The 144179-nt window shown below is 37.5% G+C and overlaps 8 protein-coding genes across 15 annotated transcripts; 3 read left to right on the top strand and 5 right to left on the bottom strand.

Moving 5' to 3' along the window:
• Positions 1–9451: 9451 nt before the first annotated feature.
• Positions 9452–23148, bottom strand: LOC136238081 (nuclear pore complex protein Nup98-Nup96-like). 2 transcript variants are annotated; one of them, XM_066028406.1, is made up of 19 exons: positions 21778–23148; positions 21614–21728; positions 21074–21560; positions 19499–19762; positions 19397–19446; positions 16923–17033; positions 16496–16541; positions 15729–15767; positions 15618–15670; positions 13689–13790; positions 13003–13048; positions 12458–12723; positions 12071–12400; positions 11752–12021; positions 11015–11280; positions 10626–10924; positions 9951–10090; positions 9788–9901; positions 9452–9658 (listed from the first exon to the last, which is right to left on the bottom strand). In XM_066028406.1, exons 1-19 carry the CDS (start codon positions 22986–22988, stop codon positions 9581–9583), a joined length of 4287 nt encoding a protein of 1428 aa, XP_065884478.1. In that variant the 5' UTR covers positions 22989–23148; the 3' UTR covers positions 9452–9580. The 2 variants fall into 2 exon arrangements, 1 of the variants encoding a protein (XP_065884478.1); XR_010692744.1 differs by lacking the exons at positions 9452–9658; positions 9788–9901 and adding an exon at positions 10342–10481 and having other exon boundaries at positions 9950–10090.
• Positions 23149–26830: 3682 nt separating this feature from the next.
• LOC136238082 (von Willebrand factor A domain-containing protein 5A-like) lies at positions 26831–38464 on the bottom strand. Of its 4 annotated transcripts, XM_066028407.1 has the most exons (7): positions 37216–38464; positions 37052–37166; positions 36431–37001; positions 32683–32736; positions 30374–30424; positions 30279–30326; positions 26831–27243 (listed from the first exon to the last, which is right to left on the bottom strand). In XM_066028407.1, exons 3-7 carry the CDS (start codon positions 36813–36815, stop codon positions 26879–26881), a joined length of 903 nt encoding a protein of 300 aa, XP_065884479.1. In that variant the 5' UTR covers positions 36816–37001; positions 37052–37166; positions 37216–38464; the 3' UTR covers positions 26831–26878. The 4 variants fall into 4 exon arrangements, 3 of the variants coding, with proteins under 3 accessions (XP_065884479.1, XP_065884481.1, XP_065884480.1); XM_066028409.1 differs by lacking the exon at positions 32683–32736; XM_066028408.1 differs by lacking the exon at positions 32683–32736 and having other exon boundaries at positions 30374–30430.
• Positions 38465–50745: 12281 nt separating this feature from the next.
• Positions 50746–61074, bottom strand: LOC136238191 (von Willebrand factor A domain-containing protein 5A-like). The gene is made up of 6 exons (XM_066028538.1): positions 59843–61074; positions 59679–59793; positions 59091–59628; positions 57932–57994; positions 57820–57876; positions 50746–51171 (listed from the first exon to the last, which is right to left on the bottom strand). Exons 1-6 carry the CDS (start codon positions 61042–61044, stop codon positions 50810–50812), a joined length of 2337 nt encoding a protein of 778 aa, XP_065884610.1. The 5' UTR covers positions 61045–61074; the 3' UTR covers positions 50746–50809.
• Positions 61075–62263: 1189 nt separating this feature from the next.
• Positions 62264–72585, bottom strand: LOC136238977 (uncharacterized). Its single transcript, XM_066029700.1, has 11 exons — positions 72413–72585; positions 70199–70308; positions 70001–70152; positions 69788–69952; positions 66576–66699; positions 66409–66531; positions 66098–66212; positions 65976–66047; positions 62750–62798; positions 62639–62693; positions 62264–62590 (listed from the first exon to the last, which is right to left on the bottom strand). The coding sequence occupies exons 1-11, from the start codon at positions 72551–72553 to the stop codon at positions 62452–62454; spliced, it is 1245 nt and encodes a 414-aa protein (XP_065885772.1). The 5' UTR covers positions 72554–72585; the 3' UTR covers positions 62264–62451.
• Positions 72586–72865: 280 nt separating this feature from the next.
• On the bottom strand, positions 72866–86385 carry LOC136239518 (uncharacterized). Of its 2 annotated transcripts, none has more exons than XM_066030260.1 (11): positions 86268–86385; positions 78906–79021; positions 78704–78855; positions 78481–78645; positions 77922–78045; positions 77755–77877; positions 77409–77523; positions 77286–77357; positions 73325–73373; positions 73218–73272; positions 72866–73168 (listed from the first exon to the last, which is right to left on the bottom strand). In XM_066030260.1, exons 2-11 carry the CDS (start codon positions 78992–78994, stop codon positions 73045–73047), a joined length of 1068 nt encoding a protein of 355 aa, XP_065886332.1. In that variant the 5' UTR covers positions 78995–79021; positions 86268–86385; the 3' UTR covers positions 72866–73044. The 2 variants fall into 2 exon arrangements, with proteins under 2 accessions (XP_065886332.1, XP_065886331.1); XM_066030259.1 differs by lacking the exon at positions 86268–86385 and adding an exon at positions 83389–83624.
• On the top strand, positions 86078–104031 carry LOC136239517 (protocadherin Fat 1-like). Of its 2 annotated transcripts, XM_066030258.1 has the most exons (6): positions 86078–86162; positions 86229–100408; positions 100731–100846; positions 101904–102199; positions 102254–102480; positions 102534–104031. In XM_066030258.1, exons 2-6 carry the CDS (start codon positions 86561–86563, stop codon positions 103917–103919), a joined length of 15873 nt encoding a protein of 5290 aa, XP_065886330.1. In that variant the 5' UTR covers positions 86078–86162; positions 86229–86560; the 3' UTR covers positions 103920–104031. The 2 variants fall into 2 exon arrangements, with proteins under 2 accessions (XP_065886330.1, XP_065886329.1); XM_066030257.1 differs by lacking the exon at positions 86078–86162 and having other exon boundaries at positions 86169–100408.
• A 3858-nt stretch (positions 104032–107889) lies between these two features.
• LOC136239041 (uncharacterized) lies at positions 107890–113919 on the top strand. Its single transcript, XM_066029777.1, has 12 exons — positions 107890–107955; positions 108008–108139; positions 109950–110059; positions 110115–110266; positions 111237–111401; positions 112574–112697; positions 112742–112864; positions 112925–113039; positions 113123–113194; positions 113499–113547; positions 113606–113660; positions 113717–113919. The coding sequence occupies exons 2-12, from the start codon at positions 108014–108016 to the stop codon at positions 113832–113834; spliced, it is 1209 nt and encodes a 402-aa protein (XP_065885849.1). The 5' UTR covers positions 107890–107955; positions 108008–108013; the 3' UTR covers positions 113835–113919.
• Positions 113920–116275: 2356 nt separating this feature from the next.
• LOC136238475 (uncharacterized) lies at positions 116276–131444 on the top strand. 2 transcript variants are annotated; one of them, XM_066029004.1, is made up of 11 exons: positions 116276–116469; positions 118180–118295; positions 118344–118495; positions 127869–128033; positions 128135–128258; positions 128311–128433; positions 128731–128845; positions 128901–128972; positions 129020–129068; positions 129122–129176; positions 131085–131444. In XM_066029004.1, the coding sequence occupies exons 1-11, from the start codon at positions 116344–116346 to the stop codon at positions 131200–131202; spliced, it is 1215 nt and encodes a 404-aa protein (XP_065885076.1). In that variant the 5' UTR covers positions 116276–116343; the 3' UTR covers positions 131203–131444. The 2 variants fall into 2 exon arrangements, with proteins under 2 accessions (XP_065885076.1, XP_065885077.1); XM_066029005.1 differs by lacking the exon at positions 116276–116469 and adding an exon at positions 116646–116797.
• The last annotated feature ends 12735 nt before the right edge of the window (positions 131445–144179 follow it).

Genomic DNA, 144179 nt, shown 5'->3' on the forward strand with positions numbered 1-144179 from the left:
GTAACTGTAACTTAATAGTTCAGTTGCAAGTGATATGTAACTAGTTACTAGAGCTCGGCGGTATTGAAAATTGAATACACGGTATTAGTAACAGGAAAATATTGCGGTATATCGGTATATAGTTAGCTTGTTTTTGTAATTATTGCATCATTTCTTAGGCTTAGTATGAAGCGGTATCATCCCAAAAAACAAAAAAATATATAGTTCAGTACAAGTAAGCATGTGTTGTAATGTGAAGACCTCAAGTTTTTGTTTAGGGCATGTCTGCTAAACCATCAACAAATTGGATAATTAAACACCAAAGGCTGGGTTAAAAGCAATCCTATACCGGTATTCATCGATATACCGGTATTTCGATATATCGGTTATCAAACACTGTCACGGTATGATAATCGGTTATGATAATTTATCATGATAAACGGTATTACCGATATATCACAGAGCACTACTAGTTACTTGTAAAAAGTAACTTGCCCAACACCACTTGTAAGTAAGTGGAGGAAATATTATGAAGTATTTTAAAAACCTGCACTGCTGTAACTCATATACAACTAGCTTTTTGGCCACAACTAGTTCCTTTTTTAGCCCCTGGGCTATTGTCATCATTGTCCAGACAATTCAGTTTAAGTGAAGAAAGGACTTGTGTGGCAAAGAGCCAAAGAGTTTTCACTAAATATAGGGGTATGAGGACTAAGCTATATATCTGTGAATGCTATCCCACTAAGGACCTGTGAGAAGACTAAAGCCTGTGAATACAGGGAGTCATAAACATGTAACTAAAATGTTGAAGAATGCAGAAAAAATTCCCAGACCCAGTGGTGACTTGATCCCCAGCAGCATGCAGTCTAGGCACGTGCCAAAGGAGCCACAACAACCAAGATCTGAGATATTTTCTCTACATTCAACCTGTACTTAAACATCGACTTTTCGCCAGCAATGATTTTATCTGTGAATGCTATCCCACTAGGGACCTGTCACAAGTCACTACTGGGTCTGGGATTTTTTTTCTGCATTCTTCAATGTTTTAGTTACATGTTTATGACTCCCTGTACTCACAGTGTGAGAAGGCTAAAGCCTGTGAATACAGGGAGTAATAAACATGTAACTAAAACATAAAGGTACCCCTGAAAACTAAGATTGAATACAGGAAACATAATAGATGCAAGCCAAGGTTAGGTCGATTTCTTAGAAAAACTATTGTTCTATGCATACTGTACCTCTATAGAAATTTAAATAATTTGTTTTATCAATATCACCTTTATTTGACTAAACCATACTACGTATTTGTACACAGGGGGAGTTACGATACATGCACACATAGGTGGTGGAAAGGGAGGACTAGGCCCCCCTTGGTCTGCTGAGGGGGACTTAGCCCCCTCAGAATGATATCTTGCCGTGCCTTCCTGGAGTGGGGCTGAAAACTGTGAAAAATCGATATACTCTAATAGAACGCTCAAATCCCCAATAGAGCAGTCAAAACACTTCATAAAAATGCGCGTTCCTAAAAGTAGTCTAAAATGAAAAAAAAATTGTTTTTGTTTTTTTTTGCTTACAGCTGGAATTGAACCACTGACCTCTTATTTTAGAGAGTTGGTGTATTATCACTGTACCAAGTGTTCCCAGGTGTCCAAAAGGCTATTTTGAACTGCTTATAAATGCTGTATGTTTTTAAATTTTTATTTATTAAGGCTTAGCAACACAAGTGCTGAAGGTGTGTAGGACACGTGGTCCTACAGCCAGCCTGTTTAAAGTTGTTATATAATGTTTATTAACCCAGTAGTCAACATTTTTTTATAAACTGCAAACAGTCTGTTTTAAATAATTTTGCTATAAAGTTGGTGATATGCTTCAAATTGTGCATTCTGGTGAACTTTGAGACATGTAAAACCTAAAATGTTTACAGTTTCTGGGGGCTGCACCCCTGCTGCCCAAGATTCTATACTCTGGTCATCCCCCTCACATCGACTACTTCCTCCGCCACTGCATGCACACATAGCACTGAAAAACGTATCACATGAGCTCTGTAGAATTACTGATGAAGAGGATCACCAAGGATCAGGGTTTTTTACATTATTTGTTCTGTACAATAGTGTAAACTTTGCAATTACAAACTATCAATTCGAAGACTCTAGACCTACAGTAATAAAGATCGATGGTGGTTAGTTATAGCAATGACCATAATTATACAATCATCCATGCCTGAAAACATGTATAGGGACCCGTCGATTTCGCCAGCAAAATTTTTGGCATAATGGTTGGGTAAAAGCAATGAGCAAAATGCTAGCATAATAGGTGCATTTTTTGTGAAGTGGACATAAAAATTGCACAAAAGATCGAGATACTCTAATAGAACAGTCAGACACGCTAAAATATCGACAATGCATAGCTAATTGTTACAGGAACAACAAATGACAATCGAGATACCCTAATAAAACAGTCACACATGTTACGCAATATTAGCTGGCTTCTTGCTTTACATGTTAGAAGTAATTTCTGATCGAGATACTCTAATAGAACAGTCATTTTAAGGCGAAACTGTAGCTTTGCACTTGAAAATATTCAATTAACAAAGATCAGTGCTGAGCAAAATTTATAATTCTTGAGCAAAATATGGAGCATAATAGGTGAAAAATAAAAGAATTGCTGGAAAGAAAAATAGGTAGAAAAAAAAAGCAAAATAGACTGGTCCCTAAACATGTATATATTAGCACTTTGTATAATTAGCATAGTTCCATTGCTATCCACGTGTGCATGTCCTTTCTATCCCTTGTGCTTCATAAAGGTTTACAGTCATTATAACCAAGAGTTAGTAAGGATGAGTATCTAACTTCTGTACTAACATATATACTGCAAAATTTTGTCTTAGAAAAATAATTATTTTATATTGGTAATGTAGAACTCTTGATTGATATAGCCATGCCTTTATTTTGCAAACAGATTGGTATGTTTTAGGTTCTATATGTAGCTAGTGTTTGTTCTATGTATTAGAGTGCCCAGTCTCAGGGCTAGTTATCCACTGCATGCATCAATAGCTGCCATATCCAGTCCCCCTCCCCAGTTATGGCCCTGCTTTACGTGGCGTCATGAATGATCCTACTTAAATGCGCTATGAATGATCCTACTTAAATGCACTATGAATAATCCTACTTAAATGCGCTATGAATGATCCTACTTAAATGTGATATATAAACACATAATACTAGCTTGTTGTACATAACACTAACATTGAAACCACAAATTAATATGCTATAGCTGTATAGTTTCAACATTATGAAAGGTTAAACAATGATATATTTATTGTATTATGTATTGTGATGTTGAAATGTTGTCCCTTTTGTATATAATAGTTTATGTTTTCAGTATACATTTATTATTGTATTGATAGTCATCACTAACAAGTCCACCACGATATTCTTTATAATTATGTGTTGGCTCAGGAATATTGAGTAAACAGAGATCATTGACATTTTGGTGATCATCAAAATCTTTACCGTAAAGTTTAATCAACTTTTCTTTCACACTCTTTAATGTATTCACAATGTTACAGTGGCATGTGTAAGTGAGGAAATGATAGAACACAACTGTACAAAACTGAATTAAAGCCAAACTGATCATGACATTTGTGACAATAGAGAAGATACTACCACTACACTGATACGATACTGCATATATTATAGTGAGGTTTAGTAATAGTGAAAGTTCCTGGATGCACACCAAACCATTTTTGTTTGGATGAGAATATCCATATAAAGTAAGAAACAGAATAAGCAAAATGGCTGTCAGTATTAACCTAAGTTGTGTTTGAAATGCATAAAAGCTAAAAAATACACTTCTTAAGATTAACTGTACTCCAACCCAGTAATAGTATCTGTCTTTATATGATCCTTGAAATGCATCCAGTAATGGTTTAAACTGATTTACTATCCTGAACTGTGATAAGTATCTTGTAAACAACAAAATGATGTTGAAAGGAATTAGCAGTAAGAATAAGACAAGACATATGATGAACAGTATGGTAAACTTTACACCAAACAATGGAACACTGGCATCAATAGACCATACCAACTGTTGATGACCACTTGGTAGTTGAGTTATGGTAGAGTAAGAGAACAACACTGTTAATACAGCCCTGAGAACACTAGTGTAGGATAACAGAAACAATGTAGCTAGCACAGGAAGAGATCTAGTATATGTCCATCGTAGTATTCTAGATGAATGACGACTTGCGACAATAATTGAAGCAGCAATGACAACAAGATAGAAAGGGAAGAACAACTGCAAGAACATCTTAGTATATCCATCCATTCCGTTATAGAAACATGTCTCAATACCCAAATCCAAATTAGTAAAAGAGACAAATATTTGCAGTGATTTAAACACATTGTTGTTTGTCAAAAATATAGAGTCATTAATGCTAATAATGTTAGCATAAAATATTATGCCATTGATAGTTCCAGTAGTGACTGTGAGGTTGAGAAGATAAAGTAAGACTACCAAAGAAATTCCAGCAACAATAACTAACATAGCGATCATTATATGTATATTAGTACAGTGTATACACCTTGATGATCCAAATACCATACTAAGTGAATGTTGACACTGTGAACACAAGATACCAGTCCTGTTAAACTGACACTGTAAATCAGGATTACGTAAATTGAGATGTGATGAGTGTGGTAGACAGTAATCCATTGGACAATTATGTGATATCAAATATTTAGTATTATTAGAGTAATTAAGAGCAGTTATCCAAGTGTTAGCAGGACGTGTGATAGCTGATTCATCAATGTGACATATGTCAATGTCAATGTTACTAAGATAAGGATCACAATCACATACTCCATTCTGTAACATAAACCCAACTGGACAAGGTAATATTTGCACATAAAATGATTCATAAATCTTATATAAACAAGGTGATGCAGTAATAAATAATTCACACATTTCCTTCTCTTCAGTAACAATCGTGAAGTTAAGTGTAGTTGAGTAGCTTGTGATAGTTTGGAGCAGTTCAGCTTGGTGAGCTATCTTACATGTTGATGTTGGTAAGAGTTTGTTATGTGTCTCTGCATACAAAATAGAGTCTCCATCACCATTTGGTACACAAAGGTCAACTTTTAACACTTGCCCAGGATACACAGGTCCTAGTACATCAACACTACAGTTGGTTATGTTATGTGAACAGTAACATATGATATTGTCTTGGCTCAACTGATGTTCATCAGTTTGTACGATTTGCTGATTTATTTCTGCAGTGTTATAGCCATAGAACACTGATGAAGGTATCCATCTACAATTAGAAGAGAAATGGTAGACACATGGAGTAGTTGGTTGTATTCCATTATTGTGATGGCGGTTTTTGGTAACAGTAATATTGTAATCAGTTATCAAAGCAGTTGATATATTCTCTAACATTATGTACTGAAGACCACAAAATGTATAAAGATTAGCACTGTTAAATGGTTCGAGGATGATCAGACTATCTGAATATACATTTCTTGAGAATACAATGTTTGCATACTGCAATATTTTTATGTAAGGCATTTCTGACTGCAAAAGAATTAAACTACTGCACTGATTTGAAATAAATGTGATATCTTTAGTAAATACAAGGCTACAATACTGACAGTATATAATTTCACTTGCATAATTTTTGGATACAATCACTGGACCAACGAGTTTAAAAGCCACAATACTTCCAAAAATAATTGAGCTACGTGATGTGGTAACAACATAATTATTGTTAATTAAGCAGGGGCCTCTAATAACTAGATTTAACGTGCACGAAGAATTATTGATAGGACCACCAATGCTTATGATCGGACTTTTGTTGTTTGTGAACTCACAATCTTGAAAGATAACATTATTTGCAGTGGTGCAACTAGTGATTTCTTGTGGCAAAGAGCGTATTAATATCAGATAACCCCAATAATCATTGTGATAAAATTTGCAATTCAGAAAAGTTGTATGAAATATTTTCATTTCAATTGTAATCATTGGATCAATGTACATACATTGATTTAATATAAATGTGCAATTTTCAATCTGAATTGGTGAGGCAACTTTTGCAGTAACTACTATAACTTTATCTGTCATATTACAGAATAATGAAGTACTCATTGTAATATTCACCTTATAATTCAATTGATCTAGTGACATATATATTCCTCCCGTGCCAGTTATCAAACTATCACTTATTTCCACTGCATTTATTTGGTACTCACTATGCCAAAGTACATCATCATAAAACATTTTTATTGCAAAAAAGATATGATCATTATCAGCTAAATGATGTCGATTGTCAAAATTTGCATTTTTCATAATAAAGTCTGTATATACATTATGCGTAACAATTCCACCTTCAAAAAAGTGAACATTTTCAAGTTTACAGGAAGTACATATATGAAGGAACAAGTATCTTAACTTAGTGACTACTTTGCAGTGCCTGAATGTTATTTTGTCAATTGTAACATTTTGTGAGTACGCAATAACAACCTGGAAATAATGATTGCTGAAACAAGTGACCAAGATCACTGGTGAAGACACACAACTTTTAACCCCAACAAATGAGACATTGCTCAAATACTCTAGTGTCATGGTAGTATTTTGGAGGTGATGTTCTCCAGGTAAGAAGTGATATTCAACATTTGACACAACAGGTAGTGTACCATTATTATCCAGTAAGTATTGGCTGAGTGTAGCACAGGGTTGAAATGGGCAATTGGTGTTGGACACATTATCAGGCAAGACATTGAATACCTGAGTAGCTATGGATAACCAAGCTTGAATTGTTGCTAACAATAGCACATAAAGAACATCCATTCTGTGAAAGAGCACAATAATCTTGATCTGTACACTGCCAGATAATGTGAAAAGCCACTATTGAGAGGTTTTTTTATAAATGACAAAGTTATCAAAACTGTTTATTAGGTGTATAAACCAAAAATGTTATGTTGAATGCAAAATTAAGCAATACATTGATGTTGAATATGCAACTGTTTTAACTAAACAAAGCAACCCAATATGTTGATCCAGGACTACTAAAACACATCGTGTGGAATTATATGCCATTTCTATTGTCATTGTTGGTAACAGCTAAGCTCACCAACATACACCTTCGATGGATGAAGGAGGGAAGGAAGGATGCAGAATGACGCCTGGCCAAAAGTATACATATCTGATTGTTGGACTGAGAACTCAATCACACTCATATTTAATATTCTAAGAAAATAATTCAAGCAATTGCAAGCTTTGAGGCATCATACTAAAATTTAAAAAACAGTCTTTGCTCCCATAGTTCTATATCTTATTAAAGCCAGTTCCTCTCCATCATCAATTTTATACACTACCTGTTATAAGTCAAGTCCTGTGGGATGGTATGTATAGCTCCTATAAGAGACCAAATTGACTACAGTCAATTGCACATGCGTTTGAACATTTTGTATTGCATGAATTGGATATGGCCAACCTACAAAGGCTGCACAGTCACACAAACAGTAGTAAACAAGCTCAATGTCTCAAACAAAGCACAGCAAACATTCCACAATATGTCAAAGAACTAAATGGAATGGTTTTTTGACGTGTTAGGATGATACACAAGCAACAAATGAACAACAAACTAAACATACATGCATATATAAACACAAAGCAAGACAATAACAAACATTACACCACACACACACACACAAACAACATTGAATTACATAAATGACATGAAATTAAAAGGCTTTTCGTATAGTCTCATGCAAGTCTCTAAAAGAATGAAGTTCTTTGATGTGAGCTGGCAAGGAATTCCACAAATGAGTGGCTTTGTACCAAAAAATCTTTGCGCAAAAGTTAAAGTACATCTGAACAAGTTGGAAAAATATGGTGTAGTCCTATAGGGTTTTAGTTAGTCTTATTACCAAATTGACTAAGTGAAATTCTACTTGTGGATAGGTACTGATGAAACGCAGCACAAACAGAGTTAAAGGTGAGTGAACATTAACAATTACAATATTCTGTAATATGGTCGTATTTGTGTAGCATGATTTTGTAAATGCTGAATCCGAGTCGCATGGCACTGAAACAAGGAGGGGCCCCACACAGGTAAAGCATAATACAAATGAAATGATACAAGTGAGTTCATTAAAAGCTTGATTTCATCAGGAAGTTCTTTCTTACTTCAACGAAGAATTTAGTCTCTTCTTTGGTGGCAAATTCTAAACTTGACTTCTAGTGGTTTAAAGATTATTTTACAGCGAGACATCATCATGTAAAATACAATAATCAGTTCTCATCCTGGAACTTAATGAAAGGGGTATTCCTCAAGGCAATGCCTTAGGGTCCTTGCTATTTCTTAATATGCTCTGTGATTGACGACAGTGTATTGTTACAATATGCAGATGAAACAACACTAATTTTTTCTGGTGTCAGAATTACACAACTGCAGTAATACTGTACAGTTCTTGGTTGGCAAATGTCAAGGAATCCTGTGTTATGTCGTTCAGCACCACTGGACAAAGAAACTCACAACCCTTTTCCTGAGAAAACATCACATTATGTACTACTAACAGATAGAAATATCTTGGTTTAGTATTTGATGGTCAGCTAAGATGGTGTGTAGAAGTTGTAAGAAGATATCGTATTATCCACCTTGTAAACTGCAACAATTATTTTTTGCAGTAGCTGTATGCTTATTAGGCTGTTAGCTAACAGACACGTGTGTACACAAGCATGAGTATAGTTATTAGCTTACATACCAGTTGCACAATAACAGTGTGCGTGTATTGAGTGAAGCTAAGTATCATAATTTTGCTTTTTGCACATATTTTGTAAAACAAAATTTGCTGACTGTACCATTGTCAATAAATTTGTTAGTTTACAGTAAGAAAGTACTCATCAATATATAGTAAAATGATTTTATAGTTTTGATTTACTAGAGTTAAATATACTATGCATTTTGAACATTAAACACAAAATTATATGAAATATGCAATTATTTGTACAGCCTAATATTATGTAGGTCCATCAAAATTCATATCTTCCCATTATACATATACATCCCCTGTGAAGCGTAATAAAATATTAAGTAGTTTAGACAGTCTCTCAAATGATTATGTATGATGAAATCTCAATAATAGGACCAAAAATATGGTCTTATTGAAGAGGTGAGGAAGTAGCTACCCCTTATAGCTCTGATGGGATCTACTTTAAATGGTCACTACAATGAGATGGGCATGTTAAAGAGGTGGCCTCTAAGTGATGTTTTACCTCACATACTAAACTGCTTGTGAGAGCTTTGTAAGATTGCGTGTAAGAGCTTTATAAGATTTTTAGTTGATCATCCATGATACAGGCTATAATATTATACTAAATTTGTCAAAAGCAAAGTGACTCTCTTATATAGCAGCCACCTCTTTATTATGGCCATTCACCTTATTATAGTGCATACTTCTAGCAGGTCTCAAACACAGACTAAAAAACTGAATACATAACATCTAAAGAGAGTATTATAGAATGCATTTATGTGCTATGCTGTGTTTTATGATCAAAAAGCTACACATTAACACCCATCATGTCAACAGCAAAAGATGTATTACTACTGGTGGTTGTCATTGTTGAAATAAAGTTTTTCTGATGTGTTCTCCTGCAGTTTGTACTTGGAGAAATGATCCACCTGTACAAAATGTTGGTATACATGTGTAGTCTGGTAAGTTAGGGCACATACGCAATACAAGAATAGTTAACTATGCATGCACACAATACAGGTATGCTGATTGCAACAAGTGTGCATACTACGATATACCTCAAATATCCAGGATCCTGTTTCTGGATGATATTCCTTAAACCTAGCACCAATCTTGGTGGTGGAGCGTTCAACTTTCTCAGCATATCTCATCTCCAGTAATCGCTTAGGGTCCTACACAGTTACATAGTTGTCCATCATATAACAACCCTATTTGACTCACTGTGATTGGTTCCTTCTTAGTTTTGTCCAGTGGCCATGTGTTCTCTAATGTGACGATAGCTCTTTTGTTGAGCCCTTCCCCCTGTGGGGGTTTGCATGAGTCATTCTGATATACTGCAACTTCCTTGTGGCCAATGTACACTATAAAACATTAAGCAACTTCTATATGAGTCTTTATTAGAAACCCAAACTATGTGAGTGAAAGATTTTACTATAACAATTAATACACTTAGCCTCCATAATGTTTAATATTGAAACACAGGGCTCTATGAAATCCAGTAGTACCCAAAGGTACTGTGCTGTGGTGCCTGAGCAATGTGAAGGTGCAATTAATAATTACAGGGCCTGAGGGTTACTAAATTCCATAGAACCCTGTGCTGTTAAAGTCTAACTAATTCAGATCACAGCTCGTTGCTTGTTCATAGCAAGCCCATTAATCCTCCCTCAACTCAGTACGGCTTTTACTATCCAGTGTTGTTTGTAAATAACTGCCGTCTTTTGCATTGTCCCAAAGAGAATACAAGCAAGGGATCTACAGGATTTAGATACTTGTTAAGTAGCAGTGAAATTACTTTGCTGTGGTCCAATTGTACTACTTAATCAATATACAAGCAGTGTACATGACTGATGACTAATCATTGAGGATCTAATGTAGTTATGTGTTTCACACTCTTACCAAGCTCATCCAAATTGAGATCATGGACATCAGTCTTTCCAGGGAACACAATAACTCCATATCCATGACGACCAACACTAAAGTTCTCAACTTCAACAAGACTTCCAGTTGTTGCCATAGTGTCCAACTCATCAACAGATGGTATTGTATAGTAGTCTGATCTGGTGGTGAGCACACCACTGGGGCCTACTGGAGGGGTGTGGCTGGCTGGAAGGATACTGGTTAGCTTCTCCATATCTGCAGATGATGGGAGTGGCTCGTTGAAAGCTAACATTGTGTTGTCCAGCGGAGAAGTAGGGCTGCAGTCAAGCAAATGGCATCAATATAAAACTAGCTATGCATATATAACTGTGGCTATACTTCTGTATGCACATGTGTAAACAACTCACCGTCTAGCCACAGGCTTCATTACACTATTGGAATAGACATCACCAACGACTAGTCTGGGACTCTCTACACTGCTTGTATCAGAAGGAGGAGTACTGTTGGTTAGGGACTTGTTGCCAGAAAGAGGTGTAATCATAGTCATTGCCAGTATAGCAGTAGCATGTTGAGGTGTGTTTGTGTTGGTTGTTGAAACTTCGTCATGAGTACATGGAGCCTTAGTACCAACAACAGAATCAGTTGTAGTGTCATTGACTGAAGACACAGACACCTATTATAACATACAAAACCCATCAACAACATAATATGTGACCAGATTGGGTCTTCCACACACATCCAATTTACCAAGTTTGACGACTCATAACTACAGATTGGAGAAAGCTATTGTCTTACAATTTGGTCAGTAGTGAGCACCAACATAGCTTATTACGTAGATGGATAAATTTTTACATTAATCCATTACTTGAACACGTAGTTATGATTTTCTGAATTCATAGAATTGAATGTGTGTGGAAGACCCCTTTTCGCAAATCAGGTCACATATACTGTAAACTATATGAGACTATCCAAAGTAAGGGGCCAAGGAAACAGCTTAGCGGATAAGCAATCCAGCCTTAAACACTCTTGGCTTTGTAGATTTTTACCTCTGAACTATAAGAACATGTATACCTTATATGAGAGTGGTACTGTCCCCAAAGTTCATATCCACTATATATGAAATTTTGCTGCATGTAACACTTACAGTTTGAGAGTTTGGTGTCTGAATAGTCACCTTCTTGATGTTCTTACGTGGCTTAAATGTATCAGCAGTACCAATGTCATCTGGGTCATGTGACCCATTAGATTTAGATGACTTCACTGACTTGTCTTTATGCCGTGATGGACTAAGTGGTTGTGGCTTATAATGTGACCTTGATTCTGCTCGCAGGTCTACTTTGTATGGAGAAGATGCTCCAAAATATGCTTTATCACCTGCAATGGGCTGGAAAGGTTTTGAGGATGTACCAGTTTCCTGTTAATCAAAATGTTTCAAATTATTCAATGCAAAGACTTGACCCTACCTCTTCTGATGTGCGAAAGAGAGGTGAATCACCAAACGGAGATCTTGCTAACACTTGAAGTTGCTGCTCTAACTGAGCTTGTTGTTGATGAGCTGCAACATCATTGAATAGACTCGTACCACCATGTTGATTGAATGGTTTACTTTCTACTCCACTAGCATTATTTCCACTGACAGTTTTAGCTGTAGAGTTAAATAGATTACTAATGCCACTGATGGGTTGTTGTTGATTGAACAGGCCACTACTAGTAGTTTGGCTGACCATAGTTCCACTAGTAGTCCACATTGTGGGTAGTTGAGGTTTTGAGGGTAATGTTAATGTGGTAGGTTCCTGCCATCAAGAAAGCTTAAAATGTAACTTGATCACTTTGTGGATGCTTTCATTTACCTTCACTGATGAACGGAAATGAGTAGAATCACCGAAAGGAGAAATTGCAAGCACCTGAATCTGCTGTTGTAGCTGAACTTGTTGTTCATGAGCAGAAACATTAAATATGCTTGTACCACCTTGTTGCTGCTGTTTGAAGATTGACCCTTCACTGGTATTACTTTCAAAGACACTCCTAGCAGTAGGATTGAATAGACTACTATTGCTGGTTACTGGTTGTTGTTGGTTAAATAGACCACTGTTTATTCCCTGTTGCTGAAACATTCCTGTAGACATAACAAAATAAATCTTTATCACAAAAAGTAGTGGAAGAGGAATGATTATTTAGGCAGAAAGAATTGCTTTGCTAACATGTAAAGTTGTCAGTAGTAGTGGGGACTTCAGCTCCTCTTTCCCTTGCCGCCAATAAAATGCAATAGTACATACTTGATAGCTTTCATGTCAGACCATGCAGACTTGTTACACAGCTTTTATATGTCAATACAACAAAATTGTCCTTAAATACATCATCCTAGCATTACACATTTTAGTCTCAGCCTTTATACCTTGCCATCCTTTACGTCCTGCTTGATAGTCAGCAAATCGGAGTTCCTAGCAACAAATACATCTCCAATAGAGCACAAAATGAAACATACACGTCATCATGTACACTCTCTTAAAACTGCATGGATTTGAGACTTGCATGCACTAAGCAAAAAGCTGGGAATGTACTGTATAGTAGGACACTCTGGTGGTATAAAATTTTGGCAAAATCCGATTGGCAACACAATTTTTGGAGAGTTGCTGCACTTCATCAAGCATCACTACACATTGCATGTAGATAGCAATGACTAGAAATATACTTTGGCAGGAAAAACGTTTTGTTTTATAGCACCAAAGTTGTTTAATAATACGGTAGCATGTTGTGTGTATGAGTGTGTGTGGTGTATATGTGTAGTATGCATAGTGTGTGCGTGCGTGTTTGCATGCATAGTGTGTAGCTTATAATGCTGAATCTAGTTCACATGTAGAAACCAATTGTAATTTTAATATAATTTTTATACACACATGCAGATACGTACCATAATACAGCTACACAATTTGTACTATAGTACTACTGCTACTGCATGCTACTATACCACTACTACTGAAAATGTGTAGTAAACGTATTGGCTTTAAATGTAAGAAAATCCTTTCCCCTAAAGCCAACCACCAGTATACTTTACTACACACACAAAAATACATTACACACCTCCATACTGTATTTCTCATACTGTTTCGTGGCACAGATACACTGTAAATTGCTCCCATTAGTAAATATTAGTCCAGGAGTAACATCTGTGTCTGTAGTTACCTGTAAAAAGAGTAACAAATAAAAACATTACATTCTCTTAAGAAACAAATCCTGGCAACCAAATTTGCCCATAAATGTAAGTCTGCGGTATTTATTTTCAGAATTTACTTATAATTAATGTTATGCTTTTGGTTATTTATAGGATACTATAATACTAATTGTTTACAATGCAACGGATTGGAGAGGACCAGAGACTTATTTATGTAAGAAGAACTTCTGAAGAATTGTATAATTGCCTAAACAACAACCTGCATGTGCACAGTAACCTAATACACCCTTCATGCAACTCCAGAGTTACAGTTCTCACAATCTACCTAAAATATTCTGGGTGAGGGCCAAACTCAATTTTTCACCAGGAGGGACTAGTGTATTTTATGCATAACAATACTTTTTATTCAAATGCTTCATTGCAGCATTTCAGTACATAATGAATGTTGTATTAGACAATATTGGTAATAGTACAAGAATCTGCCCTCTTAAAGTTTGTCTGATTGCTTTATCAGTAATATATGATTATTTGTGTAATCCTAAAATTAATATCTTATAATACACATGCTGGGTCCAGCCTGACATTTTCTTTGTATTAGACAGACACATGTCCATAGAGAACAATCATCATAACAAGATTCACTTTTAACATGCAACAGCTGTCGAATTAGTTGTTTCAGTTGGTGAAGAGGATGATAGTGCAGCTATAAGTATTTATAAAATGTGACCATGGCTTGGGAAAATGTAGCAAGTGAACACAAACTAAACTCAGTCGCACAACAAGTGGTATACTGGAACAAAATATTTGCATTTTGTAACTTGTATTATTAAGCAATTAAATGCTTAGTTAGAGCTAAAAATTTCATGGCCATAGTATAATGTTATTGGACATAAAAGCTTAAAAGGTATTCTCTGCCTGGACATGAACATGATGTAGAAATGGTGTCCTTTTGTGCATGTGCAATATAAAAATGTGATGGTTTAAAGTATTGAATCAATTAATAGCTTGCCACTGACTAAGTTGTGCTTACTAAATTTCATCGTAAATACATTCTTACGATGGTTTCTATAGTATCTGATTCAGTAGTGTACAACAATATCACTAAAACTAAGGGAACTCTTCTGGTATATAGCAATACTACAGGTGACATTAGGTGGCTACCTATAGAAGAAGCAAGTGATGGACAGAAGGAATCTGAAGACAGCAGAGTAAATCAGTTGTGTGCTATGCACAAGTATGCTATGCACAAGTATGCTATGTACAAGTATCCTATGCACAAGTATCCTATGCACAAGTATCCTATGCACAAGTATCGTATTCGGTACAACTGGTGTCAACAGTGAGTTCAGACTGGTATCATTTTTGTGCTTGAAACAATCAAGACCAACCATCCTTGCTTCGTATCAACAAGGTTTCATTTGGGATGGTGTAGAGGGGAACGTTTGCCTCCCCTTGACAAATTCCTGCTTCTCTTAAATTGTAAACAAAAGTTTGAATAAAAGTCTCAGATATTCCCCCCCTTGTAGGTGAAGACCTGGTCAAACTGGGAAAGTGTAGCCAAGCACCCTCCTCCTTATATAGCATTGGAAAAGTCCTCTTTTGATACTGGTGATGATTGCTTGCACACTTGCAAGTTACACTAAACTTGTTACCCTACTAAACATTATTCATTTAAATAGTTTACCTCCTTGCATACTAGCTGCATGCGCTTGGCCATGCCGTCTTATTAAGGAAACATATGGTGCACTTGTACTCTCCTAAAATTTATTTTAAGATAGTGCAAAAGGCACCATCTTGTAGAATTGCTCACATATGTATATTGCCTGTACTTAACTCACCATAGAATTCATTGTGGTAGCACTGACAGCATTGTTAGTATCACTCAATCTTCCTAGTGATGCATATACACAGATTGTCCTCACTGTACAAGTGGAGATAAAGTCACTTACCAGGTAATAAATTTGAGAACAACATATGGCCACCATGATCTAAACAATATACAAACACTTTAATCATTGCAATATTTAGTAGCTTTGGCACAAGACCATTTTAAGTTGAGTTTACCCTGCCATACTCTACCCCCAATTTACAGCATATTATCAACTGAGGGATCCTTTTAGTTAATTTGAACCCCAACTGTCACTCCGTGTAGCAAATACCATCGATTTTTATAAGGCACAAAAATCACTATTTCTTATATTTCAATTTTACACAATGATATTTCTGAGGTTACTATCTAGTTACTAACTAGTTAGTAACCTGTGGTCTAGCCTGTGGTTGTTTACTATATTCATCAAGCAGAACGTTACTCTCTGGACAAGATGGGTGTCATTGGTGTTGATAGCTACACTATTGTCATGGTCTGGTACTGACAATTAAACTCAAAGAGTACGTAGATCTTGATACTAGTAGTCACAGTTTGCCACTTCTCTCACTCTTTATCTGCTTCACTTGGTGAATATAAAAACACTTAGAAGGTTTCTATGTGAAGTAGAGCCTATCAGATGAGGTGCTACCCATAATTAATTACTGAGGACGCAGGCCAAGGTAATTATTTTGTGTAACCCTCCCCTTGGCTTCTAAAAAGCTTGTTGGCTAATTGTAACTATAACTAAAGAAACACCTCTTGGCTTAGCTTAAACCCACTGTTCATTCAAGCCCAGCTATTGTGTCTTTTTCTTTTAAGTCAGCCACACTCAATCTCTATATTATATACCTTTTCTTCCTTTACGTCCTTTTTGATAGTCAGCAAATCGGAGTTCCTAGCAACAAATACAACTCCAATAGTATGCAGTGTGGAAACTAAAAATAGATAGATCACACAAACATTACATAAAGTGTACACCAAATTACAAAACTAATCAGCCAATTGCAATTAAATATTTACTAATTTAATATCTGAATGGCTAACTCTCGTTAGCTATAAACACAGATTTTTGCAACTGCTGTGGTTATTAGTTTTCTTTTCTTGTTCAGTAACTGTTTGTAATATTAGTCGTAGCACTATACATTAGCTGTAAAAGAAAATTATCAGACAGAACATTGCAAGTAGTGAGCCTTAAAGTTTTCTGAAAAGGAAGAAAAACACAACAGATACATATACTTGTCAATTCTCTTTTCAGTTATACTTTACAATAACATACCTCCATGCTGTAATTCTCATATTCTTTCATGGCACAGATACACTGTAACATTGTTGTAACAGTGTAACCAGCCATTCCATAAATATAACAATAGTCACTTCCTATAGTTGCCTATAATCAGAGTGCCAATAACAATTACATCATAAAACACTAAATAGTTATATCTGATCTACATAAAGCCTGGTAATTTGCTCAGCTGCGAGAGACAAATTTTCAAGCAAAAACATGTGCTTACATATTTCCTATCATGTTTTTTGATATCTTTACTACATAGTATACTTGTATACCATAAGTGATGTCAAACAGATTTTTTAAGTGTGACAAATGCATGTTTTATCTACAGCACATTCTAAAGCTCAAAAATGCTGCAGATTGATATATAGGTTTGCAACATTTACTTTCGTAATAGCCAGTAATTGTTAAATCAATTGCGTAGCATTGCCAGGAAACTAATACAGGTATTCAAGTTGCATCTTGTGCTGACTGAAAACCAACTTATCAATAAACTAGAGCTAGCCTGCTTTCATCTTCCATACATTTTCTAGGGAGGCATCCAACATTGGGACTTACATACATACCTAGCTACTCTGATCATGAGGAAACTCACCAAAAGAGCACTAACTTCACTATAAAATGAAAAATCTAGTACCTAAACTGTCTACAGGACACGCAACTCATTGGGCCACTTTTTGATGAAATTTATGGGAGAGGAAATTCCACAAATTTTTGCAGGGTTTTGACCATAAAAATTTTAGTCATTAGCTAAAGTCATATGCTCCAATATAGCTTGTATTTCTTTGTATATAGAGATCATCAGTAATGTGTGCAAGTACATGTGCTATCAAATGATTGGTAAGTGTTTTGCATGACACTACATACCAGAGTAGAAACCAGATCAGGACAAATGAGTCACATTTTGTTTGGGTCAATCAATAAATAATCTTGGATTCTACGTTAGACCAGGAGTGTTCATATATTGCTGATGGAAGTGTACCTTCTCAAAATGTTTCAAGAAGTAGAGCATGGGAGCAGTTAATCAAGCTATATGGCTGCTCTATTAGAGTATTTTAATCAATCAGTATTTGGACTGATAACACATACCACAAAAGTAACTACATTAATTTTTTTTGTTTTTATCTATATACCATTCCTTCAGTGATCATTCACTGAGGAAGCATCAATACACATACCATGGATCTAGGAGATCTTGCTGGAGGAGGGCAAGAAATTATAGGATAAAACGCCACTAAGAAGAGAAAAATGGAACTCTAGTACACAAGTTATATTCATTTGGTAAGCATTGCTAGCTGGATGAATGATGGGCATATATTTCTAAGACTCTGGTTGGATTTCTTAGAAAAGTGTTAAAATTAAACCTCCTAGGTTTGAATTTGGAGGCATTTTTGATAGCAGTTAGCTAACAAAATGCATGCTTTGCAAAGCATATCAATTAGATAAATCTGTTTAATGGTAAAGTGTACTAAACAAAAATAAGGTTGCATTTTTATAATTTATAAAAAAATTGTCAATTAATGACATTAGAATTGTGGCTGTTCTATTAGAGTAGTGATTGCTCTATTAGAGCACCTCGATCTTTAACACAAATTCAAACTTATTTGTCTCATTTTCTTCATAGTGTACAGCTTATAACTGTAAAGTGCATTTATAACTGTTGTCTTCTATTTGCCTTTTGGCTTTCTGTACTTCTGAATACAGTGTGAATGCGTGATTCCTGTTTCTGGTGCCAATATAATCCTGTACGTCCAAGAGTGGCAAGAGAAAGGCGGGGGGGGATAGCCCCCCTTAGCCCCCTCTTAAGATCTGTTTATGTCAATACAACATGAAAAGTGCTACAGTTAATCAAGTTGAAGCCACACTCAGTTTTGTATACAATGGTATTTAGCTAGCTACGTACAATATTCTGTTCTAGCACATCTTTATTATCACACAGCACAGCAAAAATAGTGTTCCAATACTACCTATTCTAACCCCATCTTTATTCTGTATTGGAACAACTATTTTAACAAACTCCTTATAACGAGACAAAATGAACCTCAAATCTACAAATGACTCTAATGTTATTCACTATTGAGGGCTGTGGTCTATTTTAGTTTGAGCCAAAGTAGAATTTTTGGACTATTGGTTCCAGCACCAAAACATAGATGGAATAAATACTGTCAGTATTTGTGTACGAATTATGCTATGCAGGTCCAATTTAAAGTGCTCAAATTATAAGTTATAGTGCTATCTGTACTTCAGCAGATTACTATCCAGATCAGTGGGTTATCCCAGTCAGTATGCTGACCCAGTTTCAACCCCATTACATACTATACCAAAGTTAACATTTCTGAATTATGCTGATATAGACAGAGTAGACAACTTACACTATTGCCTCACTTATAAAAAAAAATACCACATAACCGAAATCTACATGGCTATATAACCATACAAATTTAACATAAAATTAGACTCACCATAAATTTAACTGTTGTACCATCAATAGGGTTTGAAATACTTGGCTCTCCTGGTGAAACATACATGGTCCATGCTATATGCATGTGGAAATGTATACTTACCAGTAAATAAACTATTACTGACAGTATGCTGGGAGAGCAATCCACCGCTACCTTCTAATCTTTGTTGCTGTTGTTGTTGGTGTGTGTGACATGGTGTACGTAGCAGTCCAATGTTTGCACTACCTAATTGAAGTCCACCACCTATTCCCAGTGGAACTCCATTTCCAAATCCACCTCCTGTTCCTTGGCCAAGTCCACCTCCTAATGTCAGTCCACATCCTGTTCCAAATCCACTTGATGATCCCAATCCTCCAGCTAGTTGACCTACTCCCATTACAAAAGGATAACTTACTACTAAAAAGTAAAATCTAAACTATTAAAAAGATAACTGTCATTTAACACATCAGTTCAGGGTTTCAGTTAGGGGGGTCGCACAAATTTTAAGCAATAGTTTAAATCAAAGTGTTTCAAGATGCATCAAAAGCAGCCTACGAGAGTCTAAAATCCAAGGGCGGAATGTCACATTCTCAGGTATCTGAGAACACACCAAAAGCAATCTACAACAGTCTAAAGTGTAAAATTTTCCTGGAGTGACATGTTATTTTCAAGTACACCAGAAGCAATCTAAGAGAGTGTAAAATGCAAAAATGTTTCTGGAGTGGGTTAACAGCATGACTTAACCACCTAATTATGATGTAAGCATGTGTTTATCTCCACAACTGCACTATCAAGGTATTATCATAAGCAGTAGAAAACTAGAAATTCCACCAAAGTAATTCTATTACTGTATCAGGGATGCACCCAGGGGGGTTTCCAGGGAGTTCAGGAAACTCCTTTGGAGTTTACACATACCACTAAAACACTGAGAAACTTCCAGAATCTGTAATCTATCATGAAACAGGACACATTTTAAACCTTTGTCTTAGTTAACTAGCTAATAGTTTCTCACATGATAGCAACACTTGTAGGAGCATTGCAATAATAATAGTTTCTCACATGATAGCAACACTTATAGGAGCATTGCAATTATAATTTATTGGTGAGAAGATTGAGATACTCTAATAAAACAGTCAGGTACTCTAATATAACAATCACTTAGTTGTAGTGAAACCCCTATTCAAAATTCCTACATGTGTAACTGTGGTAAAAGGAATAACACTGTTTATGTATTCAACCTATCAAACCTATCTACCAAGCAGCCAGAAGTGGTGTGAGAGTTTGCTCTCTAGGTTAACTTTTTCTAGTTTCCATGGTAAGGTTCTAGGGACCTACAAGGAGGCAACTGAAAGCCGATGAAGTAGGGAGACAAGCTGAAACCATGCTCAATGCAGAAAAAACCAGATCAGGTGATCTGATCCACAGAAAACTTGCAGTCTAGGCCAGTGTCTGACGATCTACACAGCCTGGGATCCAAAATTTCCTATGCATTCAGCCAGTGCTTAACTAACAGTTGATTTATTTTAGTTACTATCCCTCTAAACTACTATGTTGAATGCAGAAAACAATCCCAGACCAGCTGGTGACTTGATCCACAGACAGCTTGCAGTCTAGGCAAGGGCCCAGGAAGAGCCTGGGATTCAGGATCTCCTCTGCATTCAGTTCAATGTATACATATGTACATACAATACTTCTTACCAGCAGTTAGTTCATAGCTCTGCATACTTCCTGATACTGGTTTGTTCTGAGCCTCATCCACTGCTATATAAGCAGTATACCTGGACACCACACTTGCATCACAGCTCAACTCTATAATCTCCTTCTTGTGTTTCTCCTCGTATGGCTCTCCATCATCCTGCCACTCCTGGATCATCACCTTTGCTGCTAACTGGTGAATTACTGACACATCTTCCTCTGCAGTTTTTCTTCCTGATAACTCAAATGGGATCTCAAATTTGAACTCCTTTCCAAGAATATCACCACACAGTATTGCTTTGCACAATCCATCTCTTCCTTTGTCATCTGATTTGTCCATCAGAAGACCATAAATAACAGTCTTCTCACCATTGTAGATACTGGAAATTTTATCTGGTACCACTTTCACCTCATAGCTACCAGGAAGATCAAACGTGACAATCACATTATTTGCTGATGGTTGCAGAGCTTTCTTGACAGTACTAAGTACCTAAATTTAATACAGAGCATCACATGTATCTTAAACTTATATAAGCTACACACTTTTGACTGCATTTGCTCACTATCAGCAATAAATTCTGCTGATCCATTACTAGCTCGAGCAATACCCCTCACTAGAGCACTTGATGCTCCTGATCCAATACCAAATGTGAAACACCTACAACAACTTATCATCACATTACTACTATAACACATTCACCACACACCTTGTACTGTGACAGTTCTTCCTCACTTCACTGATCACACTACTTGTGTTGCTAACAGAACCATCTGTCAAAATAAACACTTGTCGAGAGAGCCCTGAGAATCTCACTGGCTGACTGAATATGTACTGTATTGGAGCAAGGAGGTTTGTACCACCCATGTCAGCTTTCATATTCAAAGCAAACAGAGTGGCTTGTTCTATAGTCTGCTGATTACATGGTAAACTTGATGAAGAGTACGGTTCGTACTGAGTTCCAAAACTGATAATGTTGAAGAAACAACCTTGTGGAATACTCTTTAGAAACAACACTAGTGATTCTGAAGCACTCCTAATGTAAGAGCCACTCATACTACCACTGCGATCCACTACAAAGATGAACTCATAAGGAACTACAGCAGCAAACTTACAAGATGTCTCCTCTAAACCTGTAAGCTTAGGAAAGAATGTAAGCATCACAACTTTACTCTTCATCTCTTTTGTCTTGCTTCCCTCTATTGCTGCTTCTACCATTGCCATTGGCTCATGTGGATCTTTGTATCCTATCAATATTGTAACATCTCCTCTTACAGGACCCTCCCTGGCTATGCACACATTCACACAATCCATTGCTTCTTCTGCCTTTAGCTGATGAGTGGGTGATGACACTTCGGCAACTTTCTTCGCTCCTTCTATACTCATACTAAACTTGAACACTCCAGCAACAGATGCCTGCTTTACACTAGGGTTCTGTGTAGCAGCTAGTGGATCACTTGATCCTTCTGGAGTGTAACGTGGTTTTAACACTGATGGTAAAGTGAACCTCACTCGTCCATCTGCCTCCATTGGTAGTTCTCCAACCATTCTAAGCTTGATCTCTGCTTCACTTCCTGATGGAAGGTTACCCAGACTTAAGCTAAAGATGTCTCCAGACTTCTCTTCAGCATATGCTGCAGTTAATCCACTAGTGATCGCGTTGTCATACATATCCCTCGCCTTCTCTTTCTCGTGTACCGCGGCCTTCACCTTCCTACCATCAATGATCGCTTCCAACCCCACCACTGCAAACGATTCTTCCAGAGGAAATCGGAACGTCACTTCCAGAGGATTACTCGTGTCATTGGAGTAGTTTAGAGTGGACGAGACTCCAACCAGATAACCTTTCACCTTCACCTGTACTGAAATATCTTTGAGTGGAAGAACCGTCTTCTTGTCAGCAGAGACTAACCCCTCCATATCATTGATGCCTTATGAACAGTTAGCTAGCTACGTAGGTAATACAACGATCTGATTCAGATATCAAAGCGAAAAAGGCCTACAAAGTACCATGTAGACGCCAGGGCGTAGACGCCTTCACAACTCATGAAGTATTGAAGTTTAGTCTCGGGTAAAATGATTTAACCATCCGCTCCAGGGGCGTGGTAGTCTGGCGTAGCCGACCCGCGCGCGCAGCGCGAGGGTCTGGTGACAGCCGCGTTCAGTACCTGTGCAGATGGAATGCAATTAAATTTGAAAATACGCGCGTTGGTTTACATGTAGGAGCATATAGGGAAGGAGGTTTCCAAGAGTTTCAAACCCTCCTTTGAAATAAATTAATCCAGCAGGGGAAATTGCACATGAGTAACAGCAGATCGAGATGCTCTAATAGAGCTGTCACCTACACTCTAGTAGGACATTCTCCAAGAATTTATGCAATGGGTATTTTATTTCCCCATCTGTGACCGAGGACTCGCTTATTATTGTAATAATCAAATGATGGTGTCTCTCCCTGTACAGAACTCAGCAAGCAAGTGTAAGGCAGTGTGATATTTAATTGTGCCAATAATATTATTTCCAATCCTACCATAACTATCCCCAAATCTACTGTAAGGAAATGTTTAGATGATGCTGCCTACCAAAGTATATTCTAGCCTCTGAGAGGATATTTTTGGCTAGGAATAATAAAGAGTGGCTGGATGTAACTAGTATTAGCTAATTTATATAGCTTCTTTTTATTTTATTTTTATATTCACACCCTTGCCATGCCCACGCAGGTTCTTCCTTAGGACCATACACGTGGTCGCATGTGACTGAGGACTATCACACTTTCTGTAATTTATGTACTTTCATCCCTTCATAATTGATGGTTTTCTCTCACTGTTAATTACACCTACATCAAGTGATCAACTGTTAATTAGATCTGACAAGCACTTAAGGAACTTCATTGTTGAAAATTATGTAAAGCATTAGTTTTTTTTATTGAGAAAGAAATATTTCTAGAGCAGGCATGATTCATTGATCGATTGATTTTTATTTTAGCTCAAATATTCAGCATAGTCATTCTTCCATACAAGAACGTAAAAAAAAATATATATATATATATAAACAATACACAACAATAATAACCACACAAGTACAGAAGCAAAAAAAGTACAAGGTTACAAGAGCTATTTAAACACAACACAAATACAATACACACAAAAATTACACATGCATCATTACACAATTATACACCAAGGATAGGAAAGTGGAGGACAGAGCAACGTCATCAGGTAAATATTCCACCAGAGTGCGGAAGAATGCCGGTCTAAATAGCGCATTGTAGCATTACAAAAGGTAGCTTGAGAGCTCCTACTGCTAATCAACAGTTTTTTAGTCGTTTAGTTATGGATACACCTCCTACACGTATATCATGCACTTGGGTGTACAAAGCAAAATTTAATGCTTTGATTGTTTATAAGTAATTTCATTTTTGTTACTGGATTCATGTCTGTGTATGTGTAGGCACACTATAGTAGCTGTTCAACTATCACATTAACTCATGCATAAAAACACTATAGTAACTGGTTGAGTTTTGTATCTCTCAGCAGCTGACCCCTGCTTCTGTAACTTTGTATTCCTTTTGGAACCCCCCCCCCTTAAAATCCTGACAACCTCCTAGCCATGCCACACCTCAAAAAGTCACGTGTGAGGCAACTGATACCAAAATTTGGTGCATGAATAAGGTTGTATATATGGCGTGCATCATGACAGTCTGGACTGCCACTATAGTCTTTTTTTTTGTATATATACAACCACATGTACATTCCATAACATATATAATTCTGTGGTTAACTACATTACTGAGGTTATTAACACTATCAAAACAATAATGTAGACTAAAAATAATTAAACCACTCTAATTAGTTCTCTAATTCACTGTGTACTCAAGCAAATATAAGTGTTTTGTACTGCTGAAATAGCTCAGATTTAGTTAACATGAATTGAAACACCTCACCACTGTATGGGACAATCACCAAATTAGGCCAGTACAAAAATACATTGAAAAATCAGTATGTTCTTAAATTAAGAAAAACCATGTACCTGACAATTTTTACTACAATGCATCAACAAATTACTGGATGGCAGATAACTTTAATTTTAACCTATTTAGTAAAAGCAGAGATCTCTGTACTTGTCAAGCGTGTTATGTTAAAGCTGTATAACTAAATCTATAACTAAAAGGAATTAAGAAAGATTACTATAACTAAAATTATTAATGAAATTAATGAAACTACTTATGACTATAACTAAAACTCCTTACTAAAACAACACTATACACTAGATATTGTTGTCCCAAAATATAGGGCAACCATCCTACGTGAACAATACTATCATAACACATGTAACACACAGATCTTTGTCCAGTGGAGACTTTAGGAAGTGGGACCAGCAAGGATTGAAGATTCTGTTTCAAGCTAGAGGCTATGAGTCTTGTGGAAAGTACGTATCTGAATGACTATGATAACAGTGCAGCTTCTCAAAGTACCTCCATGCAGTATGGACTGAGCACTGGCAGGGATGACTGAAATGGTCCTCATGCATGAGTCACACATATATATATATATATATGTAGATGGTGACACCAGAGACCACTTACCATGCAGACTATAATTATTAGAGAACAAGCACTAGAGTTTCCCAATGAAAAGCTGAATAAAGATAAGCCGTTTCATTTGTACTCTCACCACATGCTCTGCATGCACCATTAACACCTACACCACAACATTCAACATCACAGCTCCTTGAAACCCATCATATAACCTAGATGATGACATTCACAGCAGAAACCATCATGGTGGAAAATACCTCCAAAGTTTATTCAAGTGGATAGCATTGATCAGGAACAGGTTATGAGTGTCTGTAGTGGAGGAAATGTTACAAAAAAAATATCTGACAAAGGCAGAATCCACCAATGATAATGGACAACATTTAGGTCACTGTCATTTACTACCACAAACATACAACACTGATGTGAAGGTTCCAATTTTTGTTTGAGGACCAGGTAGTGAAGACAGCAAACTTATACAAAATGTCATGACATGAAGTAGAGGTGATGATCAACATGGAATATCGTATGACAATTGGACCATCCAGCAGTGCCCTGTCATAACCCATACGACTAACCCCTGCTGACTACATCAGTAAAGTAATAGATATATTGATGACTCAAAGTATTACTACAAAAATGTTGAGAAGTATGGAGAACTGAGAAATTTTCAAATTTGGGCTACCTTTTTCTGATGATGATATAATGCCCGAACACAATGCAGATGCTTGGGAATTCTACCAGTCAGGAAAAAAATCTAACCTACTAAAAATTGTATGTATAGTATCTAGTATTTTGTGTGGTGTATTCTGATTGGTTAAAACTACTTTGGCTCTCTACCACTGCAAATCTTATTACCAACACAAATTTATATATAATAGTTTTAGCTTTTCCTGGAGTAACACTGTTTTAAAGTATGTAGCTAGGTAAAATTTAGAGGGACCAAGGTGTAGGATTACAAGCTGTATGGAGGTTAAGTAACCACCTAGTCTGGGATTTTTATAGTTTCAATGCCCAGATACTGACTCCTTTGTATATAAGCTATCAGCTTCTTTATGTCTCCAGTTGGATAGTATTATAATTTAGAGGAAACAAGAAGGCTAATCAGTGTCCTGTACAAAATGGCAACATGATCAATGTGAGAATTATTGACTAATTGATGTAATGTGTTTAGTATAGCATTGAATTAAATCATAGCCCAAAAATCTGAGTATTTAGTTTCAACCTGGAATTAAAACATAACCAGCTGAAAATAAGTTCAACAAGTACACATATACAACTATATGATTTTCCTAGCACTATCCCTAAGTATCACAAGGTCTACACCAGAAGGTAACACTTGTTTACCAACCCACTGTTCAGCCTTCATAATGACCAACTCTAGCTCATCCAACATTGAAGGATACTTCTTCTTCAACAACTCAATCACAACTAGTGTGGCCCAGATGTTGGCCATCATGGTGACATCACAGGAAACTGGACAACAACTCTTCAGCTCCTCAACTGACTTGGACACAACACCAGCTAACTTATCATTCAGTAGCCATGAACCATCAAATTGTTGTAGACCAACAATAAAGCTGGTATCGGAAGAGGGTGGGGCTGAGAAAGCCACAAACTTTGATGATGGCAACCTTGGTGAAGCTATGTATGACAAAATAAGACACACACACATTACTCTATATGTGAATGTACTGTACCTTAGAAGACCCAGCTTCTACGTACACAAATCAAATTATATACTCGGTTATCCAAAACCCCAATTGTCTCAGGCAATGGTAAAAGTGTTCAGATAACTGAATTGTTCAGATAACTGAAGCCCATACATTTATATACAGAGCTCTTTTGAAAACTTCAACACTATACAACAGGAAATGACAGAGAGAAAAGTTGATGAATTCACACTTCATTTTGAAAAATTAACTATTAATGAAATCATTAGTGCTGAGTCATCAGTGCTTAATTAGCAATAGTAAAAAATATTTTGTTATGATAGTTACAAGGAAACTATCACAATAGTGAATACTATCCCGATAGTCACAGACAAAATTTGAGAATCTAATAATCACAATGCTAGCCATATTAATTGATCAGCAAATGTAATAAACAGTAAATTCTATCAACAACAGTCACCTTTCAGACCTTTGGGTGAATTATTGGGGGTATAGGTGGCTGCCTTACACTGTACAATCAAGTGTGAAACAATTTCTAAGACTAAACAGTACAATCGTATAATGCATGAATACCATGGTATAGAATGAAATGTGTCAGCCACAATATGATGAATTCCACAATAAGAACAATTCCACCATATGCCATCGTGTAGCCTATAATTGTTAATTTTTAATAATATATAGAGGATAGGGTTGCTGTCAGACCTTCAACCAGCTCTATAATAACAATAACAAGGACACTTTGAAGATATTTGGAGCCTGTGAGGTCAATTATTCTCAAAATGTTGTATACACAGAACAATTACTACCAACAAATGTCATATTGTTGAAACTGCATTTAATAACATCATTTAAGGAATCAAACAAACCAAAAGGTACATACATATGGTACAATAGTGGCAATAGGCAATACAAATAGTGATATTTCAGTTAGTTATTTTAGATCTTCAGCAGCCAGAAACACTATAGCATTCTAACATTTTCTGGAAGTAAACAAGCACGTTTCTGTGACTAGCTGCACTAAATACCCTTTCACCTGACACAGATGTAGCATGAATGCACAAGTATCTTTGTGCCAAAAGTGGATAGCAAAAAGCATTCCTCTGCCACCACTGCAATGGAGAATTATCAGTTGTTTCTTCCTTCGAATATGCTTTCGTTTTTGAAGAGGAGGAGGGTCACCATCAAGGACTTATTTGGTGCAAATACATCACTTAGTATCTCAAGAAGCACATGTTCTACACGAGATTACTTACGTTTAGGAGTGGCGCATCTGTTTTGACTGTAAGTGTCATCACTTGTCCCTTATGAAACAGGAGTTAAATGTACAATCTTTTTAACAATGGCAGTAGCTATGTCATCCTTTTCTTCAGGCTTTAGAAATGGCAAAGACTTGAATCTAGCATCCAGAAGGGCAGCTTTATTTAAAACTACACTTTGAGTGCCATGATATTGACTACTGTATATTGCTCCACATATATTCAATCTACTCTGTCATCATAGTAAACATTCAGGAAGTGGTGTAAGAATGGAAATAGATACTCATTTCTCAGCACCAAGGGCTTCCGTTACCTCATCAAAACTTTAACTAATGCTCTAAGGTTTTAAGTTCACCATCAGTTGGCATCAATTCACCTTTCTTCATCTCCATTAATGTAATACAGATCATTAAGAATTCTTTTGGCCAAATAATAAGAAGAGTTCCATCTTGTTGCAACTTCCTAAATAAGGCACAATGGCTTGTGCTTCAGATCTAGTTGCTTCTTCCTTAAGAGTTTAGTTGATTTTACTAGCTGGTTGAAATGGCTTACTAGGTTTTGACAACAAGCCAGAGCTTTGGATACATCAACTGCTTTAAGCACTGCCAACTGCAGTGTATGAGCAAAACAGTTATCATCCAGTTTGTCTAGCGCATTCAAAATGTTTGAGCCATTGTCAGTTGTTGCCGTTATCAAACAGTTATGTCCCTCAATTCTGCTACAATTTGTATTCCAGTGTGTTCCTCTTGAAATTCTTTTGTATCAAGCATATGGCAGCACAACTTAAAATCATTGTTGAAGTAAGGATCTGGCACAGTGCATCAGTTACCTTTTTGTAACGGGTAAAGACTTTGGCAGTGGAAACATTGTTTGAATCATCGCTGGTAAATGTCTACCATCTGCACTGCCACTATCGACTATTGAGAGTTTACAAACTATCATGATATATCGCACTATCAATACTATCACTTAGCACTAGAAATCATAGATCTAAATACTTACTTTTAAAGATGTGCTTATCAAATTAAAAGTAGATGGCTTCAATTGATTTGTCGCATTCACCAATTTTTTTTTTCTCAAATTTTCTGTTGTACAGTAACAAATTCTTGAATTCAAAATACTCTTAGAAGAAGTCATTTCCAATTATAAATGAGAGTAAAGTAAATAAGGGTCAGATAACTGAGGATCTATTGTACTTTCTCTGTTACAACTAGACTATTAGCTACAATGATCAACTACTACCAATTTTTATTTATGTAGCCCTTTGAGAAATGCTGTCAGGTCTGCTTTCTGGAGCAGCTTTTGCCAGACACTATGAAAAATCTGAGCAGAGCTTAAGTAACTATGGCACTACTGGAACAGTAGATAGTGGGCTTATGAAGTGGTAGAAGCTTTCCATGCAGTCTCATTCTTCATCACTTAAGAGTGATTTTAGTGAAAAATGATCCATTGGGATCTCAAATTTGACCTCTGACCTTAATTCACCTTGCAGTTCCATCATATAAAAATGCAACCTTCACCTCTAAGTTCAACCATGTACAATTATTGCTAACACCATCAGCTGTCCAAGACAGCAGATATTAGATATCAGATTTTTGTACACAGTTATAGCTATATAACAAGCATATTGATACATATGTTTTAGTGAAATTAGCTTAGTAATGCAATGCAAATCTATAAAATTACAAATAATATAATTATTTTGTGTGTGGAAGCCAGACAAAATCATGTATATATGTGCACTCACCTATAGATCTTTTCCTTGGAGCAATAGGTGGACTATCACTTGATATTTCTGCATACAATACATGATGCTATATTTATAGGTCTCCTGTGGCTCACTTTCTGTATATAAAACAAGATTATCATCATCATCATCATTGCTTGAGAAATCTGAAGTTAAAAGTTGAAAAGTTAAGTATTCTCTGTACAAGGAAAATTAAGAATTTTAAGGGATCATAGAAATAAAAAGCAGTGAAACAAGGAGGTTGCCTACGCCTGAAGATACACTAGTGGGCATTAAACCTCTACTTCAGTCTATACCTATGAATGAATTAGGGATTAAATGTCCACTATGTATAGGCAGTCTCTCTTGTTTCACTACTTTTTGTTTCTATGATGCTAATTTTTTATTGTACTTAATTGTTTGTTCAGGGTTTTGGGACATTATTATGAAGGACCGCTGCAATCAATCCAGTCAAATGTAGGGAAGCCATCACGTGGGCTACTGTAAATTGACACCTTGCAATGTTAGCAAAGATAAATGGGACACAAAGGAGGACACAGGTAAGTCCACGAAGCATGTTGTAACATCAAACAGTGATAAAATCAATCCCATAGCCTTAACCACTATTGAGTTACACTTGTCTGAAGACACCAGATCAGACAGTCAGTAGCACTGAATATTAAATCTCTTAGCAACTTTTGAAAGCATTTCAAGTCATACTGAAGGCACTTTTGAGCTTCTAACCAATACTGCCAAGGCACCATGGCAGTATTGTGAGGATGGGGATAAGCCCTCAAACCTTCATAATCCCTAATATACAGTACTATTTATACTGTATAATAGTTAGGTTTTAGTAAGTTTGGCCATCAAGGCTAGCTGATCATGGACGTTAAACGTCTATTAGATTAGTAACATATGTACCCTCTGTGATGTACTGAAATATCTTTAAGTGGGGAAGAACCACCTTATTGTCAACAGAGACTAAGTATGCAACCCCTTCGTATCATCACCAATTAACACTGGTGCATTAGCTACTCTGCAGGGACAGTTAGCTATGTACATAGGTAAACTAGCTCGTACAAACAATCAAATATCCAGAAAAATCTTGGCAAAAAGGCCTACAAACTGCAAAGTGGTACTACATAGATGACTCCACAACTTAAGTAATGAGTCCCAGTGTCATCTGTTTCCCCGGGTATCATGTTTCCTGCACACAGTAGCAGCTATATAGCAGCAGTTGTACATGAGCAGCACCATAGTGTTGTTGTTCCAATATACTTTTACTTTGGTAAAAGTATAGCCCTTTTTCTGTTAGTATTACTTACTAATGCTATACCACATGTTGGATGATTTACTAAAGAGATCTCAATACTTTAATTAAGAGATAGTCAGATACTAAATATACTTACTCTTTACTTAATAATTGCTTCATCAAGATTTAGTTAGTATTATACTGTGCAGTGACTCATTCGTTTATTCAGTATTTCAGCTGATTTCTTACATTATTTACAGCATATAAACTTTTGAAGATTTCATTTTAAAGCCACAAGTAGGCGAGCCTTAAGTGTTCTTTGTATTTCCTCTGATTTTACTTAGACTCTAATAATCATTTTGCTCATGTTGTTTAAGTTCACTTTGATAACTGGGTTCATTGTACGTAATTGTATGGAACTTGGGAGTTAAATGAATATTCACATGCCAGTATAATCATTGAAGAGTGTAGAATGGATCTGTTAGATTATTGGGTTGGGAAACTGAAGCATTTTCGAGTATTAGCTACTTAATAGCTTGATATTTTCACAGTACCAGACTCAACTGCCCCTATAGAATACATTTTTCAACTGGTGGGGATGCTACTAGTGGAAAGAGAAACAGATTAATGCAGAAAAATTTAGAGAGAAATATTTATTTGAAGAAATCTGTAGATTGCACCGGCAGATTCAAAATAATTGTTACTAACTGGTTAGATATAATTACGTTATCATTTACTATAACTTTTGGTAACCTGTACTTTTTTACCTTTGGTAGTAAATACTTTAAAATACCTATGAAAATTTACATGCCAAAAGTAATACTAGCACTTCACTATCAAGGTCAAATTCTAATAACAATACTATAGATTTTTTAATATTGGAACAACACTACTGAGCACCAATAGCAACTATAGTAGCAGCTACCTCAAGTTAGCTAGCTGTGGTTAACTGTAGCACTGGTGTCAATGTAGCAACAGTAACTATCAGTAGCAGCGAGCAGTAGCAGCAAGCAGTGGTAGCAGCGAGTAATAGTAGCAGCGAGCAGTATAGCAGCAATATGTTTTGCATGTAGAAGCTAGGTTTCGTCATATGCATTAGCAATACCGTGATAATTATTCAGAAGGTATACCATTTGGTATATTTCAATATTGCCAGCTCTAATATGCACTCACCTTCACGAATCCATTTCCTTGGAGCAATACTAGACAGAACATCAAGGGGTAAGCCTGAGGAGTCACATAGATAGTAATGCATGACAGTGATGCATGGAAGGTATAAATGTACATGTTTTAATCATATTAGATTGAGTTGAACAACAAGAAATGACTACTGCAAGAAATCATTATTGTAATATAATCTACTAGCATTGGTACCTGCCCTACATGCAGGACCATCTCCACATTAAACATTTTGATGCCAGACCAAGCATTAAACACCAGCACTGCTCATGTAGCTATGTAGGGTACATGGTGATGTCACATTTTTAAAGAGCATGGGGTTTCCTTATGCCATCATGTTGCACAAACACCAACGTTTATTGTTTGTGGTGTTGACAGGAATGTTGTTCAATTATTCAGTGCGTCTTCCCTACCAGTGACTTCAACGTGCTGTAAAGAACAAACAAAACTTTTGCTGCTTCACATGCAGGACAACTAATGCGACAATAATTAATATATTGGGAACCAAGCATAAATATTAGTGTACTGTATTTGCTGTGTAGCATGCATGTCGATAGTGCTTTAAAGTACATGATCCTTATGCAGTACATATAGTGAAATAATGAGCATGCAAGGCTAATTAGTTAAATTAAACTGTATGCGAGCTAAGGGAATTGTATCTGCATGGTTCCAGTACTATCATTTATCAGTGCACAGTAGTATCTGTCCAATCATGCAAGCTGCCTATTTTACTACAGCAGTATTGAGGTAAATCTGAACAAACAGTTTTGCATGTCAGTACACACCTATATGTGCTTGAAAGAAAGATGTAGCTAGATATTGGTGAAAGAAGCTTTTACCTACTCTAATACAACACACTGGAGCAACACACAGATGGACAAGTATGTTGGCAATTTACCTGCCCTATCCCAAAAGTCCCTATGATGTGAGGCAGGTAAGTGCCAGTGTTGAAAAACTGAGCATAAGAGTTTGTAGATGAAGACTTGCATGAAACAGATAGAACAAAAAGGTGCATCAAAAAAAGTCCCAAAAGTGAAAAAAAACGTCATGACCTAGGCGGGGATTGAACACCGGTTGCTTATGTTAAGGGAGGTGCACAAATCGCCACAGTTGTTTATTTGTGGTTTTGACAGGAATGTAGCTCAACTTTACCGTGATCCTTCCCTACACCAGTGCCTTCATCGCCCTATAAAGAGCGAACAAAAGCACGTATTGATTTGCTACAACAACACTCGAGTTGCTAGATGATGGGAGTTTAATTTCGCTAAAGTCCCGCAGTGTTACGTGCTTTGCATGCCAAAATATGATGAGCTAAAAGTCGTGCTTTAAAAATGTGTGCACAAAATGGTACTGAGTAGAAAGAAAAAATATGCCAATACGTGGATTCAAACCCACGACCTCTTACATGCTAGTCAGGCGTTCTACCACTTGAACAGTATGTGCTGTGGTTTTCAAAGGAATATTGCTCAAGTTTTCTCTACACTTTGGCCTTCTACATGCTGTAGAGAACGAACGGAAGCATGCGTGAACTTGTGATAACAATCTTAGAGTAGCCGGATGATGAGTGCTTCGTTATCAGCACAGATTGTGTCGATTCGCACCAAGTTTGGTGAGTAAGCGGCGTGACGGACGGACGGACAGCTTTTTTTAGCTTTATAAATATAGATATTGCATGTGATGGCAATAGTTGGTAGGAGACAGAGTATTCAGTGACGGTGGTGAAGGAGTGTAGAGTAATCATGGTTTTGACAGTGTTCAGTGATGAATTATGTATGTGTTGATTGTGATTCTTTTGTGTTTGTTATTGTGATACAGTGATTTCAGTCAAAGGGGGGGGATTTGATGGTCACCATGTTGCAAGGGCTTACTTAACATGTACTTTTCTCCAGCGATACCCACTTTCTCTCCTTTGCAGTAAACTATCAAGTTGTTCAGGTGTCATCTTAGCTTTACTCTGTCTGTGGTATTCTCTGTCTGGCTACTCTCGCTCGTTTATGTTGCAAAGTTTCTTTGTCGCATCTTAGTCAGTGCAGTTCTCTATGCCTTCATCTATGCCTGTCGTCTTGACTTTCAGAGGAGTGCCCAACAGTAGCACGTTCCATAAGTCTCAGCGTTCTCCCAGGGCCCCGACGCTTATGCATTAAAATTATAAGCACACGTCTTTTAGGAATTTGTTGTGGTGTTTTATAGCACCAACATGTTTGATAGCACCAACCAATATATGGATGTTTGATAGCACCAACTGGATGTTTGACAGCACCAGTAGTGTCAGGATTTCATAACGTAATTTGTCGTGTAATGTTTAATAGCACCACTTAACTTTGTTCACTATCGCAGCCTTTTGTGACACTTAAGAACTTGTAAGGTTTGTTTTTCATATTTGATTGTTAACTCTCCGTGTAATGAATGATGACAAGATCTCTCGCTAGTGTGGGGCTCACCCAGGCTCACCCCAATCACTTGACACTTCTGCATATACAATACATGATGCTATATTTACAACAAAAAATGGAATTTTCAAATAGAGTTGGGACCATAGCACATCAATAAAAGGTACTGAAAAAAGTTGGAGTAATCCAAAATATTAAATCACAGTAAAACAATAAGAAGTGTTATATCCCTACTGTGCTCAAGATGCCATAACGGAAATGCACAGTAGGGATATAACACTTCTTATTGTTTTACTGTGATTTAATATCATGGACTATTCCAACTTGTTTCAGTGCTTTTTATCGATGTGCTATGGTCCCTATTCTAGTTGAAAATTCCAAATTTTTTCGTGTACTTCTTTGTTAACTTTCTTTTTGTAAATTATTATGACTGGTGAACCCATGCATACCGCATCTGAAATGCTGCTGTGCGCCCCAGCTATATCAATTATCATCTGAAAAATGAAGTATCCATTGCACTTAGTTGTCAGCTATGTTCAACCTGTTACACAGTATTTCAAATCAAGAGCTGTTTGAAAAGCATCTCTGCAATCCACGCAAGCTGAAAGAAAGAAAATGGCGCCGCGCACCCCAATTATATCAATTATCATCTGAATCAGGGGTGGTTTTAAGGGGGTTTCTGGGGTTTCCGGAAACCCCTTTGGTGTTGGACTGACTTCAGAACCACTGTCCAGCCATTTGGGAGCTATCTATTAGTTAATATTGTACTGATTCTTCACTGTAGCACCCTGTAGAACATAACACATGAATTATCATTATCATAAGTGGTGTAAAAGGAGGGGGGAGGGCAGGGGCATGGCCCCCCACTTTTACAGGACAATTCTTGTAAGAAAAGGTCAAGATACTCTAATAGAGCAGTCAGCCATTCTAATAGAAAAGTTAATCACTCTAATAGAACAGTCACTGGTAAGTCCATGAAGAATGCATTGTATGTACTGTGGTATGCCAAAAGGCACCTCTTGGGCCGAAGCAATGACAAATAGTGAAAAAATCAAGCCCATAGCCTTAGCCGTTATCGAGTTATGCTTGTCTGAAGGCATCAATCAGTCAGTCAGGCAGTCAGTAGAAAATTCTGTTAAATATATTTTTCTTAATTCCGTAACAACTTGTTGAAAGCATTTTGGGTCGATCTGAAAGCTTGTTTGGGCTTAGTTTTACCTAACCAATACTGCCTCATCGTTGTCAGGGAAAATTGAGGCTGGTTTTTGGGTGATGTTATTTTGTGGGCCACGCCTACTCCTTTGTGGTCCCTACTATACATTCCTGTATGATAGGTCTCTCCTGTGGCTCACCTTCTTTATGTACAACAACATCTAAATCATATTCAACATCAAAATCTTCATCACAAAGGCACATAAGTAGGCCTGAAGAAGTGTCAGCAGTTAGTTCATAACTCTGCATACTTCCTGATACTGGTTTGTTCTGGGCCTCGTCCACTGCTATATAAGCAGTATACTTGGACACCACACTTGCATCACAGCTCAATTCAATGATCTCCTTCTTGTGTCTCTCCTCATATGGCTCTCCATCATTCTGCCACTCCTGGATCATCACCTTTGCTGCTAACTGGTGAATTACTGACACATCCTCTGCAGTTTGTCTTCCTGATAACTCAAATGGGATTTCAAATTTGAACTCCTTTCCAAGAATATCACCACTCAGTATTGCTTTACACATCAATCCATCTCTTCCTTTGTCATTTGATTTGTCCACCAGAAGACCATAAATAACAGTCTTTTCACCATTGTAGATACTGGGAATCTTATCTGGTACCACCTTCACCTCATAGCTACCAGGAAGATCAAATACGATAGTTACATTACTAGCTGATGGCTGTAGAGCTTTTTTGAGGCTACAAATTACCTGTAAATTAATAAATATCTCAGTTTCAGCATACACACAAGAAACCTCACCTTTGACTGCACTCGTTCATTGTCAGCAATAAATTCTGCTGATCCATTACCAGCTCGAGCAATACCCCTCACAAGAGCACTTGATGCTCCTGATCCAATACCAAATGTGAAACACCTACAACAACTTATCATCACGTTACTACTATAACACATTCACCACACACCTTGTATTGTGACAGTTCTTCCTCACTTCACTGATTACACTACTTGTGTTGTTCACAGAACCATCTGTCAAAATGATGGGAGACCTGATGACTTTGGTGGCTGATTGAATATGTACTGTAGTGGAGTAAGGAGTTCTGTACCACCCATATCGGCCCTCATCTTCTGAGCAAACTGAGTAGCTTTTTCCATTGTTTCTTGAGTATAGGACATGCTTGACTTAAAAAATGGTTTAAAATCAGACCCAAAACTGACTATGTTAAAGAAACATCCTTGCGGCATACTCTTTAGAAACAACACTAGTGTTTCTGAAGCACTTTTAATGTAAGAACCCTCCATACTACCACTGCGATCAACTACAAAGATAAACTCACAAGCTGCCTCTAAGCTTGTAAATTTTGGGAAAAATGTAAGCATCACTGCTTTACTCTTCATCTCTTTCGTCTTGCTCCTCTCTATTGCTGCTTCTACCATTACCATCGGCTCATGAGGATCTTTGTATCTAATCAATATTGTAACATCTCCTATTACAGGACCAGCTATGCACACATTCACACAATCTGTCGCTTCTTCTGTCTTAAGCTGATGAGTGGGTGAAGACACTTCAGCAACTCTCTTCGCTCCTTCTATACTCATACTAAACTTGAACACTCCAGCAACAGATGCCTGCTTTACATCAGAGTTTTGTGTAGCAGCTAGTGGATCACTTGATCCTTCTGGAGTGTAACGTGGTTTTAACACTGATGGTAAAGCGAATCTCACTCGTCCATCTGCCTCGATTGGCAGTTCTCCAACCATTCTAAGCTTGATCTCTGCTTCACTTCCTGATGGAAGGTTACCCAGACTTAAGCTAAAGATGTCTCCAGACTTCTCTTCAGCATATGCTGCAGTTAATCCACTAGTGATCGCGTTGTCATACATATCCCTCGCCTTCTCTTTCTCGTGTATCGCGGCCTTCACCTTCCTACCATCAACAATCGCTTCCAACCCCACCACTGCAAAAGATTCCTCCAGAGGAAATTGGAACGTCACTTCCAGAGGATTACTCGTGTCACTGGAGTAGTTTAAAGTGGACGAGACCTCAACCAGATAACCTTTCACTTTCACATGTACTGAAACATCTTTGAGAGGAAGAACCGTGTTCTTGTCACTAGAAACTAATCCAACTTTTTGCTCATCCTCCATTTCTACATCGATTTACTGCTAAGCGAGCTGCTAAGGCCACCAATTGCAATTGTAGATATTTCTTCGGGATGGCGCTTATCGATTAGACTCTAATCGATAAGCGCCACCGTACCCTTCCTACAAAGTAGTTTCGTGCCCAGCCGGGCTCGCGCTAATGCGCAAACGCGTGTTTGCGCATTAGCGCGAGCCCGGCTGGGCACGAGACTAGCTACATAGATATTCCACGGCGCGTGGAATATCTATGCTTGCTACAGACATAGCTTATCACTGCTTATCTATGCTACAGATCTTGCGACTGTGGTCGGTGAGGCAGTGGAACTAAAATTCGAGTCTTTGGCGATTTTTTAAAAGGCAGTGGAACTGAACCCGAGTTTTCAACCTTATAAATGTTACTCACGTAGTAAGTTAATCTCACTATGATATTATATAGAGATATTCCATCTCCATAGTAACAAAAATAGGCACCGTAATTCCTCGCTTATTATACCGTATTTCGGCCACATTGTTGTGCAACTGTGTCGAGCTTTGTATGGGGAATTTTCGAGCCGCTTTACAGGTTAGCCTGTCTGTTATATATGTTAGTACTAACCTTATATGATGTCCATCCACCATGGTTTTTTCCGTTTGTTGTGTTCGGAACGCGCGCAGCACCTAATCTTAACGAATCTCGTTATGTGCAGACTTTAACATGGCGCGCGCGCGCTCACGTGAGTTAAGTGCCTCATGGTCAACCGTGTTTTTCCGCAGAACAAACTATTATGAATGACCTTTTAGTACCATGGCCAAGATCAGAGGATACACCTTATTTATACTTGATGGTTGTTTCAAGTTGCCAGATATATACATGTATAGCCACTGAACTAGTGGATAGCTTCAATACTAGCTTCAATGTGGAAGGTATAAACTTGTCTACGTATGATTAACACTATTCTATAAAATAATTAATAATACACTACCGATCTCCATCCCTTCACATTATCAAAGAACTCAATTTTGTACCAGGCAACATCACCCCAATCATTTCATTCTGCCACAAGCAACCCTCAACACCTATAAATATAGTTTTTATCCTAGAACTGTTAAAGACTGGAATAAGTTGCCAATTAATATAATAGAATCAAGAAACTTGGATGAATTTATTTATGTACTTAACCTTCACTACTGTAATTAATTATCAAATTGTATGTATGTATTTGATTGTACCATTTGGGGTTTTCACCCCCCTGGGCAAACCAGCTGAGCTGACTGTCCAGTACCTAATCTTAAATCTATGTACTTGTGTATGCATAGCGCATAGGGCTGAATAACTGGTAATGAAAAGAAATTTCATCAGGTCTAACACATGTTTCCAGTGTGTTTTTATCAGAAATTTTCTCTTAAAGTATTGAGTCACCTATCACCAACCTACCAAAATACTTCTGGTCAGACTGTGGTGGGGAATTGCAGAAGAAAACCATTCTCCACCACTGGAACAACAAGTCCTCTAGGATATGCCTGAGACTTTTACTAAAAACGCACTTGACTCTTGACCAAATTTTATGTTCTTGTTATTTTAAAAGCATTGATTGTGGTATACACTTTACAAACTGTGCTTGTCCTTTGACCAACCGTGAAATGCTAGACAAAGATTGATATTATTCATGTGCCATTTACTTTGAGGTCAACTTGGGTACAAAATATCTACCCAGTGCTCAAACTGAAGAACGTGTGGTATATAACTTTAATGGGTTTATGACAAACAAAGCTAAGAGTACTATAATAATGCTGTTGTGTGAGAGTTCTGTTGTCACCTATTTAGCTATTACTATGAAAGAGATACTGTGTGTCCTCTTTCAAACTGCTTACACCACATGTACACACTTACTCTACACTCACAAAAATCATGATAGAGAAAAGGCTATATTGTGATATAAGAAACACATATTTTTGAAAAGCTACTTGATATTTGCAAAAGATAAGGATATTTTTCTGGCAACATGTGGTGATCCATAATAATAAATAAGTCAACTTTGTCAAATCATTGTTATAAATTGATTGAATAACACTAGTCCTGTGAAAACATTAACATATTCAATTCATTTAATGTATCATGACTATCGTGATATAAGTCCCATGATATCGTGATATTAAAATTTTCATATTGTGGTACCACTAGTCCATGTTACACTGTACAGTGAAACCTCTATAATCCAATGCTCATTGGGATAAGAAATTTGTGTCAGATTATCAAGGTAGTATTACATAGAAAAAGTCTGGTATTCAAAACTATGTCAGATTATAGTGATTATACAGAGCTGTTGGATTAGAAAGGTTTCAGTGTATTGTCCAAAGCTTCTTGATTACATCAAGAGTTTATAATATGGGGCCATAATGCTCCCTTACTTATTATACCATTGCTTAGCTCCTTTGCCGCATGGTGAATCCTGTTGGATTAAAATTTATAATTTAGAAGTGTGTGAGCTGTGTCATGATATGAGTAGTGTCATATACATAAAGACCCACATTTCACCATGGTCATGAGTTCATGGATATGCCTTGCCTTTGGTAAGACCCACTGCTTTGCATAGTGAAAGTCAAAGGGAATCACCAGCCATAAATATCCAACAGACACGCAAACCAACACATACAGAGTGGTCAGCCTGAGCTTTCATAAGGAAGCCTGTACACACATGTAGTGAACATGCCAACAATTTAAAAGCTGGTGCCAGGATATGTCTCAGTTGAATGAATATGTGTAGCCTCAGTGCCTTTGGTACTTAAAGCTCCTGTACGTAGTATGTATAGTACAATATGGAAATGATTATTCAATGCGGATGTGTCTTGTGTTAAAGTGTACGCTTGATCATGAAATGTTTCTATCACAATTATCATGATATAAGATATATTGTGGCATCACTTATGGAGACACCTTAGAATCAATCACCAATAGTGTCTATCTGTCCAGTTCATGAACTAAGATACTGTACCTTTACTAAGTCCTACTGACAGATCCCATTGTACTCATAGTGCAAGCAAATCCTTGTACAGATAGTGTATGTGTGTGGTGTAAGTACCATGCAGTCCACCCAGCCGTTAAATCGGGACCCTGTGTCAACCAGGGAAGCAGCCCACCCAGCTGTAACATCAATGGGTACCTGGTGTAAACTGGGGAAGCAAATGCCCAACTGTCCTTGTCTCGCTTAGAGTTGGGGTCATTGTAGAACTTTAAGTTGTGCGACCTCTCTCCATGAGACATGGACAGTCCCGTGTGGGTTACTAGCTCTGCCCCAGGAGGATTTCTTGCACAAGATTCAAGTGCCCAAGTGGTGCACAGGCATCCCAGTGCTGGTTCACTGGGTGGCAATAGCTGTGTTTTGCACGGTTGCCGTAGGCTTTGCTTGCACTATCTACACACATTGTATGTACCCTTGCTGTACATGCACACACATACACTATGCCACATATTTTTATGGTATCAAGATTTTCTCTTCTGTGTGTAGGTGGAGCTGACTTGTCCGATGATACCACAAAACTACTAATATAAAGTGTTACTGTATAAGATACTGATACTAGTCTCACAGCCTGACCAGAAGATACTAGTAATGAAGAACTACCTCCCCTGACCTCTGCTACAAAGATGTTCAGTTGCATTTGCCCTGAGGTAGCAGCCAGCAGTGGTTATATTAACCATACAAGTATTTACTAGACTGAGACAGTGGCACAGTAACTGTGTATGAATTTTGGACGATGATAATACTCAATTGATCAGAATGAGTGTAGTTAGACTCATTCAATGATTGCTGGCCTGAACCAAATATGATAACAATGTGGAATGGTATCCCGAGGAAGGAACGACAGGCAGCTGTACATAAGTGGAATCCATGGCATTGTAACTAGTATTATTGTCACATGAATTAGGTCAGTCATGGATATTGAACCCTGTTGCTCCCGTCCTTGAGGATGGTATGCAGCCATTTCTGGTATTACAGACATTTCTACTCGATTGTGTATTTACTATGAAATCATTCATTGTTTATTTACTATGTTGCATATAAAGTGTTGATTAAGGTGAATTACTGAATTACATAATAGTCTTTCCTACATAGAGCAAACTGATAGTTGTAATTTAATTACTGCTTTCAAGAAGTTTCTAAGGGATGACTATGAATTCCCAATGAAGATAACTTTGGCAACAAACGTTGGTGTGGGACAGTGTCAAATGCTTTTTGAAAATCAAAGTAGATTGTGTCAACACAGTAGCCATTATCCAGATGCTGAGTAGGGTAATCCAATACCTGTAATAACTGGGTAGAACTGTAACACGATCTGCCTGGCCAAATTGGTAAGGGTAAAATAGATCGTTTCTATAACAGATAACTTGATATGTGAGCTTTGACATTCCATCAACTTGCTGAAGATGGAGGCTGGTCAGTAGTTACTAGCAAGATTCCGTGCACCTTTCTTATGAATCTGTGTTACATTGGCACACTTCCGGTCTGTTTGTAAAGTACCACTCGTAAATGTGACTTGTTGAATAAAATGGATAGTGGGTGAATTAATTACAATACCATACCAATTGTCACATCACACCTTTTCTTGACTCAGTAGATGACTTATTCTTATTCCAACATGTTACCAAACCAACAAGGATTTAGTGTTTACAAATGAGCAGGGCATGAAAAAATGAGTAACTTCAGTGAAAGAATGAGACACTGGTAATGAGAGGACTTGAAGAACTACGATAAATACAACATCATCAGAGTCATTGGTGGTTGATCCATAACACTAATGCAGCTGTCATCTTGCAAGCTTGTCAGTTGCTGGTGTCTGTGTTTCTTCCCACATACACTGTCATTGAAAATGTCCACCACCTGTAAGGCGACTAATTTGCAGAAGGGATTACGTTGAGTGCTATTGGTAAAGTTGTTTGCAAATACCTACAATTTAATTATAAACAAAACATAATTAATAACAAAGTCCTAAAGTACATAATATATTATATGGTCAGAGCTTTTGAGCAGACAAGTTTACTTATTTTACCAAGAGATAACGAGACTATGAACATACAAATTAGGCAGTTCAGTTGCATTATAATACATCACATTTGCAATTTTTTTTTTTTAATTTAAATCATATTTTGTGCCTTGACATGTACATGAGGGTGTGTACATGTATGCAGTGCCGTGACAGTATCTAGCGTAAACTGAGGAAGCAAATGTTAACACTACTGTCCATGTCTTGCACGGTGGGTGAAGCTACAGGTGAGACATTGGTCTCCTCGCGAGTCATGGTACAGCCTCCCGTGGGTTACTAGTCCTGCCCCAGGAGGATTTGCACTAATTCAGCATCTGAGTAGCGCACAGATGAGTAGGCATGTCCATGTTAGAATGGTACTGTAGCCAAAGGATTTGCTTTCTGTGTAGTGTTTTGTGTGAGTGTGTGCGTGTGTGTGTGCGCGCGCACGCGTAGGTAGTGTGTGCAGCACATTTCTGCAAATGTATTGGCAGTGGCAGCAGCTAAAAATATTCAGAGGGGATTTCACCTGTAGTCCAGGTGGGGTTGTTAGGTTGAACATTCTAGCCTTAGCACTCCAAACTTCGTCCTCAGTAAAAGCAAAGCCAGGCTAGCATTCCGCAGTTGGTCATAGGACAAGCAGTTTGTAAAGTGTCTACCACAATCAATACTTGTAGAATAACAATCAGAAAGTAAATTGACTAAAATTTGGTGAAGCGCAATTTTTAGTAAAAGTCAAGGCTTATCATAGAGGATTTGTAACAGGAAGTTGTTTCCAGTGGTGGAGAATGGTCTAATAACTACTGCAATTCCAACCACAGACTCAGCTGAAGTAATTTGATAGGTAGGGTGTGACACTGATAGGTGCATTCAATACTTTAACAGAGAAAAATTTCTGATAAAAACACACTGGAAACATGTGTTAGACCAGATGAAATTTCTTTTCGTTACCAGGCATTCGGCTCTATGCATACACAAACTTATTGGTGTACATACGTAGACAAGTTTATACCTTCCACATTGAAGCTAGTATTGAAGCTATCCACTGGTTCAGTGGCTATGCATGTACGTATTGACACTCGATCTGGCAACTTGAAACAACCACCAGGTATAAATACGGTATATCAATATCCTCCTGTGATCCTGACCATGGTACTAAAAGATCACTCGTAATTATTTTGTTCTGCGGAAAAACACGGTTGACCATGAGGCTCAACTCACGTGATCGGGCGCGCGCCATGTTAAAGTCTGCACAGAACGAGATTCAATTTGAACCTTCTCCGTAGACCCCGTGCGTACAAATTCGACAAATCTGTACAACAATATGGCCGACCGAAAATGGTTGTTATGGAGATGGAATATCTCTATAGTAAGAAGAACCATAGATCCTTGGGGGAATAAAGGATCTATGGAAGAACGTAAGGCCACTCCAAATGAGAGTGTAGTTTCCCGTCCTCCGCCCGCATCACGTCTGGGCACCCGCATTGCATGTCATTATCGTCATTATTTTTCCAAAACCACTTCCTGTGCTGCCTTCTGGAAACTTCTCATGGAGCCTTTTATTTTGCATTGCTAAAAAGCACAATGAAACCTAAAAATGAACGGTCCTGGTGGTTGCTAGCTTGCAAGAAGCAATTTTCATGATCTTTCACTCTTGTGATCTTTACATCCTCTCAAGATCGAGATACTCTAATAGAGCAGTCACATCTTTATTATAACAACCAAGTACTAAAGATAATACGAAATGCGGTTAAAATTACGTCATAAGTAATAACTGAATAAATAATTAATAATTAATGTTCTCGAAAACTACAAGGTCTAGAGACATGAACTAACCGGGGATAGATTCGCCTGTGAATGAAGGCACAAACGTATAATCGTCGCTCCTGATCGTGCTGATGACTTGACCATACGTGTAATTCTATATAACGCCCAGTACCACACCCTTGCTTAATTATTATTATTATTATTATTGTTACTGAGCAGACAGCACAGCTGATATGCTCAGGAAAAATAGCAATCACAAAATGAATCTAACTACGTAGTTACAAAGATTACAGTTATTGAGTTCCATTCAATGTTTGCAGTTCTGCCGAAAGAGTCAATGTTGCTCTCAATTATGGAAGATGGTAAGTTGTTCCAATCCTTAATTGATCTGGAGAAAAAGCTCTGTTGGTGTGAATAGGTGGATGAGTTTGGTAGAATAAAACGATGTGGGTGATATAGTCTGGTGGATCTTGTCATTGAAATAAAATGAGGAGGAATTGACAGTGAATAATTACGATTATGATTATGATTAAAGTACCGGTAAAGGCACAGCCTGTATACCGGATCTGCACACAATAGTACAATTAACCATTATACAAAAGTAAATCTCGAATCAAATAAGTGATTATCTAATAAGGATTTAAAATTATTTACAGAATTTACTACATTGACTACAACTGCAGACAAAGCGTTCCAATCATTAATTAACCTATTAAAAATATATTTTTTGATCGACAGTTTAATCTTGAGTGACATTTGAAAAGCTTAAACTGATGTCCCCTTGTAATGATGGTATCGGAGTAGGTATATAGAGTGGAAAAACTGAATCTGAATTAAAAATAGTTATTAATAATCTTGTAAAGTAGTATCATATCACCTCTATGACGCCTGTGAGCCAAGGATGGTAGCTGTAGCACTGCTAGTCTCTCTTCGTACGGTTTATCTCTTAATGATGGCAATAAACGTGTAGCCCTACGTTGGACTTTCTCCACTTTCCTTTGATCAAGTACAAAGAAAGGCCCCCATACTGTGTTACCATAAAATTATTCAAAAGTTGGACATACGAAAACTGTAAATAATTTAGTCAACATATCAGAATCTAAATAATCAAAAGATTTCTTAATTAATCCTAGTAATCGATTAGCTTGATCTTGATGTATTATTTTGAAAAGTGATTGCAATCTGGTTATTTTACGTCTCAGCTGAAGGCTTGGCCAAGAAAGATGCTGTAACATAGCTGTGACTGAGCTGAATCGATTGAATTATTTACAGATTGCGCGAAGGAGAAGATCAGCAATGCCCATGCAGTATAGGCACCAGCCTATTATGATTTTAATTTTGCCTATTATGCTATGCTGCAGTGCTCAAAAATTTTGCTCATAATTATGCTCAAACTTTTTGCTACAGTTCCCATGTTTTGTTACTTTCTAATGGATAATGATAAACTTTGGCTTATGAACAACTGAAATGTACTTGTTGTGCATTAAGAATTTGGCTACATTGTAAACTATAATAACAGTCATGTCAAATAACTACTTAATGCCATATGAGTGGCATCGACTGTTCTGTTATTGTATGTCAACCTTTTTCTGTGGCATGCATTTTTGCTTACAGTATGACAATTATTCTGCCTATTATGCTAGCATTATGCTCAGGCATCTATTATGCTCAAAATTATGCCAGCATAATAGGCTGGTGCCTACTGTGCAGGAGAGCCAGAGGCCACCTTACGTGTAAACAAGAAGATTACAAGTAAGTATTTATGTTTATAACATCTCAAGTCTCCATGCCAGCTGCCAGTGGATTCATTCACGTAAATAAACAATACAAGAAAACATTAAAACACATGCCACGCTCTTTACAATACAGTTCCATATAAAATGCAAGTAAACAATTTTGTCTTGTGCAGCTGGAATGGCGAACTTCCTTTGTGTTAGTGTCAGGCAATTCAATACATGCTTAATCTTTTTTGCCTTCACCTGGCATATAGCTACTAGGCGGCTGTCTTCCTTTATCTGGTTCATCTGGCTTGCATACTCCCACAGTATTGTGTAGCTATCTCCTGCAAGTTGTGTATGCATTATTATAGTGTGTCACCTGTCACTGTGCCATTATATTGCTACACCACTGATGAACCCTATGTAGCTCTAGTTGATGTTGATATCCTGTGCTGTATATTGGCTAATAATTTTTATCTGGTGATGTTGCCTATAATGTATTAATACTGCAATAATGTATATATAGTTCTCTCCTGTATGTTTTGTATACATATACTTTGTACACATCACTGTGCCATTACCACACCAATGATGTACTGGCACTTAGCTACTGGTGGCCTTTAGTTACGATGCCACTATTGTGTTATATCTGTCACTACTGTGACATATTGAGATGTTTTGGGGATTGTGCCTTCACCACCTAATAGCCTCACCAGGGGGCTGTCACGTTGGTGTATGTACTTGGTTGTATGTGACGCGGTCCTAGATAATGAATAATGATAATAAGCCTCCAGCCCGCAATGAATAATGAAAACAATACATCAGGACGGGAAACTACAGTCTTATTTGGAATGGCCTAACCTAAGGTAGCCGCTCCTAAAAAATTCATTGTTTCCCATTTCCCGCCCGCATGCAGATTCTCTTCCCGCATGGTTATTCATTATTGCTGTCAATATTCATTATTTATTCTAGCTGTGACTGCATAGGCAGCATAGCAATAACTAGTTTAGCATTCAGAAAGCTCTAGATCTTTTAGCTAGCTTTTCACTGTTAAAGTTCTTAGTTTAAATATTTCTACTGTATTCTTACCTGTAAGTTAGTTATGAATTTCAAAAATTAGTGGAAATATCTATAATGAATAATGGATAATGAACCGCCCACCCGCATGTATTTTTAAGGTCAATGAAATGGGAAACAAGGAATTTTGTTGGAGTGGCCTAAAGGTGAAGAAATCAATGCTGGGACCAAATTAAAGCTGAACCCAACCCTAATTCTAATACTACTTTTTGCGTCTCCTAAAGTTGAATGCTCGGGACAACTACTAGATGCAAAAATAAAAATAAACCCTTTCAGTTCTGACAGTGACCACTTCCTTTTGAATATTTGTATCCAGCCACCTGTAAATGTTTTGTTGTATTTAATGCTGTTTTATGTATTATATTGACTAGTACTATTCTGTAAAGGTGATCTTCATGGTGTAAAATGTCCCTAGGATGATTTTTAAAGACAGGAATTTTGCAAATTTTTCCCCACGATCTCTACTTAAATGGTGGTAGTCAATAATTTTGTTGTGGGTGGTAAATTAATCAAGACGCCAAAGACCACATACCAAACAGACCATAATATAGAGATCAAGCACTATTGAGTTTTCTCACTGAAAAATGGAATAAAGATAAGCCATTCCATTTGTATATCTCACCGCACACTCCTCAACACCAACACCACGACATGCTCATCTATTTTGACAATATGACAATGCTATATCCACTTCAGGAGATATCTGCAGCCATGATAGTTTCTGCTGTTGAACATCAACATCTGGGTTATTCTGCTGTGATCAGGAACAGGTTACGAGCCATGTTTGCAGTGGATAAAATGTTACCGAACATAATGGATGCATATATGATCTTGATAAAGAAGGAATCCTTGATAACACATAGATCATGTATGCCAGTGATAATGGACAACGTTTAGGTAACTATCATTATTTATATACCACCTCATTTCTTGTTCAAGGACCAGGTGTAATGGCCAGAGCGAACTTATGCAAAGTGTTGATTTTCTACCAGGGGAGAGCTGGCTGGGATAAAAGAACCCAGTGATGTCATTCAAACAGCAGAGCACATGTACAGTATACCATTGTTGACTGAGAATAGGGCAGCTACTATACTTGAGATATGGAAGAAGGTCCAACATAAGTGCAAAGGCCTATGATAAATACCATGGCTATGAAAGAAACAGATTTTGGAAAAATGCTTTTGTTGCTATTATTTTGAGTAACTAATAGCTAGCATTCCTCAGATCTATGGTAGTATATAGTAACTATCTATTTGTAATGTGGTGTACTGGTGAGATGGAGCAATATAACATTACCACACGTCCATATATATCAGATAACAAATACAGCTGATCAGCTTACTGCACAAGAGGTTATGGGCTTACAGGATCTTGTTGTTACACTGTCTAAGTGTGCCGGTTCAGAATGTTATGACGCGAAGCAGATTCTTAATAAGGTGATGATCAGCAATAGACAAATTTCATAACAAAAAATATACTGTTGCCCCTAGCAACCTAAAATTTACATTATTTGTAGGTGTCAATGTCTTAAGTCACCTCCCCAAGTTTTAAAAGGATAGCATAAATAAGTCATGAGATATGACATTTTGAAGTTGCAATTTTCCCATACATTGTCAATGAGAGGGGCAACAGTTGCCCCTTCTCAGAAATCACACAAATCATGGGATTCAAAGAATGTCATATCTTATGACCTATATACACTATCCATTTATAACTTGGAGAGATTATTGTTGACATTCACACCTACAAATTATGTAATATTGAGATATATGTACTTTTGAATTTTTGGTTTTTGCATACATTGAGATACCTCATTTTTGTGATTGCCCAGAAGGGGCAACTGTAGCCCTCTCACATAGATACGTATGGGAAAACCACAAATTTCAAAATGTCATATCTTATGACATATATATATATATATATGCTATCCTTTCAAAATTTGGAGAAGTTACTTTAGACATTATCACCTAAAAATCATGGGAAATTCAGGTTGCTAGGGGCAATGGTTATTACTATATGCTATAAATAAAGCCTTATTATGGAATTTGTCTATTTCATATGATAATTGGGCTATCCAGCAGTGCATGCCAAGATACCCATATAACTTACCCCTTGCTGACTACATCAGTAAAGTAATAGATATATTTATAGATGATTCATGCAAAGCATATAACTTACCCCTTGCTGACTACATCAGTACAGTAATAGATATATTTATAGATGATTCAAGCAAAGTATTGCTACAAAAATGCTGAGAAGCGTGGAGAATTTTTTTTTCAAAATTGGGTTACTGCCTGAACACATTGTAGATGCTTGGAAATTCTACCAGTCAGAAAAATTTAACAGTACTAAAAAAGAAAAAAATTGTATGTATACGGTGTGTAGTATCTAGTATTTTATGCAGTGTATTTTAATTGGTTAAAACTATTTCGGTTCTCTACACCACTAAAGATCCCATTACCAACACAAATTAATCTTCTTCACTAGAGTAAAGTATAGCTAGGTAGATTTTCCAGGGACCGGCTTGTAGGCCTTTGTGTAGATTACAAGTTGTCTGGAAATCAAGTCACCACCTGGACTGGGAGTTCTGGACTGGGAGTTTATCTGCATTCAACAGTTCTAATATACTGATTCTCATGTATCAGCTTCTTTGTGTCCCCAGTGAGATAGTGATATAACTTAGAAGAAACAAGAAGGCTGTGGCTTGGAGTTAGCGTCCTTTACAAAATTAATGAAACATGATAAAGGAAGGTGATGTGAGAAGAATTAAAGCACAACCCAAAAATCTGAGCATTTATTTGAACCTTGAATAAAACATAACCAGCTGAAAATAAGTTCAACAAGTACACATATACAACTATATGATTTTCCTAGCACTATCCCTGAGTATCACAAGGTCTACACCAGAAGGTAACACTTGTTTACCAACCCACTGTTCAGCCTTCATAATGACCAACTCTAGCTCATCCAACATTGAAGGATATTTCTTCTTCAACAACTCAATTGCAACTAGTGTGGCCCAGATGTTGGCCATCATGGTGACATCACAGGAAACTGGACAACATCTCTTTAGCTCTTTGACTGACTTGGACACAGCACCAGCTAACTTATCATTCAGTAGCCACGAACCATCAAATTGTTGTAGGCTAACAATAAAGCTGGGATCGGAAGAGGGTGGGGCTGAGGAAGCTACAGACTTGGATGGCAACTTTGATGAAGCTATGTATGACAATATAAGACACATATACATTACTTTATATGTGAATGTACCTTAGAAGACCCAGCTTTCACTTAAACACAAAATACAAATCCCAGTGGTCTCAGACAATGGTTAAAGTGTTCAGGCTATTTGGATAACTGAAGCCCATACATTTATATACAGAACTCTGTTGAAAACTCCAATACTGTATGACAGGAAATTTTGACAAAAGAAAAGTTGACAAATCCACACTGTTGACAAAAATCAAGAAATCATAGGTCTAAACATGCACTTACTTTTTGAAGGTGCTTATGGATAGATGGAATTATAATTGATTCATTAACTTTCTCTTTGTCAAAATCTCCCATAGTACGATAACAAACTCTTGTATGCTCTAAAAGAACAGTTATTTTCCTATTCTGTATAAACAAGGGTAAGAGTAAACAAGGGTTGGATATCCGAGGGTCTACTGTATTTTCTTTGTCACAACTAGATTTTTAGCTACTGTAACAATGATGCACTACTGCAATTTTTATCATTTGTGAAACACTGTCTGGTCTACTTTCTGGAATCTGGAGTAGCTTTTATTAGACGCTATGAATAGTATGAACAGAGCTGAAACAGTCGATGATTAGCTTATGAATGATTTTATTGCAAACTTAGGGGACATCAAATTTGACTACTGACCTTCATTCACCTTGCAGTTCCATAGTTTCTACTATATATCAAGACACACGATAGTGTATAGTGCAACCCATGAAGCTGGCACGCAACAACACCATTAATATATTGACAGGGAGAAAGAAGACATAATTTTCACACATATGTAGCTCCATGATCTCTTATTCAATTGAAACCAAATTTGCTACAGAAGTGCCCACCAGGTAGGGGAGTCTACATAAGAAATTTGAAGAAAATCGCCCCAGAGGTATAAGTGGCCAAAATTTTGGCTTTTTATGTTTCTTCTTCAAAAAGGAACCAAGCAGCTAGTCAATGGTCTATTCTATAATTCCAACTTCAGCTACACCAAGCACTGCTAAAATAGGTAATCAAACTGTCTTTTTATGGTTTAAGAATATTATTTTGTGATTGGGTCTGCAAAAATAGGGCATGTTGGAACAAACTACACCCCACCACACAACAGATGATACCTCAATACTGGAATAGAATATTTGCATTCTGTAAACTGCATTATAATTATAGCCAATTAAAAGAATAAAATTCCATGGCAATAGACTCAATAGCATGATGCCATTATGAGGCATGAAAATTCAAAATAGTAGGCAAATTTTATGTGCCCAATCTGCCTAGTATGTGCCCTATTTTCACAGGCCTATAGTCACATTTAAGCATATAGCCTTCTCCGTTGTCAAGTTATGCTTGGCTGGAGGCATCAGTCAGTCAATCAGCACAAAATTCTGTTGAATAGATTTTTTTTAGAAACTTGTTGGAAAGTTGGTCACTCTTAAGGTATTTTTGAGTCTGGTTGTGCCTAACCAATACCACCAAACTGTTTTAGAGAAAAGAGTGAAACTGTGTATCAGTGATTTTGAAGGGCCAGAAGCCACAAAACCCCATGCATGGTCCCTAATATACTTTATGACATAAAACACAAAAGTGGAGCAGTTGGCAAAGCAAAACTTAATGTACTACACAAATGCAAAGCTAACATTGCAGTACCATGTACAATCGTGTTGTTATGGTTTGAAGTCATCAGTAACAAGTTCATCTCTGTATTCAGCATAGTTGTATGTCAGTTCAGGAATTTCACAAGTCATCACATGATCACTTGTATGAGGAGTGTAGTGTGTGAGATGACAACACTTGATCATCTTCTCCTTCACATCCCATAACATGTTCTCCACATTACAGTGACACATGAAAGTGAGGAAATGATACAATAGTATTGTAGTGAAATAGACAAGAGCTATTGTGACCATCACATTTGTGATGGTGGATGATACCTCTCCATCACATTGATAAGCAACTGCATGTAATATACTAAGGTTGATCAGTAGAAGGTAATCCTGAATGCTCACAAGACTATGTTTGTATGGCCACACATGTCCATACAAAGAAAGCAATAGAATAAGAGAAATAGTTCCAACAATCAGTCTCACTTCTGCTGTGAACATCTGCAAAGCAAAAAATACATTTCTTAGGATGATATAAACTGCAATCCAATAATAGTGTTGTGTTTATATGACCCTTGAAAAGCATCTAGTAAAGGCTTGAACCGATTTATTATCCTAAATCTCATCACATATCTTGTAAACAGCAATGTCATATTAAAAGGAATCAACGCCACAAACAATATCAGACATGTGATGAAGAGTAGGGTAAATTTTACACCAAATATTGGAACACTAGCATCAATGGACCATACTAAGTGATGACGATTACTTGGTAGTTCAGTTATAGTGGAATAAGAGAACAACACTGTTGATACATTTCTGAGAATACCAGTATAGGATAAAAGAAACAATGTAGCTAGTACAGGAAGTGATCTAGTAAATGTGAGTCATTGTATTCTAGTGGAATATCGACTTGTTATGATTAGTAAAGTGGCCATCATTATGAGGTAGAAAGGAAACAACAGTTGTAACCACATTTTAGCATAACTGTCCATTCCATTATAGAAACAAGTTTCAATACCCAAATCCAAGTTAGTGAAAGAAATAAACACTTTCAGTGGCTTATAGACATTATCATTGACCAGAAAAACAGAACCATTGATGCTGATGATGTTTGCATAGAATATTATTTCATTAATTGTTCCTTTAGTGACAGTCAAGTTAAGACAGTACAATAACATTACCAGTATAACTCCAGCAATCAACACAACAATACTCAGTAACAAATACACATTGGTACATCTCATACATCTTGATGAACCAAATATCATACTAAGTCCGTTTTGACACTGTGAACACAACAGGCCAGTCCTGTGGAACTGACACTGTGAATCAGGATGTACCAAGTTTAACTTTGTTGTGCTAGGTGAACAGTAATCCACTGGACAATGGAGGGATATTAAGTATTGAGTTTCACTAATTCCATTCTGATAAACAATCCAACTATTTGCAGGACTTTGAATAGCTAATTCATTGATGTAACAAGTGTTAATTTGTAGGTCACTATTAACAAGATAAGGATCACAGTCACAAATTCCATTGAGTAATGTAAATCCAATTGGACAAGGTAAGAGTTGTACTTGAAAAACATCATAATATTTGTATAAATATGGTTGTGCTGTTAGAAACAAGGAACATTGATCAGTTTTATTTGAAACAATTGTAAACTTTATCTTGGTGGTTTGTCTTCCTATTTCAGCAGTATATTCAGTTTCATGAGCAACCTTACAAGTTACATTTTGTATTACAATATTTTGTGTTTCAACATACATAAAAGAAAATCCTGTTTCATTTCTAAATGGTGTACAAAGCTCCACTTGCATTGTTTGTCCTGGAAAAGCACATCCCAATATGTCAGTGGTACAATTGTACTGGTATATATGTGGACAATAGCACAAGTTGACATGCTGGTTTAATGCGAGATCATTTCTATAATTGTGTATAATATTTCTATTAATTTCTTCAGCATCATATCCTTTGAATGCCGCACCACTTTCCAGCCATCGACAGTAAGACGTATAATACCTGTAGTTTACAGGAGAAACTTGTTGTTGAGAATTTGTGATCAGTTTTATACTATAGAGTTGAAATTGATGTTCAAGTGCTGTTAAATTGACAGTTGGACCAACAAACTGAAATAAACAATATGGATACAGCGTATTAACAGTTTCAACTACAAAAATTTCTTTATAACAATGGTTTGATTCAAACACAATGATGGAATATTCCAAAACACTAATATATGAGAATGGTGATATGAGTTCAATGATGTTAAAGCACTTGTTATTAAAAAATGTTATATTTTCAGAAAATGTGACAATGCTTGAGTAAACAGTAATAATGCTACGTACTGTGTTGTTTGTTATGATAACATTTCCATTCAGGTGCAATAATGAATTTTCAATCAGTATCATGTAGTCATTAGTACCCAATGAATGTGTTCCATTAATAAAAATTCCAGTAAGGAGTACTCGAGCACTCATAGTTAATACGTCCTTAATAAAGCAAGTGCAACGTATTAGCTCACAGTACATATTGCCATTGAAAGTGATATCCATCAAAGTTGCATTGATCGCTACTTTGCTGTCAATGCGTACCAGTGATCCTATATATGCATTCATGTTAAAAGTACAGTTCAACAATGTGACATTTGTATATATTGAGTAAATGCTTATATCAACTAATGAGCAGGCATATATGCTGTATTGTTTATTATGACTGAAACTACAATTTGTAATAAAAATGTGATTAAGTGACTTGCGTCGATGAATAGCAATCCTCATAACAGCTTCAGCATTGACACATTTAGAAAACACAGAGTTACGTACTACAACATTCACAGTACTTCTCATCATTTCAATGTGAACTGCTTTATTTGCAAAAGTGTGATCAAGAGAGCTACTTCTTATCAATATGTTTGTAACAAAAATGGTTTTGTCTTCATCACCACAGTCTGTGTATTCATCATCATCCAAACACAATAGTATTCCATAGCTTGTTTCATTTCTAGTATATATTGTAATGGAATTTAAATGAGACACTCCGACCATGTTGTAGCATATTATTGCATATTCTATGTGTTCTTGAATGGTAATATTGTTTATTGAAATAAAACAGCAGCAGGACACAAGTAAGCTAGGAGAATAAATTTCTGACAAATGAACTAAGTGACGATCAAATAATTGTCAACTGGACATTTTACAGAGATAGGCAGTAGCCAGTTACCATACCCACCACACTGTTCAAATAACAAGAGTGATATGGTGACATTATAAGAACAAATAACTTGTAAGGATGCTCTATAGAAACATTTCAGAACTACACTCATTGATTTGTTCACAACACCAACAAAGGACACATTGTGTACATGTTGCATTACAATATTTGATGTAACACTATACAATCCTGGCAGTAACTTAAACTCAACATTTGATATATTGGATAGGCTGTTATTCAGTAGGAGATCATCCAGTGTAGTATAGGGCTGAGAAGGACAGAAGATAACATCTGAATATTTCGGTATAATATGTACTCCGACTGCTGCAGCACCATTTGTACACAAGAACACAATGGTTATGAGGATGATGATGATGATGAGACACTTCATGATCACTGAACACAATTGAATCACATCATTCCTACATGCCTTACATGGTACAACAGTACTAACACTTCGGGGCTTGTGTACACTTAGAGTTTAACTGCTGAAGTTTATGCAGATCACCTATGTTATACTTTTGCTGTGTTTATAATAAGCCAATGCACTGTTTTAACTTTCATATTTACTACAAACAAACAGTTGTAAAGCAATATGAAAGTCAACATAGCAGTATGCATTGAATAACACTGTATAATATCAAATAAATCAACAAATCCTTAAATTGAAAGTAACAGTTTTACTTGAAAGCATACAATACTTGTTAACCTTTCACAATCAAATATTACACGCACCAAAATTTCCTGCAAACTTTGTGGCCTCGTGTAGCGATGCTTACTTTCTGTACTCTTACAGGTTCCAGCTCTTTGAATGGAACTAGCTAACCATAATAATATAATGAGTATGCTATTAAAGTTTGAAGCACTTGGTGCATTAGCCTTCTCCCCGGTATTAGTTTTACCATAAAACACGGATCATGTATGGATAGGCATATACACATCAGAGATTAAAACACTTGTACTGATGATTCATTGTATCTACTGTTACAGTAATAGTAACATGCATGCTGTGCTAAGTATGGAAGGCTGGTCTGCATGCATATGATAGCTACTTCCTTTGTTTTATGATTGCATATGTACATGCATGCACATGTACCTATACATAACACTATTAGTAAGCTAAGACTGTTCTTGTCATCATTAGTATTTTGTATGAAGGTGTTTCTTTGTATGAAGGTTCAACTGGTGTTGCCTTCTTTTGGCACCGGATTCAACTAAATTGTTGTAATTAAATTTTTGCCATTAACCTACCATGATGTACCATCACAGCCATTTCTTGGCCGCCACCTTGATCCTTTTTCACCCTGGCTTTTTGGGGACCGCACATCTTTTACAGCTTGGCTATTTTTGATTACATATAAATGCCACCTTCTGCCCACCATTCACCTCTAAAGTACAAAATTATTACCATCACCAACATTGCCCCAAAACAGCAGATATTTGACATCAGATTTTTGCACACAGTAATAGCTGTATAGATGCATGGTTTCAGTGATCTTTAAATTAGCTTACATAGTTGAGACTTAAGTTAAAATATCTTTGCATGTGGAAGCCAGCCTGAGGTTTTGTCAAGATTAGGGAACAAATACTGCAAATACCCGAATACTTGTTAAGATCACATGACCCAGCTCACATGATGCATTTGCCAACAAAGAGTTTGATTGGCATAATTTCTGAGTATAAAACATGTCAAATGGCTATGACTACAGGTAGCTAGTATTTGTGAGTGCTCGATTGTTAACTTTTGAGAGTACTCAAATACTAATAAAATACATGATAGTTTCAGCCCTAGTTAAAATCATAATAATATGCACTCACCTTGACTAGTCCTTTTCCTTAATGCATTAGCAATTGGTGGACTACCACTTGACATTTCTGCATAATTATGTACAATACATGATGCCATATTTACAGCTCTCCTGTTACTCACTTTCACTTTCGTTATGTATAACTTCATCATCCTCATCATCATCATCGTCGTCATTCGAAGAATCTGAAGTTAACAATATACTTACATTTGAAATTGAAAGTTAAGCATAATAGTTCGTGAATTAGTTTTTTTGCAAGTTTTGGTCATCAAGGTCAACACATGCTAATGTGCCCTTTGTGGTAGGGATGTGTTTGGTTTCCCACACTGAACTCAGATCTAAAACATTACAAAGCCCCAAACAAATTAATGATGTTTTAATATGGCCTTATTTTTAGACAATCCTCTGACTTGTAGAGAATTTTTTTTGAAATTACAGTCCTTGTTTTTCAGATACATTTGTATCTCCAGTTGCAAAGGTGTTGTTTATTTAAACTAAGTGTTGTAATATGAGATGGATGGTCCATGGTGTATGACTTCAATATAGCTATAAAGAAATACAAATGATTTTGTGGTGAGACTTTTGTGGTTTGCGGCTTGTGATATAAAACTTTGGCAGGACGACTTTTGTGGCTGCATGATTACACTCACTGTTATTATGACTAGAAAGTACTGAAAATCATTTGAGGTTGTAGTGCAGACAAAACTGTGAACTCTAAATTAATGTGACCGGATTTGAGATAACCCAGCTTCCATACACTCACATTTTTACCAGATATGGATTGCTGGCCTAATACACTATTATATTTCACTCAAAGTCATAAACTGGATGTGTGTGGAAGCATATAGTTTTGTCACATTTTTCTTCAGAACTGAAAAGTCTGGTTTCTGCAGCAGTTTTTATCACTGCCACCTGTAATATTACCCACACGAAAAAAGCTGCTCAAAACAGGGCATATTTTGGGCATCAGCAACTTACAGTGATAGCTGATATAAAGATACACAAATTTTATTTGCTCAGATTTTGGCACTGTGAACTTAAAATATACTAACGAAGCTTTGTGCATCAAAGTAGGATTTTGTCAAATTCAGCCACACATAAGTTTTCCATCACAGGAAGATTTAGTATTCTGGTGATAGTGTGTTGTAGTTGACGGTAATAAAGCAGTCATGTCTTACATATTACATTTACTGGTTTGAAAAGGTAACCTCTACTGTTTAAAGCTCTACAAAGCATTGAACTATCACCATAAAGTTGTCATGCACCATCATGTGTACTTACAATTGCAACACTGATAGAAACGGTCTGAAGAAGAACATAAAGAATCATTGTCGGCGGTCACTTCATAGCTCTGCATATTTCCTGATACTGGTTTGTTCTGGGCCTCATCCACTGCTATATAAGCAGTATACCTGGACACCACACTTGCATCACAGCTCAATTCAATGATCTCCTTCTTGTGTCTCTCCTCGTATGGCTCCCCATCATCCTGCCACTCCTGGATCATCACCTTTGCTGCTAACTGGTGAATTACTGACACATCTTCTGCAGTTTGTCTTCCTGATAACTCAAATGGGATCTCAAATTTGAACTCCTTTCCAAGAATATCACCACTCAGTATTGCTTTGCACATCAATCCATCTCTTCCTTTGTCATTTGATTTGTCCATCAGAAGACCATAAATAACAGTCTTTTCACCATTGTAGATACTGGGAATCTTATCTGGTACCACTTTCACCTCATAGCTACCGGGAAGATCAAATACGACAGTTACATTACTAGCTGATGGCTGTAAAGCTTTCTTGAGGCTACGAATTACCTGCAAATTAATAAATAACTCAGTTTTAGCATACACACAAGACACCTCACCTTTGACTGCATTCGTTCATTGTCAGCAATAAATTCTGCTGATCCATTACCAGCTCGAGCAATACCCCTCACTAGAGCACTTGATGCTCCTGATCCAATACCAAATGTGAAACACCTACAACAACTTATCATCACATTACTACTATAACACATTCACCACACACCTTGTACTGTGACAGTTCTTCCTCACTTCACTGATCACACTGTCTGTGTTACCAACAGCACCATCCGTCAAAATGAACACTTGTCGAGGCAGACCTGCTGACTTTGATGGTTGTTTGAATATGTGTTGTAGTGGAGTAAGGAGTTCTGTACCACCCATATTAGCTTTTAGATTTGAAGCAAACTTTGCAGCTTTCTCCATTGTCTTTTGATTGTAGGGCATGCTTGATTGGAAGAATGATTCATACCGACCCCCAAAACTTATGATGTTGAAGAAACAACCTTGTGGAATACTCTTTAGAAACAACACTAGTGTTTCTGAAGCACTCTTAATGTAAGAACCCTCCATGCTACCACTGCGATCAACTACAAAAATAAACTCACAGGCTGCCTCCTTTAAACCCAAAAGTTTTGGAAAGAATGTAAGCATCACTGCTTTGCTCCTCATCTCTTTTGTCTTGCTCCCCTCTATTGCTGCTTCTACCATTGCCATTGGCTCATGAGGATCTTTGTATCCTATCAATATTGTAACATCTCCTCTTACAGGACCCTCCCTGGCTATGCACACGTTCACACAATCCATCGTTTCTTCTGTCTTTAGCTGATGATGAGTGGGTGATGACACTTCGGCAACTTTCTTCGCTCCTTCTATACTCATACTAAACTTAAACACTCCAGCAACAGATGCCTGCTTTACACTAGGGTTCTGTGTAGCAGCTAGTGGATCACTTGATCCTTCTGGAGTGTAACGCGGTTTTAACACTGATGGTAAAGTGAACCTCACTCGTCCATCTGCCTCGATTGGTAGTTCTCCAACCATTCTAAGCTTGATATCTGCTTCACTTCCTGATGGAAGGTTACCCAGACTTAAGCTAAAGATGTCTCCAGACTTCTCTTCAGCATATGCTGCAGTTAATCCACTAGTGATCGCGTTGTCATACATATCCCTCGCCTTCTCTTTCTCGTGTATCGCGGCCTTCACCTTCCTACCATCAATGATCGCTTCCAACCCCACCACTGCAAACGATTCCTCCAGGGGAAATCGGAACGTCACTTCCAGAGGATTACTCGTGTCATTGGAATAGTTTAGAGTGGACGAGACTCCAACCAAATAACCTTTCACTTTTACATGTACCGAAATATCTTTGAGAGGAAGAACCGCGTTCCTGTCAACAGAGACTAATCCGATTTCTTGTTCGTCCATTACCAAGACCCTCGATCTCTTGCATTCGCGCAAGCGCTAACAACGGAATTCATTGTGAAGAGGCGGCGCCGTTCCTGGAGGCATGGGCGGATTTATCGTTAAAGCTTCATCATAGGTTTTCTTCTACCAACATCTCCTACTTATACAGATTACCCAGATTATGGAATTTTCTCCCAGTGATTAATACCTCTCTCCCTATCCAGCAAATCAAAAAGGCAAGATACATGCATGAGTATGCACTAAATTCTTATATATAGTCACACAGCTACATATATATCATTCTAGCTACAAATTTCCTATGTCGATGTGGACACTCTCAGAATAACCACTGCAAATCTGTGTGTTCTGCTCTGTAAGAGTTCCATACATGCACACTAATTTCAAAGGACTGTGTGGCAAAAGATGTTACTTGAATAGCTATGATTTGGCATGCCTGCAAATTCTCTGCTAGTTTAACAATTATCTCAGTGCATACTGTGCATTTCAATTTGCACTATTGCATGCATGTACTGATGTAGTGAACATGGAGGGAGTCTAAGTCTAAGTGACCTAATTAGCCATCTCGTTCCTATATAGCTGTTATTACCCCATTAGGGTGTTAGCTTTTTTTTTTCCCGGGCTAGATGGATGGAATGCCCTTGCCACCACCCCCAGCACTGGCTGTCAGGTTACTCAGGTTCTACTATATGGTAACATCTAGAGTCTATATCTTTTCCAAGGACTGCACAATGGTATTATATGAAAGTAGGTACAATAAAAATGGTCCCTCCATCCTCTGGCCATCAATTAAAACATTCTGTTATTTGAACAGTAGACGTGATTGTTCTATTAGAGTATTTTGTCTCAAGTGTGCATTCGATTAGAGTACTTGCAGTCTATATCAGTATTTCATCTTTGTCATGCACATATGGCTACCAACAGCATCTCAAAGTTTGCAGAACCTTGTGATGTATGGAAGAACTGTATATCCTGTCTAACAGTAGTAGTATTTAGTGCTAGAGTGCACTGGTGATATGGAATTGTATAACACAATAAGCTGATCCACCGTATATATAATATTATAATACTGTCTCCGCTCATGCAAATGATAACTATTTCAACATGATTTCATAAATCTCCAAGTTTGACCTACTCACGCTTTTAATTTATATTACACCAAGTAATAATGTTATGTTAAGGTACACTGTATAATGTGACCGATTTTCAAGCTGGTATTATATTCACAAGTCAAGTTATGAGTTGCAAGGTGCCATACGTACCCTCTTCGTAAATCTGATCACATTTTTTCTAGCTACATGATCGTGTGTCAAACACATGTACACAACAATTAGGCAAAATACTAGTTTAGATACAGTGTTAGTTATGTACTTGTGCATATAAAACTTATATTACAGCACTATTTTGCTATTATGTTCTATTAATAATATTAGAGAGGTGCTTATTTATCACAGTGGATATCTTCTCAGCTGCAAACCGCAAAGTGTCGGGTTTGTAAAATGAGTAACTGATACGAAAGCAGTTCTTAAAATTTCCATCTGCTGAAAACCTGGAAACCCAGTCAGTCACAAATGTATAATAACAACACAACACATACTTGTTTCCAACTTGGAAGCTGATTTTATATTCCTTAGAGCACTCATCTAAAATTCCTACAATATAACATTCTACACTACATAACTGTACACTAATTGATCAGCTTTATTACTTTGAGCCTCCATCCCATCTGGGAGACTAACCCACACGTAACAGCCACCCTGTAGTGAACACACTGTTGTAATGACACATACTGTGTATGTAGTAATAGGAACTGTCAAGTTTCTTAAGAATTATAGTTGACATAAGAAAAAGTTAGCAAATATGACAAATCAAAAACTTTTAATTTGTCAAAGCTAGTTAATGAAGTGTGGATTCATCACTTTTCCTTCCATTAAAATTTTCTGTCATGTGATCAGGATAGTGAAGTCACTTATTACTCTACAGGAAATAATTATACACTCCAATAAAATAACAGTCATGCAGCTCTCGAGTATAAAGTCTTTTTTGAGCATAACAGGCTTAATTTTTTGAACATGAGCATAAAGGCAACGTACGTATGTTCAAAGCATACGTAAATGGCTCAAGCCTATGCATAGCAGGCAATTATTTTGTTGTTTAAGTTTCTTAGTCTGAAACCCTATATGATAGCACTGTGGTATTCAAATATCTGAAAGTTATCACATTGAGTTGTTGCACAGCAGCATAGAAACTGACATTATGGAGCAATCAACTAATAGTAGAAAACAGCATTTCGCTATGTCAGTTATGTTAGATTCTGCCACTTCACAAAAATTCTGCAAACTTCCCATCCTCAGGAGAACCTTTTTACACAATTTCGTCCTAGTTTAGTATTAGTGCATTTTAAGGAGGTTTCAAGAAATCCTGTTTGTTCAGAGGAATAATTACTATAGGTTACCAATGGCTGATGAACTGTTTGCTAATGAATTACCCTAGAGATTTACTGGACAACAACCTGTGAAAAAAGAAATTACAAACAGGCCATGTTCGGGTGGAACTTTCTAGTGCTCACACCCTCACCTGTGTGACATGGTACAGCTTCCTACAGGTTGCACCTAACACAAACAATAATGTCTATTTCACAAGTTGTCTCATTAAAAGGAATACTGCGTACAGAGAAGTTGTTTATTATAGACAGAGCTGCCCAGAGACTTTAGGGGCATGAGGCAACATATATTATGAAGTGGGGCCCTTTCAGTATAGAGAAGTAGGGCCCTTTCAGTATAGAGAAGTAGGGCCTTTAACAGGATGGAACCCAGGAAAAACTGCACCAGTTGCTCCCCTCTATGGGTGGCCCTAATTATAGATTGTAATACTTGTGATTAAACTTCTTGGCACCAAATGACTGATCTTAAAATTTCCTGACTGCTGTATTAGAGTAACTTGCCACTGTTATTGCTCAAAATTGCACACTCCCATTATGAGTTCCATTCCTTTGACATGAAAATTATCAAACTGTCAACAGCAGTTAGTAGCTATGTTACCATATATGGTGTCTAAGTTAACACATGCCTTATCCCTGGTTTGAGCTTTGGGTAACTTAATTATCAACATTTATTGCACACTTTTTGCAACTCATTGACTGTTCTGTTAGAGTATATATTTTGACCCAACAATTTTACATTATGTTGACTTTTTTCTTGTGGCTCTATAGCTGTCACTGTGATTTCTTTTAAACCACAAAAGGTTTGAGCTGTGATAGTTAACCTATGCACACACCAATTTTTAAGCTATTTCAGTTACAAAATTGGTCTTTTTATGTAAAGAATCATTCATAACTTAATGAATATTTATCAGATTCACACCAGACTTGGTACATGAATTCACCTCCATGGAAATTGTGCATTTTACATTTTACGCTGGTTTTCGTAAAGTACACAATAAAATTAGATCCTCAGAAAATGAAGAAACAAAAAAAGGAGAAATTAAGCCTAACCTTTTAAAGGCTTGTATTTCACAAATTGATGGTGTGATTTTGCTGAAATTTGGAAAGTGAGGTGCCGAAGGTAGCCGGCAGCTATAATGCAAAAATTGCAAAGTTGTGGTTGTGGTTGTGATCTTATCCTTGGTAGTGTTTCTCAGGCCAGGGAGTAATGAACTAGGATTAAATTATATCTCCAGGTATAGGCAACCTCTCTTGTTTCACTACTGTTTTGCTATAATTCCCTAGCTTCACTACCTTTGATCCCTAATCCAACTTAATTTTTTTAATTTTCCTTCTACTTGTTGTTTACTTTTCTGTAACACAAATATGACTAATGGACCCACGCATACCACATCAAAAGAGAGAATGGTACCATGCATGCCATAAAATTAGTTCCCAACAATCAATTACTGACAAATGCAGTGGCTATTATACTTTGTCTTCAGCTATGTTCCAACTGTTACACAGTGATACAAGTGAAGAACAGTACAAGAAGTGTCTCTGCAATCACTACAGAAAATATGGGGCAATAAACATAATAGCTACCAACACAGCCACAGGGAAGCTGAACTTTGCGCTACCACAAATTGACACCTTGCATTGTCAGTGAAAAGAACTGGGACACAAAATAGGACAAAGGTAAGTCTGTGATGCATATGTTATATATACTGCAGTTGGTGAAAAGGCATGTCTCAGGATGAACAGTGAAAAATCAAGCCCGTAGCCTTAGGCATTGTTGAGTTATGCTTGGCTGAAGGGATCAGTTAATTTTGTAGAAAATTCAGTTAAATAGAAAAATTTTCATAGAAACTTGTTGGAAAGATGTGGGATCGCTCTGAAAGCATTTTCGGGCTTGGTTATGCTTAACCAATACCACCAAGCTGTTTTGAAGGAGAAGTGAGGTCATATTTTGGGTAATTTTGAAGAGCAAAAAGCCCAAACTCCATGATCCCTAATATACAGTAATACCGTACTTATGAGGTAGAGGACACTGGAAGAATTCTGTAAACAAGATGCAGTGTACAGATAAACACTTTATAAATGAAGGAGTTGAAGAAATTCAATCTGAGCTGAGATAGTGTTAATAGATTTTCTTTGGTCTTATTTTAAAGCCAAGGCAGTATAGCAAAATACGTTTGATTGTTCTATTAGAGTATTTACATGACTGTTCTATTAGAGTATATCAATTTTTCAAGTGGCTTTTCAGTTCCACCTAGATTTTAAGGTGTATAGGGGTGAAGTTTAGCTCTACTCAAGTTAGCCAAAGTAGCTTTCAGTGTCCTATGACCTTCTCTTTTCTGCAAATGAACATACCCTTATCTGCAAGCTGGATTAGCAAAGCCAGAGGGGGTTAATCCGAATCCCTTGAACCACCTAGTTACAACCCTGCACAAATATCATTGTATTTAAGCATCTAAACCTACCGGGAGATTCATTATTACTCACAACTAACCTTTGGTTGAGACACTTGTACTTCCCTGGGTAATTTTCTTCTGAACACATCTGTCAGAGTTTCACAATGAGACTACAAAACTAAGCATAAAACTTCATATTAATGCTACAACTACTGATTACCTTCAAAGCAGCACGGTACTCTTCTGTGCTACTGTCAACATATCCCAGTGAAATGGCACTGGCCATTATACAAGATACTGTATGATTGAAGCATCCTCCACTCACAGCCAAACCACTATGTACACAAACTAGCTATGAAAGTATGGAACAGTAGGACCTGTCTGAACCAGTCAGTCTTCTATACCAAATTTTTTTACCTAAGTAGATAACAATATCAAATAGGTACAAATCCTCTAAATGGAAGTTTAAAACTGGCTGGTTTAGAAATGTAGTCTTTCTTTTAATAATTTGAAATGTTCAACTGCAAATACCTCTCTGCTATCAATTTCAGTATTTTGTAAGGAGCCTCTATCCAGCCTAGTCTTATTCCAGGAGAGAATATCTTAGAAAATGAACCATTGGACACAACATTTGTTGCATAATCTGAATCAGACCTATACACTATATGTAATGACATCTTGTAACACTAGTGTAATACTTTGTGTCGTAGGAGTAGAGTCTTCTTGGTGGTTTGTCAGTAAAATACAACAGGTTGTAGACATCATCACACACTATCAGTAGGTTGTGTCTCCTGGCTACTGCTATCACCTCCTTGTAACGATCTGGAAATAAACACTGTACCATAGCTATACTATTGAAGAAATTACATAATAGGACTTTCAATTGGACCAAGATCTTTGTGTGGGAGAGATCAGAGAGATTGTGAAACTGTTCAACTGCAAAAAAACCACATAACCTTCATAGTGACACAAGTTAAATGTACATTAAAACCCTGTTCCAATCCCCATTTAGATAACTAAAATATCTATAACTCTGTGGACTAAAACAAAATTTTAAGGTAATTTGAACAACACTGACTACTCTAATAGAATGATCAACTACATTCCATTGTTCAGGTGAACAGAATTCTGTATAAGTATAATTGTTCAGATAACTCATGTTCCACTGTATCTACAGAAAGAAGGGAAGGGACTTAGTCTATTGATAAAATGAGACTTATTACCGCCTCTAAACAGATTGATATGCTCTAATAGAACAGTCAGGATACTTTCACAAAAGATTAAGAAACCTCTGGCTTCTTAATCTCTACACTAACATTGTAGCTAATAACCATTGGCAAATTAAAACAACCTTGCCACAAGACTAAAGAGTTGGTCAACTTAAAATTCTTCCTTCAGATTCCAAAAGGAGGCTCACAAGCTCCTGTTTGTATTTACATAGTACCTACAAAAATTCTGCTAAAACTGGAAGCATACTGCAACTAAAATGCTATATATAATAAACTGTGTCCAGATATTTTTGCTCCATCAATCCCTGATCACATTTAAATCTTGCACCGCTGCTTCTGTACTAACTATGGAAGAGATTACAGTGAAAGAACTTAGTATACCCATAGCCAATATATCCATATGCTATTAGAAATCTTGATTATGCCAATGCAAGAATTTAGTAGCCCTTAATGAAATGCTGGGTTCATCCCAGACTATACAGAATTACAACGTAGAAACCACACTACTAAATTATAGATACATCCCCATACAAACCTACATGCATGGTAAGATGTAACCCTGGAAGACTTCTAGTATGCAAATTTGCTTTATATACTAATTATAACATGAAGCAGTTCTTCAAAACATTTAATTGGTGGCCTAGTATGCGCTCCATGAAAGAAAAATTACTCAGCATGTGGCCTCGATACTAATAAAGCACTAATGCTATAGCACTGCATAACTGTACTTTCTTGAAGGAGGTTAATTCAAAGCCCCATGTGTAGTATGGGGTGCCGTTTGTACCAAAATTGTACAAAAATGCCTTATTTATAAACTATAAGCGTACTTTATAAATCAATGCACTACTTTATAAATCATGAACATATACTTTATAAATCATATGCATGATTTATAAACCACATACCTGATTTATAAACCATATACCTGATTTATAAATCATTGAAATACTTTATAAACTATAACATTGATTTATATAAATTATACATGTGATTTGTAAACTATAACACTTATATGTTAAGTATAAACACTGATTTATAAATTATAATATTAATTTATATATCAATGTACTACTTTATAAATCATGTGTATAGTTTATAAATCATGTGTATAGTTTATAAATCATACACATGATTTATAAATCAATAACATACTTTATGAGCCATACATGCATAATTTATAAATCATCATTATGATTTATAAATTGCACATGTCAGATTAATAAATCATAAGTATATTTTACAAACCATCATCACGAGTGACTTAGTTTGGTTATTGTTGTATTTTATAAATCATTGTCCTACTTTATAAATTTAACACATACTTTACAAATCACATGTACAATTTACTTTTGTAAACTAATACTATGATATATAAATCAATAGTGTAATTTAGTAGCCATACAGGTGTATGTTGTTGTTTAGTATCGATAGTTAGAATTCATATCAATATTGCTTAGATGTGTATCAAATGTAAGGCATTTGTGGCATGTGATCCAGCACAGGATTTAGCACACTTAGTAGCTACAAGCTTTGGCAGCTGTTGTGAGCACTTGCACTAATGAGAGCAACCCGGCAAAGTGGAGTATATTACCATTACCAATGCCCCTGCCAGTGGTTCCACCAACTATGCCACTGTTATGCCACTGTTGTCACTGACCGGCTTGAGCCCAAATCCTACACCATGTAAGAGTAGCCAGCAAGAGTGGCATAATTAGTGGAATTACTGGCAGGGGAGTTACCCACGACGATGACAGGGGCATTGGTAATGGTGATACTCCACTTTGCCGGGTTGCTCTCATTAGTGCAAGTGCTCACAACAGCTGCCAAAGCTTGTAGCTACTAAGTGTGCTAAATCCTGTGCTGGATCACATGCCACAAATGCCTTACATTTGATGCACATCTAAGCAATATAGATATGAATTCTAACTATCGATACTAAACAACAACATATGGCTATTAAATTACACTATTGATTTATATATCATGTATTAGTTTACAAAAGTAAATTGTACATGTGATTTGTAAAGTATGTGTTAAATTTATAAAGTAGGACAATGATTTATAAAATACAACAATAACCAAACTAAGTCACTCGTGATGATGGTTTGTAAAATATACTTATGATTTATTAATCTGACATGTGCAATTTATAAATCATAATGATGATTTATAAATTATGCATGTATGGCTCATAAAGTATGTTATTGATTTATAAATCATGTGTATGATTTATAAACTATACACATGATTTATAAACTATACACATGATTTATAAAGTAGTACATTGATATATAAATTAATATTATAATTTATAAATCAGTGTTTATACTTTACAAATAAGTGTTATAGTTTACAAATCACATGTATAATTTATATAAATCAATGTTATAGTTTATAAAGTATGTCAATGATTTATAAATCAGGTATATGGTTTATAAATCAGGTATGTGGTTTATAAATCATGCATATGATTTATAAAGTATATGTTCATGATTTATAAAGTAGTGCATTGATTTATAAAGTATGCTTATAGTTTATAAATAAGGCATTTTTGTACAATTTTGGTACAAACGGCACCCCATAGTGTAGCAGCCACAAACCTTGGCATGTTTATAACACACTTCCATGAACCTCATAGATGTCACTTCAATATACAACTATCATATAATACTCTCTCTCACCAGGGCTCAAGCATTTTCCAGTTGGATTATGAAATGTTGGGATCAGGTATATCATTCCTCTGTATGGCTTTGTCTCAGTTAGTGGACGAGTAGCAGGTTTAGAATTATGTGAGGTGATAGTCTCTTCCAGAGCTGATGGTATTATACCATCTGAATCTGTAGGAACTGTGTACAAGTTAAACTTGCATTGAAATTTGTTTCAAAGATACTTACCACTTATAACATTCAAACTGTAACCTTTGAATATTTTGAATACAAAAAAGAAAGAGGGATCTTCCACATAAACACTGTCTCTTGCTTCAAACAACAAAGTAGAAAGTATACTAATCCCATGTGTTGCTCCCGCAGTAACATAAAGTTCATCACTGCAAAGAGAAAACTTACACAGGTTAGTACAGGTGTATAACTGACGCTAGAACATCTGCTTGATATTGTCTTGAAAGGAAATCTGCCAACATCTTCCTGAAATACTCATCACCATTTTCTGGACCATATTGTGTCATTGTTTGCAGCTGGCGGGTCTGTTTGTGGAGATTAAGAAACTTGTTAATGTGTGAAGATTGTACAATGCAACTTACACAGATATGGAACATGTATCTCAATCCATGCATGCTATCATACGTAAGTCTCACATGATGAAACAATTGCATTATAACTACAATTTATCCATTAATTGTTATATATCTCGCCTATCACACTGATACTTAGCCATGTGCATGTCTATCATTGCCAGTTTATACCATGCAACATTATATGGTCTACATATACAAAAAAACTTTTCTCTGCAACATGCAACACCTAATTTTACCTGACAGGAAACTGTACAAACTCCCTCTAGATAAAGTGCTTTTTAGCTCAAGCAGCTGTATGAGCTGTGTAAAGAGTGTAGCCATCAAATATTGGCTAATTTGAAAAAGATATGACATCAATTGGATTTGTATTTGCATAGGCATGTAAGCCATGAAGTCAGCTGCTCCAGGCCAGTTGGTGCCTATTCTTTACATTTTTCTACAGATAATGAGCTGGAGATTATGTGTTTTTTTTCACTTATTAATGTTATAACATTTCACGATATATTAGAATAAACGACTGCTTTATAAGAGCATACAGATTGTACGCTTGTTTGGTTTTAGCATTATAACTCAATGATCTCTTAAGATATGCAAAAAAAATTCAGCTATACAGTTTTCATAAGCAGTCAAGGCAAGTAATAAGCAGTCAAGGCAAGTAATAAGTAGTCAAGGTTTGATACTTAGTCTGATTTCCATTCTGTTAAAACAACTTTCACTACTAGATTTTTCGTCCATTAAAATTGCTATTTCCATGAAACATTAAAATCCATATATTTTGTGTCCCACGAATGTATAAATGATTGATGCATGAAATGTTAATATTTCATGCACAATCATGTGCCTATGAATAGTGTATGAATTGTCAGTGATATCTGTATGAAAATGACTATGTATTTCACCGACAAAAAATGTTGAAAAAAATTTAGCCTGTTGGTGTGGTTTAGGCAGTAGTCATGATAACAAATCACATTCATCATTTATTAATTGCAAATAGTGCACTTTTCATGCATAAATTGGGCTGTAAATGAGCTGTATAGCCAGCTCTTATAACCCTCCAAATTTGAAGCAGATCAAAGAAAAGGTATGCATGAGTTTTATTGATTTCCACGGTGGAAAGAAGATTAATGCAAACAAACTTTGAAGGCACAGATGGTCGGGAGGATAAGGAGCCCAACCCATGAAAGGAAATTTCCACAGTAATAATCGTTTGTTTCTGGTTTCTGTATAAATGGCACATACCCGCACCAGCTTCTCAAGGGGTCACTAATGAAACATAAAATATCTTGAAAAACAATGAAATCTTTAAATCTGCGAGTCTAATGTATAATAAGTGGTTAACAATTAGCAATGAGACAACCATACAAATAATCTCAGGGTAGTACACAATCATGGGATTGTGTACTACCAAGAAGGCACTGCATTAAATCACTAAGTAATTTTTTCAACTTGTTTCCTCCAAGAAAGGCCAGAAAAACTTGACAACTTGTTCCGCCTGCATCACTTTTCACCCACCGCACTATTGCATGCTGTTGCTACTTACGTGCATATGTATTTTGGTACTGTCTTTCACTTTGCAGCATAGAAAACATCTCTTTGCAGATCAACAAAGGAAAATATGTACTAGCTTTCAGAAGACTTTAGTTAACCTTTATTATAGGAAGATAGCTTAATTGCTATAATGAAAAATGACCTCCCACCCACATGCATGCATGCAAATTTTTGTGGATGAGAAACAAGTCGGGTATGCCCCAACTGTGTGATTTGTAGTGTTTACTGAACTGCAATAATGTAATGTTTGATAGTGGGGAGTGATAGCTAGCTAATGGCAATCTAAATTCCCTGATATTTCTCATAACCGCACACAGTAACCATGCAGCTAGCCTGAGCCGGCTACATGTTCACGTTTTGTGTTCCTGCACTGACTACAGTTCTGGGTGCATATGCACTAAAGATAATGGGAAGATATAAGTTGTACCTTGGTAAAGGAAGAGAGACTATAACAGTCCCAGCGTACTAATTAACCGAGTAAACAGTTCAGTTCAAAAGAGCTTACCGCGGCACAATGTGAAGTAGCATTGCTAAACAGTTGGGCAGTCTTTTCGGTCACTTCAGTGTAAGGAAATCCCAAATTCAAACTGATAACATCCGCACTAGGCATTGCTAGTAACGGAACGATCGACTGAGACTGAGTCATTATAGGACTGCTCCTCCCACAAGCATACAAAATTGTAAATCCCACGAGTATTTCTAGAAATTTAAGAAATATTTTAAACTTAGAGATTTTCTGAACATTTTTCGTTTCACATGGCTATAATTAAATTTTTATGAATCTAATCAGTGATAATTAGGCTAGAGCTAATTAACTGGTGATAATATTAGCTCATGCATAATAGCTACCCACAAAACTATTCTGACTGCTAGCTGTACAATGGATGAAATTGTTACCTAAATCTAGGTCATTTGGTTGTAAGACAGAACAGCACCGGCCAGTTGAGACAAAAAAACATACACCTGAAGTAAACATTGATAACAATTTCAAGAGGGACTAATGCAACACAGCACACAGGGAGAAAATTCCTAGGAAAGTTCAACATAGCTACATCAAAAAAATAAAAATAATAAGATAGCTACTTTAAACAATTGTTGTGTGAGCTTTCACTGATCCTACACATGCAGCTCCACTCATCATGTTTGGATATGGTTCTTGATCACACCGGCCAATTTCTTAGCAGCCACTCTCAGAACATCAGGCTGGTAAAATGAGAAACAAAGACGAAAACAATTCTTAAAGTTTTCATTGGCTGAAAACCTGTAAAGAACATGTCATACTGACTAACAAATACACACCACAAACGTACTTGGTCCCAACATGAAACTTGATGTTGTGTTCTTTTTTACACTCATCCAAGATACCTACAATGTTCAAGGTAACGTTGTACTATACTAAATAAATAGACTACGTTACCTTTAGCTTCTATCTCATCTGGGAGACTCACCCAAACATAATATCCACCCTGCAGATAACACACATTGTCATTACTATAAATAACAATATCATATTATGCAGGGGAACTCCCTACTACATTCTAAGATTGATTGTAATCATCACTTCAGCAGCAAAATAATTCGTTCTTTTTTCTTTCACACACTTTTCACACTAATAAAATTCCTTTGTATTCAACATACTAAAAGGAGGAAACCAAAGGGAAATTCAGATACTAACTCCATTATGGTGTGAAGGTGGAAGGGTTACAAAAATTATTCTGATTATTAATTATTCTAGTCTCTTAGCACACCAAATTTTAATTACCTCACACGAGTGATCATCATGTTATAAGTGAAATCACAAAGCCTATCATGTGCCAATTATCAGCATGAGGTACATATTATTGACATCCTGTACTTCAGTGATTGACCAATTATCAACAAACTGCAAATTCATGAATACTTATCCCTCTGGTGGCTTATAGACCGTACTCCAAATGACGTCACACGAGTTTTCTACTTGGGGGATTCTTATATTTTCGAGTATTATTACCAATAGCGATCGAGATTTCGAAGATTGATATAGAGGCTAACAAACTAGATATCGAGGCGAAATTACCAGGTTTGGTTATTACAGCAAAGAAACAATAGTTTTTCTTCTAAACTTTGAAAACCAGCTGAAAATTTCTAACCTGGCATTAAAGAATAGATTTTATACCCTTATAACTGTACCTGCTAGGTTTAGGTCAATATCTTCTTCCAGGATTGAATAGCGATTTGAATCTTATTAAGCCCCATTGAAACTCTCACTCGAAAATGTTATAATACCCCAAATAGCCGCAGCCATTTTATTTCGTGACGTCATTTGGAATACGGTCTATTGGTTCTTCGTGAAATTTCTGTGGGGTATACAGTCCTTGGAAACCATGAAGTTTTGTAAAATAATTTTGTATTGGAAACCAGTATGCTTTTGTGTCTAACCTAAGAACAGCTGGCCTCATCTTCGTAAACTTCTGCGAAACGGACTTAAGTCAGCATACCCTGATAATATGTGACCCGGTGGAAGAGGCTCACACTAGAATCATTACTCTGCTGGATAAGGCTTGTGTTGGTGTGGGTAATGTAGCTTGTAGAGCACTTTAGGATCAATAATTACTGAATAAAAACAATTGTATGAAACGTTTTAGAGGGTACAACAGCCCACAGTATTTACTGGGTAGCTTTTATATGTTCCGTAGTCTATATATTTTACAAGTGCCAATATTTGGTACCTGCCGATAATTGGCAACTTACGCTAGGTGGTATAAAAGTAACTTATAAAAGCGAAACATTAATAATGCAGTAGCATACTGTCTTAAACAACTCTGCTATAAGCCTGACAGATGGTTTTGATGTCTACTTTTGTTATTAAAGTGTGACTATGTTCCAATAGCATGTTTGTTACAAGTTGTACATAACTCCACAGCTTAATCTAATTGCCTTTACACTTACTTCAGGTGTGCTATATTAAAAGGTGGTCACTCACAATACAAAACATGCCTTTGACTTTTGTAGCACCATTTGCAAAATTGATGAAATACACCAGCTATGCATATATCTCAGGAATTGCTGGGGTGCCAGTCACCAACTTGGCACATAGACTGCACAATTAAACTGAGAGTTAAAACTGGTCCCCATTTGAGCTCAGAGCTGCATATACATGAAAATTAATCATACAGTACAATAGTACTGTATAGTAGGGGCGACGAAGGTGTAGGCGTGGTCCACAAAAATAAATCAAGCCAAAATCATCTTCGCAAATTCTTCACGGTCACTTGACAGTATTGGTCAGGTATAATCAAGCCCAAACATGTCTTCAAAACGACCCGAAACATTTTCGACTATGTGCTACGAATTTTTAAAAAAATTATTTTTGCGAATTTTCTACTGCCTGCCTGCCTGCCTGCCTGCCTGCCTGCCTGCCTGCCTGCCTGCCTGCCTGCCTGCCTGCCTGCCTGCCTGCCTGCCTGCCTGCCTGCCTGCCTGCCTGCCTGCCTGCCTGCCTGCCTGCCTGCCTGCCTGCCTGCCTGCCTGCCTGCCTGCCTGCCTGCCTGCCTGCCTGCCTGCCTGCCTGCCTGCCTGCCTGCCTGCCTGCCTGCCTGCCTGCCTGCCTGCCTGCCTGCCTGCCTGCCTGCCTGCCTGCCTGCCTGCCTGCCTGCCTGCCTGCCTGCCTGCCTGCCTGCCTGCCTGCCTGCCTGCCTGCCTGCCTGCCTGCCTGCCTGCCTGCCTGCCTGCCTGCCTGCCTGATGCGTTCAGTCAAGCATAGCGGAAAATTGGCTACAGCTACAACCTTACTTCTTTCACGAAAATGCTTAGAATTTCATGGAAATGAAACCTTTAGTATTTTAAATATCCTACAATGTATGCACTATTGTCTTACTGATTTTCCTTGATCCTTCTTTATCGTGGCCATCGTTCATCAGTAGGGCTTCTATAATCATACTGGTACATTACGCAGTAATATATTGGAATACACGTGTTATCGCACCAAACTTTTAGAATATGTTTGACATTTGGTTTATATGGGACCTATCGTACGTCGTCGACAAAATACACGCGTAAGACATCTTGTTTAGTAATAGTGTGTTTGTTGTTAGCAAAATTAAGCGGATAGGTTTAACTGCTTGCATTTCTAAACGCATTTCTTTGCGACTAACACATTCTTCGCTATTACAGTATTAGTCTTGCTAAATCCTGTTGTTACATAATTGTGTGTGAAAAAATACAATTGAAGGGTTTTATTGTCATTATTGGTTTGTGCTTTTTCTGAGGTAATATTCAGAGCGATAATGCCTTCAAAGGAAACGGCATGGAGGAATAGAAGGAAAAGTAAAAATAAGACCTATTATGAAGCTCACAAAGATGACATACTCTTAAATAAAAGGAAAACTACAGCAGTGAAGACAGATCACAGCGCCATCTTGATGAATATTACAAACATGTGACAGGTTCACGTATGAAATCCGCTGAAAGCACCAAAGCATCATATGACAAAGATGTGGAGAAATCTCGTAAAAATACAGCTGACTATTCTAGAGCATGCTACTATAAACATTTAGAAAAATCCCGGAAAGACACAGCTGAACACTCTAAAACATGGACGTGTTACTACACGTCATAGTGTAGCCCTGCTTCTTTCGCGAGCCACACCCACTTACGTAAATTACTGCCTGTAGACATGTGGTAGCCACGCCCATTCATCAATCTGTAGGTATGCACAAATCCACGTACATCGTTGTCTGCAGGCTTTTGTAGAGCCATGCCCACTGATCAGTTGTTATTGTATGAGTCATAATCTAGTACAATAGTGCTGTGATTAACTCTTAAAATATTGCGATTGGTTTTGTGAAAAGCAGGCTATCTAGTGGTCATGAGCTTGCAAAAAAACTTCACAAATAAGTATAAGAAAAAATTAGGAATTTTAAATTAGAGTAGGAACAGTGTATAGTGCTACAATAAAAAGTACTGAAACAAGCTGGATCGGAGTAGTGCATAATGTCCAAATACTGTAAAACAATAAGAAGTGAATATCCCTACTGTGCTACACTCAATGCACAGTAGGGATATTCACTTCTTATTGTTTTACAGTATTTGGACATTACGTACTACTCCGATCCAGCTTGTTTCAGTACTTTTTATTGCAACACTATACACTGTCCCTACTCTAATTTAAAATTCCTAATTTTTCCTTATACTTGTTTATTAACGATAATGTTAATAAATAGCACACTGGTCCCGCTTCTTTGACAACACACTAATATATCTTGATCCATACGTATAAGTGTGTGTGTGTGTCTGTGTGGGTGTGTTGTATGCATGCTCATGCATGTAAAGTAGAGCATGAATGTGTAATGATAATGTATACCACTATATCTTTATTATTCTGTAAGCTTTCAACTAACCATCGGTTGAGACACTTGTACTTGTTTAGGTAGTTCTGTTGTTAAAACATCCACCAGTGCCTCACTCTGAGCCTAATGTAACACATACATGCATATTATACTGATATGTAAAGCAACTCTTACTCGCAAGGCAGCACGATACTCTTCCAAGATACTATCAACATATCCTAACGTGATGGCACTGGAGATCACGCAGGACATCACATGATTGAAGCAACCTCCGCTCACAGCAATCCCACTACACACCAGAACAGTATTGTAACATATGTAGTAAATGTTCTCTAACTTGACTGGATCTACAAACAGCATATTCCATGCAGATATGTTTATTGTGCAAAACTGACAAATCGCAGTTGCTTAGGCAACTTGGAAACTTTTTAAGTTACATCTCACATTAGAATGAAATACAAATTTTAAGTAAACAAAACTGAAGTGGTACAGTTGTAGTTCAATTCAGTTGCACACTCACCTATCTGTTATCAATTTCAGTATTTTGTAAGGAGCCTCTATCCAGCCTAGTCTTATTCCAGGAGAGAATATCTTAGAGAATGTACCATTGGACACAACGTTTGCTGCATAATCTGGATCAGACCTATACACTATATGTAATGACATCTTGTAACACCAGTGTAATACTTTGTGTCGTAGGAGTAGAGTCTTGCTGGTGGCTTGTCAGTAAAATGCAACAGGTTGTAGACATCATCACACACTATCAGTAGGTTGTGTCTCCTGGCTACCGCTATCACCTCCTTACAACGATCTATAGCAACAATGGTTCACAAAAAAATGGCCGCTCAAGGATAACCGTTTAGTAACTGCTAAGTGCAATTGATAATAAGTGTCTAAAAAATCCCCAAAACAAATAATGGGTTAAGATATTTTCACTAAACAGAGTCAAGGGAGTGAATTGACTCTAGTACGAAATGCATTGTCAATCACATCCAACCTGCCCCAACAGTATAGACAATAGCTACAAATAGATGAGAATCACTAAGTATCAGTACAAAGGCTCATAAACTTTAGCAGTGACAGTGGAGTACCGATACCTGTTGACCTTTCAATAGAACCAGTTTAAAGGTGATCAAAGTTACTGGATGTTCTATTAGAAAGCTTCAATAAATCTTAACACTATACGATGTTTTTACAAACGTAGAAGTCAATATTGACTCAACATGCACATCACAGTAATGCTTACCAGGGCTCAGACATTTTCCAGTTGGATTATGAAATGTTGGGATCAGGTACATCATTCCTCTGTATGGCTTTGTCTCAGTTAGTGGACGAGTAGCAGGTTTAGCATTATGTGAGGTGACAGTCTCTTCCAGAGCTGATGGTATTATACCTTCTGGATCTGTAGGAACTACACAAGAAATTTTATCTATACTGTATAACAAGCAGAAAATGTGTCCTGCTCTTACCACCTACAACGTTGAAATTGCACGTTTTAAATATTTTAAACGCAATAAAATAAGAAGGATCTTCAACATAGACAGTATCCCCAGCCTCAAAGAAAACAGCAGACAGCACATTAATCCCATGTGTTGCTCCAGCAGTAACAAATAGTTCATCACTGCAAAAGAAGAGTACTTTTGTAAAAAACAACACTTCCATACAACTAACGATAAGACATCTGCTTGATATCGTCTTGACAGGAAGTCAGCCAAAGTACTCCTGGTGCTGTCTAGGCCATTTTCTGGACCATACAACATTAGTGAACTTAAGTCTTGTGACTGCTTCTACACAAATAGGTGAAAAGTAGAAGTAAAAAGATACACTACAACAAGAATGAAATACCGTAGAGTCTGGTTGTTAGGCGCATCTGCTTAACAAAACTTCGCAAAAAAAATTTATATGTTAAGCGCATGTGTCTAAAAAAACCTCGTCATAAGCGTTCATTAACTCTCTTTGGATGGTACAATTTGCAATCACCATGTGTACTAATATTTGGAGTCCAGTTCCTGTGCAACTCCTTCATGTAGAGCATGAATTCCATGCTGCAGAAGACCGTTTAGCTTGGTAAGCATAGTGAAATTCACATTACTATAGGCCATGCATCACACGAAACTTCAAGCCTCACGCGATTGACAAACTTCTAGCACTTGTGCACTCATCCACATGTGCTTATCAAGTACATGAAATCAATATGCCCTTAATAAATAATAATGAGTTTAATATATTTGTGCACTTAACAACCAGACTCTACAGAAGGGATCCATGAAATAAAAGTATTAAAACAAGAGATGTGATGACATTACAATATGTGAGGAAATCCTTCCATATAAAAGTATGACCGTTCTATTAGAGAATTGTACATGGCTGTTATATTATGGTGACTGCTTTATTAGAGTATTTCAATATCACTGGTCTTAAGTGGAGGCATCCCATTCGATAGATCATTAAAGCGCATGGTAGTCGTACCTCATTTTCAGTAGTGTTGTAAGTGTAGCTATCTACTCCTTTTTATAGTAGTATAAGAGCTTCAAATATATTTTGTGATGTCTACCTACAAGTCATTTTTATGATACCTTAACCCTGCTGATTGTGGTCAGCCTTATGATCTAGTATTTTGATGTAACCTTTTGATCAGCCTGTTGATCCAGCCTTTAGTCTTTTGATATAGCCTTCTGATTGTGGTCACTGTTTGAGATCAGGCTCCTCTGTGAAAGCTTATTCCACTGTGCTAAACATTTCTACAACTTTTAGTAGTAGCATTTTGGGGATATCATTTCTTTGAAGAGTTCCTACTATACCATACCACTATAATATTGACAATCTATATGGATCATTTTGGGACAATACTGCAAGCAAAAGTAACATTCATATGAACTGGAGCTATCACATAGAAATAGGTGGGAATAGAAGACATATGGCACTTGTGTACTTCAGATAGTACTCTATGTCTACAGTACAGTGCTACTAATGGCACCTGTGTAGATGCCTTGATATACAATCGGGATACTTCTAAAGTAAGTCTACGTGATTATAACCCACTAAAAGAATTTCAATACTCTAATAGAACATTTGTTCACCATTGAAGGTTCCACATTGTTAAGTATACATACAATTGTAAGTGTATAGAAATTTGAGTAGGGATCAATAAAAAAGGCAATGAAACAAGGGAGATCATCTACACCTGCAGCTATACACTACAGCCAGTCAATAGTATAGCCACAACTAAAGTAGAGATTAAATGCCCACTCTTTAGCTGCAAGTGTAGATGACTTGTTTCATTGCTTTTTACTTCTATGATCCCTACTCAAAATTTCTATACTATGTTGTTTACAAAGAAAAGAATGGCACCAGATACAATTGCACTCCGACTATCAATTACCAAAATGCAATGTGGCCATTCCGCTACATTTTCAACTATGTCCCACCTGTTATACAGAGTTAAAATCCAAGAACAGTATGAGAAGCATCTCTACAATCAGCCCAGTTACTACAAAAATTACAACTGAACGGGCACTGTGACTATCAATTAAAAATTAACCATTCCGCTTCAGTTTCAGCTACGTTCCATCCACTATACAGTGTTACAAACAAAGAACAGTATGAGAAGTGCCTCTGCAATGAATCCAGGTACGCTACAAAAAAATAAAGCACTGAAACCATATCCACGTTACCGCACCTACGCAGTAGTGGAGAAAGAAATGGGACACAAAGGATGACAAAGGTCAGTCCACGATGCATACATTGTGGCTGCTGCAGATGACGAAAAGGCGTCAGCTGAAGTGGCATCGAACAGTGTATAAATCAAGTCTGTAGCCTTAACAACAGTCAAGTTATACTTGGCTGAAGGCACCTAATAGATATATAAAATTTCATTAAAAATTGTTTGAAGGGGTTGGATGGGTTTTTAACCAATACTGCCAAGCTGTCATGAAGAAAACGTGAGGCTGGTTTTTGGATGATAATTTTCGGCAGGAAACCCCAAACCTCCTACCGATTCAAAGTTATTAAGTGTGTTTTCATTTGTGGATTAAACAAATCAACATGCACAGCTTATAATTGACTATAGGAGCTCTTTCTGATGGAAATCAATCTATCACACAATAGACACAATTGAGTGTTCTCACATGACCAAACAAGACCATAATATAGCTTTCACAATGTCCAAAGACTCTTTTAGACATTACATCATGCCATATAGACAGAAGAGAAATATCTCAAGTCACTTATGTACATTAAATAAACATTGTTTTTAAAGGCAACAAACATAACGCTGAACCAAAACTAATATCTTCAGAATGGGTGTAACAACTATGTTTATGTATAAAGTTGAGTATATTTACTGTAGTGAAGCCATTAACAACCATGGAGGATCATATGACATTACGCCACCAGGTTTAGACAAGATAACACTTATCCGTAACTTTGTCACATAATTACTATACAACGTCTGCAAGCAGCAGTCTAAGCAGCCAGGACAGAACATCAGCTTTAGACAATTCTCTGCCACTAAACACTACTACATGACAATTCTCTGCCACTAAACACTACTACATGTATACCAGGTGAAAACTGCATGTAAATTTGGCTGCAATCAACTCCAACATAACGAAAAATTTAAATTAACCATGTGACTTACTTGTGTGCTATTATAATTGTATCCTCATAACTATTTCATTACAACACAAAAGAAGTTTTTTTCATGTGCACACAAACTTGTGGTATGCTTTACCAGTGAGTGATAAGGAATAAATTTGGACTCACTTGACCATCTAATCTACTTTTGGCATATAAATAATCAAACACCCTGTAGATGCACATGGCCTGACTGCTTTTATCCACCATGGCACTTCCATCAATCAGAAATTGTAAATACCTGTTTGTCTGGGCCAAGTCGTCATTGCTACTGTATTTTTCCACCAACAAGGTGATGAAATGGCCAGACATCTTAAGCACGGATTTTAGTCATCTGAACCAGTGGAACAGAAAACAAGATAATTAACACCTTACTCAAGAGGCACATGAAATTAATCAAACACCCACAACCCAGTATGAGTGCACTGGTTACTTGGCCCAGACTCAAAAACAGACCAAGGAAAACCAATCCAGCATATGCGAGACTAAACGTCGATATTGGAGCCTTTATGTTTAAGGCTGAAGTGGCATAATGTGATGTGTATTGCTTCATAAAATTTTATGGTCTTTAAATGTGAAATTGTGGGGTAGTGCTAAAAGCCGGAACGGAATGGAACGGGGCGCGCGCGCCAAGTTAATAAATCGTTTTTGCAGATTGTACACCGTTTCTTACCATTACATAGTGACTAGAGTTAGTTTTCTTCTACTTGTAGGCATGCTAGAAAGAGGCATGCTTAAACAGAATTTGATGGATTGGTAAGAGCACAACATGCCACGTGGCAGGCATTAAATAGAAACTCTGAGAGCGCGATTTCTAACAAGCATATAAGTAGAAGGAAATGAACTCTAGCACAATTCTAGTCACTGTGTGGCAGTTGGAAACGATGCAAAATCCGTCTGTAACAATTTTTCTACATGGCTCGTGCCCCAATTGGTTTCGTTCCGTTCCGGCTTTTAGCACTACCCAAAATTGTGATGTAAGTTATTACTCCACAATAATTAGCTAGGTGGCTCTGCTTCAAAGTACAAAGTCAACAAAATCAACATGCATTACTGTTTGTTTAACTTAACATTTACAACCTAGTTTACAAGTCATGGTGAAATCATTCTTTTTGTCTTCAGGATGACAGCATCAGCCAAGCAGCTTTTCAGCTGTGCCATGGTCATACAATAAACACTATCATCCCGGCTCTACAGCTGGGTGGCTGGAGCAATGGGAGTGAAGTTTCTTGCTCAAGGAAACAACAGTAGTACAAAGTCCCATCCTAGGCATTGAACATAGGTTAGGAATGTGCTCATAAAAGGCACCCTCTGTGCTAAAGTATCCATAACATCTCTACTGGACATTTACTAGATCTTACGACATTTAAACATGGTAGAAATCAACTGATTTGCACACACCAGACAATAAGCGCCATGTGAAATACTTTTAGAGCAAATTCACCTTGTCAGAAACCACGTATCGACGATGCTACGTCTACTGGGAACCCAACGTGTAAAGTCTACTACAATTACTTACCACACAATGAGAAGATGCGTCGGTGAATAGTTGAGCCGTCTTGTCTACCACTGGACAGCACGGATAACCCAAACCCAAATCAGTTTCGTCTGGATTAGGTAACCCATTCGCACACTGCAGTCGCTGCGCCATCACAAGGACTATTTTGCTGAACTTTTCGTGCACACACTTGTCAGTGCTTACCGGTATTATATCAGCGCACGTGAGTGTCTTTGCTGCCTGGGGGCAACTATTTTAATCTGCACTCACCCATGCCGGCACACACTAGTGACATTACACGTACACTGCACTACACTCTCTACTCAAAAGTGAGTTCAGAATAACACACTTTCAACCCAGGTTCAACCCAGTTTCTGTTCTCACAAGCAATCATCAGATGATGGTATTCATTAGGTGATAATTGTCTTATAAGCACTTTATGTATTCACCAAAAACTGCAACTCGCTTCAAACCTCTAGGTTGAACCCTACTGCTTTGTAGGATTGAGCTCGCTTATGATATTTTATGACTTCAAGGTTCAACCCGGGTTAAGAAGCCCATATGAACGTGTTAACCGGGCTGAATGTGGCTGGTTTAAAGTGACCATATGGAAAGGGTGTGTGTGCATGAATCCTGTGACGTTTGCAAATCCTCAACAGGAGAAGAAGCCTGACTTGCAAAGAGTGGTGACAAACTCTGTCAACTTAATGCCCAGGGGTTCATCCATTAGGGGACCCTTAGTGTTGAGCACACACACACACACACACACACACACACACACACACACACACACACACACACACACACACACACACACACACACACACACACACACACACACACACACACACACACGTACTGTGCATACCCATTCAGGGATGAATATGCATTCGTGGGAATTTCATCACCAATTCATCCATGCACATACACCAAGAATCATGCTATATATGTATACTATAATGATGTAATATCCGTCATGACTTGAAAGGTATCAACACTCTTTTAATGGAATTACCATATTTAGTTTCCCATGCCTTTAGATCAGACTGTGTATGCTGTGGTGTAATGATGTGGTTAACAGTCAAGTGATAAATGGTCAATTTGGCTAGTGTTGACAACAACACTAACATCATTACTCCCTTGACATGACAACATGACAGAAAAACATGATGTTTTTAAATGGCTTGAACATGAAAATTACCTGAGGGATTATATATCAGTAAAACATTTCATGATGTTACTTCACCTCATTTAGTCATTCATACATGAATATCAGTTTTGACATATATATCTTACTATAAGGCTTCACATGTTTTTCACATGTATGTATGTCTATGTAATTTGTGTATCTACAAACAACTTGTTACCAACATAGGCAACTATCTCTTTGTGGCTATACACAACATCCTAGGTGTCACATTACTATAGTCTCGCACAGCCAGACCGCTTTTTCTTTTGTATTGGGTCAGGTCCCTACCCAATACAAAAGAAGAAAATGCAGTCTGGCTGTGTGAGACTAACATTAGGTAGCTACAGATTATGTTGTTGGATTATGACATTACAGAGCAACAGCTAACATGTAATGTTTTGGAGTTGTGTCAAAATTCTGATTCCGTGTATTTTCAGGATATCCTGGGACAGCATTTATGATAGTTTCAGGAAAGAGTGGGTCCAGAAATATGTATGCATGGGGGCTATTTTAAGATCCATCAACCTGCTGGATGCTAGCTTTACTCAACATGTACGCATAGTAACTATCAGTGGTCTGCATGCAAAAGGCCAGAAAACAAATGTCAGCTATTTTTAAAAATTCAATATTCCCAGGGTTTCAAGCAACATGCACTTTTCAATGACAGTATAAGGCATAGCTACGCTTCTGTTTTTAGTTTCTGATGCAGCACACAGGTGATACTCTGTGATGAACATAAACTTTCTTGCTTGTAGGTTGCAACACATAATTTCTCAATTGCATGTATCCAACCCCCACCACTGTGCTTATTGTCCCACTTCCCATATAATGTTTTAGTCTATTAGCTGTGTAGTTAATTTTTCATTAATAAGTTTAACATCAATTCATGCACATTACAATTTGCAGTTTCATCTTATTGGTAGCTATATGTCAACAGATTAATACCACTTCTGCTTGGCTTCCCACTTCACTGTGTAGCTAATAAAGAACATAATCCCTGCTCAGTGAATTTATGTGTTAAAAAGTATTCCTGCTATTTGCATGAATGACTTTAAAAATTATCACCCCAAAGAGTCTACCACTGTAAAGTACTGTTGCATGGTTTCACCTTAAATTTGCAACTCAATGGCTTTCCCACAAGATTGCATTCCTCACTAAGAAACACTGAAAGGGATGCTAGCCACGGAGTCACAAAATTAACAGTAGCGTACTTAAAAAAAAAATCTGGCTATGATGTTACATGAGGCTAATTCATATGCAATGCATAGCCGGGATATTATACTGCATATCTGTGTAGCCTCCTTACCCATGGCTCAGTAAAGAACGAAGGAAGAATAACTTGGTAAAGGCAATCAAAAGTAGCTAGCTACTAGCTACGTACCTTACAATGTGAATATGTAAAGTTTTTAATAGCATGTACTCCATGGGTATCCCACTACAATCTCTCTTTAGCCTAATTATAATATTTATAAATCACACATGGTATTTCCACAATATTTAATTTTCAAATTTGCTCAAAACCCCGCCCCATTGCAGTTTCACCATTGTCGTAGTGATCCGCTGGAAGATTATGAGAGAAAGACAGTGCTTCGCAGTCAGATAGCAGGTAAAATAATGATTGTCTTAAGACGTTGTGATTTATCGTTAGTGACTTGTTTCGTAATATTACAAGTGTTAAGAGTATGCCACGCAAGTGTTGTTGTGAACTTACAAGGCAGTGTTAGTACAGGGAGCACCATCCATCAATTTGACAGTTCGTCATCTAGTTCATATGAATTAATTCACTCAACACAAGACTGTCCAGAGGACACGTTTTCATTAACCTCCAACGGGTCGCTAAGGACCCGCAGGAGTTTGTCAACACCGGATGCGTACTGCGTCAATGGGTCCTTAGTGGCATCTTATCGTTGTGTGGTGTTAGAAACTACTAGTGGCCAAGCACCACAAAGACTCTGCATCACTATCAATGTCTCGCCAAGTTACAGTATTGGTGATTTTTCCTTTATGAAGCCATCATACAGTGGATATTTATTAGAAGAACAAAACAATTCTGTTGTTTTAGGGCTAAGTGAGTTCTATGCTTTATCCACAATCCTGGGACCAATTTCATCCCTTCAGTATCGCATAACACCTAACAACCGTTTTGACATTGTAACCGAAATTGTAGCTTGCTATGCATACCCTACAATAGTATCCAGGGTAGCATTAGACAGGGAAGAGACTGTGTTGTATTCCATGACAGTGGAGGCCTTTTTTGGTGAGGATTTGTTACAAAATGTTTCTGCAGAAGTAAGGATTCAGGTACTTGACCTGAATGACAATATTCCTTCGTTTGTTGACAGTATTGATCAAGTGTTATCCATCAGTGAATTAGCCTTGTTAGGAACACAAGTTGTACAAGTGTCTGCTATTGATCAAGATGCTGGTACAAATGCAGCAATTTCATATAGTCTGCAAACCCCTATGAATTCTTTTGTGTGTAATCCTATTAGTGGTGCTGTCAGCTTATTGACTCCTTTGGATCATGAGTCAAGTGGGATGCATACTTTGACTATCGTGGCTAGAGATTCTGGGATGCCATCTCTTTCCTCTGAAATCAATATCACCATTAATGTTGTTGATAGAAATGAAATGGTCCCATTTATAATACTTCCAAGTATGCCAGTAATTTTAACCAGCCGCGAAGCATCTATAAGCATTTCTATTGTCGATTCAGATTCTAGTAATGTTAGTTTGTCAATGTCAGGAAGATATTCAGAGATTTTTATGCTGCGACTATTATCACCGTTCATGTTTGAATTGATGCTAAGAGACGACATGTTATTTAATCCTGGGATTGTACAATTGATTCTTACAGCTGTAGACAATGGGGAGCCACAATTGACATCCACTGCCACACTTACCATCCATTTACCTAGTACTGAAAATCAACTAAGTCTCTGCTCTGCATTCCTTTCATGGGAAGTGGTTGAAGGAATTCCAGTTGGCAGTAATGTGGGAACAGCTAGTTCATCATGTGAGGGAGAGACATACAGAATAGTTAGTGGTAACACACCTTTATGGTTCAGCATTAGCTCATCAAGTGGTGAAGTGACCACAAGAGATGTAGTTGACTATGAGACCCACACAAAGTTTAATATGACAGTTGAGGTCATGTTGAATGGAATGACAACCCTTATTATTGTATTAATTGATGTTATAGACGTTAACGATAATTCACCTCAGTTTACATCCAGTCTCATGACTGTCACAGTGTCAGAAGCATTCCTGTCTAATGATAGTGTGTTTGTTTTTTCTGCAACTGACAATGATGGTGACTGCAATGGAGTTGTCCGTTACCATCTTCAATTTTCTGAACCTGATGTATTCTATCTCGACCCTCGCACTGGAATACTTTATCCCATTAATGACACAGCTCTGGACTTTGAACGGTTTCAGACAGCAAGAGTGCTAGTGCGTGCTGTTGATCAACCATTGGAGTATCCACGATGGGCTGAGACTTTGCTTCAAGTAGAGATCACTGACGCCAATGATCATGCACCAGTCATGACACCTGTTGACTGTCCTTGTTGGGTAGAAGAAGAAGTGGACACAAGGCAAGAGTGTCCGCCAGTCACTGCCACAGATGCAGATATGCTTCAGTCTAGTAGCATTCAGTTTTCTATCCAAGATGGAAATGATCGTGGATATTTTAACATTAATCCAAACACTGGAGTGGTTTATACACAAGGAGCTGTGGATCACGAATTGCAAAGTGAGTATGTATTATCTATTGTAGCTAGTGATGACACTCATCAGTCACTACCTGTAAACTTAACAATAATTGTTACTGATATCAATGATTCCCCTCCTACTTACCCTGCTCCTATAGACATTAGTGTCCCTGAAAACTTACCAATTGGGCGAGTGGTAGCTTCATTAGCTGCTGTTCATCTTGATGCTGGCTATAATGCTCTTACTAGGTATGACTTTGCTGGAGGGACTAGTAATAACGTGCGGAACACGTTTCAGCTTGATCCGTCCTCAGGAGAACTCCTACTGAGGGCTCCTCTTTCAAGCAGCAGTAGCCGATATACTTTCACTGTGATAGCTACTGACCGTGTGCAGTCCAGTCAAACTAATGATGTTTCTGTTGTCATCAATGTTGTATCATCTCCTAATGAATCCCCATTTTTTATCTTACCTGAAGAGCATCGCACCTTGTCAGAAAACTTTCCAGTTGGAGCTAATGTATTCCAAGCAATGGCTCTTGACCCTAACGGGAACACCATCACTTATAGTATTGTACCCTCCCAAACTCAGTTTGACATTAATGGGAACAATGGCATGATCACATTGGCATCTTCTTTGGGCTCTTCTAATAGTAACTATAACCTGATGGTAGTTGCCACTGATAATGGCTCACCGTCTCTTTCAGCAACCATGCTACTTCGCATTTCAGTCTACAGTTCCAGTGTAGTGTTGAATTCCATTACATACACCCATCCAGTGAGTACAACATATTGCCATTACAATGCTTCTCTGAGTGAGGAAGCTGCTGGAGGCAGTACTGCGTTGGTGCTACCTTCCAACCGACAATTTTCCATTCTAGAGGATGAGTTTTCAGAAGCCTTCATCATTAGTAATACTTTTCTTCGTGTTCAGGATGGATTTATTGAAATATTTAACCGTACCGCTCGTAAATCTATTCCACTGTTTTTGAGAGCTACATATGGCAGTAACAATTTTGAAAGGTGTTCTGTAACTGTAAATATTCTTGATATCAATAATAATCCACCACAATTTTTGCAATCATCGTCAGTTGTAGAAATTTATCGCAACACACCAGTGGGGGCCAATATATACCAAGCCATAGCTACTGATAAAGATGAAGGAAATTTTGCCATCACCCAATATTCTCTTACTTTGCAAACTGACTTTTTTGCTATAAATGAAGCCACTGGATATATAAACATTACACGATCACTGACTATGTTACCAAGTACCCAAGTAATACTGCCGATTAGAGCAACTGATGCTCAAGCAAGTTCAGTGTTTAGTAGTGGGTTTTTGACGGTAGTCATTTTGCCTATTAGCAATAGTGCTCCAGGGTTCACTGGGAGTACTTCGTCATTTTCAGTGTCAGAAGCAAACCCCATTGGTTTTACTATTGGTACCCTGTCAGTGAGTGACTCCGATTCAGGAGTATACGGTAGATGGAGATTTTGCATTGCTGCTGGTGATCCTGATCGTTTCTTCAGAGCACAACTGAGTGGCAATGTTGGAGAATTAAGGGTTAATAAGGTACTGGATAGAGAGGGCTTGACCCTACCCTCTCACCTGCTGACTGTAGTGGCGTATGATCAGAGCCCCAATCCAAGATCATCTTCCCGTGATATAACTGTGAGTGTCACTGGTGTCAATGATGAGCATCCTGCTTTTTCTGCATCAAGTTATACTGTGTCTGTATTGGAAGATGTAACAACTGGCACAGAGGTACTTACTGTTACAGCTGTGGATCGTGATGCAGGGACTGCTGGTCAGATAACTTACTCCTTGTATTCCTTAGTCGGTGCCAATAATTCATTTACTATTAGTTCATCAGGTGTGATTTCTACTGATATTCGTTTAGATCGTGAGAGGACTGCAGTTTACCACTTAGTGGTGACTGCTACTGATCGTGGCACAGTCACACAACTTTCCGGATCCACTACTGTTACAGTTGAAGTTGTGGACAAGAACGATGCTGTTCCATCTTTTCTGCCAAGTGTTCCAGTATCTAGAACAGTCAGTGAGAATATGCCTGTTGGCAGCACTGTTATACAGCTAGCAGCACAAGACAGTGATGCTGGTCTGAACGGAGAAGTGTTTTATTCTATGCAGACTGCAAATGTTGTTCCTTTTGTGTTGGATGCCACCACTGGTGTTATTAGTGTGTCTCGGCCACTGGACTTTGAGACTTTTCCCTCTGGAGGCTACCAGCTGCAGTTGAGAGTGTTTGACAGAGGATCTCCTTCACTATCTTCCAACCTTTTGCAATTTGCACTTCTCATTGGAAATCACAACGAACTTCCACCACAGTTTGACAACACTTCTTATTCCTTTAGTGTATCAGAATCAGCCAGTACTGGAGTCCCTTTGTTTAGTGTCTCAGCTTTTGACTCTGATCAAAACAACAGACAAGTGGAGTATTCCTTACTAGAGCGTCAAGTTTCAAGTAGTAAGTTTGAGATTGATTCCAATACTGGTGTTGTCCGTTTGTTAAGATCTCTTGACAGAAATGCATTTCCTTTTCATGAACTGGAGGTCAGAGCCAGTGACATGGGCAGTCCACAGCTGACATCCATCGTTCCTGTCCATGTTGATGTCACTGCAACATCAGTTCCTGGCTCTCGTTTTTCAACTACATATGACTTAGAAGTACTGGATAATATCCCAGTAAATTCATCGGTCTTGTGGCTACATGCTGTTGGCTATGATCCTGATAACCTTGGTACAGTCACTTACACTATTACTGCTGGTGATACTAATACTTGGGGCATAGTGGGAACAACTGGGGTACTATATTTGAAGTTGCCCCTCAATCATTCAATGACTTCAGAGTATGTATTGACTGTGCTTGCTAGTAGAACAGGGGCAATATCGGCTGGGGTTACTACTGTCACCATTACAGTCCTTAAAGCTGTTGTAGACCGGTTACCACCATTGTTTGATCCGCCTATTCCTCCTGTTATCCACGTCACAAATGACACTTCACCTGGCATGCCATTTGCTGTCATACATGCTATTGGCACTGAGCCTTTGTTGTATGGCATTGATGGCGGAACAGGGTTCGGTGTGTTTGCTTTGGATGAATCAACTGGGGAGCTATCAACTCGGCTTCATGCATTATCGGTGCTTCCTAATCCAGCATATGTCCTGACCATCACTGTACTTGATGCTGGTGGGCTACTATCAATGGAGGAGGCTGTAGTAGATGTGTCAGGCATCAACCATCATCCTTGGTTTACATCTGCAGTACATCAGTCAACAGTTACTGAATCCATTTCTAACATAGTAGTTGCCTGTATTGTGGCTGTGGACAATGACTCGGGTCCCAATGGCAGTGTCCACTACAATATTACCAGGGGTAATATAGCTAACCAGTTTACAATAGATACAAGCACTGGTGAAGTTACTGTTACATCTCTTGACTACGAGATTACAGCAGAAATCCGACTACTAATCCAAGCAACTGACGAGGGTTCTCTTAGTGCAAACACACTTTTGATTTTGACTGTTGAAGACAACAATGATCGTAGGCCACAGGTACAACTTACCGGTGTAATGAGTGTCAATATTTTTGAGAGTTCTCCTATTGGCCGAGTGATAATGAAGGTGTTTGTTGTAGATCAGGATAGTCCTAGTAATAGAGAGGTGGAGTTTATGGGTAGTATCACCACTCCTGTTGCTGTGAATACCACTAGTGGTGAGGTTACTGTAACTGCTGCAACCTTAAGTGCTGATCAGTCTTATTTACTTCAAATAACAGCAAACAACCTAGCCCAGCCTCAGCTACCTTCAGCCAACACTTTAACATTATCAATTAATGTAGTAAGACCAATGCCTGATAGTGTGTTGGCATTCCTTCCACCTACAGACACCGTCAATGTTGCTGAGAATACTCCTGTGGCAGATGTCATATACACTGTTACTGTCACAGGCAGTACACTGGTGATGTATCGTTTGCTAGTGGATTTTACGGAGTTTGCTGTCCAGCCTAACTCGGGGAGCGTGTATGTTGCAGCTCCACTCGACAGAGAAAGACAACCCTCGTACCAACTACGTATCGAAGCATGGGATGGTCAAAGTACTAGCACTTTCACCCTCAATGTAGTGATTAGTGATGTCAATGATAACAGTCCCAAGTTTAATGAGAGTATATACCAGTTTGCTGTAAGTGAGTCAGTTAGTATTGGCCATAGTGTTGGTGTTATTGGAGCTACAGACTTAGACAATGATAGCATTACATATTCCATTGTGCAAGGAAGAATTCCTCTTAGTGCAACCCTGTTTGATGTCCTCCCTACAGGGCATGTCACTACAACTCAGTCACTGGATAGAGAGTTGCTAGCTGAGCATGAATTAGTTGTGGAGGCCAGTGATGGGAATAGTTTTGATAGAGCATTGATTGTGATTACTGTCCGTGATGATAATGATTTTCCACCCACATTTGGTAGGAGCTCATACACGATAGCTGTTCCCGAAGACACTGCGGTTGAAAGCACTCTGTTAGCAGTAAGTGCATTTGATTTTGATTTAGATTCTGAAATTTCATTCCAATCAAATGCTTCAGAGCTATTCAACATAGACGCATCTACTGGAGAAGTGACTCTAACTACTTCTCTAGATTATGAGAATTCACCTCGTCATTTCTTTTATGTTACAGCTGACGATTCATCACTTCAATCCACAGCCATGGTGACCATAATAGTGAATGATGTACCGGATACTTCTCCTCAGCTGTGTGATGTACCTAGCACTGTTAATATCAGGGAGAACACTGCTGCCTTCACTCCAATAGTCACCATTAATATCTGTGATGGAGAAAGACCAGTAGTGTTTAACATTACTTCTGGAAATGATTTGGGACATTTCATCATACAGCCACTGTCTGGTATTGTTTCTACAACTGTGGTAATGGACAGAGAGACTATTGAAAACTACGAACTGGTGATAACTGTTATATCTATGGCGGGAGGTCTACCTGTTGATGTGCGTTTATCAGTTGTTGTAGAAGATGAAAACGATAACTCCCCACAGTTAAGTTTGTCTTCTACCACTATAGACATCCCAGAGAATTCTACAAGGTTTTCTATACTGTCTACCCTCAGTATTGCTGATCCAGATGATGGAAATAATGGGAGTATTTCTACCATAGAAATATTTGATTTTGTAGCCTCACAATATTTTGCAATTGACTCTGATGGACGCTTAACATTGCGTATGCTATTGGATAGGGAAAACCTCTTTGGCTCCTTACAATTTGACATATACATATATGACTCTGGCATACCACCTCTTGTAGGAAGATACACACTGGCTATTAATGTAGTTGATTCCAATGAACCTCCAGTACTCTCCAGTGCTAGCTACATTGTGTTTCTTGCTGCTCCTGTGCAGGTGGGGTCTAGAGTTCTCTACGTCAGAGCATTTGATACTGATGATGGTGATTATGCCTTCTTTCAGTATTCAGTGTCAGGTGGAAACGGTTCAGATTATTTCAGAGTTGACCCACAATCTGGAAGAATTTTTGTGGTGGATAATTTCTTGGTGGAACCGTTGTATCATATTGTAGTGGCAGCTACTGATCATGGTGGCTTGCAGGAAACATCTGATGTCTTCATACATGTGCAGGATTGTCCAGATAGTACCTTGCTATTTCAGCAAGCCTTGTACACCATACCTGTATTAGAGAATGCTCCCCAAAACACTCTACTCCTTTCTCCTACATTGCTTAATACTAGAACTGGAAGTGCTGTAAATTTTAATCTATCACTTTCGAATAGCAGGTTTACGGTGAATTCATCATCTGGAAGTCTGTCATTGACTAGAAATCTTGATCGTGAGACACAACCTTTTCATCAACTAGTAATACAGGCCTTTGACATTGCCACAGATAGACTTGCTATTGGTTATGTCAACGTGACACTAACTGACATCAATGACAACAATCCAGTTTTTATTAACACTCCTTATATAGCATTCGTGGAGGATAATATCACAGTTGGGGACCCTGTGATACGTGTCAGTGCTACTGACCCAGATACTGGTCTCAATGCTGCAATAGAATATTCACTACTGGGAAACACACATGGAGTGTTCTCTATCCAACCTGCCACTGGAGAGATACACACAATTGGCTTGTTAAGTGAAGCAACACTTACCTCTCCTGTTAATCTCACTGTCCAAGCTCAGGATATGGGAGCAGAGCCTCGGTCTGCTCACACAGAGGTTACCATTCATGTAGTAGATTCAAATGCTCCACAGTTCTCCTCGTCTTTATACATGGCAATAGTGTCAGAAAATGCAACACTGGGAAGATTAGTTACAACTGTGTCAGCCGTATCACGTAGCAGTGATGGTACAGTAACTTACAGTATTGAGAATGGAGATGACTTGTCACAGTTTAATGTTGGTTTTCACTCTGGTGAAGTCAGGGTTAGCTCATTCCTGGACTATGAGATGGTACAGAGATATCAATTGCAGTTGCAGGCGCGAGACTCAAGTGTATCACTCACAACCACTGCATTACTAAATATACAAGTTACTGATGCTAATGATAATCCACCAGTGTTCATGCAGCCCATATATTCAGTCAGTGTACTAGAAAATGCTACTGTTAACAGAATGCTTACACAAGTTAGTGCAACTGATATGGATTCTGGAGTCAACCAAGATATCCGCTATCAACTAGGTAATAATTCCTATCCCGGAGTATTTCATATTGACCAAAACACTGGTTGGGTTTCTCTTGCTGGTACTCTTGATCGAGAATTGACGTGTCCCTTTCTTGATCGTGATCAAATGTGCATCTATGATTTTCCTGCCTTAGCAATTGATGGAGGAACTCCTGCACTAACTGGATCAACATTGATCAGGGTAGCAGTCGGTAACATCAATGATAATCACCCTCAGTTTACAGAAGACATCTACAGTGCCTCTGTCAGGGAAGATGCTACAGCTGGAACATTTGTGCGGTTTGTAACTGCAGTTGATGCAGACGGGGATGAAGTAGAGTACTCTCTAACAAGCAGCAGTGATGGACGCTTCATTGTAGAAGCCAATTCAGGACAGATAACTCTAATCTCTGCCATCACCGATACTGATCCTATAGAGTTTTTGCTAAACGTGTCTGCCTGTGATGGATTGTTATGTGGCTTTGCTGAAGTAGTTGTGAGTGTGATGGACATCAATGATCATGATCCTGTCTTCAGTAGTGCCATCTATGAAACCAGTGTGTCCGAAGATATCCCTATTATTACAGGTCTTGTGTTAACCGTGCTAGCTACAGATGATGATAGAGGGAGTAATGCAGATGTCTCTTATAGCATTCAAAGTAGCTTTGCTACCATTTTCACCATTGGTGCTACATCAGGACAAATCACTACCTCAGCACGTTTGGATCGTGAAACAAGATCATCTTATGAATTTTTAGTATTTGCAGTAGATGGAGGGGGTCGTAGTGGACAGGCAGCTGTCATATTGACGGTCAGTGATGTAAACGACATCACCCCACAATTCACTGAGTCCTCATATTCAATTACTATACCTAACAGCTTGTCTGTTAACACTGCCTTTCTCCAAGTAAGTGCTCAAGACAATGATATTGGAGAAAATGGTACACTACTATATGGTGTTATGTTACAAAATGGAGTGGATCCTAGTACCTTTGAGTTTCGTGTTGATCCATCTTCTGGTCAGGTTATTGTACGTATAAGCCTCACTGGTGGTGAGAGGATGGTGCAGTTTTTTGTAACAGTAAGAGATCAAGGGAGTCCTCCATTAATAGGTGATCCTGTTTCAGTAATAGTGACTATTTTAGACACAAGTGATTCACCTCCTGACTTCTCTCAGACCTTCTATAACGTTTCCATATCAGAGAATTTACCCAGCAACAGCTTTGTAGTGAAAATTAATGCAACTGCTAACCACACGATAGTTTTTAGTTTGCTAGATACTGCGAATTCCAATCGATTCCGCATGAATTCTGTAAGTGGTAATATTACAACGACAGAGCAACTGAATCGAGAAGCACAGGATACTTACTTACTTCGTGTGAGGGCCACTGCACTTGCTGGAATAAACCAGCTACACAGCTTTGTGGATGTCACTGTTCATGTCTCTGATGTAAATGAAGAACCAGAATTTACTGAAATATTATTTGTGTTTAACATCTTAGAGAATTCTCCCCTGCACACTGCAGTCTCAGGCTCAAGTGGTAACAGTGTTTCTGGTCAAGATGGAGACTTGGGAAACAATGCTACCATCAGATATCAGTTGATACCAGGGGCAAATCCTGCTCCATTCTATATTGATTCAATAAGTGGAGTGTTACACAGTAACGGATCTCTTGATCGAGAAACATTAGATAATTATTTGTTGAATGCATTCCTTGTTGATTTGGGTACACCACCTTTACGATCTCTGGATCAAGCAAGAATAGTTGTACAAATTAACGATGAAAATGATTCTCCCCCAGTGTTTCCTGACACTGCTTACCAAGTTGAATTATTGGAAAATGTGACTGTCAACAATGAGGTGATAACTGTCGCTGCAACTGATGAAGATTTACCCATCAATGCTGATATTACATACTCTCTTGGTGGAAATCATCCATTTACGATTGATAGCTCTTCAGGACTTGTTCGTGTGACATTACCACTTGATCGTGAAAGTGTGGACCAATATCAACTGAGCATTGTAGCATCAGATGGAGCCAATGTTGGCAACACATCACTTATAGTGACTGTGTTAGATGTTAATGATGAAGAACCTGTATTCAACTCAACACAATATGCCTTCACTACTGCTGAAAATTATCCAATCAATCAAGCGTTCATCCAGGTCATAGCAACAGATGCAGATCTTGGAGGAGATGATCTGATTGAGTACAGCTTAGTACTGGGACAGCACAGTGATAGGTTTGCTATCAATCCTTCCACTGGTCAAATATCATTTGTAGTTGTACCAAATTATGAGGAGTTTCCTGTAATGGAAGTGAGGATTAGGGCCAGTGATCCAGGAGGGCTTGAAGGACTTACAAGACTAGTGGTTACCATCCTTGACATAAATGACAACTCTCCAGTGTTCACCAACAGCAGCTATTCTGGTTCTGTACGAGAAGGTTCCATGACGGGCACCGGTGTTTTACGTGTGTCAGCTACAGATGAGGACAGTTTTGATAATGCACAAGTGTTTTATACACTGTATGGAGATCCTAGCTTTGAGGTGGAGAACAATACTGGAATCCTGTATACCACTGTTGTTTTAGACAGAGAGGTGCAGCTATTGTTTGTCCTTACTATAGAGGCAAGAGATATGGGTACACCAAGTTTAGCCACTAATGTCACTGTAAGAGTTGAAGTATCTGATATCAATGACAACGCTCCAGAGTTCTCACAAAATGTATTTCAAGTAGAGGTATCAGAGGCAATGCCAATTGGCTCTTCAATATTTGAATTAACAGCAACAGATAGGGACGGAGGAGTAAATGCTCTTGTAAGTTACCAACTTCTACCAGGGAACAACTCAGAACATTTTACTGTAGACATTGGTACAGGCATGCTACGAGTAGCCACAGCTTTTGGTAATGGCTTAGACTATGAACAAAGAACAAGCTACTACATCACAGCTCAGTCCTTTGATGGTGGCTTCCCTGTAATGATGGACACTGCTGCCATCAACATCACTGTCACAGATGCTAATGATAATGACCCAGAGTTTACACAGCCACTTTACACAACGGAAGTAGCAGAAAATATCACTAGGTTACAAGTCATAGTAACTGTTACTGCTACAGACAGTGACTCAGGGATGAACTCACTTATAGAATATTCCATTAGTGAAGAAACCAGTGTACCAGAGATTGGAATTAATCATTCCACAGGAGATATTTTTGTAATGACAAATTTAAATTTTGAAGTTCGTCCATCATATGAATTAACTGTGTCAGCCAGTGATATGGGACAAGTACGTAGAACAAGCACAACCGTCGTGTCTATCACAGTAACCGATATCAATGATAATCCTCCCCACTTTATTCCATCTAATGCCACCAGCAGCATCCGAGAACACTCGCTAGAAGTGCAAACTGTTTTAGTTCTTGTGACAGAAGATGCTGATTTGGTTACTAATGTTGATGATATTAGGTATAATATTGTGGCTGGTAATGAAGGTAACTGGTTTTCACTTCATCCTATTACTGGTGTACTACAGTCCAGTGTTGTGTTTGATCGAGAAGAACAAGCTAGTTACGTGTTAACAATCACTGCCGAAGACAATGGATCTCCTTCTCTCACAGGCACAACTTACGTTACTATTGAAATTGAAGATATCAATGACTCAGGACCATCTAATGCACAAACCAATGTGTTTATTTATCGTTATGAGGACAACACCTTCCCTCAGGTACTGGGCAGAGTTTATATTGATGACCCAGATGTTACCAATGAATTCACGTACACAGTACTGAGTGGAGATAGTGACATCTTCCCCATTAACAGTAATGGAATGATATTCTATCCTGACAGTTCACCTGCTGCTGGGATTTATACCATTTCAGTTCAAGTTCGTGACACCTCAACAGGCGCAGCAACCTCCACAGTCAGAATAGTTGTAGTAGATGTAGAAGATGGCTTACTAGAAGAGGCTGTGTCTGTGCAGTTGGTGAATATTGATGCTGTCACATTTGCTCACCAGAGTTATGTTAAGTTTCAGCAAGCAGTTGCTACACGATTGGAGACAGAAGCAAACATGGTACACATATTTGGTCTTCAGTCGTCAGTGAATAGGCCACGTTGGCTAGATGTACAAATAGCTGTCCAATCCTCATCTGATAGCTCCTTCATCAAAAAAGAAACAGTGGAACATTTTCTACACAAGTTTAGAGGAGAGATCATGCAAGAAACAGGTGTAGAAGTTTTTACAGAAAGTGCTGATTTGTGTGCTAGTGAACCATGTGGTGATCGTGGTGAGTGTTCCAACAATTTTGTATTTACACCAGATAATTTGTTGGTCAGTGGAATGTCAGTCATATTGGTAGGGGTGCATCGTACACATCAGTATCAATGTGACTGCCTTCCCGGTTATTCTGGAGACACCTGTGAAGATGGCATGTTTGATTTCTGTTATGTCAACCCTTGTCCCGAAATTGCCAACTGTTCCAATGTTGTTGATGGATATGAATGTTTGTGTCCACCCGGTACAATGCTAAGTGATAATACTTGTAGAGCTGTAGACTGTGAGTTGTTGACTTGTATGAATGGAGGAGTGTGCACTGCCACCAGATCTGGTTTGCAGTGCTCCTGCCCACTTTCATTTACTGGTAGTAGTTGTGAAATACGACTTGATATTCCTGACACGTGTGCAGATGACAAGCCATGCCAGCGTGGCAACTGCACGTTCAGTTATGCAGGATTTACTTGTACTTGTCCTAGTGGGTTTACTGGTGAGGACTGTGGCAGATCCACCACTACCAATAATGGCGGTTGCTTCCAGAATCCCTGCCTGCATGGTGCCACCTGTAACCCATTAGGAAATGATGGCAGTTTTACTTGTGCGTGTCCTTCTGGTTACACTGGCAGAAATTGTGAAGTGTTCCTTTTTGTTATGGAGGATGGAGAAGACCCTATAATGTCACCTGTTTGCCAGGATACCTCCTGTACCGATGATGAGCAGTGTATTGTTAGAGGTGATACACTGTTGTGTGCTACTGATGATTGTGACTCGTCTTCTTGTCTGAATGGTGGCACTTGTTTTCCACAATATCCTGGCATCCACTGCTTCTGTCTTCCCGGCTTTGATGGTCCCAGATGTGAGGAGACTCAAATTAGTTTTAGTGGTAGTTCTTCTTTTGCTGTCTTCCCATCTATGTTAGAACAAGCGTTGAATGGCAGGATACACTTTGAATTTGTTACTATGAACATTAATGGTCTGTTACTGTACTCTGGTCGGTTTGATGATCAGTATCTTGATGTGTTGATCCTACAACTGGTCGATGGTGTACTACAGTTGACCTTGTCATATGGTGGGGAGGTTACCTCACTGTCTTCATCTACTACTGGACTGAATGATGGTCAATGGCACTTCATTGATGTCTACTACAATACAACAGTGAGTGTGCAGTGTGTGTGTGCGTGTGCATGTGTTGGAATGGCGGCATGTGAGTTTTGGAATGGATACATGTATGCACACATTCCTCATGTATACCACCGCTGGATGGCACCTTTCAGAAAGACATTAATAAGCAATTTGTTAATGACTTAAAAGTGACCACAAGCCACACATTTAGACATTTAGAGGTTGGAACACCAACCTACTGCCTTTGTCTATTTCATATCTTTGACTTATGGGATGCATGATACTAGTTAAATGGATACCTTGATCAATAGTATGCTAGTGGTACACATGTATTGCTGTATCTATCTTCCTATAGGATGTTGTATTGGCAACTGATGGTTGTACAGTTGACACACAGTCTCTCAATGATGAATCTCCTGACCCAGTTTTGATATGCAAGACTGACATCACCACTATATTAGACATGTACCAGTAAGTTGACCTAACGTAATTCATTGTAAAGAAGTCGTTTAACTCTTTTTTTACAGAAGCCATTACTTTAATTTGGCTTGCTAAGGCCCTTGATGGGTAGTTATTCTTCTGTTGATAATTCTTATTTGGCTGTCCATATCAGTTATTTTATACCTCGAAAACTTGACAAAATGATAGGCTTTTATTTACTCATTTTATCAACAATAGTAAGTCTCAAAATCCACTCTATAGAACTATTCATGTTAGAAGTATTACCCTGACAATTCTTTACTGTGTAGAAAGAAACATCAGGGAGTACAAAATTTGAGATTCCAGTGGTACATTTAACACTTTGGAAATCTATAATAAATTTGGCTGCATACCTTATCCACAACAAGTACACTTCAAATTATGACCTAATCCACTAAGCAAGTGTGGCTTCTACACAGATGATGGATTGCTGCACTCATAGGCTACCAATTTTTCATCTCCGTGGTCAATACTAATGGCTCTGGTTCCTGGAGCAGCTTTTCTCAGATCCTGAGAAAACTATAAGGGCTGGTTTGGTACCATATAGAAGCCATAGCATAGTTGAAATGGTGGATAGTGAACTAAGAAAGGTATGGAGAGCTGGCCCTTCATCGGTTAACTGATTTCAGAGTGCAATGTTATTGCCCGCACGAACGTGTTGGTCAAAACAGGAAAATTTTGGGTATCAGAATTAAAACACTCACAGTAATAGCTAACATTGCCAACATACATTATAACCACTGGCTTCAGGCAATGATAAAAAGTATTCAATTTGTTCATGTATTTCTGTAGTCATTCAAATACTCTAATAGAATGTACACTTACCCTAGACCTCCACTCAAGGTACTATAATTGAACCATCTTATTCTTCTTCTTTTTTAAATTTCAAATATACAAGGGTACAGATAAACTATAGGGTCTTACTAATAATGTTTTACATAAAGTCCAAGTTTTGTCAACTTCAGTCACAATTCGCTTTTTTTTATGATTGTGTGAACAGATGTGCATAATTTATTTTTCATTAGTTTTATTTTGTTGTTTATTCCAGTGCATTAGACCTTGGTGCACCATTCATATTGGGAGGTCTCCCCACTTCACTTGGGTATGCCAATGGAGAGACGTTTACTCCGTTTGTTGGATGTCTAAGAAATGTAAAAGTGAATGAGAATTTTATTGATTTCCACAATCCTATTGAGCAAAGTGGGACAGAAGAAGGAAGATGTGCTCTGTTGGATGGTCCTTGTTTGTCATTTCCTTGTTTTCGCGGTGGAACTTGTATTGGATCAGGTGATTCTTTTGAGTGTCGTTGTCCACAGCAGTACACTGGAACAACATGCGAACAAGGTGCGTGTGTGTTATATTAGAGTATTTCATTCACTTAGTATGTCTTTTTGTTAGATTCTACTTCAGCGTTATTTTCAGGCAAAGAATATATTCAATATGAACTGAAGGACAGCAGTATAGGCAGCAGTACTGGTAGTACAGGACGAGTGTCACGGAGACAACTTGACCCACTGCAGTCATTTATTGAATTAGAAATATCAGTGTCCTTTAGGACTAAGATAAAGAGTGGAACGATTTTAGAAATGACTGGACCACCACAAAATGATTTTGCAATAATACAGGTAACTGCAATGATTGTCTTATCAAATACAGTATTTAAATTTTTTTCCCATAGGTCACTGAAGATGGTATCCAGTTCTCATTCAATCTTGGTAGTGGAGACAACACTGTTAGTATTTATGATGATTTTACTGAAAACACTTTCCATCAACTCACAGTTATCTTACTAGGTAAACAAGCACAGATGATCCTTGATGGTAGGTTGGCTGCAAGTGTTGAAGCTTCAGGAAATAGCCAAATTCTTGACATCGATCCACATACAATTTTTGTTGGTGGCACTCCATCTATTGAGAATACTGTTAATGATGGTTTTGAAGGATGTCTATGGGGACTTCGACTAAATGGTTTTGATTTGCCATTCAGTGGAGAAACTGAAACATTTAGAGCAATCCCTTCAGGTGGCACAATCCAGACTTGTCCTGAATTAAACACACAATCAATAATAATACTTCCTGAGGAAGAAGAAGATAGTGTACTGTTCCACATTGCCATTGCAGTATGCCTGCTCTTTGTACTATTCCTATCCATTATGTTGGTAGTTATTGGTAAACTACTGCGACACTACTGGGGTAAAAGGAGAGGAAAGTTTGTGATTGAAAATGACAGGGTGAGAGTAAGCCATTCCCGCTCCATGTCCACAGAAAACGTCCGACCCTATCAATCTGAAGGAGGTGGAGAGGCAGATATCGATGAGTTTAGTTTCCATGAACCACGGAGCACAGAGGAAAGAAGGCGATTCACAGAACCACCAAAAATACAATCTCCCCTGAGAAATGGCGGTGTTCAGAGAACACCAGATCACCATCACGAAGCATCAGCCAGCCAGTTAAGTGATGCATACACCATGAGTGCTGCCTCAGCACAAGACATTACTGGAAATGACACTAATGTATCTCCGTCACATGAACAAGAAACAATACCAACGTCGTTCAACTCTAGAACTAATTTACTAGATGAGAACAGATTAGCAAGAACTTATGAACGACCTATAAGACATCCGCAACAGAGACCTCCTGTTCTCACTGAAGAACACTTACAGTCGCAAGCAGCTGCTGCATCAGCTATGAGCTCCGAAGAAGCATATAGTGATATCAACCGTTACATTGCTAAGAAGGTTGAGACAGTAAATGGAGAGCTAGAAAACATTGACTTTGATCACCTAAGAGTGTTTGTAGACGAAGGAGAATTTGACCCATTAGGATCACTCGGTTCCCTGTATGATATGCATATGGTGGATGAAGAGGATGACAATGTTTCACTTAAGTCTTTTAGTTTTCTGGCAGAATATGGTAGCAGGTTTCAAAAAATTAACAGACTCTTTCAAGGACAAGATTCCTCAACAGGTGGAGACGACCAAAGTATATCAGCCAGCTCAGTGGTGTTTAGTAGAGAGAGACTTCACCAAGAACCACACCACGACAGAGATATTCGAATTGTATAGTCTTTTTGTTATCATTACGGTGTGAATACATGTAATGTAATTTTATTATTTATGTGTAATTGTACATTATTGGATATCACAAAGTAATACCATCAAGATTTCATATATGTGACCCAATTTTAGAAAACCAGTCTTAATGTTACACATGAAATAATTTACAATTCACTGTCTTACCATTAAGACAGTTCGGCGGCGCCTGTTAGATTATTTCTCAGAATTTGTAGTAATTCAAGTTACTGGCTAACGATTGTAACCGTTGTAAAGTTGATTAATTGCTTGGAATACTGAATTTTGGTCATAAATATTTGAGCTGTCAAATGTGACATTAAGCCAAAATCGGGTCACACTTGATACCATGGAACCACTATTACATGTGCCAATAGCAGCTTTTTTTTCCTCACACAACTGGCTAGAGTACTATGTATACAGTACCTGAGGTTTCATCAGAGACATTCTCAGAATATGCAATCAGCTTATCTCTAGCTAGTGGCAAATGTGTGCATATTTTAGATTTTCATGGGCAATGAGTACAACATGTGTATGTATACACAGTATAACTATGCTACCTGCAGCTGCACAAATTAAAGTAATAGTTACTCAATGGCGGATCCAGGATGGGGTATTTGGGGCAAATGCCCCCCCCCCCCCCCCCCCAGTGGAAGGGCCCGCCATACTTGAGATTAAAATACTAAACTTTATGTCAGGCAAAGATCAGTTTAGCTGTACAACTCACGAAAATATACACATTTTACTACAATTTCACCTGAAACCGAAGCAAACCAATGTCAAACTAGCTGTTAAATTGTTACCCAGCACCTTCGTGCGTACTAAGCACCTCTAAAATTAATTATCGTGTTGTTCTTTAAGACGTTTGGAGCCTTTTAACAGCTTTTAAGACTTCACAACCATCTTCAGGCCAAAATGGCAAAAATCATCAGTGAGACACTACTAAGAGGTGATTATTTGCTGCTTCAAAAATGCAGCAACTAACAAGAGAATCTGGATCTCAGAGTCCCCAACCACCTACAACTTAGCCTGTTTGTGCCCCTCCCCTTGCTGGCTCCTGGATCCGCCCCTGTTACCGGTGTCTAATACTCTAGTTATCTACTGTAAGATTTGCCCCTATCCCCATGATGGGGGTTGAAAACAGGGTAGAAAAAGTATTTTGAATTAACAACTGACTCAGTTTATTGAAATAAAACTAATTATTATGCTTTAAATAACCCAAACACTCTGGATAAACCCTTGTACTTATGCCTCTGCTCATAGGATATCATCAATCCAAGGCCATGTAAGGCAACACATTAGGCTATATCAAGAGTTGAGGGGTTCATAATATATGGATAAGGAAATAATTATTAGTTAGCTATATGTCCAAAATTTTTGGATTATTATTATAATAATACAAAATATATGTCAGTGCATTAAAGACTGTATAATGAGGTGAGTACGCTGATGGTCCACTGATTTCCCAGCTGTATCAATGGTCAGACCCTATATTACAGTCTGAAAGAAGCTAGCTATATATACATGGCCTTTTTTGAGTGTGTAAAACAGTGGTCACTCCCTAATAGAATGATTGGTAGAATAATATTTATACTGTATCATTTAATTAGAACTTGCTAAAATAGGTTTAGCAATATTTACTGCTGCACATAATGATTAGCTATAACTGAAAGCAAAGAAGAAGTTATTAAAATGAGTATACGAGTGAGTATAGGTATACATTTTGGGAATAAGTTGTAATTTATTGTTGTTGATTTGTTGTTTTGTAGATGTAATTATAATTGTTGTTTATTTGTTTTGGTTTGTAAGTGTTATTTTGTGTGTGTTTTGTTTAGTGGTTGTAATATGTGTTTTGTATTAGGACAGTACCTTGTACAGGCTTGCCTTTTGTACTGTTTCCCTCGATAATAAATACATAAATAATAAATAATAAAAGCATTCAACTTTTGGAAAAATTCTGATGATGAAAAGTTTGATAATTTGCAAGCCTATACAAAGCAGAGGTCTAACAAAGAGATATCTATATGCATACTTGTGATGGGATCAATCAGTGGCTTCTATCCCACATTCCCACAAAGGTTTCAGACTATGTAACTGCACAGGTTTTAGGATTTTTAAACCACTTTTATGTTTGCTTTTGATATGCACCTTCCTTTTGAGCAGACACTTTACTGGACTGTATGATAGATTTTACTATCATACAGCCAGTTTCCGAGCTGGTTTCTGTTTAAAATTCTTCTTGATGTATGGGTTTTGGTAGGATTATATGTAGCTAGCTATACATACGTAAGTTCATACAACTCAAGAGCTAACTTACTTGGGAACAGATATATAAAACGACCTGGTTACCATTACTATACTTCTTGTAGCAAATCACAGCCAAAAAGGTCACTGATTAGCCATGTGACTTAGGCAATAAGTAGAGTGGTAGACCAGCACTAAGTCATGTTTGAGATTGCTACAAGTGATCATGAGATATGCATCTGCAAAGGCTGACGGAGATGTCGTGCAGGTGTTCTAATTTTACAGACTTTTTAAATCACTACAATGTGAATGTTATTATCACAGGGCCGTAGCCCTTTTTTTATCTGGGTAGGTTCTTTTAGAAGAAAAGTGGACCTTTTTTGAGGCCCTTTTTATATGGATTACATTATGGTGTGCGAAAAACTAGGGAGGTCTAGGGGCATGCCCCCCCCAGGAAATTTTTGAAAATAGACACTAAAAGGTTGAATTTAGTCATTTTAGTGGCATTTATAACAATTTTTAGGTAAGCCCAAGACCAGCTATTTGGATGACATCTGGAAAATATCTCTCTACTGCTACTGTAATTATACCATTTGTGATTATACCATCTGTGTCTATAATATATTGGAATGTCACAGTGAATAAAAATGGGAAAGATTGAGCGTTCTGTTGGATCGTGCATTGAAGCATGGATGCTATTTATGGGCTCTGCATGGGAGGGGCTTGCCCACCAAAAAATTAATATTATGAAAGTTCTAGTTTAGACAACAAATATGGTTTTGTAAATAAATTAAGTAGTTATATACAGATTTTAAAAGAAAATGTAATTGTGACTTCTATTAGAGTGATTGTTTTATTAGAGTGATTGTTCTATTAGGGTGGTTGACTGCTCTATTAGAGTATCTCGATCTTGCATTGCATTACAAGCACTGAATGAGCCAGCTACTCGGAGCACTTCTTATATTAGTGGTATCTAGTAAACTGTAGCTAATGGACTTTTGCTACTAAAAATTTGAACTTGTATACTAAAATTGTGGACCTTTTTGCTAAAATTGTGGACCTTTTTCCCAAGAGGGCGGTTCTTCCGAACCCCCCCTGGCTACGGGCCTGTTATCAAGAGTTAATAATAGGGGAGGGTGAGCTGACATGTCCATCTGACATACGCATATAGTCTATAGCTAGCTATAATTTACTGGCTAGCTGAGGGAGGGGGGGGGGGGGGGGGGGGTCAAAGGGGCTCTTGACCCCCTCCAAAAATCTTTAGTATACCAAGATCGAGATACTCTAATAGAGCAGTCACATACAGTATTAGAGCAGTGTGTAGTGAGCTATTTAAGGATTTTTATGTACTTTATCAGCTATAAATGCGTGGTTGGTGAGGCGGGCAGCTATTGTCAGCTGGTTGTGACCTTTTTTTCTTTTTTTTTAGCCTCACCTTATCAAACCAGAAACAATGTAGTGCCTTAGTTCATTTTTGCCCCCCGCTTTCCATAAGTCTGGATCCGCCCCTGAGCTGGCTATAGCTGCGTTCTTGGCTGCATGCATGCATATATAGTAGCCACCTATGGACTATGGTATGGTCTATCAGCACTTTTTCACCTTATGCATGCTATGCATCATAATGCATGTGTTACACACATGCATGCATTGTACACGTGCACTACATGTGATCGTAGCATTATCTATAATTGTGCGGTATTTTGGGAAATATGATCAGTCAGGCGGTATGCGGTTGTCGATTACTTAATCTCAGTGCAGCCCTTAAATAAATTATATCACTTGTTCAGTAAGTAGCTAGGTTAACCTATCATTATCTGTGTAACAAAGCTACTTTATAGGTGGCCATGTCTATCGTCCCTTTACTAACTTTACCCAGTCCTGATGCAGTCGGGTTAAACTTGGGACTTCCTTCCCCTCAACTGATGGAGAAGACAGCCCAACTGTTTTGCAGTGCTTCTTCGCATTGTGCGGTAAGTTAATTGATGTAGTATTATAGTCTTCAACAGATAAAGGGCTATGCCTGTACGGCCAGTCACATCAATTATGCAGATGTGCCATGCGGCATGGCTAAAGGATACGGTAAGTGCATGCATGTTCTATATAGCTAGCCGGTCGGTTATAGAACAATGCAGCGCGTTGTAGAGTAGTTTTGTAGCTAGCTATTACCATATTAAAGAGTCATCACCACTTGGATTTTACTAGTCACAACAATGAGGTGGTCTTTAGCTTTCACGTAGCTAGCTATAGCTAAACGTGATCATGATACGTATAGACTGAGGGTCATGCTAACTTGTTGGTTTGTGTTATCATTTGCTGCACAGCCCACTTAGCGGGTAGCATTCAATCATCCATGCATGTTGAAATTAATATTTGGTTTTTGTCACAAATTAGTAGCTAGCTAGCTATGTACATCGATTGGTGTACTAACTATACTACTGCTCTATCATCAAGGGGCAAGTCCTCCATAAATAATATGAACACTTGTTGCAGCAAACATAACTTTGGAACGTTGGTTAAAATACCATGTAGCTAAGATCAACCAATGCATCTGCTAACGCTGAAAATTTTGCTGATGCCGATAGCTATTTGCAAAAACTCATAATTTTAATTTGAACAATGCACAGTTGAAAGGTCACACAAAACCATCCATAGCAACAACCCATAACAGTTGGTTACATTTAGCATGTCAGCCACAAAGTGTAGTTAAGTTTACCACTGACTTTGACCTGCAGCAACTTGTATGGCGAATCCACCCCAGCAGAAACGATGGAATGGCTGGGTATGTTAATTCAGAATATATTCAAACTTTAGCTTTAAAGCATATACTTTTTGGAATATGAATTTCACAGGTAAATTAAACTGGGGGCCTGTCAATACAGGGAGTCAGATACATGTAACTGAAACGTTGAAGAATGCAGAAAAAATTCCCAGACCCAGTGGTGACTTGATCCCCCGTAACATGCAGTCTAGGCATGTGTCAGAGGAGCCACAGCAGCCGGGATCTGTGATTTTCTCTGCACTCTACTTAATCATTGACTTCTCGCCAGCAAGGGGGTTTTATTATATGCTTGTATCAACTTGTTAGCTACAATTATGTAGCTATAAAACCTTTATTTTCTATAGAGTTTGCCTTCACCTGGTTGTATAACAGCTTATCATAAACAACTGTTGGTGGTAAAGAGTTAGATACCACCATAGGATATGCCATTTTAGTTGTCTTATGTTTATGGTATGGGTTCAATGGGTGACACATAAAAAGTTATGCCGGTCTTCAGTTATCAGTGAATGCAGAGGAAATCTGCATCCCTGCAAGCTGTCTGTGGTTCAAATCAACACCATGTTGTCATACTCTATCATTCCATACAATACAACAATGAAGTCCCAGCACTGCATTCTTGGCTTTTAAAAACTGTAATTAGGGATGAAAGTGATAGTCTTTTAAAGTCATGTTGTGAAGGAATACTAAGTTGTGATTCCAGCAAAAGCTTTGCACCACAAGTAATATTCTGTTAAACATGCATTGTGTGTAATATTACAAGTTGGGTAAGTACTTTTTTTTATTTGTGCACTAGAAGTTATTATCTAGCACACATCAATGCTAATAGTGTGATGCATGGTTTAAAGCATCATAGCATCAACTGCCGGGAAGAACAGATTAATGTTTATTTGGAAATTCGAAAAGCTCTATGTCATGGAATGCATATGTCGTCGATGAAATTTAGAATACCTAATCAATATACGTGCATTTCAACATATTATATATACACATTGTTTGAACAGACCCGACAGCTGCAAACAATGACACAATATGGTCCAGAAAATGGTGATGAACATTTTAGGGAGTTGTTGGCAGACTTCCTTTCAAGACAATATCAAGCAGATGTTCTAGCGTCAGTTATACAACTGTACTATGTAGCCTGCGTAAATGTCTTTCATTTTATGTAGTGATGAACTTTATGTTACTGCTGGAGCAACAAATGGGCTGAGTTTGATTTCTACTCTGTTGTTTGAAGCAAGAGATAATGTGTACATTGAAGATCCCTCTTTCTTCTTTGTATTCAAGATATTTAAAGGCTACAACTTTAATGTTATAAGTGGTAAGCATTCATAAAGCAACTTCAATTGTGTCAGTACTACGTGAATGCTAAGGCAAGCCTTGTTTAGCCACGGATAGCTATTGTAGTTTGGGGTACTTGCTTGCTTGCACTGTCGTTGATCATGCAAAGCCAGAACATGATGTTCATAGATTATTTGCACTACACCAGATCAGTTATTAATCCTACATGCGTTTGAATAATCACATCACTATGTGTGGAATCACGTGTGGGATCAATAATCTATGATACTGTTGAAGGGGGTTGAAGTAGTAAAAAGATGTGACAAGCTACATAGTGAAAGCCTGTGTTCCATTTGACATGCAAGATGAGCACTCTTTTTGTGAAGTTTTCTTTTACTGATTTCTGGCCTTGTAGTCATTAACAAGTGCTGTATTGGTTTGCCAACTAAGTAACACTGTGATAGCATTGATAGTGTTGATATAGTGGTGTTTCTCTTCATTTAACCATCAAAATATTACAGTTTAGCAATCGTAAATAAATTTTTCTTTTGTTGCTTTAGGTAGAGTTCCTTGCTGGTCTAGACATTATGTGTACAATGATGTCATGCATGCGTGATTAGCTACTGTTGCGTATTTATATATCATAACTCATGGTACAGACTACTAACATGGACTGCCTTAAATTTAAAGCTTATAAAACCTAGCAGTTACTAATACTGTGCACTATGCCCAAGTGATGTGTACAACGAAAAGGCTAAGGGGACCTAGTAGCTTGTAGTTCCTCGTAGTTAGTTATCACTTTACTGTAGGTGGCTGCATAGTGAAGCCATGTAATATTCCTTGGTTAGCACTTCACTGGCTTTGCTGTTGTTTGGATGGCCTTTGCCCGATTACAAGCAAGCAAGCAGCACCAATCCACTACAGCTATTCTCATATGGCAGGGATCACTAAGGAAATAATTTTTTTATTATGTATTGTATGGTAGAAGAACATATACAACTTGTACACAGTTCCTACAGATTCAGAAGGTATAATACCATCATCCCTGGAGGAGACCATCACCTCACATAATTCTAAACCTGCTACTCGTCAACTAACTGAGGCAAAACCATACAGAGGAATGATATACCTGATCCCAACATTTCATAATCCAACTGGAAAATGTTTAAGCCCTGGTAAGATTGCAACAATGTAGCTACTAGGAAGTTAATAATAGTGGAGTAGCTACTACTACTGTTGTTAACTCCCATTGCTAACCAGAGTTCATAATATGAATCATGAACACTTGTTTTACTAGTAATCAGCATGTATAATTATATGTGGCCTGATTTGGATAGACACAATGACTAAAATTAGCAACATGCTAAAACTTTTGAAATAAAGCTTGCCTGGCTGAATACGTAGCTGATCTAATTATTCGACTACACAGCTGGTAGGGTTAACAAATTGTGACCAATGTTATATGCTACAGAAAAATCAAGTCACGTGCATACCAAAAATTTAGTTGCATGGCATGCAAGCATTCACAACAATATAATGTCTTTACTGTCTAAAAGTTGTTGTCTTTACTTACATAATATTGAATTCACTGAAAAAGCTGTTTAACTTGGAATTGTGTGTTATGTACGTACTTGTAGGAAAGCGTTTGTGGTAGTGTATCGAACTGGGTCCCTCAAATGTTCGTTCACTACCAGTGTGTGATTAATGAGATGATGTTTAGGTGGTGTTATCAGAGGAGGTCAGGTATTGCTACTCACATTCCGGGTTCTTGTTGTACTATACACAGGGAAATGCTTTGATGGAACAATGACTTAAAAGTGTAGTACCACTGTCACTCTAAGCACTAAGATTTTTAAAGGCAGGATTCACAATTACATTTTTACAACTTCATAATCTTAGATACCATTTGGCAGGTTATTTTTTAGGGTAAAAAATTTCGTGAACAAAATCTCATAAACTCAAGGGTAAAAATTCACGAATCACTGATACCAATAGCCTATAATAGCTAGTGTATTGGATGTCTAGCTAGCAAAAGTTTCACAAGTAAAATTTCCATGAATGAAATGTCAATTGCAAACTTTTCCACCTCAAAAGTAACCTGCCATGCAGCAGTTAAATGGCCATTTTTGGTAACTGACTAAATGAACCTTTTTGTGAAGTTTATGAAACACAAAGTGACTTTGGTATTATATAAACACAATAAGTATTTAAAGATATATTGGAAAATGTTTGGTGACTTTATTAGTAAAGATGTCAATTGTTACCTCCATCAAAGTTTCTCACATACAGAAGTGACCATCTGAAGTAGTGATGTTGACTTCAAATGCGTTTTATCTTATATTTCCAGATCGTTACAAGGAGGTGATAGCAATAGCCAGGAGACACAACCTACTGATAGTGTGTGATGATGTCTACAACCTGTTGTATTTTACTGACAAGCCACCAACAAGACTCTACTCCTATGACACAAAGTATTACACTAGTGTTACAAGATGTCATTACATATAGTGTATAGGTCTGATCCAGATTACGCAGCAAACGTTGTGTCCAATGGTACATTCTCTAAGATTTTCTCTCCTGGAATAAGACTAGGCTGGATAGAGGCTCCTTATAAAGTACTCAAGATAATAGCAGATAGGTATGGCCACACTTAAGTAGATCTCTACGACTACTTATTTTGTTCATTGTTCACATGTAGTGGTTTAGCTTTGAGTGGAGGATGCTTCAACCATACAGTATCTTGTGTGATGGCCAGTGCTATTTCACTGGGATATGTTGATAACACTGTGGATGAGTATCGTGCTGCTTTGAAGGTAAGCTATCACTATAGCAACCACATGTTGTTTTGTAGGTAGCTACAACCAAATTGTTATATATTTTATATTATTCTTTTTAGTCCGGGTGTGAAGTTGTGACAGATGTGCTCACTAGGGAGTTACCTAAAGAAGTACAAGTGTCTCAACCAATGGTTAGTTATGGGGATGTAGCTGTAGTACTTCCCTAGTGGGCTTATCAGAATGGCATAGATTTTGCTTTATATAAACATGCACTTTGCAACTACATACTGCTGTGTATAGGTAGTTGTATGCACCACACAATAATACAAGTGTATTATGAAATAGCTTCATGAAATTTACTTTGTTACTGGAGGATTTAGCAAACATTCTAACCTGGTGTGTGAATGATTAAAGTTGGAAACAATTATAGTTGAACTGTAACTTGCATGAGGTTTCACTGTGCATGTACTTGTGACAACAATGTGTTATCTACAGGGTGGATATTATGTGTGGGTGAGTCTCCCAGATGGAATGGAAGCTCAAAGTAATAGTTAACAACAAACACAATACACAGTGACATGTTAGTATGTTATATTGTGTAGGTATTTTGGATGAGTGCTTGAAGGGATATAATATCAACTTCCAAATCGGCAGCAGGTAGCCATTCATTGTATTGTTGTACGTATAATTAATACATATCTATATCTGGACAGATTTTCAGCAGATGGAAATTTTAAGAATTGCTTTCGTATCAGCTACTCATTTTACAAACCTGATACTTTGCGGTTTGCTGCTGAGAAGATAACCGCCATGATTAAGAAGTACCTCTAAAATGTACAATCATTACCTTTTTACTGGTTAATATTTCCTTGTGTGTTTATTCATTATCTATTTATTTATTTATAGCTTCCACACTAAAGAAGAAACTGTTCAGTACTGTTTGTATCTGACAACGTAGTCTACACTTTTTTCTGCCGGCAATGGATGGGTATAATTGTCAAAATCAGTGATTAAAATACTGATTAGATAATCTGAGTTAATGATATTACTGCATGCTTTACAGTGTCCAGCACTAAAGGGTCTGACAGAAACTTGCATGTGCACGCTGCAGCCTTTCCTAATACACAGGACTTGAACACTTTGACATTACGTAATATGACTAATAACATGAAACATGCAGAAACGTGGGCCAAAAAAAGCCCTCCAATCCCAGGATTTGAACTGCAAGCCACCCAATGATATAGCATATTGGGTATAAGATATAGCTATACATCTGCACAACTCATAATAGTGTATAAGTTGAGGTATAAGCGCACCATATCTAGTATGGAGATACTTATATCACTATTAAAGCTTTACAGTGGCCAGCACTGATCAACATGTGCTGCAGCCTTTGGATACATACAAAGCCACAACATATTACTGCTATAGCCACATCATTTAAGTCAATACAGATATCAAGCAAATCATTGCAGGCGACCGAGTTACTCCATCTAGTCTTTTAGTTCGTCCACACGTTGTTATAGTGCCCCCTGAAAATGAGGTCTCAATTAAAGAATGGTATTGAGATATAGTAGCTCACCACATTCTTATTATTAACTTCATGGAGCTGGCTGCTGTCACATCTAGGCACACTGAGAAAAATTAGGTCAAGCCATTTGTAAAATGGCTGCAGTTCTAGATTTCCAGCTTGTGGAGGTTTAACACACATTATTGTGAATGCAACAAAAAACGAGGCAAAAAAATGTCTTGTGTCAAATATGCCATTTCCATACCCTTTCATAAACATCACAAGGCGTTGAACTGCAATCTCGACACTTGTGTCATAGCGGCTGAACCAATTTGCAGTAGACCTCTGTGAGACCGCTGCAACCTGCATGAGTACGCTGTCTAGCTAGACTACTTTCAATTGTCCAGCACTATGCAGAACCTCCACCATGGGAGTGATGGACTCTATTACTCGCCAAGCAGTGGGAAGAAGCATGCAATGTCAAAAATCCGCTCGCAAAAATCTCGTCTAAAATCTTGGCTCAGTTGGCTGAAGCATGAGGTCCTGGCCAGCCTTTACCATGCAAGATTCACTTCATCTGGCCCATGCAAGGTTGGGATGAAATTTCGTTGATAGATCCGCCATGATTTGTTACTTTCCAAGCTACTATGCTTTCGTAATCAGCCACAATGGGAGCCGCATGCAATTGTTGGCTGGGCTATAATCTATGGCTGGGCCAGCACTAATTGTCATCAAAGTCACCCATCCTTGCACCTCAGGGGCGGATCCAGGGGGGGGGGGGGGGCTTTGGGGGCTGAAGCCCCCCCTTCTTATTTAGGCTTTACTTGATCAATATGCTGAGTATTATAATGAAATTTTGTCTTAGCATAATTATATGATCACTAATAATACAAGTACTCATAAAACCACCTTATAAACATCTTTCCAAGGTATTATCAGTGGAGTTATACTAAAGTTTGTGTAACAAGGACCCGGATCAGCATTGGAGGTGTACAAGATCGAGATACTCTAATAGAGCAGTCAGCTAACTACTCTAATAGAACATTCACTGGAAGCATATAGTTGGTTCTGTTATGGTATTTTTCCAAATCTGCCTGCACCTATACATACAATGAAGTGCATTGGTCTGTTTAAAGGGCTTCATTCATCTACTTGTGTAGTTAATATGTATGGCAATACTTAATTCAGGTACACAATTTCCATTGAAAATGCTCTCAGATTCAATCTTGTATTGTTCAAATTTCTAAATTTTCCACTTTCAACATTATTATTCTAACATGTACCTATTCAGTGTTGTGCAATTGTGAGAGGGGTGCATCATGTACTTGGTTGTCTGTACCTACCCAAACGTTTCCATTAGCAAAATACTTCAGACTACCAGTATATAAAATATCTACATGTAGGCAGAAAATATTATGAATTTTATGTGGAGATGTCTCTAAATTGCAGTATTTTAGCATCTATTTTTCAAAATTTCCTGAGGGGGCATGCCCCCAGGCCCCCCTAGTTCCAGCATGCTTCGCACATCTCTACCCAAGAGATTAGTACCTTGAGTTAGCCCACCCCCCCCCCCCCCCCCCTTTATAAATCCTAGATCCGCCCCTGCACCTAATTGTTTTATCTTTGCAAATAGCTATCATGTCATTCCAACTTGCGAGCTATTTAGAGCAGATACCGTATGTTTGGATTGTTAGATAGTAAGGTGACCAGAGAGGTGACCTTTGTGTAGCAATTAGCGCAGGCCCAATTGTATGCGGCTCTATTGAGAAGGTGACTCCTCTAGGGCGATTACGAAAGCAAGTACTGTAGCTTGGAAAGTAACAAATCGTCATGGCGGATCTATCAACGAACTTTCTTCCCAACCCAGATGAAGTAAATCTTGGTAAAGGCTGGCCGGGACCTCATGCGTTAGAAAAGGCAGCCAAGGTTTTTGACATTGCTTCTTCCCACTGTATGGTGAGTTAATATAGCTATAGCTACAGCGAGTGACACAGTCCAAGTGTTTTGCACTCCCTCAGTGCATGGTGGAGGTTCCGGACAAATGAAAGTAGACAGCGCACTAAGCGGTCTCGCAGAGGTCACTGCATGCAAATGCACAATTGCAGCGTGACGTAAATCATCGTAATTGCTAAGCAACCGTAGCTGTGGGCCATGTTTCGGGACAGTGTTTTGGCTGAAAAGCGCTTTCTCAGGATTTGGTACAGGCTGTAATGAAGCGAATCAGTGTTGAGTTGTGTTGTAAATACCACACAGCTCGTTAAAAAAGACGACGAAGTTAGAATTGGTGAGTAATGTATCGAAATTTAATTAGCCACCTATTTCACGAAGCCAATGATAAGATCTTCTATTTCGAAACCAGCCCCGCTTCCCAGTGCCACTATACCCAGCGCTTAGTGAATAAATCTCGTTACCTTCATTCTGACCCAATATGCGCCATAGAAAGTTGTCCCGAAACATGTCTGCCTAGCAACAGTTGCTTCACGCGTGCAAGTCAACTATCACACAAGTATCGAGTTAATTGGCACCTAACGCCTTGTAGCTACCTAGCTATCATGTGTTAAACCACCAGGCTCCTCCCAAAGTATCAGATGTCTATGATTATGGGATAGGTGCCGCATTTGTGGTTCGCTTCCTTTGTCACAAAACAAGTGTTCAATGATTGTATTTTGGAAAAACGTTCCAAATCACACATTTTTTTTTTTTAATTTATTTATTTTTTTTTTTTAAGAAAGAAGAACCGGCCCAAGTTGGCACTACCATCCACCACACTCTACTCTATGCTAAGATGTTCTATAAAATGGGTTTAGCCTTTTCCTACACCTACAGAGCTACTGAAACAGAACCTACAGAACACAGAATCCAAATCACACATTAGAAGTTTTGAGGTAAATGGTTATAAAGAATTTATCAAGTCAGCATAACTTGCCGAGGATAGCAAGCATGCATATGAAATTTACACAGGAGATGCATCAATCTATTTCAGACCACTTGTGGCTGCTTGTAGAGCTTCCCACCAAATAAGATAGAAAATCTGGATGAGCGAAGTAGTATCAGAAGTGCTCACAAAGGGGTGGGTGGACAAGAGATAGACTTCAAAAATGGAGGCAGACCACGATTGAAGTCCACACATGAGATTACAGGGCTGTGCTGGCTTCTGATAAGCAGCAAAATCAGCAGGCCAATATTATCAGGCCATCCACCAGTAAACCACTGATTCATGCCAAGCCAGGCTCTTCACTAGGCCTGAAACCGCCATTCGAGTTCTGCAGACCACCCAAAAAAGACTCTCTTTTAAAACCAGTTTGAGTAGTACTGAGGGTCAAAACTAGTAGTAGCTACCCACTGTGGTGTTGGTTTGATGTGTGATTTGGATCGGTTTTACATAATATCCAATAGAGGTATGTATGTAGTTATGTAAGCACATAAAAAAACATACACACTTCTCCAGCACCCATATATATTGCACCCATAAGTTTTCCTCTCGTATTGGTGTGTATAGACATGAAGACAGTTTTTGCTACAATAATTTCAGTGAATTAAGTGCAATTACAGTGAAATAAGTACATACCTATAACCAACATAGGCCTGTGGCTAGCTATATGCATGTCTGCAATGAGCATACCCATAACTAGAATATATACACAAGCTGTCCATTTTCTTTTGTAGAATCATTCAGAAGTGATAAGTAACTTCATGAATTATGGTCCAGAGAATGGAAACGAACACTTCAGGCAGGTGTTGGCAGACTTCCTTTCAAGGCAGTACCAAAGCCAAGTTCTAGCGTTAGTTATAGTAATTCAACTGATATCCATTTCTCTCTTTCTATGCAGTGATGAGTTGTATGTTACTGCTGGATCAACATTTGGGCTTAGTTTATTGGGAGATGTCCTGTTTGAAGCTGGAGATGTAGTGTATATTGAGGACCCGACATATTTCTTGGTGTTTAGTGTGCTGGAGACCTGCAAGTTGTCTACGAAGTGTGGTAGGTTATTGTTGTACTAAGAGAAATTTAATAGTGAAGTTGCTATGAGTGACTTAGTGTACTGAGAGAGTTGTAGTGTTTACTATCTCATTATATCCACACTAAAACAACCAAACTGTGAAAAAATGATGCGGCCTTAAAACACCTGGGTGAAAAAAGTTGTGAAATCAAAGGTGGTGGCCATGAAATGGCTGCAATGATGTTGAATTTTAATAATGGTTTTGTGCATTATTAAAATTCATTGGCAATTTCATGACTGCCGCCTTTGATTTCACAGCTTTTTCACCCAGGCTTTTTTGAAGGCCACACCCTTTTGTAGAGCTTGGCTGTTTTGCATGAATTTCACTTCTTTTTGTGTTTTAAATATATACCCCAAAGCCAACCATAAACATTTGTTTTTACACAAATCATTGTTCTTATTATGTATACAGATGTAATAATAGTATAATCATGTATACTTAACTTGGAGGTAGTTACTTTGTTATGAAACACTATTGCAAATATACAGGCACTATAATACAACTTTATATGGCCATGAACAAGTAAGCACAAAACTATAGAGCAATTATCAGTATTAACTTAGATCCTTCAGTTGGCTTTGGTATCGGATTGGTAGATATTTTACTGTATTGGTTAGGATTTTGCAGTGACTGTTCTATTAGAGTATCTTGATTTTTCAAAGCAAATCCTGCACCTTTTATGCTAGAGTATGATTTCCAGCCTGTTGTCACAAGTTTTACTAGCATGGCACTTATTATGATGATAACGGACTGACACAAGCAGGTATTAATAGCAGTGTACTCAGTATTGGGGGTAACGCGTTACGTGATAATTATTACTTTTGTGGTAACGAAGTAATATAATGAAATATGCTGTAAAAACAGGTAATATAACTCAAGTTATTTAACTTGCAAATGTAACGCGTTACCTAAGTAATGAAGTTACTGTAACAAGTCTAATATTATGTAATAATATTATTATAAGTAACGAAGTTACTAATCTTGTTAGTAATCCACTGAGTAACGCCTAGCCACTATGAAGTAACAAAGCCTATACTGAATGAAGCTTATTCACCAGATTCTTGCTTATAACCAAGATTTGCACGTTGTCTAACAACGCAATCATGTCACAAGATAAAGTGGTAGTTTCACATATGACAACTTAAGGCTGTGGACACAAAGTAATATAATATATAATAGTTACTTTATTGTATGGGTAATTTGTAACTGTAACTAAATAGTTCAGTTGTGTAATATGTATCGAGTTACATTTTAAAAGTAACTGTCCCAACACTGAGTGTACTACCCCACTGATCTGTATCAAAATGGCTATAATATCAGGTTTGATTTAATGGAAGTATTATATTGCAGAGTTTTTTTTAGATTACTTTTGTAATCATGCAGTACAATAGTACTGTATAGTAGGGACCACAAAGGTGTGGGTGTGATCCATAAAAAACATCACGCCATTACTTTTCCTAGACAACGATGAGGCAGTATTGGTTAGGCAAAACTAAGCCCAAACGAGCCTTCAGATCAACCCGAAATGCCTTCAACAAGTTGATACGGATTTTTAAAAATAATTTATTTAATGGAATTATCTACTGACTGACTGAGTAACTGACTAACTGATTTCTTCAGACAAGCGTAACTCAAAAACGGCTAAGGCTATGGGCTTGATTTTTTCACTGCTCAACGTCGCTTTGGCCCGAGAGGTTGGCATACCGCAGCATGTACGTGCATTCTTCATGGACTTACCAGTGTCCTCCTTTGTGTCCCATTCATCTTTAATTGGTGACAGCGGAAAGTGTCGATTTAGCGGTAGCATGTGATGACTTCCCTTCATAACGGAAATTGTCCGTATTTTTCATAGTGGCTACTTTGATTGCAGAGGTGCTTTTCGAACAGTTCTTGGTTCATAGTAGTGTGTAACGGGTTGAACATAGCCGACAACGAAACATAATGGAAAACCTCATATCTCACAATTGCGTCAGGCAGTGTTGCTCAAACTTGGTATGTGGGGTGCTGAAGGTGGAGGGCGTTTGCAGTATAAAAATGATTCCAATTCGAGAAGGGAGCATGGAGCTACGTATGTGTGAAAGTCACATTTTTTCTTCCTGTAAATATACTTACGGTGTGGCGCACCAGCTTTCTTGGCCAAACGACAAACTACTGTGTGTCTTGATGTTCTAGAACAATCTAGAACTTCCATTGATAGATCTACTGCATGCTTTACTTAATATTTGGCAATGTTATTGTAGATATATTTTTGAGGACTTTTAAACCAAGTATGGTGATAACTTCAAAATTGGTGTGTACATAGGCTGATCATCATAGCAGTGCCTTTTGATGGTTTAAAAAGCAATAGTCTAAGAGTTACAGTACAAAATTATAAAGCAAAGATCAAACAAGTGTAAAATCATGGGATTGAGATGCTGTAATAGAGCAGTCACCGTGTTGTAAATAGGTGTGCAAAAAATGTTGAAAAAACTTAGCTACCGGAATTCGAACCAGGGACTTCCATACTTAACACTCGCATCCTTAACCACTGAACCACTGCTATCTTGGCTGATCACCTCCCTTAATTTCTGCTTTAAAAATAAAAATTCTAGTTTAAATCTGATTTCATAGATCTACCAATAGAAGTACTAGAACATTCTGTGTATGTTCTATTAGAAGTCCTCAAAAAATCTGCACTCTATAGCGAAGTTGCATGATTGCATCACGCACTATGGAACACACCCATTTATTATATCACATAAAATAAACTCCATAGAAAATACTACAGGCGCACACTTCCAGAGCCATTATTTCTGCATTCTACTGTATATTTCAATAAAATTTTGTGTGGATATAGCCAAGTCATTGGGCTACTTCATCGTGAAAGCTGTTCATGTATCACTACAACTAAACCAGGCTTATGGCAGTTTATAGTGATGAAAACGATGCTACAAGATCAATAAGACCACTGAAGAACATGTTTGTAAGACTAAGGGCCAGGGGGGGATGTACATTCTTCGTACTCAGGTATCACTCTTATTCTTAGTGAAAGAACTTACAAAGCTGATAAGAAGGAAAAGGATTAGAAATTCAGCACATGCCCTCTACCTGCTGGGATTCTAAAGCATATCTAGTGGTTTGTTGTATTTTGTTGAAGTGTTTTGGCACTGTAGATATTGGATAATTGCTGTTGTGGCTGTCAGTTTCTTTAAATATAGTGCCAATTGCTGACGCAGTTGCCTTACCCCATTATCAACTGCCATAAGTCCCGTTTCATTGAAGCTATTCACAAATGGTTTTCATGACAAAGTAGCCTAAAGACTTGGCTACATCCATACGAAAGTTTATTGAAATACACGGTAGAATGTAGGAATAGTGGCTCTGGAAGTGCACACCTGAAATAAGTTTCAGTACATGTCTATAGAGCTTTGTTTTACGTGATACCATAAAATGGGTGTGTCCCACAATGCATGACTTAATCATGCTATTGGAGTAATACAATACATATTTTGAAGTAAAACTCTACCAATGAAAGTTCTAGATTGTTCTAGAACATTCTATGTAGAAGTCCTCAAAAATCTGCATTTTATTAGAGTATTACCAAGTATCGAAGTAAACCACGCAATAAATCTACCAATGAAAGTTCTAGAACATTCTGTGTATGTTCTATTTGAAGTCCTCAAAAATGTGCACTCTATTAGAGTATTACAATAATAGTATATTAAAAATTAAATGAAATACAGATCCAATTGATAAAAAGTAGTGAAATAAGAGATGAATGATGGTATTACAGCATAGTTCAGTGACCCATATAACAATGATTTTGTTCAATGCCAAAGTAGGGATCTTCCCACCAAGCTATGCTGTAATACCATCATTCACCTCTTGTTTCACTACTTTTTATCACTTTGATCCCAACTTCATTTTTAAATTAATATGCTAGTTTTGTTTGGTTTTTTTTGTTATAGCATACATGGGTGACTGCTATTAGGGTGACTGCTATTAGGGTGACTGCTATTAGGGTGACTGCTATTAGGGTGACTGCTATTAGGGTGACTGCTATTAGGGTGACTGCTATTAGGGTGACTGCTATTAGGGTAACTGCTATATTAGAGTATCTCGAGTCAGCCTTTCACCAGGGTGTGTGGCATATTTTAGCATTACAAATACAGTGAGACCATTAATAACAGGACATGTCATCATGATTGAGTAAATAAATTGTTACAAGGTGTGGTCTCAGGCCGTTCTTGATCATTATTAATCAACCTGGCAAGATCACATTAATAGTCATGGTATCAAGACACGCGATAGTGTATCGTGCGGCCCAAGAAGCCGGCGCGCCACACCGTGAGTATATTAACAGGAAGAAAGAAAACGCAATTTTCACACCTATGTAGCTCTGTGATTCCTTATCCGATTGGAACCAAATTTGCTAGAGACGTGCCGTCCAGTTAGGGGAGTCTACATGCCAAATTTGAAGAACATCGCTCCAGCCATTTCCGAGATACGAGCGAAGAAAATTTCGTTTTAATTTCTTCGTTTTTTTCTTCTTCATCTTCTTCATTTCGCACACTTCGCAAAATTCGCCATAAAACACGAATGCGTGCTCGGATTGGGCTGAAATTTGTCACACTTAAAGGGCTCATTAAGGCGGATCTCCATACCAACTTTGGTAGGAATCCGATGAACATTCAGGGAGTTATGACCGATTATTTGCGTAAAATAAGGTCGAAGGTCTGTCACGCCTACAGGGTAAACCCCTTGGAGGAATCAGTTGCAAATTGATATGTAGATGGAGCAACCATCGTAGGAGTGCCTTTTTGTGGTTTGAAAAGAATCGGGATAAAGACCATGGAGATATGACACAAAACCCAACCTGTGTCAAAATTACGCGATCGATTTTTATGAATAAAAAAACTATTAGTTTTCGTGTCTACCAGGCAAACCGCTTAGAGCAACGAGCTGAAAACCAGTATGTAGCTGGAATAATCATCATAGAAAGTTCTTGCAGTAGTACAGAAGAATCGCATTATAAATCACTGAGTTATGATTCGAAAGGCAACTACGTGCAGCAAATGCGAGATCGAGATACTCTAATAGAACAGTCACCCTAATAAAGCATTCAGCTGCATGTATAATTTACTCAGTTATATTACATTGCAAGTTATTCTGTAGGGAATTCAGCTACAAACAAGTCACCCTGTAGTCAGATCAGCTAGAAGAAGGTACCTAATAGAGAGTTCAGCTACAAAGAAGCCATCATGTGGAGAGTTCAGCTCAAATAAATCACCCTGTAGAGAATTCAGCTACAAACAAATTGCCCTGTAGAGAGATCAGCTAGAAGAAGTTACCTTGTATAGAGTTCAATTACAAAGAAACAATCATGCAAAGAGTTTAGCTGCAATCAAATCACCCAGTAGAAAGTTCCGCTATGAACAGATCACACTGCATGTAGAGAGTTCAGTTAGAAACAAGTCATCCTGTACAGAGATCAACTACAAGAAGTTATCTTGTAGAGAGTTCAGTTACGAAGAAACAATCATACAAAGAGTTTAGCTGCAAACAAATCACCCAGCAGAAAGTTCCGCTATGAACAGATCACACTGTAGAGAGTTCAGTTAGAAACAAGTCATCCTGTAGATAGATCAGCTAGAAGAAGTCACTTTGTAGAGAGTTCAGCTACAAAGAAACCACCATGTAAGAGAGTTCAGCTGCAAACAAATCACCTGTAGAGAGTTCAGCTAGGAACAAGTCACCCTGTACAGAGATCAGCTAGAAACAAGTCATCCTGTAGAGAGTTCAGCTAGAAGAAGTTACATTGTAGAGAGTTCAGTTACAAAGAAACTACCATGTAGAGAGTTCAGCTGCAAACAAATTGCCCTGTAGAGAATTCAGCTACAAACAAATCACCCTGTAGAAAGATCAGCTAGAAACAAGTCACCCTGTAGAGAGATCAGCTAGAAACAAGTCACCCGTAGAGAGTTCAGCTAGAAGAAGTTACATTGTAGAGAGTTCAGCTACAAAGAAACTACCACGTAGAGAGTTCAGCAGCAAGCAAATTGCCCTGTAGAGAATTCAGCTACAGACAAATCACCTTGTAGAAAGATCAGCTAGAAGAAGTTACCTTGTAGAGAGTTCAGCTACAAACAAATCACCCTGTAGAGGGTTCAGCTACAAACAAGTCACCCTGTAGAGAGTTCAGCTAGAAGAAGTTACCTTGTAGAGTGTTCAGCTACAAACAAATCACCCTGTAGAGAGTTCAGCTGGAAGAAGTTACATTGTAGAGAGTTCAGTTACAAAGAAACTACCATGTAGAGAGATCAGCTAGAAACAAGTCACCCTGTAGAGAGTTCAGCTAGAAGAAGTTACATTGTAGAGAGTTCAGCTACAAAGAAACTACCACGTAGAGAGTTCAGCAGCAAACAAATTTCCCTGTAGAGAATTTAGCTACAGACAAATCACCTTGTAGAAAGATCAGCTAGAAGAAGTTACATTGTAGAGAGATCAGCTAGAAACAAGTCACCCTGTAGAGAGTTCAGCTAGAAGAAGTTACATTGTAGAGAGTTCAGCTACAAACAAATCACCCTGTAGAGAGTTCAGCTAGAAACAAGTCACCCTGTAGAGAGATCAGCTAGAAACAAGTCAACCGTAGAGAGTTCAGCTAGAAGAAGTTACATTGTAGAGAGTTCAGCTACAAAGAAACTACCATGTAGAGAGTTCAGCAGCAAACAAATCGCCCTGTAGAGAATTCAGCTACAAACAAATCACCCTGTAGAAAGATCAGCTAGAAGAAGTTACCTTGTAGAGAGTTCAGCTACAAACAAGTCACCCTGTAGAGAGTTCAGCTAGAAGAAGTTACATTGTAGAGAGTTCAGCTACAAAGAATCTACCATGTAGAGAGTTCAGCTGCAAACAAATTGCCCTGTAGAGAATTCAGCTACAGACAAATCACCTTGTAGAAAGATCAGCTAGAAGAAGTTACCTTGCAGAGAGTTCAGCTACAAACAAATCACCCTGTAGAGAGTTCAGCTAGAAACAAGTCACCCTGTAGAGAGATCAGCTAGAAACAAGTCACCCTGTAGAGAGTTCAGCTAGAAGAAGTTACATTGTAGAGAGTTCAGCTACAAAGAAACTACCATGTACAGAGTTCAGCTGCAAACAAATTGCCCTGTAGAGAATTCAGCTACAAACAAATCACCCTGTAGAAAGATCAGTTAGAAGAAGTTACCTTGTAGAGAGTTCAGCTACAAACAAATCACCCTGTAGAGAGTTCAGCTACAAACAAGTCATCTGGTAGAGAGATCAGCTAGAAGGATCACCTTGCAGAGAGGTCAGCTACAAAGAAATCACCCTGCTTCATCTTTTCTTCTTCCTGTAGTAAAGAAAAAATGGCACATTAAAAAGCCCTAAAGCCGGCCTATGGCCGGCTTTGGGGTATACAAATACAAAAAGAAGTGAAATCTAATCCAAAACAGCCAAGCTGTAAAAAAAGAGTGCGGCCCTGAGAAAGGCTATGGTGAAAAAAGATGTGAAATCCAAGGTGGCGGCCAAGAAATGGCTGTGATGGTAGGTTAATCGTAAAAATTTTAATAACAACAATTCAGGTGAATTTTGTGCCAAGACCAAGCGGCACCAAATTCACCTGAATTGTTGTTATTAAAATTTTTACCATTAACCTACCATCACAGCCATTTCTTGGCCGCCACCTTGGATTTCACATCTTTTTTCACCATAGCCTTTCTCAGGGCCGCACTCTTTTTTTACAGCTTGGCTGTTTTGGATTAGATTAAACCTATCGTAAAGTTACTGGTCCCTACCAAGCGTAAGCGCTTAAATAAAAATTGGTTTGCGGCATCTAAATATGTTGCTCAAGGAAAGTGTTGATAGGGAAAATTATCGCCTCAATATGGTGCAAGAAGAAGGACAAAGACAGCCTGATTGAAGATAAAAGGAAGGACAAGGCGCAGAGGGCATACACTCGTCAGAACTCATCCCACTAGTGAGTTTGTTATTGTAGTGCAAAATGGTGGCCATGCGCTGCTTTGTTTGGCCTCCGGCCTTGTGACTGTAGTAGAAAGTCAGGCTGACAGTCAGACAAAAATTCAAATTTCGGTGATTTTTTTAAAATTTTATAACCGGCCACCTGTATTTTCTTGTTTTTAATGCTGTATTTGATATTAGATGGACTAATAAGGTGATTTTCATTGTGTAAGATGTTTCTAGGATGATTTTTAAAGGCGGCATTTTAGGCGAAACACGTAACTTTTTGGGAGATCCTACTTAAACAGTATTGCCATACTGTTTGATATTACCAAATATTGAACTAAAGCATGCAATGTATACAATACATTTATAAGTTCAATAATCATCATTGTGTCTGTATAGATATGTAAGTAAATGTACCATTTTTTCACAACTTGACTGTTTTGTGTAGATTTCACTTTTTTTTGTATTTTATAATGCCCCAAAACCAGACTATGGCTGACTTTGGGTTGCCTTAAAAAACGCCTGGGTGAAAAAAGTTATAAAATCAAAGGTGGCAGCCAGGAAATGGCAGCAATGATGATAATGTTAATAAATTTAATAATGGCTGTGTGCATTGTTAAAATTTGTTAGCATTAACATCATTGCAGCCATTTCTTGGCTGCCACCTTTAATTTTATAACTTTTTTCACCCAGGCATTTTAAGGCTGCACCATTTTTTCACAGCTTGGCTGTTTTTGTGTTGATATTTATAAGCAGATCTAAACTAGTATAAATCAAGTGAAATGATTGCAGCCAAGACAACAGCAGTTCAGTGGTTAAGGATGCAGGTGTTAGGTATGGAGGTCCCTGGTTCAAACTGTGGTAAGGTTTTATTGGGACATTTTTAGTGCACATTTTTCATCCCATGGTGACTGCTCTAATAGAGTATCCAGATTCCACAATTTTACACTTTGTTTTATAACTTTGTAACTGTAACTATATTTTTCAAACCATCAAAGGGCACTGCTACGATTATCTGCCTATGTACACACCAAATTTCAAGTTATTCCCATACTCAGTTTACCCTGTAGCCATGACAGAAGTTTGATCTTTTTTAATGTGAATAAATGCCTAGCATTTCACCCACATGCACGCCTTTGCTTCAAGTCTTTCAATTCTAATCGTATAGCTGTAGCATTCAAAAGGTTTTGTTAGATTGTCATTTTCATAATTAAACAATATAATATCTGTCTTGCAGCATCAACTAACTAGCCATATACAACAACAGGTCTACACAGAAATGTCTCTCATTAACTGTTCTTGTCTAGTGTTCTATCATGTGTGTGGGTAGGTGTAATAATGCCATTGTAATATTTACACTATTGATGATCTTAACTCTTCTTTAATAGTGTCTACTGATGAGGAGGGTATAATACCATCAGCCCTGGAAGAGGCAATCGTCCAACACAATGCCACACATGCTACTCGTCCACTAACCGAGACAAAGCCATACAGAGGAATGATATACCTGATCCCAACATTTCATAATCCAACTGGAAAATGTTTGAGCCCTGGTAAGAATTTTTATTAAAGCCATGCCGTGTAGCGTGTCACATGTAAGACTTTTTATAATGATCTAACTGTTTTGTCGTCCTGAATTCTGATTGTTTTCTAGAACGCTGCAAACAGATCATAGCAACAGCCAGGAGACACAACCTACTGATAGTGTGTGATGATGTCTACAACCTGTTGTATTTTACTGACAAGCCACCAACAAGACTCTACTCCTACGACATCAAGTAATCACATTAAATTTCACACAAGAAAATTGTTTAACACCAGTGTGAATAGGACTGACCCAAATTATGTTGGTAGCGTGGTGTCCAATTGCTCTTTCTCCAAAGCGTTTTCTCCTGCAGTGAGACTAGGATGGATAGAAGCTCCTTATAAAATACTGAAATTGGTAGCTTCAAGGTGTGTGTGTGTGTGTGTGTGTGTGTGTGTGTGTGTGTGTGTGTGTGTGTGTGTGTGTGTGTGTGTGTGTGTGTGTGTGTGTGTGTGTGTGTGTGTGTGTGTGTGTGTGTGTGTGTGAGTGAGTGAGTGAGTGAGTGAGTGAGTGAGTGAGTGAGTGCGTGCGTGCGTGCGTGCGTGCGTGCGTGCGTGCGTGCGTGCGTGCGTGCGTGCGTGTGTGTGCATGCATGCGTGCATATGTGTGTGCATGTGCGCACTCACAATTCACCACCATTCAGTGTAAACATTTTATCCCTTTAGTGGTATAGCTGTTGGTTCAGGCTGTTTCAACCACATGATGTCTGGCTTTATGGCCAGTGTTATTTCACAAGGCCATCTGGATGACGTTATCAAAGAATATCGCACATTAAATGAAGTAAGAAAACACAAGTATGTAATAATATGGCTTTACTCTAATGACTGTGATTTAGTTGCAGTCCAGAGCTATATCAGATGTTTTTGAGAAGGAAATGCCTAAAGAAGTACATTTTAGCCAACCTATGGTTCGTCAATGTTGCATACAAAATCATCTATACTACTAATACAATAGGGTGGATATTATGTGTGGGTGACTCTTCCAGAAGGAATGAATGCTCAAGGTATGTATGTAATAGCATATTATATAAACTATTGTATTGTGGTAACAATATAGATGTAATGGACGAGTGTTTTAGAAAGTTCAAAATCAGTTTTCGCCCAGGAAATAAGTAAGGAAATTAACTATAAATATTGTATTTATGTAAAAACATTGGCAATTGGAATCACATAACTATTTCAAATTTCATAGAATTTCAGCCCTTTTATTGCCATTTTTAAATACTTCTAGTGGTCATATTTATACAATGGTACCCTTTTTGTATAAAAATCAAGTAAATTTTTATAATTTTACACTACTAGTTTTCACTGATGGCTATCACTCTCTAACACTACAGGGTAAGCCTAGTACACTGAATTCATCCACAAAATATGCTTCTTTCAGATGACTCTGGCTTTGTCCCTATTGTTAGATGTCTACTGGTAATTTTAAAATTGCCCTCAGTAAACAGAGAGCCTCCACTGGCCCTAAACTATGTAGCTTAGGTCTGCCGTGCTTTGTACTATTTGTTTCACTCTGTCCATTTCTTGCTCCTATAAGTACCAAAAGTCCACAAATCGGGAGATATTGCTCTGCTATAAAAAAAGATATATATAATACTATGGCTATAGTTGTGGTGAAATTTAGTGGCACAGTGTTAGCCAATGGCAAGCTATGATCAGGTGAATACTTGAAACTGCTAAATCTAATGAATCGTCATTGGCAATGGGGGGGGGGGGGGGGGGGGACTAGATAAGAGTCCCTCCACTGTAATTTTATAGGGACTTATCTCTCCATATTTAAGATCGAGATATTCTAAAAGAGCAGTCATCTACTCTAATAGTGTAGTCGTGTAGTCAAATACAACTTTCAGGTACATTTTCAAACAAAACTCAGAGAGTAGTTTTAAAAACTGGAGAATACCCAAGACCATTGAGCATGCTACATAAGTCTTAAAATTTTGTTACGATGCACCTGCATATCATACGATGCACAAAAGGGCACCTTTAGTCACAGAAGGGAATAATTGATATCTTTCCATATTTGCTGATGTTTTTATTAAATAATGATATGTAATGGTACAGGAGGATAATACCAATATATGTAAACGTTTGGCTTATACTCACAACTAAATTTATTCTGTAAATATTTTGAGAACAGTTTCTGCAATTCATTCTTGCAAAATGGTTTAGTATTTTATACATAATTTCTTAAATTTGTAAACTTTGTGTTTTATTAAAAGTAGCTACTAGCTATATATATATATAGTTAACAATAACAAATACTTTTGTTAGCACTTACAAGTCACAACAAGTGTGCATTGTAGATTTATAGCCTATGTACTAATTTGGATTTACCTTTTTGTCAACTAAAGAACTAAGCCAGTCGAGGATAATTCTAAGCTTTTTATGGTGTTGTTGTCCCCCTAGCTGTATGACGACCTTAGATTATTGTAATAAATGCTCACTAAAATCAATGTTAATGCCACATTGACTGCCTAGGCAAGTATTATGTGCACTATGGTTTGTGTATGGTTTATGAAGTCAAATAATATTATAATGAAATATGTAATTATGTCCTAGTTTTACATATAGTGTATTCTTGTATGTTGAGTATGTTATTCCCATGGATTGGAGCTCACTAGACATTAATAAAAGACTTTTATGCGGTATCTTACTCTTCAAATGAAGCTTTACAATTTGTTTGTACATATAGGTCTATGTCTAAAATTGTCTTGTTGGTAATGGAATGCTAGTTAGCTTACATCAGCGCAATCAGTCCAAAATTTGCTCAGTAAAAGCTATAATAGTGTTAAATGCTGTTTATCATTCCCAATCCATGGTCAAGCTAGTAAATCAGGAGAGCAGTGGCTCCCAAATATGGATGTTAAAATTACAGTGGAATCTCTTGCATAAGGCTTAATTTACTCAAACATTTTTTTTGTTGTTTGACAGTCATAGTCTTACATAGGGTAGACATTGTTCAAATTGAATGCTGAGAGATTTCACTGTAATTTAAACCATGAAATACTTTTCCATAGATTTTCAGCAAGCGGAAACTTTAAGAATTGTTTCCGCATCTGCTTCGCATTTTACAATGTTGATACCCTTCGTTTTGCTGCCAAGAAAATAATTTCTGTGATACAGAATCATCTTTAACTTGACAACAAAATATCTTAGAAACATATAGACAATGAAATGACAAGACAGACAATATGTAGCAGCCTGTTTGCTCACTATTTAGTTATTGTTTGTAGCTGCAGTACAACAAGCATATTATTAATGTGTTTTATAGTTAATACTACATGTACGCATAGTATCAGGGCCGCCCACAGGGGGGGGGCAACTGGGGCATTTTGCCCCAGGCCCCAGCCTGAAAGGGGCCCCAGGAGGCCCCATGAAGGGCCCCCTGAATACCTGTTTAAAAGATCGATACACTCTAATAGAGCAGTCAGATCTAAATACTCTAATAGAGCAGTCACAGTATTCTTCAGAGGAGCAGTGTAGCAAGCTTATAGATAAGGAGATATGGTTGGTGATGGGTAGTTATTGTCATTGCCAGCAGGTTAGAAAATCCCTATAAATATCATTAGTGAGATCTAAATTGCTATACTGCTCCGATTACACTTCAGACTACAGGACTAGATTGACCCAACTAGGTATGTTGCCATTGATGTATATTTATGAAATATCTGACACCCTCTTTTTCATCAAATCACTTAAAACTCCTACAGATAAGTTCAATATTCTGAACTATGTCAGCTTCAATACTGGTTCTACTAGATCTTCTGGAATCAAACTACACCACAAGACAGCCCATACCAATGCAGCTATGAACTCCTATTCTTTTTGCCTACCTAGACTATGGAACTCTTTGCCAATAATTGATCATACACAATCGCTAACTGTAATAAAACAAAAATTGAAGAAATTTTTATGGAATCATTTCCTAGCTAACTTTGACAATTCACTCTGTTGTTTCCATTACCTTTGTCCCTGTTCCTGTTGTTCCAAGAATCCTGCATCTAACAATTTTAACCACTTGTAACTAAGTATGTAAATGTTAGTGTATAGTTATTTTTTAATGTATGTTAGGCTATCAGTGTAGGTCACTGGTAGACCCTCAGAATTATTATTCTGTAAAGTATTATTACAACTTGGGTCAAGGGCCCCACTTTAACTCTTTGCCCTGGGCCCCTTAATTTCTCTGGGCGGCCCTGCATAGTATACTAGTATATGTATGATATTACGGTTGTATCAAAAGGGTAGTTATGAATAGTTGCTGTGAGCTACTTCTTTGAGAGTTTTCTTTTTGGTCCAACTTTTTAGAAGCTTGCAGCTTGTTATGCAAACAGCCAATGGCATTTTATATATAGACAGCCCAGTGTTTATTTCATCCATACAAAAAGCATAATATATTGATTGCTTTGAATGTTGGAGTCCTTATGGTTGACTATCAAAATAAGTTGTTGTAAAGGTATAGTATGCAATACAACTTCAGTAATTTATTTATTTTAAATTCCAGTAAAAATGCTGAAAATTGCAGTGCCAGCCTGCAGCCAGTTTTCTCAAAGGGGAGGGGGGTTCCACTTTGACAGGGAATCTTGGGGCACAGCCCTAGACACTAAAAACAGTTTAATCATACATCTCTCCTAACTAGCTTTAAAATTGAATGTACAGGCTGTAGTAACTCCAAGTAGTGTGTGTATATTACGACTCCTATCACTTGATTGACATGTAACGTACTTCTACATATCAACCTAAGTACAGTGGAACCTCAGTTGTCTGAACCCCTTGGCACCAGAGGTAGTACATAAGTCTGAAAAGTCCATATCTCTGAAACTGTGTATAAATAACCTTAAAATAGCATAAAGGTAAATTTTAAAATATCAGTATTTAAACTACTCTAATAGAACATTCACTACTCTAATAGGGCAGTCATTTCCATAGTTAAGTTAACTGAGAATCTGGATAAGTGGAATCTGGGTAACTGAGGTTCCACTGTACATATGTATAATATATGTATAAATTAAATTAATGGTATAAGTTTATTTTGCACTTTCAGAGAATTCCAAGACACTGTACAAACATTTTCTACCAACACAGCCAAATGAATTACGGTTCCCAACACCCCTCCTTCAGCCACCCACTTTGTGTGGCCTTCCTAGCTAACAAAGGCTACATTTATGCATACTTCTTCTGAATAATTATATTGAAAATGTTAGATAATAACTTACCACCATATTTGGTTGTGAAATAGCACATCATAGGGCTATGACACGTGAGCAACCTCCTCTGGCAGGCAGTGTTGGGCCGCTACTTTTAAAAAGTAATATATTACTTATTACTCGTTACTGCCACTGCAATGAAATGCATTGCAGTTATATATTACTTCAGTTTAAAAGTAACTAGTAATATGTTATATTACATATTACACAATGTATAAAGATACTTTGTTAGGTAATATTATTACAAAAACGTGCTAGTTAAGTAACGCATTAGTACTTCGTTAAGTAATAATATTGCAGTAACACGCTGATTAAGTAACGCGTTAGTACTTCGTTAGGTAATAATATTACAGTAACGAGTAGTAATTCACTACTTTATAATGCATTACTTATGCAAAGTAATTATCGGTTAGTTATTACTAGCTTTGGAAATGTAGCGCGTTATATTACTTCGTTACTGCATTAAATAATAATATTATGTAACGTATTACAAAAGTAGCGTGTTACGCCCAACACTGCTGGCAGGCAGCATTCATTAATTCAGTACATCTATTTAATCAGCATTTTCTTGCTCAGTGCTCAACGACAATCATTGCTACCTTTCGTCACACATGCCAGGCATGTGTGTTCTACAATAAGTTGACAAAATTTACAAGATGACATGCGACTTCCAACAATAATCATAATGAAGTTGTTCATGGTTGTAATTTTAGCTATGGTATTGTTTCTTAACAGGACTAAGTACCTAGTATGGCCATGCTAGGTAGCTAACTTATGCATAGATCAGGGGAGAGTTATAAATTGATAGTGTTAGTGCTGCAGCAAATGGTAATAAAATAGCAAAACTTTCAAGAGCAGATGACACAGTAGGTTCAACTCAACTCAGTTTTTAGCTGTACCTTTCCAAAATAGGTTCGCTGTGTATACTGTATGGTTCACGTGAAGCATATTGTACCTCCTCTGGTATTAGACTATATGGAGGTATGAAGTTCTATTATTTCAATGATAAAATTCTTTGCTGTTCACCTCCAAAACCTTGAAATCAGCAAAATTTTACACTCTTAAAATATTAAGGCTTATACGGCATGTGAAGGTTGAAGTACATGTTTACTTTGTACATGTGCACATAACTTTAAGGGGGATATTGGTTTGTTTTAGTGACCAATATTAATAATTCGCAAACTGCACGTATGGAGACCACATACGTTTGATGATGATATTTATTTGAACCATTTGCAGTAATTTGTACCCTAAATTGAGAAAGTGTTACATTGTAACAACATATGCAGATTCCTTTATTGTGAAATTCACATGCATACAGTGAAATCTCATTATTACAGTTACCATGTCAAGTATAGGTTTCAAACACAGCTAACCCCTTCATGACCTTGTTACCAAGACAGTCATCTCAAATATGGCACCACTAATGAGATTTTACTGTAGAAAACATTTCACAGTGATGCAGAACAGTCATTCAATGCAGTGTGCAACTGAAATAATTATGTTGAACATAACCCTTGTGCATGCATTGTGTTGATTGGGTTTCCACAGTAACCAAAATGTATACCCGGGTAATCTTATGTCATACTAGACGATTTAGTACCATGTATCATTAGTTCCCATCATGGATGAATTGCTCTCATTTATCATTTGTAGACAACATTGTACAAGTGACTTAGTTACCTGTGTGTGTTACCAAGTTACGTAACATCATTACCTCTTTGACAATTAGTCTAATAATAGCAGATAGAGTTACCACTACTAACAACCTACAACTATACTCTGTAATCTTATAATAATACTTACTGTATTTCTATGCTTATCTTGTATGTATTTTGTTTATATGATCATTCAACCGATGCCATGCTATTCTGTGTATTCAAGGACTAATATTTCTGAAACATGCAGTATCATTTATGAATTATCCACACACATAAATTTTTACAACTAGTTCGAAACTACAGCAGTTACAAGAAGAGTAAGTTCTGTCTCGTATCCTTGATATTTTCCTTGCAACTTTAATACAGCCTGCATTAAAACAGCAATTAATTTTTTTTAACAGTCACATGCACTGAATTGTGTCTGGTTGCACTTTCTCAGAATAAGCTGGTAGTCAAAATAAAACTAGCTAGATTGCAAACTATATACAAGCATTCTCATCCTGTGAGGATTTGTGGTATGTAAGCAAGCGCTAGCCAGTTCAATCAACACTCATTTGATCATTTCATGGTGACAGTATCTTATCTACATTACTTATTTATCTCCATTAATCTACAAACTCAGATAGATCATTACTGTACATGTGTACACAGGTGTAGCTAGTAGTTAGTTATAAGTCAGTAATGGTAGCTAGTCACTCTCTGAAGGTCAGTAAGTCAGTTGAATTTGGGATAGATCATTCGATAAATTAAGAGCTTGTAGGAAAGGGGATAGGTAAAAGTGTTCACTCTACATTGTAGTTGCTGAAGTCTCTTAGTGCAGTGTTGATGGAAGTAGTATATAACTTAACAGTGGGCACTTCTACTATTAGTAAGTTGTTCATAACTTTATGCATCATGATAGTTCTGAGGGTGTTGTGTGTAAAAGTCGACCATCCAAGTATGCCAAATCATTTCTGGTCAATTGCATAATTCTCTATCACAATTGTGTATACATTTCTATATTGCTTGAGTTGGTGGTAACCAGGCTTCACAATTGCGTATCACAGGAATGTACATATTATGTCAATTATATGTGATAGTAAGCCCAGTGTGATGTAGTGATTTCATCTTTTTGAAATTGTATATGATTGCATTACTTCTGTGGTCATCTGTTTACACTAATTACACAGAAGCCCTTTACTGAGTTTCTTCCTGCTCCTCAGCTTTCTAAACATCTACCTTCATACTGTATATGTTGAAAGGTGCCATTTTCAAGCCATTAACTCTTCTTACCATTATCTCTGACCAATAGATTTTGTTATGGTCATCACACATTGTCTACTTGTACTCATGTTGCATGCTGTTATATTAATAAGTATGTTTGAAAAGTTGCAGGAAAAAAGAACATCCATGACTGGACCTGGGCAGCCTCATACCTGTAGCCATCCGATTTATGCTTGAACATTTACAGGAGTTTGCCGGGTGGTCAGGATATTTTAAATTCATGTATTTGTATCCATAGGAACCCTAGAGTGTGACTTATCTCAAAACACTCCATGTGGAACCAACTGGACATTATTTATTACATGCCTTCAAGCCAAGTATATATAATATCCCGAATGCTTAGTTCCAAAACAATTGCACAAGACTACTAGCCAAGGTGGGCTCTTGACCAATATTAAAGTGCTCATGATTTATTTGAATCTTCCACTTATGATGAGCTCTCACGTGAAAGAAAAACCCTGTGGGGAGCAATAACCAGCATGGCTATAAGTGAATGTTCTGTGATTTATTGCTTACCTCATGTGCAGGGATAGCAACAGTTTTTTTGAATATAAGTGATGAAATTGTTCGTTCTTATGATGACTGGCTCGTCTCATGTCCTCTGCTAACTCCGCACTAATATAAAGATTTCTGGGTATTATAGTTCTGTGATGGCAAAAACTTTTAAAAGTATTACAAAATAAAGGAAACACATAATAGTGTATAGTTGCAATAGGGGTGTGTTCCTATCATTGTGTGGTAGATGGAAACAGAAGCCTATAGCTGAAGACTGATGACTTGAATTCACTACATGGCACATTTAAAAAAGCTTTGACCATCTGAAAAGTCGTTGTTGAATATTCTATTGAAGTAAATCATAGTTGAGACACTTAGGGGTTTATGTGGAAGATTCTTTTTCATCGTAAATATATATTCTTGTAATTATAACTTCAAGTACTCCATAATCTTTACTTGCACTTTATTTGTAGTGTCAGCATAAGCAGCATTGGGATACATATTGGAGTACAAATTAATCTATTAACATATAGTCTATTGAGCTCAATATGCTTAGTTCTGAAATCTAGAAGTTGTGAAAAACATGTTAGGGTGTGGCAAAATCACCACAGCTAATTGCAATACACTAGTATCTATTCATCGGTTAACTATATTATATAGGTATCTGTTTAGTAATATGTATGTATGTAAGCATCTATGTATGTATCTATGTATTAGGCTGGGAGATAATTGAGATTAAAAAATTACTAAAGCACTTATCAGAAATAAGAGGAATTTGTTTATTGAGATAGTAGTAAATTTTCATAATCCAACCACAGTCAGATGGAAACCTTGTGAAAGTGTCAAACTAGCTAGTTGGGGAAGTGATAAGATTTATGACTTTACAAGCTCTACTTGACTATTATGCCAACAAATATCTAGCTAAATCTGTGTTTACAAAACAGTCCCATGATGTGGAGATAATAATATCATAATTATACAATGCTTACAATCTACAGAAATATGATAACTTGTATGGTGTTTGCTGGGTTGCCACAGTAACCAAAATATATCTCATGGCATATATAGACAAATTAGTATCACAATTCATTAATTCCCATTGTGGGTACTTTACTACATTAATTTGTCATAATATGTAGGCAGGTGACTTAGTTACCTGTGTGCGTTACCAAGTTACATAACATGTTACCTGTTTAGCATTTAGTCGCATATAGCAGATAGAGTTACCCATGATAATTATTATTCACACATGTTGCATCAAGTTGTAAGTACACACTGTCCACTATTCTGTGCACTAGTGGTTGCTTACAAGAGTTTCTGAACACAGTGCATCACTTGTGAGTTTTTCAAGCATAAAAAATGAATTATTGTGTAGTCCCAGTTACAAGTAGGGTAAGTTCCGTAGTCTGTTTTAAAATGTCAATTTGATTTGACAATATTTCCCTCAGAATGCACCCACTAAATTGTGTGCGATTTGTTGCACTTTTATGGTTTAAAGGTGGAAAGAACTAGCCAGATTGCAAAAACTATATAGGATTTGTTGTATGTATGCAAACTGAATTTTTCTATATAAGCCATCCATTTACATAGGTGGTGGAAGGGGGATCATGGTCCCCTCGCATTTATTGGATAATGATTGCAGAAAAAGTGTATAAATGAACAGGTACACAGGCTATTTCAATGGTGTCACGCTTGAGATAGTGAATAATGGTATAGTCGTCTCGGTAACAAGGCCATGAAATGTAAGCTACACCTTGGCTATGTTTGGAACCATACCGCTATAACAAGGCAGTGTGACAAGTGAGATTTCACTGTATGTGATTTTCACAATAAAATATTCTTTTTTGTTTGCAATGTATAATGTAGCTAACATTTTAAATTTGTGCTAGTTGTAGTAGTGCAGTGATTTCATCTAAATTTATGACTTAAACTTGCATTTATCTTTCTAAAAGTTCTGTATTCATATATTTACACTATTTACACTTGCACATAAGTTCGTTAATTTCTCCTAGTATATGTGCATAGTATAATCAGTTACGTTTAAAATAAACATCAAAGCTACATTATACGCATATTGTGTACACATCAGGCTTGTTGTAATTACCCACCGAAAGTAATCAGTACAATTACGATTACTTTTTGAAGCCAATCTAATGATTACAATTACTTCAGTATGTGAAATAATGATTAATAATTACAATTACTTTTCAATCACTACTGTACATGTGGGGTTAGAGCTGGGTGATATACTGGTATTGTTAATAATCTGTGATATTTAAGTCATACTGGTTTTGATTCTGCCTGCTTTTTTTAATACCGCCTGCTTTTTTTAATACCGCCATACCATCTGGGCACTATGGCCTCCCTGTGGGCTAACGCTTGTTTCATCCCATATTTAGAAGGTAACCAGACATGTGACAATTAATGTTTGTAGGCAGGTGCTGATGTATTCAGCTAACCAAACTATGTAAACAAGTTTGTTAGTGGTAGTTTGTACCTGAGGCTTGCTGAGCTACCATGGGTATTTGGTGCTTTTGTTGTGGTAAATGGCAGTTACTTTAATACCAATCACTACCAGATACAGTGCATGAAAATAACCATGGAATACCCATGAAAATAACCATGGAATACCCATGAAAACACCTATGGTTTATCCCATGAATTTTAACGTTTCATGGGTACTGCACCTATGAAATCTCTACAATGCCATGAAATTACCATGATAATCTGATCTGGAGACACATTTCATGACCCATGCAACAACCCATGGCATACCATGAATTGACTTTCACGGTACATTTCATAGGGGAGATTTAACATTTCATGAAAAAACCATAGACATTTCATGGCATACTTCTCTGGAATAGCTTTTACATTAATACTGTGATACTTTTTATGGAAGGTATACCGTTTGCTATTTTTCAATACTGCCCAGCACTAATTGGGGTACAACAATAACTTACTTACAGTTCTCCAGCATTAATCTTAAGGTACGTCTATTGACTCTTCAAACTTTTTTGGTAATAGTCTACATATATTTTGGTCTGAGAACAATGCCACTATGGTTGAATACACACTCAACTGGTGCAAATGTTGCTGCTATTCTTTGCTACTGTACTTAAAATGGGGTATTTATTTGCTTTTATCTTCCAAAATTTTAAAGGGCTTTCATCCTTTGTAAACTCTGTGTCATCCAGATACATTTAAATGTTTCTCTACTATTGAACATTATGTACCCCATGGGTATCCCATACTGTACATAAAATGTTTAACTATATGGTCAACAAATACATGAGATATAATGTCAATAATTTACTGTAGCTACATGGGCCACATGTTATACACATGGGATTGTGTACATAGTATAGTCAAGTTATGGAGTAGTACTTTTATATAGCATAACTTTGATTACTTAAATTTAATTACATAATGATTATTGACTGAACAGCTAATTACAATTACCATTACTTTTATGCTCAGTGAGCAATTACAATTATAATTACAATTACTTGAAAATTGCTAATGATTAGTAATTAATTACGATTACAATTACAACAAGCCTGGTACACATACATCTCTGCTGTAAAATAAAACCTCAGTGAAACAAGCAAAGAAAATTAAAGTCCAACTATACTGCTTAATTTCCAGTCAAGATAACTACCTATGGTATTATCTCTAGAACTGAAATACACAAGACAGGAACAACATACATACATTTGATGGTAGATACTATAGAGACATTTATAGCAACATATAGACGAGGTTTCACTGTAGAAAACATATGCATCAGTTTCACAGTGATGCAGAACATATGATTACAAACTACAGCTGAATGTTGAACAAAACCCTTACATTGTGTTTATTGGGTTGCCACAGTAACCAGAATGTACATCCAATTTAATATCATGTATCCATCGTGAATAAATTACTCATATTTATCATTTGTAGACAACATTGTACAGGTGACCTAGTTACCTGTGTATGTAATAACATCTTACCCCTTTGACAATTAGTCTAATATAGCAGATAGAGTAATATTATGCACACACGTTGCAACTACAATATTGCTTGATAAACATTAATACTTACTGTGCTTCCCCTTTGCTTGAGCTATACATATATGATCATTTCAAACTGACTACATTGTATGTACACTGCCTGCTATTCTGTACACTAGTGGTTGCTTCTGAACACAGTACATTACTCATGACTTTTTCATACATATATGCATAAAATAAATTACAGCATAGTGCAGTTACAAGAATGACAACACTACCTCAGAATACAGCCACTAAATTGTGTGTGATTTGCTAGAATAAAGGTGGTGTGAAGGTAGATAGAACTAGCAAAAGCTATATACTGACATTCAAGCCCTGTTGTATGTATGCAAAAAATCTATGTAAGCCAGTCCAACACCCATAGGTGGTCGAAATGGGGGAGAACTTTGACAATGAATTTTACACAGTGGAGTTTGAAAAGTGTACAACAGATATGGATGCTACTCATGGAGGTTAGGGCATATTTTAGAAGCTCTGAGAAATTAAGTATTTTTAGATGCAAATAAATGAGTATATGGCTACTTTTAAAATAAATGTTAACGTGACTGTTCTATTAGAGTATTTTGGTTGATTATTCAGGAAAAGCTTGTATACCAGATCGTTTACACAACTTTTCTTGCAAGCATTGTCCAATTTTACAAGCTATTGGGGACCAGTACAGTAATAAAAATGTTCAAACAAGGGAGGTCATCACCTGTGACCTGAAGTGCAAGGTTTATCCCTACTGGATAATATAGTTAGCTTCAGGTGATGACCCCTTGTTTATTCCTATAGTTTGAAAAGTTCCTAATTTTCCCTTACACTTTGAAGATAGCATGATACATACCTTGTAGCTAGTAATTTGTACTACAACTATCCGAAAAGTAACTAAATTACAACAGTAATGTGTTACAAGGTTTACTACTGTTGGTAACTAGTAAAAATGTTGTGACAAAGTCAGTAATTTTTCACCATGGGTGCTAAAGCTAAATTTAGTAGAGGATTGTAGACTTAGACTCATTCTATGTCCTGTTTTACATAATTCTGTGTGAATGGCTGAAACTGAGGTGAATATATAAATAAATACATAATATCATTTGTAAGACATAGTGACCATTTTGATTTTCCCTTGGTGCAGTATAGCTGACTAGAGGCTTTATTAATATAATATGTAGCAACTTAATCACCAGTTACTTATACAGAAAGTACAGCTGTTTAACACAGGTTTCATGATCCCAACTATTGAACAGTATAGCTACCTTTTTGCAGAATGATTTATTTAGTAGTAGAGCATCACTATTGTAGCAGAGAAACAATGGACAACTGTGAAATATGCTTTCACTATTATGCTAATTAGCCATGCAAAGCTGCTACACTATACACTGTTAAAATGAAGAGTAACCACAACTCTTAAGGAGTTCCCAGTGTAGGGAGGATTTAACACCCCTGGAAAGTAACCATTAGGACAGGAGTAACACATGCTCTGAAGGTGGTGTCACTTACTCTTCAGAGTAATGGTTATTCTCTTCAGAGTGTTGGTTACTCTCCAGGGGGTGTTAAATCCTCCCTACACTGGGGACCAGGCTTGTTGTAATTGTAATCATAATTGTAATTAATTACTAATCATTAGCAATTTTCAAGTAATTGTAATTATAATTGTAATTGCTCACTGAGCATAAAAGTAATGGTAATTGTAATTGTAATTAGCTGTTCAGTCAATAATCATTATGTAATTAAATTAAAGTAATCAAAGTTATGCTATATAAAAGTACTATACTCCATAACTTGACTATACTATGTACACAATCCCATGTGTATAACATGTGGCCCATGTAGCTACAATAAATTATTGAAATTATATGTCATGTATTTGTTGACCATATAGTTAAACATTTTATGTACAGTATGGGATACCCATGGGGTACATAATGTTCAATAGAAACATTTAAATGTATCTGGATGACACAGAGTTTACAAAGGATGAAAGCCCTTTAAAATTTTGGAAGATAAAAGCAAATAAATACCCCATTTTAAGTACAGTAGCAAAGAATAGCAGCAACATTTGCACCATTTGAGTGTGTATTCAACCATAGTGGCAATGTTCTCAGACCAAAATATATGTAGACTATTACCAAAAAAGTTTGAAGAGTTAATAGACGTACCTTAAGATTAATGCTGGAGAACTGTAAGTAAGTTATTGTTGTACCCCAATTAGTGCTGGGCGGTATTGAAAAATAACGAACGGTATACCTTCCATAAAAAGTATCACAGTATTAATGTAAAAGTTATTGGTATTAAAGTAACTGCCATTTACCACAACAAAAGCACCAAATACCCATGGTAGCTCAGCAAGCCTCAGGTACAAACTACCACTAACAAACTTGTTTACATATAGTTTGGTTAGCTGACTACATCAGCACCTGCCTACAAACATTAATTGTCACATGTCTGGTTACCTTCTAAATATGGGATGAAACAAACCCACAGGGAGGCCTTAGTGCCCAGATGGTATGGCGGTATTAAAAAAGTAGGCGGTATCAAAACCAGTATAACTTAAATATCACAGATTATTAACAATACCAGTATATCACCCAGCTCTATAACCCCACACGTACAGTAATAATTGAAAAGTAATTGTAATTATTAATCATTATTTTACATACTGAAGTAATTGTAATTGTAATCATTAGATTGGCTTCAAAAAGTAATTGTAATTGTACTGATTACTTTCATTGGGTAATTACAACAAGCCTGCTGGGGACTCTTTAGAGTGCTATAATTTGCTATAATTTTCTAAAAGATTTTAATTGCTAACAGACCAATTATAACTATGATATATTTCTTTTAGCAAAAATTTTTGGAGTAAGTGTTTAGCAGACAACACTCAAGAATATAGAAGTATAATATGTACATATTATACTTCTACATATATAAACACAAATTTGATGAATTTATAACAATGCATATAGTTATGTACATGAAAGTCCTTTAATGCCAAGTGTTTTGTTTACTAACAATATTGTCACGGTTAATTACAGTCTGAATAGAAGACTTATACATTATGGGTTGTGTGACATGATAACCAGTTGATCTCCTCTACGGTAAGCCAGCTCGGCGTTTGCAGAACAGACACTCACACTCTATGGGCATATCAAATGTGATACGTTTGCCGGTCCACAGATGTCCTTCTCCACAAATCACTGGATTCCTTGAGTATACACTGAGCAGTTTCACTGGTTCACAACATTTACATTTTGCTTTCGTTTTCAGTATGTATGTTTCCATCTTAAACTTAAGTTTTTGAGAGTATTCAAGTGAAGTGTCACAATATCCATAGCAGGAAAACATCGGAATGTGTAGTGTGCAAGTCTTATCTTCAGCATCTATTAAAGCTAACGTTTTCATAACCGGCAAAAGTACGCAGTTACCGTAGAATTCAAATGTTGGCACTT

The sequence above is a fragment of the Dysidea avara genome, chromosome 11, assembly GCF_963678975.1.
Source record: "Dysidea avara chromosome 11, odDysAvar1.4, whole genome shotgun sequence".
NCBI classification, from domain to species: Eukaryota; Metazoa; Porifera; class Demospongiae; order Dictyoceratida; family Dysideidae; genus Dysidea; species Dysidea avara.

Coding starts and splice junctions, on each gene's coding strand:
- LOC136239518 (XM_066030259.1), bottom strand. CDS start 83,520: ATGGCGCAGCGACTGCAGTGTGCGAATGGGTTACCTAATCCAGACGAA. Junction 78,856..78,905: donor TATCAAGCAGATGTCTTATC/GTTAGTTGTATG, acceptor CTTCTTTTGCAG/TGATGAACTATTTGTTACTG. Junction 73,374..77,285: donor TACAAGTGTCTCAACCGATG/GTTAGTTGAAAG, acceptor TGTTATCTGCAG/GGTGGATATTATGTTTGGGT.
- LOC136238191 (XM_066028538.1), bottom strand. CDS start 61,044: ATGGACGAACAAGAAATCGGATTAGTCTCTGTTGACAGGAACGCGGTT. Junction 59,629..59,678: donor ATGAACGAATGCAGTCAAAG/GTGAGGTGTCTT, acceptor ATTAATTTGCAG/GTAATTCGTAGCCTCAAGAA. Junction 57,995..59,090: donor TTTCTATCAGTGTTGCAATT/GTAAGTACACAT, acceptor TGTTAACTTCAG/ATTCTTCGAATGACGACGAT.
- LOC136238081 (XM_066028406.1), bottom strand. CDS start 22,988: ATGGAGGGGTTAGTCTCTGCTGACAAGAAGACGGTTCTTCCACTCAAA. Junction 16,542..16,922: donor ATGAGAATTACAGCATGGAG/GTATGTTATTGT, acceptor ATTTGTTGCTAG/GAACTCCGATTTGCTGACTA. Junction 15,768..16,495: donor AGGACGTAAAGGAAGAAAAG/GTATATAATATA, acceptor TATATTGTTTAG/ATCATGGTGGCCATATGTTG.
- LOC136238475 (XM_066029004.1), top strand. CDS start 116,344: ATGGCGGATCTATCAACGAACTTTCTTCCCAACCCAGATGAAGTAAAT. Junction 128,434..128,730: donor CTGAAATTGGTAGCTTCAAG/GTGTGTGTGTGT, acceptor TTATCCCTTTAG/TGGTATAGCTGTTGGTTCAG. Junction 129,069..129,121: donor AGAAGGAATGAATGCTCAAG/GTATGTATGTAA, acceptor GTAACAATATAG/ATGTAATGGACGAGTGTTTT.
- LOC136238977 (XM_066029700.1), bottom strand. CDS start 72,553: ATGACTCAGTCTCAGTCGATCGTTCCGTTACTAGCAATGCCTAGTGCG. Junction 69,953..70,000: donor CAGTTTGAATGTTATAAGTG/GTAAGTATCTTT, acceptor ACTTGTACACAG/TTCCTACAGATTCAGATGGT. Junction 66,048..66,097: donor AGTACCGTGCTGCTTTGAAG/GTAATCAGTAGT, acceptor TTAGTTTTGTAG/TCTCATTGTGAAACTCTGAC.
- LOC136239041 (XM_066029777.1), top strand. CDS start 108,014: ATGTCTATCGTCCCTTTACTAACTTTACCCAGTCCTGATGCAGTCGGG. Junction 113,195..113,498: donor TACAAGTGTCTCAACCAATG/GTTAGTTATGGG, acceptor TGTTATCTACAG/GGTGGATATTATGTGTGGGT. Junction 113,548..113,605: donor AGATGGAATGGAAGCTCAAA/GTAATAGTTAAC, acceptor TATATTGTGTAG/GTATTTTGGATGAGTGCTTG.
- LOC136238082 (XM_066028407.1), bottom strand. CDS start 36,815: ATGTGTAAAGCAATACTGAGTGGTGATATTCTTGGAAAGGAGTTCAAA. Junction 32,737..36,430: donor TGTTGTTGTACATAAAGAAG/GTGAGCCACAGG, acceptor GTGACTCCTCAG/GCTTACCCCTTGATGTTCTG. Junction 30,425..32,682: donor AAGGAAATGGATTCGTGAAG/GTGAGTGCATAT, acceptor TTTTAACTTCAG/ATTTCTCAAGCAATGATGAT.
- LOC136239517 (XM_066030257.1), top strand. CDS start 86,171: ATGATTGTCTTAAGACGTTGTGATTTATCGTTAGTGACTTGTTTCGTA. Junction 100,847..101,903: donor ACTATATTAGACATGTACCA/GTAAGTTGACCT, acceptor TGTTTATTCCAG/TGCATTAGACCTTGGTGCAC. Junction 102,481..102,533: donor ATGATTTTGCAATAATACAG/GTAACTGCAATG, acceptor TTTTTCCCATAG/GTCACTGAAGATGGTATCCA.